The sequence below is a fragment of the Barbus barbus genome (assembly GCF_936440315.1).
Source record: "Barbus barbus genome assembly, chromosome: 7".
NCBI classification, from domain to species: domain Eukaryota; kingdom Metazoa; phylum Chordata; class Actinopteri; order Cypriniformes; family Cyprinidae; genus Barbus; species Barbus barbus.
This window is the reverse complement of record NC_136735.1, coordinates 32,754,797-32,898,975: the sequence shown is the minus strand read 5'-3', so window position 1 is coordinate 32,898,975 and position 144,179 is coordinate 32,754,797. Positions and strand designations below refer to the sequence as shown.

Sequence of the window (144,179 nt, the reverse complement as noted above, 5' to 3'; positions counted from 1 at the left end):
ACAACTGTAGTATGGATGACCTGTTGACCTCAAATTATGCTGCTTTTTGAGAATTCTCACTTGGTTGGCAATAAAACAGTGCAAAAATTCCCCTAGAGGGAAAAAAAATCCTGTTGTAGGATTTATACTACAGCCCGATCTCACGGCAATTCGTACATATTTTATGAGGTGGCTAATTCGTACTAATTCGTACGTCCTCACTCGTACAAATTCATAAATTTTTTGCTAAGTCGTACATATTTTACGAGTTGCCAATTCGTATGAATTTGTACGAATGACCTATACCTAACCCTTGTCCCTGAACCTACCCGTCACTGGGGTTTAGACAAATCGTACTAAATCGTACGAGTGAAGTCGTACAAATTCGTATGAATTAGCCACCTTGTAAAATATGTACGAATTGCCGTGAGGTAGCGTTGAATTTATAATTAAACGTTTTCCACTCAAAAAAAAATAAATAATTGCAAATAAATACCAAGAAAAAGATTAGAACAAATCAGACCCATCCAATGCAATTCAGCATTATAAAATGTCAAATACATGTTTTCATAGGATAAGGAGAGTCATAAGGGTTTTGAATTGCAGAATGTTTGCAGAATGTCTGCTTACACACATTTTCAAAACGTTGCTTCTTTTTTAAAACTTTACACACAAATGCCACAATTATCATATCTTATCTTATCATATGTCACAAAATGCTAAATTCCTCACATCTCTTGGAAAATGAAGCACTGCATTCAAAATATCACTTTTTGTGTTACATAGAGAACTGTGTGGTGTTTTTTTTCAAAAGTGTTTTATGAAATTGAAAACTGAGTCAAAGGCCAAGAATTAATGTATGGTATTGCAGATTTGGTGTGTGGTTCTGGTGTTTGAGTGTCCGGTTTCAGAAATTTTGTGACAAGTAAAGATTTTGTGTGTAAGCGTTGTCATTTCTGGTGAACTGTCCCTTTAAAGGCAGGGGCCAACTTGGATATCTAAAGAGAAAAACAGGTGAAAAGAGTTTTTTTCTACTAAAAGCTGGAGAAATCCCAAGCGAGCGGCCCATAATCACTAACTCATGTACAAAGTGTGTAGCCCCCAAGGGCCCATCTCTGTTGGTGATTCTAGTGAGAGTGCTGACAGATTCCCGTGAGGTGAGACCGGTTGTATCTCTACATCTCTGTGTGTGTGTGTGTGTGTGGGGGGGGGGGGGGGGGGGGGGTGAGCTATATTACAGCACTATCTGTGGTTTCTCTTCGGGATCAACCCTTCCCTGGGAAGCACCTGGTTGCCAGGCAACATATGAGCTGAAACCCCACTCCATCCCCAAAGCCTTCGCCACGTTTGATTGGCTGACTCAGCATTTTGGGGGAGGGGCTTATAGTGTTGATAATGGAAAACAGTTTGATGTAATTTTATTTTGAACATTTTCCCTCTAACATTTTATTTGGATTGTGAATTCATAATCCAAACAAGCATGGTTTGTCAGTGGCTGAATCTGTGAGGCTGGTGAGGGCAGGTTAGCTTCATTTCCCTGCGTTCTGCCTCTATCACCTTGCGTTTCATCAATCACCTCTAAAGAACTGCAACACGCTGCCGGCACGGTTCCCCATCTCCCTCCGTTCGCTCTGTCCATGTGATCTCCATGCCTTTCTGTTCTTCTTTGTCTCTAGGGCTCATCCTGAAGCAGCATCACAAGCCATCATGGGCTTAATGGTTAGAGAGGCTTTAATCTAATAGCTGATGTGTTAGTCCAATCGGGGATAGCTGCAGTTTAATGGAATGATGTCAGATAATTACAGACTTCAGCTAATTCACCATTACGCCTGAAATATTAGTTTTATGGTAAATTAGAGTAAATTAGATGCGTAATTGTTTTTGTCCGCGTGTGTGCTGATGAGTTTGAGTTGTATTGTATGTGTGTGTGTTTAATGGATTATGGTTTTTATGGATTTGATGGTGTTTTAATTGATGCTACAAATGCATTATGGTGGAAAAACTGTAGCTCGTTGAAAACCAGATGAAAAGAGGTAGTTTTTAATGTCTTAAATGTCTTAAATCTTTTTAATTGGAGAAAAATGTATTTAGTAGGGTTAAGTCAACTGAATAAAAACTTTTAATTGTAAGTACATGGTACTGATATATTAATCAAATGCAATTGCATATAATAAGGATGCCTGTACACACACACACACACACATATATATATATATATATATATATATATATATATATATATATATATATATATATATATATATATATATATAATTAGGATAATATAAGATATTAAATTGTTTTGGTGGACTTTGATCCAAGCTTGAATTGCTCTGATGGTTGGAAAAGCCCTTGTTTATTTTAGTGTGTACACAATCCGCCAGATATCTTTCTGCATCTATTCATCGCTCTATTTTCTCCCCCACTCTTTCACTCTCTATATCTCTCCTTTTTTCGCTCTTTCTCTCTGCCTTGTACAGATCGATCACTCTCCAGTTTCCCGACCTGTCACGGATCAATAACTCCACACTCCTCTGCTTTTCTTTGTCTGACCACATTAGACAGACCGCTGCTGACTCTCCAGTGCCCATTTGAGGCTTTGCGCTCTGTCATTTTCGTTAATTGCGATTAACTGTTAATTTATCATAATTTCCCAGATTGGACTTTTGTTTTAGTTGCCTGTTTTTCCTTCCTTTTCAAGCATTTGATCACAGCCTAGATTAGATTTTGTTATTGTGCAATGTCTTTCAAGTTCTGACCATTAATTCTCTTTTATCCGATGTACATTTTGAAATTAATACTTTAATATCCATTTAAAAAAAACAAACAAAAAAACAACTCAAGATATTGATTTATTGTAATGATTGCACCATGAACGTTCACAAAAAGTAGTTTGTTAAAAACAAATCAGACATACACATTATTATTATCGGCACATATTATTATAATTTTTGTTGTTGTTATTTTATCAGATGATATTGGATATTTAATTGTGCTTGCTTGTTCTATTTTTCCATTTGGATTACTGTTATGCTCACTTTTTTGTGTGTGTAGCTCAAAAATATACATCTTTGCAAAGCAGCTTCAAAGAACATACAATTTTTTTAATTCAATCTTTAGTAATTAATTATTTTATCAAATCTTAAAATGAATAGCTATTTCTCATAATAGAGAACAATGGTGTGATGCCTACATTCATATAATTAATTTAATTAAAATAATTGTTAAAATAATTGTATTCATTATTATTTTTATCTGCATTTATTTATACATATATTTTTATTTATTAACAAAATAGTACTATATATATATATATATATATATATTGTCCATTCCTCAGTTATTTGTCATTGGCCGAAACATCATCTTTGCATGTGTTACATAAAGAAAATAAAAAATAAGAAAACAAAAAATTGAAAAGTAAGAAAAAGAAAATGCAGACCTGGATCTTTCTTTTTTGTTTGTTTGTTTGTTTTGGTTTAGTTTGTTTCGTTTTGTTTTTTGTCTTTTTAATTAAGATTTCCCTAGTAAAAAAAAATAATATATTTAAAATATATATTCATATAGTTCAAATCTAACTTGTACTATTTGGAGTGTGCAATGGACATTTCTAAATATGAAGCCTAAAATATGATTTAATTTTGATTGATGATATTGATGAGGACTGTATGATCTTATGATAATAAATAATAAATGCAAGATATGTAAAGTGTACCTGAAGTATACTTGCAGCAGTTCCACTTTAGCACAATCAAATATACTTCAGTATATCTTTAGTTGGACTTCAGCACTATTTCCACACAATTAAAGTGCATTTAGTACAAAAGTAGTTGTTCCAATTTAGCAGACTTGAAGTATACCAGTTTAGTAAACTAAAAGTACAATTGCAGGGTATTTTTATTAAGTACATAAATATGTAAATGTATTTGTAGTATACGTATCATGAAAGAAATGTATTTCAAATACATTTTAGTATATTTATTTTTCACCAGGTTTATTTTATATTTTCTAAAAATATTTTAATTTTGGTTTCAGTTTTAGTTAGCTACAATAACCCTATCTGACATCACCCAGAATTTATTTCAAGATTTTTTTTTATTTGTCACATACACAATTATGCAGAGTATAACCCAGCAGTGAAATGTAGGAACATTATTGGTGCTTTCCTGTAAACTTTTCTGGTTGTTCAATGTTACTGGAACAAGTTTGTAGTTAATGTGGTGAACTATATCTTTGGTTAATCTGCGATGGTTCCTTTCTGAACAGGTTTTAGTATTTTATCCCAATCCATACAAATTCAAGATATTGTACAACTGATGTATAAATTGGGGTCATGTCTGGAGTCTGCTAAAAAGCATTAAGTGACCCATTTGCAATGTGGGGAAAAGCTTTTATGATAAAATGAGACCAAGAGAAAAGCATTATACATGGCACAAATTTACTGCACACACCTGAAAGGACACTGTACCGGCCTACATTGGCCGCATGTTGTGGGCTGCCTTTCATTAGCAGGGACTGGGGCATCTTGTTAAATGAAAAGAAAGATTGGATTCTGCAAAACACAGAGAACCTGTTTCATGATGCACACACAAGTTTAGAACAAGGTTTGTTTTTCGGCAGGACACTGATCCCAAACACAAAGCCAAATTAAAGTTGGAACGCTTTAAGAAGGGAAACATTCTACAAAGTCCCAGTCAAAGCCTGATCTCTGTCCAAATGAGAATCTGTGACACTGAATTTGCAAATTGCATAATCTTCATCCTATTAACCTGAACAACCTGCAGCCAAGCTGTTTGGAAGAACAAGCCAAAATCACACCTTAACAGCATGTGAAGTTCTTACAGGCACTGAAAAAATTACTTTAAAACAATTTTCACACAAAACTCGCTCATTTTCCCCCAGAAATTGCTAGTAAATTTGACAAATTATGTATATATGTGTGTGTGTGTGTGTGTGTGTGTGTGTTTAGTTTATTGTTTATTATATATAAAATAAAAAAAGCATTACATTAAAAAGTTTTAGACCCGGTTTCACAGACAGGGTTTAGACTAAGGATTAGATCATAGTTCAATTAGGACATTTGAGTCATTTTTATAAACATGCTTAGAAAAAAACATTACTGGGTGCATCTTGAGACAAAACAAAGGCACTGTTATATTTTAAGATCAGTCAGTGCAAGTTTATTTCAGCTGAAACAACTCAAATTTACATTTTAGTCTGGGACTAGGCTTAAGCCTTGTCTGTGAAACCGGGGGTTAATGTGTTTAAAGTTTTAATGCTTTGAAAGAGTTAAGTAAATAAACGGGTCCTAAAGGGTCATTAAAGCACAGTATGTACTAATATAACAGTCCAATCACACATCTTAAGCCCACTCCCAATGAGCTGAGTTTTGCAGTGCACACTATGAGCAGAGGGTGTCAGCTATAATGACCCTCGTCTCTGTGCTTCTTAGCCATCTGATCATTTGATCATATTCACTGCTCATTAGAAAGGAGATGTGTCAGACCCCGTCCACAGGAACCCACAATTAAAATGTTCTTTACTGCACAGCAAATTATGTCAACAGATCACACCATGAATTTCAGAATTTTCCCGAACAGTGAAGGGAGAATTAAATCTTTTTGATAAACAGGAGATGTTTATTTGTCAGCTCAAGTAGTGAAGCTGGTATAATCCTTCAGTTTGTTACATTTGCAGTTTTAAAGGGGCCATGTCATCAGTGTTTTTTCTTCACAGAGAGTTGTTGTTTAGTTTCATATGACCACTTTCATCTCTGATCTTTTTGTAAACTTTGTTTGTCATGAATGGCTAACTTTTTTGCGTCCAAAATGTGATGTGGGTTTTCCGTCAATGTGAACTGCTTCTGCTGTGTGTTTTACATATATACAACTTGAGAGATTAACAAACTTATATGAATTATCTGTCCTCTTTCTAAATGCTGTTAAATTGGAAAAAAAAGAGAAAGAATACTGTTCAAAAGGGTTAGTACTTTTTTTTACTTTATGTTGCTTAGAAATGTACTTTTATTTGCAAGGAAGCATTAAACTGATGAAAAGTGACGATAAGGGCTTTTAAATTGTTATGAAAAATGCTATTCTTTTAAACTTTCTATTCATCACATACTCCTAAAATAAAATAAAATAAAAAGCAGCAATGTTTTAACAATGATAATATAAAAAGTTAATATAAAAAAGATCATATAAAAAAGTGATACAGTGATGCTGAAAATTCAGCTTTGACAACACAGACATAATTTACATTTTAAAATATATTTAAAAAGAAACCAGTTACTTTAGATGGTAAAAATATTTCACGTTATTACTGTTTTTACTACTAATAAATGCAGCCTCAGTGGCTTCTTTCAAAAATATTACTGACACCAGACTTTTGAATGGCAGTGTATGGTTATGTAATCTCACGCAGAAATATCACCCACCCCAAAAAATAGAAAATATATGATCATATTAGCTAAAAGAAACTTCTGTCTTTGGATTTTAGGGGCAAAATGTGACCCAGACAGGTTCTTGACAGGTTTCATGAGATTCACCCATGTGTGCTAGATGAACACCTTACATAAGAATACCTATGAATACTAATGAGACGAGCAGGAAAGCTAGAGCACGTTTAGCCTACATAGTACATTGAGCTCTGTTTTATGAAAGATCAAGGAAAATCATGATTTGACCCCTTTGAACAGAGAAAGTATGTGTGTGTGTGGTGAGGTGTTTTAGTATAACTATGTGCATCTATATGCAAAGTGCCAAGTTTCTGCTAAAAGCTTAATAGCCTACACATGGATGGACGGATAGATTGTGTGCTGGAAAAACATCTGCTATCTGGCCAAAGTTACGAAATAAAATTTTACTGATGAAAGCGGCGTTTGAATAAAAAGATGAGGATGATGGACGTACAAGAGTGGAGTGAGGGAGGAAAGGAGAGTTTCCATAGCGATGTCCTTGTGGAGGGTTCCAAGTTGGAATGAATGGCAGCCGTTCAGCCATTCATCAGTCATTCTACTCTTTATGAAGAGAGGCACTCTGTCTTATTAAATACAAACAGTCTTCTTCCTTACCTCCTCCCTGTCCAGCTCACACTCACTCACCTGCAGTCATGCTCTCCATATGCTAACATACAGCATCATTAGTCATACTGGGGGGTTACGGCACATCCTGAGGTTCAGTGTCAGGGTGAAAGGACGATAACTGCTGATGATGCTGAAATTATGAGTCAGAGAATGTCCTGTGAGTGTGTGTCTGACTCTGCCCAGAGGAAAAGTTCAGTGCTCAGAGGTTGCTTAGGACCATTTTAAATGTTAAATTACCTTCTATCCCACTTAAATGTGCAGAAACAAGTCAGTCATTTGGAATGTGGATTTCCATGTTCATTCCTGCCTCAACTATGAGTTTGGGGCGTGGCTAACTGTATATATGAGCATTGGCAGACGGGAGAGAGTGTAAAGTAAAATAAAATTAAGTACTAAAATTACTAAAACTGAAACAAAAATAAATTAAATATAAAAAAAAAAAACACAAAGGCACATAAAAGTACTAAAATGTTAAAAAATAATATAAAAAACCTGGAAAAAAAATAAATGAATAAAAGATGATTCACAATATTATAAAATAGCATAGAAATAATGTAGAAATAACATGTTTGGGAAACCTGTTTGGAAACAACTATTATTTTTCCAGTTATGTTCAAATTTTAACTTTATCAGAGTACTCAATTATGCTTTATCAATTTTGTATCTAAAAATGAAGCAGTTGTTGAAATACAGTGTGACCATAGTCTAGTGTTGCTGAACCAAAATAATGAATATTAATTGGTACCTTGACTAGACAGGTTGCCTAGCTGTAAGTTTGCATAATAAATATTCATGAGTTAAGCCATCAGTGTTTCTTGACATCACAAAAAATTCAAACCTTTTAAAAAACGTTTTCTGGCATCAAAATAAAGAGCATTGATGTATTTGATGAGTATATTTGAGTTCATATATCTAATATTAGATATTAGTCTAATTTTAGACATTGTTCAAATGTCTTCTGAAATTCTAGAGGTCTTGTGAGGGTCTTTTTCTCACAAGAAATTAATTATTTTGCAAGACACCTAAGTGTAAGTTTCCATTTGAACTCTTGTTTATGAGAAACATATGGAAGCCCGTTTCCCAAAAAAAAAAAAAAAAAAAAAGGTAATGCAACTTTTTATCTTACAATTAACCATATGCACGGAGCGCTATTTAGAACTTCCAGATAAAGATAAGCCAGCTCTTAATCTTCCGGCGAAGCTCATTTTATATGTGCTATACAGTTGAGATTCTTTCCCCCCATTCTGTCTCTCATAGTTGAAGTGTACCTATGATGAAAATTACAGGCCTCTCTCATCTTTTTAAGTGGGAGAACTTGCACAATTGGTGGCTGACTAAATACTTTTTTGCCCAACTGTATATGTCATGGTCTGTTTTGGTTTAGTTGCCCTGTTCTCGTTTATGTGTTCCCTTATTAGTTGCCATGGTTTTTGATCAATTACTCCACCTGTTTCTGTTCTTCCTGATTACGTTCACTGTTTAGAAGTCCTATGTTCCCCCCTGATTCCTTTGTCCACTATCGTTTGCATTATATGTTATGCCACCCCATGCTCCTGGATTTCATCTGTTTCTTCTGATAATTATTATTAAAAGACTATCATTTGAAAACTTTCTTCGTCGTTCGCTTTTATAGCATAGCACCCGTAACAGAATAGCGGACCCTCAAAGCTGAGTATATTTAGCGGCGTACTTTTTGTTTTTGTTTCTTTCATCCCTCTCCCTCTATGGAGCAGCAGGACCGTCCACTGGAAGACCACACTAGGGACTTTATCGATCTGGTGTGCCTTACTCGCTTCCCAGACCACTCGCTCTGTATTTTCTACGTCACCAGCCTGAGCGAGCAGTGTAAGGCACGCCTGCCAGCGTGTGGTCCAAAGGAGAATTTCGTCACTTGTGTGGAGTGGGTGCTGGAGAATAATGGACTTTTTTTTCCTCCGTCTGCCCTGCCGAGGACAACTCCAGCCCCACTCCCGATCCAGAGCCCAGCCAGCCCTCACCATCTCGCTGCACGGAGTGTTCGCCAGAGCCCGCCGCAGAGCTCGAGCCGGCCGCGATTACAGCGCCAACACCATTTAAAGTGACAGAGCCTCTCATCGCCCCGGAGCCAGGACTCAAGAACGCGACTGACCAGGTGTGTGAGCCAGCAACACTGTGCATGGGAATCATTGTGGAAATTGAGGGAATGGAGGATAATCCCGCTCACGCTCCTACCACTGAGGGTGAGCTGTTGCTGGAATCTAATCTATTGGACTGTTTGAGTGAGGAGGAATTCTGGCTTCTCCCTTTCCCGCTGGTTCCGCCCAGTACGCCCTCCTCAGCCAACTCCTCAATGAAAGTCTCAAGGAGTCTCCCACTCCCTCCTCCTCCTTTGTATCAGCCAGTCCATCAGCCCTGTCTCGGCTGCCTCAGGAAGGCCCCTCAGCACGCTATGTCCAGTGGGTCGGTTGTGCTTCGGGACTTCCTGTTACCAGCTACCTCGGGGTTGGAGGATCCCCACTCTCCGCCTCCAGCCTTCGAGACCCGGACACCACCTCAGCCCTCCGACCCATCGACTCCTCGGCTCATGGCTCCCTCGTCTCCACCGTGACCCATCATTCCACCAGCTCCACCGGGCTCCCTCGTCCCTATAAAAGTCACCATTTATAATACTATTATAATATTATCTTTAATATAATCAATTGCAGACAGTCTAGTTGTGGCAAGTAACAGGTCATTCTGATGTTGATGTTAAGTTAGACATTTGCCGTGAGTGACATTCATCATTCTGCCTGTCAAATATCTCCAGACTAAAGCGCTTGTCACACTCCTGAATGAATATTTCCTAGGGGACATTCAGTTTTGGCCCTGTGGTGTACCAGACTTTCGATCGACTTTCACTTTCCTCTTTGAATCTTTGTTGCATTTATTTGCACACTCGGCCAGCAGTTGGACTCAGGTTATGTGCAATGTCATCTTTCGAATTCACAGTCCTTGAGCATTGTCCTTTACTCTGTCCTCACTAATGTCACCCACAAATCCCATCTAAGCCCACAGTACACCGTTGAAGCGAAATTAGCCGAAGCCCTCCTGCATTTTAATGTTCAAATGAGGTACTGATGGATTAGCAAACAACTCTCTATCAGAACAGTCTGTAACTGTTTTGTGCATAAAATTGTAGCTTCAGCTCTGCGATTTATACAGCTCTCATGAAAGTGACAAAGATGGATTCATAAAAGACAAACTGAATTTAGAAGGCTTCTTTTTCTTTGCCTATAGTGGTTTCTCATGGACAATCCTTTATATTAATGTATCTGTGAGAAAATCCCACCATATTTGATCAATAGTTTCCTTATACAATAACTTGTGACATTAATGTCACATAAAGAGGAAAGAACAAATACAAATGAGTTCAACTTCTTCTTTAAGACAACACTGAGATGGCGAGCAATTGCACACAGTTCTTGAACACTAGCAGCAGTAACACACCAATCACTTTTACCCCTTTTCATGTAAATTATGATTATAGGAGTAGATGATCAATCGCTTCATAAACAGAATCACTTGCACGATTCTTTGCACAATACTGTTATCACCTCAAAATATTTTTACCTTTTACCAAAATGACTTCAAGCACAATTCCTGGAAGAGGTCATGTAAAAACAAGATAAAACATACTTAAGCAAATACTTGTTTAGCAAACTTTTTTTGCTATCATTTTTTTTTAACACCATGGGTTAGGTTTAGGGTAAGGTTTAGTGTAGATGGTATGTTATTTTTTAATGTGATAAAGCATTAACCTTTTAGCACCACTCACTGATTTGATTTTCAGAACTGACTTGATATATGCATGAAACAGTGTAATAAAATGTTGGCACAGTCATGTTTATCTGTTTTAGAGAAAATTGAACACACCATGAACTGGACATTGTACTTTAAAACTGCCGCAAAATGCCACAGGGACATATTTTTCATTAGCCCCAAATTTAAGACCTCTTATAATAATAATTAAGACTTTTGTTACACAATTTAAGATAAAAGCCCAATGTGACTGTTAAACTTCAAAAGGCTATGATTCATTTCCTTAAATAAATGTGAGTTTTCAAAATACTAAAGTGGGACTTTTTAATGCAGGCTGACAGTTTCAGAGCACTTCACAATCAATGAATACTGCACATTTATGCAAGTGATTCTCTGTGATATACTGTTATGAATAATGATACTATGATGTTTATATTTTACTTTATATTGTACATCTTTTATATGGCTGAATGATGCATATTTTATTTCCATATTTTTGAATGAGCATGATTTATTTTAAGATTGTATGGGTTATGTTTGGACATACTGTTAAGATGTTTTAAGGTCTTATATTTGATATATTATGATATATTTAATATGATTTCGCTACAGTAGGAACAGAGCAAAATTTAACTCATTACTCATTGAAAATTGTTCAGCTGAAGCTTAATAGCATTTGCATCCAGATACAAAAATGGCATGTCAACATCGCTAATACCAAAACAGCACTGGGCTTTCGTTTTTCTCACACACACTACATTTCGGTCTGTTTCTCATACTTTTTGGAGCTTGGCAGACGTGGTCATAGTGGACCCCTGAAAAAAAACAGCATATGGGTTTGGAACAACATGAGGGGGAATAAATGATGACAGAATTTTCATTTTTGACTGAAAAATCCCAAGAATCAACACATTTGAGATGAGATCTGAACAATGTCTCACACTGTCCTCAGATTTGCCAGCAGGATACCAAAATCTACCATCAACATCAGTATGAACTCAAATATTTCTCATTGAATTACTCAAGCGATATAAGTTATATTATCCACATTCATTTATAGCTATATTCTCTTACTGTACTGCATGTAAGAGAAACACATGAGACAAAGCTGATCCTTAAACAAAACACAACTGAGATCTTTATCATGAAGATTCTATCAGATGTTTTCCAGTGATTTGCATTGGAGAAATAGTGTGTGCGTATGCCTGTGCGCATGTGTGCATGTTATTGTCAGCATGTCTCTCTGCTTCAGTCTCCTGCTTTAATAAACCTCCCGGAGTTCATATCTAATTGTGAGTGTGTGTGTGGATGACAGAAAGAGCAGCTTGTCTCTAATACTGTGTGACATTTACTCACACAATTTAATTAACTCCCCAATATCAGCCAGATTTCTCTCCTTTTTCATCTCGCACACACACACATTTGGTGTGCACATACAAAATATGTTAATTTGAACTGAGACTTGTTTGCACCATGGAAGTTTTAAACGCCTTTAAAATGCCTCTTCCTCTGTGTTTTGGGTGCAAAGCACTTCTAGTCACATGATCACAAGCCTCCTGCATATTTGCTGACCTACAGTTACCTGCTCCGAAACGTCTGAAAAAATTGTCAAATTAGCATGTTGATCACGTGACCCTCTCATATCTGAAAGGAAAGTTCTTGAACAGAATGAGCTACAGTTTGTACCAGATTTAATGGTGGTAGTCAAAGCATTGGCTGGCTTGTGAGACTCACAGCCTCTCTAATGGTCTAATGAGAGCGAGAGGGCACACTGTCTTGTCCACTAAGGACAGCAGAAAGTACCAACATTTCATGTGAGCTGCTGCTATGCAAGAATAATTTCTAGTGCTGCAGAAAAACAGCACATAACTGCTGGTACTGAGTGTGTACTGGCTCACTTTGAACACTGGGTTCTTCAGATCGCTTTATTCATTTCCTGGTTCTTTACTGCACCAATACATATGTTTCTCTAAGAACTAAAGTAAAAATTCTCCAATGCCATCAGACCATAAAACCCTTTTGTTTGTTTTTTTCAGAATGTTTATTTTATAAGATATGGATCGATATATAAATTACACCGTCGTCTGGTTCCAGTGTTATTTTAGTATAATATAAGCTAATATATTAGCTTTTATTTTTTAATTTTCGTTTGTTTTAAATTTTATGTGCTTTTGTCATTTTTATTAGGTTTAATTTTCAACCTTTAATTTATTTAACTTCAGTTTTAATAATTTTAGTCCTTCAGCTTAAATATTTTGTTTCAGTTGCCAAGTTGCCAACACTCAGCTCCTTCTGCTACAGTTCTACAGAATTTCTAATGGGACATTGCGATGGAAAAATATGAGATGAGGAAAATCTATATTTCAGTTTCAGTTGCATTCTCTCGTGTTCCCCTGAGCAACTTTGCATTGTCTCACAAAACATTTGCATTCTCTCATAAAAGTATACATTTCCAGAGAAACTGTGCATTCTTATGCAAAAAGATTGCGCTTTAGAAAAAGTATTGTGTTTCCCTGAAAATCTGTGCATTCTCTCACTAAAGTATCACGCTCTCTTGTGAAACATTTGCATTCCCTCGCGGAAGTATTGCTTTCCCTTGAGAAACATTGCTTTTCTTGCAAAAGTGTTGTTGTCCCAAAATATTTGCATTCTTTCGAAAAAATATTGCATTCTCTTACAAAACATTTGCGATCTCTTGAAAAACTTTGCGTTTGCTTAAAAAGCACTGAAAAGTAGTTTTCCTCCCACCTAAAATTATTTCCATCACAAAAGTTTTGCATAGCGATTGAGCCATTTTTTTTCTATTATCATGTCCCTTTAGGGCAGGGCTATTCAATTACAAATTCAGTTGGGCCAGATTTTCAAACCAAGAAGGTTAGCTGGGCCAGTTATTTCAGCAGCGAAGCAACTCGTAATGACACATTTTAACACCAACACAAACAAATTTATTGAATGCATGTAAGGTTTATTCATTGTTTCTCTTTTAACTTTGGTCAGTTTGCACATCAAAAGGTGCATAAAAATACAACAAAAGAGTTAACTGAACAGAATCTGAGGTAGCCCCTACTTTTTCCACTTACAAAAAAAAAAAAAAAAAACTGACCTAGGCACCTCTTGCCTAGGCCTACCTAGGCTACATATCTGACCTATCTGATCACAAAGTGCATAAAACAAAATAGTGCACAGTAGTACGTTAGATAAGCAATAACATTCAAAACATCCTTTTGAAACAAAATAAACATCTTACTCACATTTGACCCAGGAACATCTCAAAGTGCATAAAATAAAAAGTGCACAGTATTCACGACTAGGCTATAACTAACACATGAATACAAGGTGGACTACTGCACATACTGAGGGAACATATTTTAAATCACCACATTTGTGATTAGGCATGCCTTTGTTACACATCCAACATTATATTGATGTAGGCTACAGTTACCCAGCTGATTTAGTGGGAAAAGTGACATTTTTTGTTTTGAACGAGAGCAGTGACTTTAGGCTCGTAAGTTGTCAATGCAATCCGAAGGCATTGGTGGAGAGTACTGTCAGTCAGGGAGCAACGATAGTTGCTCTTTATGGAGTTCATGTGTGAAAAACTTGACTCACATGTGTATGTTGATCCAAACATACTGAGCATGACGATCGCTACTTTCTTAATGTTAGGGAACTGATGTACGTTGACATTAGTCCAAAACATTGTAGGCCCGTTAGTGCAAAGCTCCTGTGCCATGGTTACAGATGACTGCATGTCAACAAGTTCGAGTGTGAATTTCCCCTCGTCAATGGAAGGAACCACTTGCTTTGCTCTGGCTGATAAGTCCCCTTCTATTGCAACAGTGAACGGGTCTCTAACAAAAACGGCCACCTCTGAGGGAAGAACACGTCCATCCAATCGACCAGCAAAGTTCATTTTCAGCCTTGCAATGAAATCTGTCATCACATCCGTGATTTGTGCGGGGGATGAGATGAATTTGCGGAGTGTCGGAAAATGCAGCATTCGGCCTGTGCTCAAATCAGTTGCGAAAAGGTCCAGTTTAACTGGGAATGCGCGCATCTGTTCCACAAGGTCGATGACAGTTTTGTCTCTGCCTTGTAGTGCCAAATTGAGATCATTCAAGTGTTTGAATATGTCGCTCAGAAAGCAGGCATCGGCCATGAAGTTGTCGTCCAGTATGCGACTCAAGTGCGTTTCTGCCTTTTTTTGCTTGCTGCTGCGGAGGAAAGTTATGATCTCCTCTCTGAGACCACAGAAACGCTCCAGTGCTTTGCCTTTGGACAGCCACCTCACGTCATTATGCAAAAGCAGGTCGTGGTGCTCAGCAGACATTTCTGACAGCAGCATGCGGAACAAGCGGTGTTGGAGGCTTGATGTAGAGCGAATAAAATTAATTGTAGCCATCACGTTGTCCATTGTCGTTTTGAGCGCCCCGCTTAGTTTTGCGCACAACACCGCCTGATGCACAATGCAGTGTAAGGAGATCAACTGAGGTGCAACTGCGGACCAACGTGCTGCCAAACCATTCACTTTCCCTGTCATGGATGGAGCCCCATCTGTCACAAGCATGCACACACGCGACATATCCAGACCATTGTCTTTAAAAAAAGCGGAAATTTTCCCAAAGACTATATCGCCCGTTGTGTGTCCTTCTAACGGCAGTAGGCAGAGCAGCTCCTCTCTGAAGCATTTGCTGTCAAAAAAACGGACATATATGCACAACTGAGCAGTATCAGTTTTGTCTGTGGACTCATCTACTGCTATAGACATAGTATCAGCTTTCCTCAGATCTCCTAACAGCGTTTCATACACATCTGCAGCAAGAATTTCAACCCTACGAATGTTGGAAGTATCTGAGAGGGGTACGTTTTTTATAGCAGATGCCACGCTCGTTTTAATTTTATCATCATTTATCACCTCATCCACGACGGCCAGCATACAGTCCTTCACGGTTTCAGAGTCTGTGAATGGCCTTTTCTTTTTTGCCAATATCCAGGAAACACGAAGGGATGCTGCGGTAGCTCTCTCTTGGGCTGTGAATGACCGCACCATGGTAGTACTGCTCCGGTTGTAAGATGCAATCAAACTCTGCACTTTTGCTGCCCTCTCTTGAGATCTCTCTGGAAAATTGGTGTGGAAAATCTGGTGTTTCTCAACGTGGTGCCTCCGCAAATTGTAATCTTTAAGTACTGCAACGCACTCATTACAAATTAAACACATCGGTTTGGCATTTGGATGTGGCGGTAAAATAAACAAGTATTTGTCAGTCCAGGCAGGGTTAAACTGACGGTTTTCATTGGCAATTTTACGTTTCAGTGTTGAGAAAGACATATTGATAGTAATCTAGGCTACTACCGGCACGCTCTGCATTGTTTGCGTGTTGCTAGGTTACGTGGTCTGTACTACTGTATGAATTTACATAGGGATGTGCGTTTTTGGCGGGACCATGGGCTGGGCCATTTGGAGATTGCTTCCGGGCCGCATGTGGCCCGCGGGCCGCCAATTGAATAGCCCTGCTTTAGGGGCTCCATATTATTCAGAAATACAGGTAGCCAGAATCGTTGAATTTCCCTAGTAACGGTTGTACAGTACCATTTTGCTTCATGACCTGATGACAGCAAAATACTCTCTTCCACTTCTCTCTCTCTCTCTCTCTCTCTCTCCCTCTCTCTCTCTCATGCAGTCTGTCTGAATTATTTACTCACTGTTATTGAGAGGATTTTTACTTACACTAGAACAACTCTTTGAGTAAACAGAACACATACATGTTCAGACATTGCATGAATGTGTGTTTCTCTGAATATATGCAGTCATTTTAGTCCTATTTAGGTTCTTTTAATTTACTCTCATTATTTAAGAACCAGTTTAAAAATTGAGCACCCTCATCATTTTCTCACTCATAATAGAGTAAGTGAATTCATATCCTTCTCAGTTTCAACAGTCTCTCTTTACCTTCTATTTTCAGTTGTTATGCTCTCTAATGTGCTTTTGATGTGATTACGAAATGTGTGTGTGATTGTGTGTGTGGGTGTGTACTGTGTCTAATGGGTGTGCGTATGACAGATGTGATCGCTATCCGCTTGCCCAGTCCCATCTATCAGCCCACTCTAGCCTGACCCCTGAGTGCCAGAGCAAGTTTGAGGGGCGTTCCTTTGTCCCGCTGTCCTCTGATGAAGGGTGCATATATGTGTGTGACGTCCCAAACCTTTGGGTCCGCATTAGGAGTGTTACTGCAATGCAGCATGATATATGGGAGCACAAAGTGTATGTGATATCTTGCTTTTCTGGGATTGCAAGTGAGTTTGCATCAACAAAACACTGAAGTCTGGTTAAATCCCCCTCTAAGAATCGTGACTTACTGCAGTGAGGAAAGTAGTGCCATAGTAAGCACTTTTATAAACTATTGTAAGGCACACACACATTTGAAATGGCTTCACTGCGTCAGTTTGAGTTGGGGTTTTATTTGGAGAACATAGAGGATATTTTGACAACCTCAACTCAATTTTAAAAGCAGAGGAGAATATTGTTTTGTGTTTATGGCATATCCTGTTTGTATACAGAGTCACATCTGGCAAAAGTCTATGTTGTCGAGGCACGTTATGCTAATAAAGGCATGTTATCAGTAATATAATAAAAAGTGGATTTGCATTTACTGAAGGAAATGGAGGAAGCGTATGAATATTGAAGATTAAGGTACAGGTTTAGGTAAATTAAATGCAGAATCAGAGCTTTGCTATTGTCAGGACACTCAGCACACGGCGTGTGTTCTGTTAGCCGTGGAAGAGACTCAACACACAATGCGACAGTGCCTTTTTGCTGCATATATAGGCGGCTGTTAATGGTTAAATGTGTTTTTTTTACTGTACTAAACTATAAAATATGATTTGCAAAGCCTTTGCAATTTGACGTTGAGGAATGTTGTTTTATTCCACAATCTTTTTACGTACTCTTTCACAGATTGGAGAGCCTCTGCCCATCTTTAAGACTGTAAGACATCCCTTTTATAGCTAATCATGTTACAGACCTGATGTCAATTAACTTAATTAGTTGCTAGATGTTCTCCCATCTGAATCTTTTCTAAATGTTTTGCTTTTTCAGCCCTTTGTTGCCCCTGTGCCAACTTTTTTGAGACCCGTAGCAGGCATCAAATTTGAAATGAGCTGAAATTTGAAATTTTTTAGTGGATAAATTGTAAAATTTCTCCGTTTAAATATTTGTTATGCTGTCTATGCTCTATTGTGAATAAAATATTGGCTCATGTGATTTGAAAGTCTTTTAGTTTTCATTTTATTCAAATAATAAAAAAAAAAGCTTCCCAACATTTCAGGAATTCAGGTTGTATTACACTTTCGCACAATAAACAAACAAAATATGTATATATACATTCATACAGATTCAAACTCATGAACATAAATTAACACAAATACACATTGCTTTATATACATACATTTTTCTTATAATTTAACATCCAAAAATATTTGAATCTTCAAAAAATTTAAAATTATTATTATTCTTTAATCTTATTATTATTTATTGTAATTATTTATTAAATAAATTATAATTAACTATTTAAATAAATCTATTTACTTATTTACTTAAAGATATAAATTATAATGTTTACAAATTAAAAAAAAAATCATATTGCTGAAATTATCTACAAAACTAATTTTAAATGGATTACTTTGTTAAATGTTTTTTAATACATTAAATATATTAAAAACATTATGAAATGGTTTGAAAGTTTTCTTCTTCACAGTTTTCTTTCCTGTGTTTATGTATTTTCTATTGAAAACGGAAGTTTTCATTTACACGGCCATGAACTTTGATTTGCTACCTGCTAATAATGCTAGTCAGAGGGTGTAGAGACATTCTCATTCTAGAGAGAATTTTATTGGAAAAATATTTGTATATGCTCCTGAGAGCAAGATGAATCATTGGTCTGTTTTCTTGGAAAAGAACTGCTGGGTCTCATTCCACTCCCTATGTTGTGAATCAATATATCTAAACATCGGGACACAATTACCTGGTCACATATGAAAACATCACTGGTATTTACGGTTTATTATGCTTCATCAAAGACCTCCCTTAAAATGTCTTAGGTTACTTGTGTAACCCTAGTTCCTCGAGGGAACGAGACGCTGCGTCAAACGACGCTTTGGGGAACGCCTACAGCGTAACCGGCTCTGAATACCAATCAAATCTGTCTAGAAATGGGAAGGGACGTCACGGGCGAGGTGACATAATGACCACCTGGTATAAAAGCACGTGCGGGGAATCCGGCATCAGCTTCTAGAATGAAGCAAGCGCTGGCAGGGATGCCGGAAGTGTGGCTCCGTGACGCAGCGTCTCGTTCCCTCGAGGAACTAGGGTTACACAAGTAACCTAAGACGTTCCTCTTCAGGAACTTGAGCTGCGTCAAACGACGCTTTGGGGAATGAGATACCAACGGCTCCAGACTTCCGCACCCCTGCCCTGTGTGTCCAAAAAAGGGGCACAGCAAGGGCAAGAGAACGGAAGAACCTGGAGTGGCTCGCATGTCCAGGCCATAGAACCTGACGAAGGTCAGAGGCGTGGACCAACCCGCAGCGTTGCAGATGTCCTGAATAGGGACACCTGCGAGAAAGGCCTTGGAGGCCGCCACACTCCTAGTGGAATGAGCCCTGACTCCCATTGGCGAGGGGAGGTCAGAAGACTCATAAGCCATGTGAATGGCATCCACAATCCACCGACTGAGGACTGAGTTCACGAACGTCCTCCGCAGAAATTCCCTCGCCCTCGTCCAGATCTTTGAGCAGGTCCGCCTGGTATGCCTGCAACACCGCCATGGTGTGCAGGCATGAACCAGCCAGACCCGCTGCCGCGTACCCCTTGCCCACCAGCGCCGATGATGTACGCAGCGGCTTGGTGGGCAAGGTCGGAGCCTTCAGGGACGATGCCGCGTCAGGAGACAGATAGCTCACCAGCGTCTGCGCCACACGCGGCATGGCCCCGTAGCCACGCTCCCTCGTCCCCATCACACTGCCGCAATAACCAGGTGAGAGGGCGAAGAGGCGGGCCGAGAAGGGTTTTCCCCATGACCTCGACACCTCAGTGTGGAGGTCGGGAAAAAACGGCAGGCTCCGGTGTGGAGGTGAGGTCTGGAACCGCAGGAAACGCTCCTCTAGTTTGCCTCTCTGCGGTTCAACTGAATGCTCGGCCGGCCAGTCAATACTGAGCTTGGCTACAGCACGAGTGATCACCTCCACAAGCTCCTCATACTGGGGTGAAAGAGGGGGTGCGACACGTTCGGCGCCTCCCATGTCAACCTCCTCAGAGGAAGACAAGAGAAGCGCCGCGGCCGCTGCCCAAGGGGAAGAAACCGCCAGGCGTGCTTCCGGACTCGGGGAGCGGTCGCGGGATCCGGCAGGTGAGGACGGAGAAAGAGACTCGCTCGTCTCCGATCCCTCTGCCAGATCCCGTTGCGAACCCCACGAACGCCGCCTACGCTCCACCTCAGTGGAAGCGGGGCCAGCGCCGCGGGGAGCGCTAATGAAAGACCCTTCTCCAGAGAAAAGAGCCTTTCGGGAGCGAAGCACATGCAGAGGAAAACCCTCGCAGTGCGGACAGTCAGCCCCCTCGAGGGCTGCCTCCGCATGCCTCACTCCCAAGCAAAGCACACACAGGCTGTGTGTGTCCTCTGCACACAAATAGCGTTTGCACGGAGGAACACACAGCCTGTATTGCGCCTCACTCTCTCTCCCATACTTGGTTTTGCAACCACGTTTGGACATCATTCACAGACAGACAACGGTAAATATGACTCACAAGACACAGAGCGCTTAGCTGATTGACAGAAAGCTGATGCCGGTTTCCCCGCACGTGCTTTTATACCAGCTAGTCATTACGTCACCTCGCCCGTGACGTCCCTTCCCATTTCTGGACAGATTTGATTGGTATTCAGAGCCGGTTACGCTGTAGGCGTTCCCCAAAGCGTCGTTTGACGCAGCTCGAGTTCCTGAAGAGGAACTCATCTTTGATAAACGCAATAACATATTTAAATGTTTTTTCCCTCAGGAAAATTATTTCTTAATGCCTTAAAATGTAACTCTAGTTTAGACCTTTAACTCATCTAGTATTCATGGAAGCATTAATATGCAAATTAGCCTCGCCTCCACACATTCACACCAGCTTGGACTACCTGCTCCACTTTCACTCTGTTAACTGAAGTAGTAAATGCTACACAATGGCAAGTGGCAATATTATATTCATTCAGCCATACATGTTTGAACCAGAAACTGATTCCAAAGAAAAGGAGGACGAGTGAATTATAAGGTCATATCAGATGATTTATCAGAATGCTATAGTGCATTTTATGTTTCACTTTCTACCACATCAGACACATAAAGGTAATTGATAGCAGTAGCCTTTGGTTTGATTACGTTATCAAACAGCTTTTATGCATTACTAATGTGACACAAATCATGTTCCTGTTCACTATTTCAGACAGCTAATGATATGAAAGGCCTCATTACTTTTAAATACTATTATATTTGTATTAACATTTTTAATCAGTTTTTATTGTTATATTTTCCAGATATAAAAATTTTAATTTTAATTTAAAGTTTTAACATACATACATACATACATGTGCAAAGATACTGTGCTCGTAGCGCGCTGTAGCTTGTATCATTTCATATCAAACACAGCGAAAGAAACTATGTGCATGCAATGTCATAGTTATGCCGTCAATTAAGGCATGAAGTTACCAAAAAGGCAATTAAAGCTGCCTTAAAAATGTTATATATGCGTCACATTTAAGAACATGTCTCTGAAATGAATTTAAAAACTGTCCTGAGGCACCCCAGCACTGTCTCCATCATCTAAAACACCAGATTCAACTCGTCCGCTCAGTAGTAGAGACTTTAAGACCTGAAGTGGGTCAGAAAAGGTAAAGAGAGTTGTGAGAAAATAAGATGCATGTCAGATTGTCACGTTCAGCAGCAGCCGTTTTTAAAGCAATAGCAGGCAAATAAGCTAATAACCAGCTGCTGTGATGTCTATTAATCCAAGAACAAAAGAAAAAAAGAGGAAATCAATAACTTTTATAGCTTTAAGGGTTCATATATTTAATTTAGAATTTAGTGTTTGGTAACTATTCATTTTCTGTATATTTCTGCTGAAGGGCTCAGGTAAATGTGTCATTTATTATAATGGGTTCGTGTGATGATTGTTTTAAGTTCACTTAAATTAGAAGTTAAGTCTAATAAATGTTCAAATTGATAGCTCTCAATTATACTGTATTTAAAAAATTCACTTTTTTTCAGTTTAGTTAACAAGGTTAATAAAGATACCCCTGCATGGACAAAAAGCCACAACAGTTCAGTTCAGTTAAAATGATTCAGTTAAAGTGGTTTGCACAGAATTCATTTCAAAAGTTTAATATTTGTGTTTAGTAGTTTAAAATGAACTCGTAACCAGAAAGTTTTTAGGAATATTAATACAGTGCTGCCTGTCTTGTGTAAGCACTATTATTTTAGTTCATTGGCCTTCGTGGTCACAGGAATGCATTGCGTCATAAGAATCATTAGTTTGGGAATCAGAGTGCACTGCATGGTCACGCAATAAAAAGGCTCTCGATTCCCAACCTTTCAAGTCATAATAAACCTAAACGTATCCCAACTGGACAAGGTCAGTCTAGTTCAAAGTAATTCATCAGAGTATATACCAGCTCTGTAAAAGGGAAGGAACTATTGCAGTAATTCATAATTAATGAGGGTGGTCCACACTTGTTCTTTCACGCTCTGTAGCTATGAGGCAACGGCAGGTTGCTTCAGGGAGGACATCACATGCATAAATAAAAAAAATAAACGACTCTTTCTAATGCATGTTGATTTCATCACTGTAGCACAGTACAAACCTACTTCAAAAGGATTGCACATACTTGACCAGGGGTTTATTATGTACAAGCACTTAACGATTTCCTTTCCTTTGAGCTGTGAAAATGTGTCATTGTGACAAAAAGATTTCAGAGGAAGCCTACATTATAATGCTGGAAATCCCAATAATGAATACTTGGCACTAATTCTCCTTAGTTGTTCTAATTATTCAAGTCAAGTAATCTTGCTCGCCATGTCATTCCCTGCAGAATTTCACTTAGATGCATCTTTTTCTCCTAAAACCTTCTTAAGAGCTCAGCGTGACAGGCGCAGTTCAGAGGTTCATGTTGCTTTATCACAATTCATATAAGCGTGTGTGTCCGCGTGTCCTAGGGGAGTGAAACTGCTCTTTCCCACGAAGTTCCAGTGGGAGGTTCCCATGGTAACACGAGAATCGGAAGCTACCATAATTGGTCTCTTTTTTTTCCGTCTCTGTTTTGTCTGGCTCTTGATCACAGTCGCTTTAACTGTCTTTTCCTCTTTCTCTTTCTCTCGTTTGTGTCTGTCCCTTCTCCTGTTTGCTCACCTGCCTCTGAAACACCAACTAATTCCATACACTTATAACGATTTAACAGTTAAAATGATATTTACATCCCCAGGAGAGGCTGTAATTCTGCCAATAAACACACTGAGTCAAGAAATTAACGTGTACTGTATATGATGCATTACACCACAAGTAATGGCCCTATCTATCTATCTATCTATATAAGTAATCTATCTATCTGTCTATCTATCTATATACTGTATATGTACTGTGTGTGTGTGTGTGTGTGTGTGTATATCCTCTTATTTTGGACTTTCAGATGTTTTTCTATATCACCTGGGCATGAAATGACCTTTTAAATATGTTGACTTGAAGTGCATGAAACCCACCGAGCCCTCAGCTTTTCAGCTGTCTTTTTCCTCATTAAAAGCCACCAAACTGTTACTAAGCAACCATAGAAACAGTTGTGTATTATGGTTTGTTGGAGTAATCAGGATAATGAGCGTACGTGGTGTGTGTATACAGTATGTGCGCTTTGTTTATGTTTGGATACAGATGCACCTCAAGAAGATACAAATAAGCACATTGCATGCGCTTGCGGTAACACGATCCATCCACGTGTAGCGATAATACACTGTCTGCACATGCACAGTCCTAGTTTTTCCCAGAATTCACTGTCTTAGACATGTCAATAAATAATTGCATACCAAAATGCATACCTAATTTGTTTCTGGATTCATCTACAGTACCATCCAATGGTTTGGGCTCAGTGTTTTTTTTTTTTTGTTGTTGTTGTTGTTGTTGTTGTTTTTAAGAAGTTACTTATGCTTATGAAGTTTAAACTTATTTGATCAATAATAGTAAAAAATAGTAATTTTGTAATATTATATACAGTCTAAACTCTTTTGTATTTTAATGTATTTTAAATTGTAATATATTCCTGTGATGCAAAGCTGAACTTTCAGCAACATTGCTCCAGTGTCATGTGATCCTTCAGAAATCATTCTAATATTCTGATTTGCTGCTCAAGAAACGTTTATGATTATTATCAATGCTAAAAACAATTGTGTGACACAATTGCATGAAAAATTCTGTGCACTATGAAATAAGTTTTTCAGTTTGTGTTGTAGAATCCCTGGAGGAATGGGTTATGACCATATTGCCAGAAACCAAATCAGTGTGTTTCCAGCACATTATGCCCTGGAGATCTCAAGAAATCTCATATCTGTGTTTTCACCCATTATATACTGACGCCTGCACTATTTTATGAAGAAGTTGAGGAGTACGTGACTTTGAATTCCACTAATTTGATGCGAGGGTGAGTTGCTAATTTTTAAATGTGTTATGACAGAGTACTCCAGGCTTTCATCTGGCATTTTGAGGCTCTGGACTAAAGCATATCTCTATGTTTATATTGTGTCAGTGTTATTTAAGGAAAGACACTACAGGTGAATACACTCTTAAAAATAAAGGTTAAAATAAAGGTTAAAAATAGAAAAACTGTTTCTGGTTCCCCAAAGAACCTTTCAGTGAGCAGTTCCTAAAAGAACCATTTTGAAGAACATTTTAAAAATCTAAAGAACCTTTTCTGCATTTGAAAGGATCCATGACTGTTCAAGGTTCTTCAGAGAACCATTGATGCCAATAAAGAACCTATATTTTTAAGAGTGTATACTGTAGGGTGAAATGTTAGATAATGGATATCACCATGTTTCCCCAGTTGATTAATCACAGTACATTAAGATTTTGTATTACAAGTTTTCTGAAATATGCAAATGAGGCATTATCTAATTAAATGTGCACAAATTTTCATACATTTTGCAAACAAAAAATCAGAACTTTGGATAAAGTCAGGTTCAAACATTTTTTAATGCAGTATCTCTATAAATCAGAAAATATTGTCAACAGTCAGAAAAAAACTCACCGTATTTTTACAAATAAAAAGTTACATAAATCAGTTGACTGTTACACTGCCCTCCAAAAGTTTGGAAACACCCCTGGCAAAGTGTGGTTTTGGACGATATCAGCATAAATCCTTATCAATGACCCCAATCACACTTCCAAGCTGTGCAATTCCTATTTGGAGTGGAAACAGTAGTCGTGGAATGGCCTCCCCAATCACCCGACCTCAACCCAATTGAGCTACTATGGGAGGAACTGGACCGTGATGTCCGTAAGAAGTGTCCAACCAGTGTGAATCATCTTTGGGCAATCCTTCAGGAGGCTTGGAGTAATACATCAAGTCAATGTTTGAATAAACTGACAGCTCGGATGCCCAGATTTTGATGAATCGAAAATTTAAGTTTTTCTATGTATAAACTGTTTATGTAATAAAATATGTTTTCGTAGTTTGTGTTGTCCCTTATCAGTGCAAAATTATCAACAATTAAGAGAAAAACCACGCGTTGTCATCATCCGGCTGCACTGTTATTAGCAAAAAGAGCTGATCATCCGCGAGGCTCGAGCTAAAAGAGGCAAGCTAATGTTCCAAGGCAGCCCGATTGCCATATATGAGGACTATGCACCTGAAGATGTTACAACGATCTAAATATAGACGAGTGATGACGGAACTGTACAATTTGGGACTCGGACCAACCCTGCTCTTTCCTGCTAGGCTGTCCATCAGGACCAAAGACGGGAGTAGGAGATCATTCTCGTTTGTGTCTGAGGCTGAAGAGTACGTGGCATCAGCCGGACTGACTCTCCTTAGTTACGCAGTAGTTGCATCACTCAATCAAAATATCTGATGTACAGCGGCTGATATTCTTTTTTTTTTTTTTTACATGTCAGCTGCGTATTTCAAACATATACGTGTACGACATAGACTGTGTTTTTGCTTCACCTAGAAGTTATAGTTACACATACACATACTTATAAATAAGGATATATATAGTGGTGTATAGGTTGGTATAAGTAGCCTATGGGTGTTCATGTATATATGTTACTATTTTTAGTTCTGCTGGCAGGTTTTTTTTTTTTTTTTGGTTCACAAGTGTATTTGGGACATTGATTTTTAAGTTTAGCAGTGGCACATTTACTGCATTTACATTAATAATATAATGTACATATATTATGAAACTGTCCCTGTCTATTTGTATTGTATTTTGTAATTGATCCAGTGTGGACCACTGCTAATGCAGCCTTGTTAGCTGAAATTTCATGTTTCATATTACGTTCATTGTATGTCTCTTTAAGGAGAAGTTCATCTTGTTTTTTGGTGCACCTAAAAGCCTTATTTAATCAATGATCTGTATTTAAGAGATTACCATTGGCTCATTTGCATTGAATTAATAGGTCACATATGGGGTTCAGTATTTATCTGTTTGGTTCTTACATTTTTCTTTTCTTCTTTGTTTACTGATTCTTTCTTTGCATTAGGGTATTGTTGAGTTATGTTCCTGACATATGTTACTACAATGGCCATAGACTGCGTCTAGTCTCTTGGAATGTCAAAGGAATGAATAACAGTGTCAAGGCAAGGTACTATTGCATTTCCGGCACCTAAAGGCTGATATTACGTTTCTACAAGAAACACATTTGCGAACTGCAGATTTACTCCGTATCAAGAGAGCCTGGATGGGTCACTTGTACCATTCCAAATTTTCTCAGAGAGCTCGTGGTGCTGCTATTATTATACATAGAAAGGTCATGTTTGAAGAGACCCACACAAGTTTATGCCTCCAGCTGGGATAATGACGAGTTCTTTGTTAAGTTCTTTTCAAACCTTCCAAATGTGGATGATCATCATATCATTATTGGGGGGGATTTCAATTTGGTCCAGGATGTTTCGCTTGATAGGTCTTCTTCTAAGCAATCTTTCCTATCCAAGTCGGCCAAAGTCGTATTAGATTATGCTTTTCGATTGGGACTCTCTGATCCCTGGAGAGTCAAGTATCCTCAAGATAAAGTACATCGTACATTCTCAAGGATTGATTTCTTCCTCCTGGACATCAAAGGCTTACTCTGTTCTCCTGATACCAGCACTAATACACATTAATTAACTTCTATTGGAAAGAGAGAAAATTGATTCTTGAGAGAGATATGTTCATTTATTTTTATGTATTTGTTTATCTTTTATTTGTTTATGTAATATATTATTTCGGTTTTTGTTTTACATTTATTTATTTGTTTATTTTCAATTTATTTTTTAGGGGTTATTTTATATTCTAATGTCTTTTGGGTGGGAAGGTTCTGAGTGGGTTTATATTGAGACGATCTGTAATTTCTTATTTTTCACTGAATATATTATGTATGCTCTTGTTAAAATACCAAAAGAAATTAATAATAATAATTCATGCCAATATTGTCCAAAACCCCACTTTTCTAGGGCGTTCCCAAACTTTTGGAGGACAGCGTATATGAACAAAACCTTCTATATAAGCCTTCAGGATATAAACAATTCTGTTTTGTTTTGTTAACATATTTCAATTTACAAAGAAATGTGCAGCATTTTGTCTGAGACATAATAGGACATCTTTTTATTTTTGTCTTAAATCTTACTTTGTAAAAAAAAAAAAAAAAAAAAATTGTGATAAAATCTGATTGTTGTGAATATGAGTGAATCGTTACATCACTAGAATTGACCATTGCCTGAAAAAATAATTAATGTAATTTTAAATAAAGTAATTTTGCTATGTGATTTTATAATTTTTATTTAATTTATAAATATTTCTATCTATTTATCTCGATTAACATTTTACATTTTCTTCTGACATTTCTGATTTTTTAATTTAATAGTTATGTTTAATTTGATATTTTATATAGTCATTATTTCAAATAGTGAAAGGGAAAACAACACTGCAGTATTGGGAAAGATATTTGAAACTGTAGTTTGTTGTGCTACAAGATACACATAAATTAAAGTAAGGATAGTTCGCCCAACAATGAAAATGAGGTCTTCTGCAGAACACAAAATAAATCTTTTAACCTGCATACTGAAAATCTGTTTCAAAACCCTATTGGACCCCACTTACTTTCATGGTATGGCCAGAAAAAGAGAGCCATGTTTCAAAATATCTTCTTTTGTGTTCCATAGAAGAAAGAACATCATTAAGTTTACTCGCCAGCACTGCTTCTGGATTTATAAAGATTTCCATCACCTTATTCATCCCATTTCTGTTCTCTATCACCATCATCATTATTCTCAGCCGAAGTGGCATGAATGTGACCACAACAATCTTGAGGTTGACAGACGAGAGCTGGAGTTGTCTGTATGCATTATTGTGGGCTCTGGATAAATGTTTGATGAGGGGAACGCTGTCCCAGTTCTAGCGAGAGGAAAGTCTGCTGGAATTCCAGAAGGGTGTCGGTAAGACAGAGACCCGAGGAAACAGCAGGGGCCTGATCATGTCTCTCTCTTCTGATAATGCTGCTCTGAGACTCAGATGGATATAATCTTTAGGGTTTAAAGAAGCTTTTTAAATCTTAATCGGGTTGTGGTGTATCCTGGTGTACATGAGGATAATTGCAGGATTTAGCGTGGCGATTGAAATGGTGTGAACAGTGTGTTTCTGTGGCAGGTTTATGATTAATGAGGTAAAGCGGTTGGTCTGATCACGGTGCCTGTGGGGCTGAGTTTGCCTTTACAGCGGCAGTTATTGTGTAGGTCAGTGCACTGTAATGGGAAAATGTAATTGCAGTTTTTAATTAGACCCATATGGAAACAAAACGTTTTTATTGCATTGTATTATGTTGTGTGGTTTTCTATTCCAAACAGGAATTGAGTATATTAAAAAGACGTTTTACTAAAGCAGGCTTTATGATGGGTTTTTATGCAATCCAAATTTTAGTATTTCAATTATTCATCTACAAATGCGGTACATTATTCATGCTCAGTTCCATCTATTTCTCTACTTTTTTAGCTGTGTGTTAAAAAGCTATTCAATTCTGTTCTATTCTTTCAGTTGGTGATGTGGAAATATTGCAGCTTTTCTCCAAACAGGATACAGTACTGTAATATAAGTGTTATGATGAAAATTATGCAAGCATGAAATTAATATAATTATGTAATGTAATTGTGCTCTTCTCTACTTAACTCTATTTTACTCTGCGCTGTTTCTTCTTTTCTCTACTATACACTACTGTTCAAAATGTTTGGGTAAATCAGATTTTTTAAATAAATGATTAATTTAATTGCTTTTATTAATACTTTTATTTTATATAAATGCTGTTCTTTTGAACTCTGTTCATTAAAGAATACTGGAAAAAATGGGTCTTGGTTTCCATAAAAGTGTTATATTTTTATATTTAGATTTTTTTTAACATTGATAATAATAAGAAATGTTTATTGAGTGGCAAATCAACATTTTAGAATGACATTGAAGACTGACACTGCAGTAAAGGTTGCTGAATTTTTTTAATATATTAAAATACATTTTTAATATTTTAAAAATCTTTTTTTTTTGTTTTACTCTATTTTTCAACAAATATGCAGCCTTGGTAAGCACAAGAGGCTTCATTGTAAAATAAAATAAAATAAAATAAAATAAAATAAAATAAAATAAAATAAAATAATAAAATAAAATAAAATAAAATAAAATAAAATAAAATAAAATAAAATAAAATAAAATAAAATAAAATAAAATAAAATGAAAATATATTTCTGACCCCAAACTTTTGAACAGTAGTGTATGTTCATGTTTTGCTTTGAACAGATAAACTGTATTAAGACACTCCATTTTACTCAAGAAAGACCCCAAAACCAGTGAAAGCATTATATTTATGAAATAAACGGGTTTTGTTTAAAGCCGCTTTTCTGTTTCTTCATGGTTGGCATTATACTAAAAATGTAATAGTCTATTATTTTAATTTTTTATTTTTTAAAATTTGAAAGATTTTTCGATTTGTGTAGTCAGTTTTTTGATAGAGTAAAATCTCTTGACTCTAGTTCTTATACTGAAAACAAATGACTGCTGAATATAAAGGAATATTCGAACCCTTGATTTCCTTGTGAGCTGTATTTACCTTAACTGGAGCTCTACGTGGTTTGAGCGAGTCAGCATGATGGTGATTCTGCTCAACTGCGTCACGCTCGGCATGTTCCAGCCCTGCCAAGACCTGGAGTGCCACTCTGACAGGTGCAGCATCCTGCAGGTAACACACACTTACATAACACAGACACACGTGGACTGATTACCTAAAGACTTTAATCTCTGTGATTCCTTGATTCTGCCTGTTGTTTTGATTGACTGGTCACAAGCATATAACAAATGCAAACAGCAGCATGAAAAATTACTCAGTAAAAGTTAAGAATACTCAACATTTGAGGAAACTTATTGCCACAAAACATTTGAGTAAACGAACTCAATTTAATTTTTTTAAGTTAGTAGAGCTTAAAATGTTTATGACATTTGGGGCAGGGCTGAGAGCAATGGGAGCCAAGCCAAGCCTCACTTCCATGATCCCACCCCACTCATCATAATGATAATTATATACAACTTGCTTCTATAAACAGCACATTCATTCAGATCTTTATAGTTAAGTGTTAGTTTGCAACAGAACACTGGCAGGCTAATGTAGTTATCTAAAATACTCACAACACACTTGCATGTAAATAGTCAGCAAAGCATGATGGGAACTAGAAAACGCAATCATTTTAAGTTCACCTTACTACAATGACATTTTGAGTTTGCAGAACTTATTTCAATTAAGTCCAATTAACTTTCATTATTATTTGAGTGAAATGACCTAATTTCATTTAATTCATTGCACTGTTCCGTTTTACAGTGTAGACATTTACGCCACATTTAAAATGTTCCATTGGATTACATAAAACAAAATATCAAACTAAGTGGTATTTGCAGAAATACGCTTTGTGACCAACAAAGTTTTTTGATTCTTCGCATTTTGTTCTTACTAATCTTCACAAATGAACACAACTAAATAGGCTAAATACAATCATCAGAAGTAAAAAGTTAAATGTAGACTATAAATGAACTACACATGGTCACATGACTTCACCAACAACGCTTCAGTCTTTATTTAAAACATTTCAAACATTTTGGAATAGTTTGCAACACAATGAGTCTCTAAAAGCAGACTAGTGAGTAGATGAGATTACCTGTTCAGCGTGATGTTTAAAAATCACAAGGGGGTATTATATATGTATTTTATGATGTAGAATAAAACGTAAAAATATCTTAAGCTTGTGTTACCCACCGACCAGATTTCAGGCATTTTTCCAAAAACCCTTTCAAAAATCCCACTGACTTCAGGACGATAAAACCAAACAAAGTTGTTTCTGACCTACAAAATAAATCATCCCTGCAGTGCTCTTTAGTTAGAGCCTATATTGTTTAAAATATATACAAAAGTTGTAACTACATCTGAGACTAGTCAGTGGATTGACTAATAATGCAAATCAACTGAAGCCCTGTACATTAAGGCCGCGTCAGATTCAGTAGAGTAACTGGCATGTATTAAACAAATAACTAGGATTAATAACTGTAACAATTTATTGTACAAATCAATCAAAATCCTATCAAGAAAAACTTCAGTACAGAGCAGCGTGAAAGCAGCGTTTATGTGCATCCCAAATGCCGTCAACTGTCAGTTCTTACAGAAACCCACAAGCAACACAGACTACGAAAAATATGCATCTGTAATCTCTCCAAAACAACTTGCAAATAACCTGTGGATCTGCATAATGACGGGGACACTGCTCACAACAGGCAATTTGAAGTCCGACAGAGATTGTCTTGAAATTTATTGTTGAAGTCTTTAAATTTTGTACACAAGTGCTGCTTTAAATGAGATCAATTAGGGGACGAAACCTGTGGTTACTCTGTTAGAACAGCTGTGTGAACTTGAGGGAAACCGACTTCAAACACCAGCTAATAATCACCTTGGGTAAAGTTAGTCGAAAGCAAATGATAAAAAATGATTTAGAAAAGTGATGTTAGATCATTTATTTGCATATTCCAAATAAACATTTTTAGGTGTCCAGAAGTCTTCAAATATTTTGGTGGCCACTGGGCCACTGTATGTGACATGAAGCATTTTCACGTATTTACAGTTCTAAATCCCAACATAGTAGAACATAAAACATATATGTCAACACTGCCGTTTTTCCCAGGAGTCTGATTTTTTCACCCATCTCCTGCCCGCCCACCCTCCCATTTTGTTATTTCTCTGGGAAACTCCCATAATTTGTAAACCTCATTACATGAATAATCACATCAATATATTATTCTAAGGTTGTCCAGTTGCCAGATCTTGTATGAAACGCATCCTACTCAAACAATAGACACGTCATACAAATTTCAACCCATTTGTGACCTCAAACTGGCAACCTACAACCCAGTTGTGCTGTTGATATCTGCGCAGGCAGTAGACGTGGGAAGTTGAATCAGGTATCACTGGTAGAAATGGGAGGAGAAGACTCAAATAGTGCTCTGGCGAAAAAAAATAAAATAATAATAATAATATTAATAATAAATAAGTCACACTATTACCATAATATATTTATTATATGTTTAGCCTGCCATTCAGCAAACATTTGATAGTCAATGTTTAATTTAGTTTATTTAATACAAATAAAGACAACTTTGAAATAGCTTAATGTTTATTGTGAAGTCTTTTTAAAATATGTATCATATTTTCTATTGTTTTAAAAAGAGTAGTCCTTAAAGCTACAAATACAAATTGCAATCCATTACTGAACACTGAATACTAACTGTAGTTAGTAACATAATTTAAGTTATTAATTTTAGTTAATGTATTCTGACTGCTTTTTAGATTACTTTAAGATTATTTTTCATCTAATTTACCATTAAGCATACCATATTGGTATAAAAAAGCAAGAGAAAGAAAATATATATAAAAAAGATTATATTAACATCATAAAATGCATTAAATATTACATTATACCATGGGTTTCCCAAACTATGCTTAATACAGTTACTACCCAGACCTGAACAACATCTGTTGTCAAGCCAAAATGCTATTTAAACAATTCTATTTAAATTTTGTCTTTCATTTTTTCTACAGGGAATGTTTTTGCTTTTAGATTAACTGAACAAACCAGGTTTAAAGAGGAAACTTTTTTAAATTAGACCAGTATAAAAATACACTTTAAATGAAATTTCACTTTTTCACTTATTCTTAATGTAATGTATTCATGAGCGATGTGCGGTTCTTCTCTCCACAGGCCTTCGATGATTTCATCTTTGCATTCTTTGCTATGGAGATGGTGGTTAAAATGGTGGCCTTGGGCATATTTGGTCCGAAATGTTACCTTGGCGACACCTGGAACCGCCTTGACCTCTTTATCGTCATGGCTGGGTGAGTGACAAATCACAAAGCTGAGAGCGCCACGTTATGAAAATCTAAAAAGTCAACTATTAGTGTGCAATTCCTAGAATTTGATGAGTCATTAAACTCTTAACTATTACAGTGTCAGTGTGTGTGTGTGTGTGTGTGTGTGTGTGTGCATGTTTATGTGGTTTATGAGGACACAAATTTGTATTATGACATGGGTATGACAGAGGTATTACAATATGAAGGTGGTTTATGAGGACACTGCCTATGTCCCTGTAATTCAAAAGGCTTAAAAAACATACTAAATGGTGTTTTTTTGAAAATCTAAAAATGCACAAAGTCTCCTGTGAGGGATAAGTTTAGGTGTAGGGTTGGTGTAGGGCAATAGCACACACAGTTTGTTTAGTATAAAAACCATTACGCCTATGGAGAGTCCCCATAAACCACAAAAACCAACGTGTGTGTGTGTGTGTGTGTGTGTGTGTGTGTGTGTGTGTGTGTGTGTGTGTGTGTGTGTGTGTGTACGTGTGTGTGTTTGTTTAATGTCAAATCCAGTTTTAATGTCAGGACAAGTTCTAATGTCAAGTCGATGTGTCACAGCTAAACTCATGAATGACAATTACCACCAGGCATGAGTCTCTCTGTCTGTCTGTATCGTGTCTCTCTTGTCATTTGCTCTGTCACTGACACAGTGATTTGTAGTTTTCCTCTCTGTCCAAAAATCAGTTCAAGTGCCTGATCACTCATTAAAACTCATTAAAAGGTAATGTGCTCTTGAGTAAGCGAGGAAGTAGCAAGTTGGTCATTAATTCGGACAAAGGTAACACATTTCTGGTGTACTGGTGTTTCCATTAGGCTCCTTAACTAGCTTAACCAGCTAGTTTTCTTTAGTCTTCAGGTGAAAAGTATGGCTAAAACAGCACTAAACCAACACTAACTAGTATAAATAACATATACATTCATGTTAGCCTAAGATCTACTTTTCACTTTTCAGTGGGGAGAACATATCATTATTCTAAATCAATTTAGTGACATTAAATATTCTCATGTTGCGTCATTTAGGGATCTTGTCGCACAGCTTGTGAGTTCGAGAGCAGTAAGAAAGAAAAGTTTTAACAGTCTCTGTGCAGCATTCATGAAACAATTTAAACTGTCCAGTGTTTTATGCTTTACACTTTTTAACTTTCTATCAAAGAATCCTGAGAAAAGTATCAGAGTCTCCACAAAAATATTGAACAGCATAACTGTTTTAAATATGTGATCATTAAAAAAAAAGTGTTTCTTGAGCAGCAAGTTAGCATATTAGAATGATTTCTGAAGCATCATGTGACACTGAAGACTGGAGTAATGATGCTGAAAATTCAGCTTTACATCAAAGGAATATATTACTTTTGAAAATATATTATGATAGAATTAAATTGCAATAGATTAAATTGTAATAATATATCACAATTTAACACTTCTTTTTTTCAACAAATTAATGCAGTCTTGGTGAGCTTAAAGGAACACTCCACTTTTTTGAAAATAGGCTTATTTCACAACTCCCCTAGAGTTATACAGTTGAGTTTTACCATTTTTGAGAGCGATGCTAATGGTCTAATCCAATTCAATGATCTATGCTAAGCTACGCTAAAAGTGCTACCGCCAGACCCGGAGATCGGCTGAATGGATTCAAAAACGGTAAAACTCAACTGTTTAACTCTAGGGGAGTTGTAAAATGAACCTATTTTTTTTTTAAAGTGGAGTGTTCCTTTAAGAGACCTCTTTCAAAAACCTAAAAAATATTACCAACCCCAAACTTTAGAATGCTAGTGTGAGGATAAATACTGCTGCAGATATATATATGAAGAGTTTATTTACAAAAACAGATAACTCCGTTTTTTTAAAATAATTTTTAGTTATTTTTTAACTTAATCAAAATAACTCAATTGCAGTTTGATTGAGATTAATTGGAATGCACAATGAAAAAACATCATTTTTGAAAATTTATAAAAATGGAGTTATCTGTTTTTGGAAGTGAACTCTTCATATATAGTGCGTTACATGTAAATAACATTGATATCACAATAATTCCAATATCATAATATTACTTATCTGCCTGTTTATTTTTTATTTATGAATTTTTATTAATATAAAAGGCCTACATTATATTGAATGGCATCGAATGTTTGAAAAAATATGTTATGTTATATATTATATTATATTATATTATATTATATTAAATTATATTATATCAGTTGGTTATATGTTACAATTATAATTTCACTGTAAGTCATCTAATGGTTGAAAACATTAGTATGATTTTTAATATATTATATTATATTATATTAGTTGATTGATATATTATATAATGTCATTATCAAAAATATATATTATATATACTTTTTAAATATAAATATATATATATATATGTATATATATATTATTTATATTTAAAAAGTATATATAAGTATATATAATAAAGTATATATAATATATATTTTATATATATATATATATATATATATTGCCTTATTGTGTTGTGAATTTCTCTTGCTTGTGTTTTAGGATGTTGGAGTATTCTTTAGATGGTCATAACGTTAGTTTCTCAGCCATCAGAACTATACGGGTTCTCAGACCATTACGAGCCATCAACAGAGTTCCCAGTGAGTACTGTTTTCCCTCTCTTTGTTTCCATCTGTATATCTTTCCCGTTTCTCTCTTAGTGTCACTGTTTTACAACCCAGCTATTGATTAGAAGCAAATGCTCTGTAGTTGGTCTGAAAAAAGACGTGTCTGCTGTATTTATAGAATCACACACGCACAGACTAGACAAGAATCCCAATGATGTATTAACATGGTTACTGACGCTGATTGTTGCAGTTAAGTGCCCACAATCCAACATCATATAGTTGATGGACCACAAAAAATACACAAACACACACACATGCCTGTTTTGTAGACTGAGACAATAAATTCTTGACATGCACGGATACTCTTACCATTTATAGCTCACTCTTTTTGTCAATACATACCAAATAAGTTTGTGTGTGTGTGTGTGTGTGTGTGTGTGTGTTCAGCAAAGCAGTAATAGATTTTGGACTCAGTGAGGAGTGAGAGCCCGTGGCTGTTAAGTTTCCAATTCGATTATTCTCAAACCACCGAGCGTTAGCCAAAGCCCTGCAAGTTTGTGTGTGTGTGTGTGTGTGTGTGTGTGTTCACTTCTTGGCTCAATTACTGAATACACATCAGACACTGAGAAAATGTGTTCATGAAGTGTGTGAATGTCAGATCAGAGTTGTCAAAGTTAAATGTAACACCATTGTCTCGTCTGTAAACGTGCCTAGTGAACTTTGATGGCTTAGATGCTTCATTGCACGTGTTATTAAATGCGTGTTCGTGACATCATGTATCTCTGTCTCTTAGGTATGCGAATCCTGGTGACATTGCTGTTGGATACTTTACCGATGCTGGGAAATGTCTTGCTGCTTTGTTTCTTTGTGTTTTTCATCTTCGGGATTGTTGGCGTGCAGCTGTGGGCGGGGCTTCTGCGCAACCGCTGCTTTTTTGACAGCAACGTAAGAATGTAAGTGCACAAGCAGTGCTTTTTAATGCAAGCTATTCGATACATGCAAATTGCAGGGGTTTGCAAAATTGCTGCTGCAATCAGAAATGCTCTGAAACCACATGGGTATATGTTCCTCGGTGGAAACTGTTTATGTTGTGTCAACAGATGGAAGAATGACTTTTGGGGGTCCTTGAAGGCCACTATCCAGGTTTTAATGAGTTTATTGAATTTACACTATATTACTGTAGTAAATTATATGAACTCATCCCTCAGTTTGTAAAAAGCAAAGAACAAGTGTGTACAATAATGCACTTACAATGGAAGCTTGTGAGGCAGTTGTGCTGGAGGCTTTAAATCAAAAGTTGTCATTTACTTACCCTCATATTGTTCATTGCATAAATTTATTTCTTCTGTTGAACGCAAAAGGAGATACTTTGAAGAAGGTTGTTAACCAAACAGTTGCTGGTAGCCATTGACTTCCACAGTATTTCTTTTTTTTTTCATACTATGGAAGTCAGGCTACCAGCAAGAGTTTGTTCACCAGCTTTCTTCAAAGTATCGTCTTTTGAGGGTGACTAAATTATGACAAAATTTTCTTTTTCGGATAAACTATCCATTTAAAACATTAATATGAAGTTTGTATTTTAAATAAGTTTTTATTCTCACCATGGCTGCATTTATTTAATAAAAAATAAAATAAAATGCAGTAAAAACAGTAATAATGTAAAATATCTTTACAGTTTAAAATTTTATTTTAATTTATTTAAAATGTAATTTATTCCTATAATAGCAAAGTTAAATTTTCAGCAGGCCTTCAGTGTCACATGATCCTTCAGAAATCATTCTAAAAAAAAGTGTAAATGTAAATGTAAAGTGTAGTGTGATTTTTGTGCTATTGAAAAGGTTTGGCATATTTTAAATGTATATTTCCTGCACTGAAATTTGTGCTTCTTCACACACACACACACACACACACACACACACACAGTACAGCCTTTCCTTTGTTTTCACAAACTGAGAGACACGTGAAATATTTTTGTGTGGTAATAGACCTGGAATGACCTTTTAATGAGGAATTTGTCTAAGAAGGATATATATTTTCTCAGCAGATTACAGCAAAGCCAAGGATAAATGTTGCATTATATTGTTTTGTGTATGCTGACACAAGATATCAATTCTCACATTATATATGCCATAAGGGCTTCATTGATCTTAGAGACTGTACAAAGTAAAGAGTTGAATAATTAGTATCCATAAAGGCTGTTTGCACCAGTTTTGACAACTGTCCACCCTGATGTACTGCATACCAGAAAGCCTGTGTGCTGAAAGAAGCCTTGACCCGTTCAGGTGCATCGCTGCTTCTCTCCAGCTCCCTCCCCAAAGCCCAACACTATCCAAGCAACGTCTGTTACAATAATGCTTCTCTCACTCAAATTATGCTGCCCTTTTAAAAATCCAGCTCTCTTGTGCATACAACATTTATTGCATTGTCTGTCAAAAACCACTTACAATATCCACTTCATTCTATGTACATCTGCTGCATTCAAAACTCAGAAGAATTGGCCTTTACTTCAGAAAAGTCTTGTTTCTCATTGAAACTTTTTTGTCATTCTATAAAGCAGCTGCATTGTTAATAACTTTAAGAATGAATAACTCATGTCAACTTTTACTATACTTTACTGTATTTTAACATAGATATTTTACTTCTTTTTTATGTGGATGCCGTTTTGACCTGTTCTAGCTCTGTTGGCAAATATTCACATTTCATGAAAGCCAGATAAAAGGTAGCATTTGATTTTGCGGTAACTCTATTACTGTAATATATTTCCTTTAAAGTGCCCAAAAAGTTTACAGCATCCTCCTTTAAAGAAGTAAACAGCTACTGTCTCCTCTTTTTAACTTTTTTTTCAGTAGGGTTAAATAAAAAAAATTCCACCCTGTTACCATTAGTTTGTTTAACAAACTAATGAAAATTAAACATTTATTTTTTTAGAGATACAGTCATGGCCAAAAATATCGGCACCCTTGGTAAATATGATCAAAAAAGGCTGTGAAAATTAATATGAATTCTTTTATTTGAATATGACTGGAATGGCCATAGCAGAAGAATCCATGATGCCATTGATAGAATCCATGATGTCATGTGTCTAAACAAGATGTCCAGGACCTCCAGCAGAAATATAGGCCCACAACATCAAAAATACAGCAGTATATTTCATTGTACACATGGGGTACTTTTTATCCCTGTGTTCACCAAACCCATCTTGAGTGTTTGCTGCTAAAAAGCTCATTTTTTAGTTTCATCTGACCATAGAAGCCAGTCCCATTTGAAGTTCCAGTCAACTGAATATGCTGGAGCTTGTTTTTGGATGAGCTAGGAAAATATTTCTTGAAACCCTCGATTGGAAAATCTTAATTATTGCCCTGATGGTGGAAATGGGAATTTTCACTGCTCTAGCTCTTTTCTTAAAGCCACTTCACTAATTTGTGAAGCTCACTTATCTTTTTGCTGCACATCGGAAATATATTCTTTGGTTTTTCTCATTGTGATGGATGATTAAGGGAATTTGGGCTTTGTTTTCCCTCCTATTTATATTTCTGTGAAACAGGAAGGCATGGCTGGATAATTTAATGTTCAGAAAAGATTAAACTATAATAATAATGAACCTTGTTGTCTCTCTGAAGGCATAATTATATCACAGTATATACTGAAATGAATTAATTTGGCTTTACATGTCACAACCGAATAAATTAACTCTCATACACATTGTTTGCTTGATAGATTGCTTAAAATCATATAAATATTTACTTTTAAATTCCCTTGTAAAATTGGAAAAGGCACCCGTTTTATAGAATGGCCCAGTTAATAAATGTTTACCGTGGCTTGCAGCACAACTACAAAAAATGCCAATCACATTACACCTCTCAGTTGTGAAAATAGCTTTCTGTCTAAGTGAATCCCATGAGATGTGCAAATTTGTCTGTTTGCACATCTACTCATTATTTTTGGAGTCTGCAGCTAGTTCTGTTGCCCACAAGATTTGGCACTTTCATAAGGAGTCCACTCCCTTGTTTATTAATTTTAATTAATTTTTAACAAAGAAAAACGACTATCCTGACTAATTACCATTTCAAGACACTGCAATTCGATTGAATTTTCTCTAAGTATAAATGCTTTGATGTATAGTCTTTCTTTCTTTCTTCAGTCATATTAGTGTCCTCCACCCCCTTATCTTTCAGTCCTCTGAAATATATCAGTGTGGACCTTGGTGAAATTAAATACAGAACTTATAAAGTAAATTATTTCTCATTTCTCTCAGGTCTTTACTAAACTGCAGAATATCTGTGTAATACATTCAGTGCATGAGCTCGAAAAAACAGATGACCTCTGGGCAATTTTTGTGTGACAAAAGAGGGAATTGTTTTATCTCAAATGCTAGAAATGACAAATGTTATGGTTTGGATCCAGGCCCTTTGAATGTGCTGGCTTGAAATCTGCAGTGGGAGGCCTAAACTATGTGCAGTTGTAGTTCAGACTTATTTTGTGGAAAAAAATACTAGCTATATGGCAAAAAATGTTTTATTTATAAGTCCATAGCTGTTACCATTAATAATACATGGGCCAATTCTCAGGCCATTTTCTTTGACATACACATTTAGTGGTTAATGTCTTGATGATTTTCATAGATATTTTGATTGCTATGTTTGAAAACATAGCACCAGTTGTGTGTTTTGGATCTTTTATGTTAAAAATACAAATACCCAATTTTATAGTAGATAATTTAAGAGCAAATTTCTGTTAGTGCTTTTTTATTTTAAATTATATGGGATAGTTGAATTGTTTAAGATTAGATTTGAATTGGTTGCATCTCTGTAAAATGAACATGACCACTTTAGACTATGATAGGTAGACCTAAATATTAATGCATTGCAGTGCAGTTTGGTATTTTAAATGTCAAAAAAATTTGCATACTGTTTTGAGTTTAGTGCATTGATAGAAGGTACTGTACACAAAAATACCCATAGGTCTCCTTTTTAAGTCATTTACATATTGCATTTCATATTGCATGATTGGAATTTCTCTCTCTCTCTAAAAAAAAAAAAAAAAAGCATGCTGCTAAGTTTCAGATATGGCAAGTAACATATGGGCCAATTCTCAGACCATTTTCTTCAACATCCTCTCTTAAAACCTAATATAAACATGTTTGCAGATGATGTGATTACCTAATAGCTCAGCGTTAAGCTCTTCTGGCTGTCTCAGTTTAATAAGCAGGATGTGAGACAGATTAAAGCAGAAGCTCTCCTGGCTCAAATGGTTTGTAAATGCTCAGAGAACAAAAAGCTCCACACTATCGCACATTATTATGTAGCTTTGAGGTGGTGACAGAGGGATGCTTCTGTTAGCATTAGTCAGATGAGTCTTAAGCCTATTATGGTGCTACAATGTTAAATGGAAACTTCATATACAAATGTAGTGCTACTGATGTGAGTGCAGATCTGAAAAAAAGTTAAATTCTTCAGTTAATCACATATTGTTATATTTCAAGTCATGTATTCTGTGAGTAGTGGTTGATGTCTCGATGCCTTACACAGATATTTTGATTGCTGTTTGAAAAGAGTACCATTTTGATCTGTTATGTATAGAGGTGTTGCTTATTTTCATTAATTATTATAGAATTTGTATTAGTTTAACATCAAATAAATATATTTTTTCTATAATTGTATTGAAAGAACATGATATAGTTGTTTTGAACGGGATTTAAATTGGTTACATTTCTGCGACAGGAACATGGCGGCTTTAGACTTTAATGCAATGTAGTGCGATTTGCAAATATTAAATGTCAAGTAAATTATCATTCTGTTCTGAGTTTAGTGTATTGATAAAAGATACACAAAAACATCAATTGGTCTTTTTTTTTTTTTTTTTTGATTTTTGCTTTAAATCATTGTGCTGTCTGTTTTAAAAAAAAATAAAGCAAGTAAATAAATTAGATAAGATAAATAAATAAATAACCCAACAAAATATTGATCGCCAGCCTCAGGATGTCAACTAAATATTATATGAGACAATGAATGTTGAAATGACTTTAGTTAATAAATAATTTGAATAATTAATGAGCAAAATTAATCATTAAAATCAGTTTTTACTACAATAAATGTGAATTTCATTCCAGCAGATCAAGTGAAAATGATCATAATGTATGATGGAAATCTCTACCCAGTCCAAATCCAATCAAAATAATGCATCACACACACACAAAAAAAAAGCTGTTTTGAGTGCCTTTGTTATTTTAGTATCATTGATATACTTTACTAGTAAATTTTATTTTTGCAGTTTTTATTTTCATTTTAGTTAACTTAAAAAAACTTTAAGTAATTAAAAATTAAATGAATTATGTTGTTTTTTATTTTTTTATTTTTTTATTTTTTTTAATGTTGTAGTTTTAATTTAGCTTAAACTCTGTTAAAACGAGAATTGAAACATAAACATTTATGTTTTTGTTAACATTTCACAATAATTTGTTAACAATAGTTAATATGAATTAACAATAAAAAATACTTCTTAAGCAGTGTCTGTGTGTGTGTGTGTGTGTGTGTGTGTGTGTGTGTGTGTGTGTGTGTGTGTGTGTGTGTGTGTGTGTGTGTGTGTGTGTGTTCTCCGTAACTTACTCCATGTGGTCTCTCTGCAGGCTGTATAATGTTTCAGAGTCTGTGAGTGAATACTACAGACCAGACGAAACCGATGGCGTCCCCTTCATTTGCTCCACCACTCGGGACAACGGAATGTTGCACTGCTCCAGCATCCCGAAGCGCAGAGTTGGAGGGGCTGATTGTGAGCTCACGGCTGATAATGTCACAGATCTTGTTTTCAAAGGTCCCCCTCATCATGGATGTGTAAACTGGAACTTGTATTACAACAACTGCAATGCAAGCGAACACAATCCGCATAATGGGGCTATCAGCTTTGACAACATTGGTTATGCTTGGATTGCTATCTTTCAGGTGTGTACACGTGTCGGCACGTGAAAGGGTATTGAATGAGTTTATGTAAAAAAAAAAACAGGTCATCAATTATTTTTAGGAAGGCAGGTCAAGAATTATTATTTTTTTCTACTCGGTTGAATGTGTGTCAGAAATCCACTCCAAGTTGTTCATTAAAATTTTCGCTGAGTATATATTCAGTCTAGCAGGCGGGGATATTTTTCATCCTCACATATCCTTTTGGCGCCGAGAGACACCTAGTTCCAGAGTCAGAAAATGAAGTGAATGGTTGCTAGGGGCTACAAGCGAGAGTGAATCCTCTTACATCGATAACCAACTTACCTGTCCTAGGAAATCAAGTTTTATCATGTTCCATTCTAATCTAATCTATAGGGCAACTATATTTATCATATTCTTTAGTAACCTGATTGGGAATGGACACGGACATTTATCAGGTTTCTGAGTAATCCGATTGACCACAGTGTGACGTTTATCATTCCATGGAGTTTCCTGACCTAGTTTTGTGGAAGCGATGAACGGTATCTGAAGATGTCCTTTGTGTTTTGGCACTTGATAGAAGGACTGTATTTTAAGGATTACGTGCATGGTGGATGTCGTAACCTGTGTAATCCTGTTTGTGTTTTCTCATTAGGTCATCACGTTAGAGGGATGGGTGGATATCATGTACTATGTCATGGATGCGCATTCCTTTTACAACTTCATCTATTTCATCTTTCTTATCATTGTAAGTGCACAGTAATGAATTAACTGGTACATCTTACTCTCTTTTAACCTCTGCTGGAGTCTCTGCTTTCATTAGTTGCATGGAAATGGCTTTTGCTATCATCAGCTGTGTAATTTACTCGAGTAATTTTACTTGATAACAATACTTAAAGAGATGAAAATTCAGTCATCATTTCTAAGAAACTTGTAATTGAGCAATATTGAAACTGAATGCTTGGACTTAAGAAACCTACTGAGTTATTATAAGTACTACATTTCTAAAAAGAAAATCATAATTTTTATACAATCTTAGACCTTAAATGTACATATTTAATGGTCATTATTGTATTAAAATCAATTATAATTTTCTGTCTTACTGAATTTCAAATAACATTCTTCTGTTTTGACCAATAATCAAGTACAACCAAGTTTAGTGATCAGTAACAACTACACTGTATAAGCAACTATTAAATCATCTGCAGCTAAATTAAGTGCTACATTTCTGCTAACATTTTTTAGTTTGGTGTGCGCTAGCAACTTTAAAACACAGGACAAAATTGTGTTTATACAGGTTGATTTGCACAGTTTGTGCATGAAATGGATTAAAAATATTTAAGAAAATGTTCGACTCTTGATTTTACAACTTTTTTTTCACATGTACTTAAATCTGAAAACTTTTTTGTAACTTTTAATCAGTATTACTTTACAAAAAAATGACTAAAATATGTAAATCTACTTACTCAGAAAAACTACTTTTGCTAATTAGAAAATAATAATAATAAAATAAAATGTTTCCCTTTAAAATAGCCTATGCTTTAACTATTGTTCAAAAAATTAGGAAGATTTATTGTTGTTTTATGTTCATCAAAGCTGCATTTATTTGATCAGAAATACAGTCAAACAGAAATACTAAAAATAAAATATAATTTAGTAAAAATAAAATATAATTTACTCATATTTTTTACTATTATAAATAGTAAAATGTGATTACATTTTAGTATAACTGTTCTATTTAAATATATATATATTTTTTTAATTTCCTGTGATTTTCAGCATCATTACTCCAATCTTAAGTGTTTTCAATTCCTCAGAAATCATTCTAATATGCTGATTTGCTGCTCAAGAAAAATTTATTATGTTAATAATAAATAGTAAGAATTTTGCTGCTTAATGACAGTGTAATAACATTTAATATCATTTGTGCTGCTTAATATTTTTGTGAAAAAATAATAATAATAACAATTTTAAAAAATACTGACCCCAAACTTTTGACTGGTAGTGTACAGTAAGTACATTTTTTAGACAATCCTTCAGAAGTGATACAAAAAAATATTTTTCATAGTTGTAAATAAAACAATCATTATTGGATTATGTTTTACAGGAATTACAGTAGAATTATTATTTCAATCCTTCTATTTCAAAATGTCACATTTAATGCAATGAGTTACTTGCTGTTCTTTGTAGTTATTTGTGAATTTTAGTCATTTCTGAGAGTAAATTGTTTTGTAGCTTTTCTTTAAGTTTACAAATCACAATATTATTGTTGAACAGACTGTCAAGGTCATGAAATGTAAGAAATACTAGGTACCTCGTAATCCTGCAATGTTTTTGGACTATTGTTTGCAATATCTCTGTTGTATACTCATATTTTGTTTTGTCCACAGGTAGGCTCCTTCTTCATGATCAACCTGTGCCTCGTTGTCATAGCAACACAGTTCTCCGAGACCAAACAACGTGAGAATCAGCTGATGCAGGAGCAGCGGGCACGCTTTCGTAGTAACGAATCCACCTTAGCTAGCCTGGCCGAACCGGGATCCTGCTACGAAGAAATGCTGAAATACCTCGTCCATGTTTGCCGCAAACTTTTCCGACATGCCGCACGCCTCTTTGGAGAATTGTGCCACAAGAGACATAAGGCTGTGGCCAATCCTACCAGCTCCCTCTCAGTGGGCGGGACCAATAGATATTGGAGTGACAATGGGACAAAGATGGATCCGACCCAATACTGTATGCTGCATTATCATCATCCCCATCAGGATCAACAATGCATCAGCAATGGCATAGAAATGAAAGCCCTTCATCTCGATAGAGATGCTCAGAGTTCCAAAAAGACCCCATCGCTCCCTCTTGCACTACAAAATCTAAAGGGTTTGAGGCTCGGTATGAACTATCCCACGATCCTGCCCTCCAAACTATACACAAACTCACATACTCGCTCACGCTCGACAGGTGGAGTCAAAGCACCGGCTTTCCATCATGGACTCTATGGCAGGAAGATCTCCGTTTGTAGTGGATACCATGATACTATTAAGTTGCAGCACGGTAAGAACATGGATGAGCTGTATTTTATCTAGTGCAATTGCATTTATATATTAAAGGATTAGTTCATTTCCAGAATAAAAAAAATGCTGATAATTTACTCACCCCCATGTCATCCAAGATGTCCATGTCTTTCTTTCTTCAGTCAAAAAGAAATTAAGGTTTTTGAGGAATCCATTCTAGGACTTTAAAGGGGAATCAATGAGTTGAAGGTCCAAATTGTAGCTTCAAAGGGCTCTACACGATCCCAACTGAGGAATAAGGGTCTTACAGTATCTAGCGAAACGATTGGTCATTTTCTAAAAAATTTTAACCTCAAATGCTCTTCTTGCACTAGCTCAACCTCGCGCATTACATAGTCACGTTGGAAAGGTCATGCGTGACTTAGGCAGAAGTACTGACCCAGTGTTTCAAATTTTTCGATTTTTTTTTCAATTAATTTTCAATTTTTCAATAATCACTTTCACTGACTTTTACATTAAATGTTCCCTTCTGGTGGAATGACCTGCCCAACTCAATCCGAGCAGCCGAGTCCTTAGCCATCTTCAAGAATAGACTAAAAGCACATCTCTTCCATCTTTATTTGACCCTCTAACTCTAGCACTCTCTATTCTAATTCTATTCTTTAAAAAAACACTTGCCCCTTTTAGACTTGGAATCTATTCATTTACTGATTGTTTTATTTAAAAATAATAATAATAACACTAGCTTCTATATTCTTTTTGTATTCTATCTATTTATTTTCTTTTTATTTATTATAAAATTAACAAAAAGCAAAAACAAGCCTCTGACACTAACTTGCTCTATTCTTTTTATATTCTATCTGTTTTCTTTTTATTTATTATATAATAAAAAAAAAACCTTGCTACGTGTACTGCGTTAGGCTAACTGAGACTCGTCATAACACTTGAATATTGCTCTTTTGTTGATTTTGATTGCTTCCATTGTCCTTAATTGTAAGTCGCTTTGGTTAAAAGCGTCTGCTAAATGACTACATATAATGTACTATAAATGTGTTTACAAAGGGAACGTGCAAAGGAAGTCAATCGCCCTTTACGGAAAAAAAAGGGTAAAACAACAATGTCAGACAATTTTGAGATTAGAGGAGAAAATGACCAAACACCAATGACTTGTACATAAGGGTACTATAATTTTAGACACGTCCAAAACTGTTGCAACAGAGATGGAAATACAATTTTTGAATACATGAATTATGTTTCCATCTTTGTTACCACAGTTTTGTTAGTGCCTTTTTCTGTTCTAAAGAAGGGGGTGTCCCAACACTTTTGTCCTTATAGTGTCTATACAAGTCATTGGTGTTTGGTGAAATTACTAAAGTAGTCAAACATGTTCATTAGAAGGGGGTGACCCAATACTTTTGGCAATATAGTGTGTGTGTATATATATATATATATATATATATCTTTTTTTTTTTTTAGATAATCTCTGATCGTTTTGCTAGATAAGACCCGTATTCCTCAGATGGGATGTGTAGAACCCTGTAGAACCCTTTGAAGCTGCATTGAATCTATAATTTAGACCTTCAACCCTTTGGCCACCATTGAAGTCCACTATATGAGAGAAATCCTGGAATGTTTTCCTCAAAAACCTTCATTTCTTTTCGACTGAAGAAGGAAAGGCATGAACATCTTGGATGTCATGGGGGTGAGTAAATGATTAGGAAATGTTTATTCTGGAAGTGAACTAATCCTATAAGTAAGTATAAGTAAGTAACGAAAACTACTTGTCAACTAACAGTGAGTAGAGTATTAGTAGACTGTCTGCTTGCTATCTGCTAACACTTTATTTTGATTGGCATTCAACTGACGATAAAGACACTTTTACATTAAATGGTTCAAACAACCCAATTCCGATCTTCTCCTCCCACATTGCACAAATCGGAAATGACCCACAAACGTGTAAGCACGAAAAAAGCACTTGGATTCCAATATTCTCAGATAATTTTCAGGCCTTATTCATATGTGGAAATAAATCTGATATGACTCAGATATGTGCATTTGCGTCTGCCATGTAAGCAGACAGATCGGATATTCCCCTGTCAATGTGGTTTTCCTGTGGAATTGGACTACTTTTACACTATTGCCATGGGTTGTTGTTTTTTTATCTGCAGGTTAAAACAATCTCTCCCCCTGCTATTTCGACAGAGGGGAAGCACTCAAAACCCCAGAAAAACACAACTGGGCTGGTTTTTGTTATGTAGAACTGGCAACCATGTCAATACATATACCCTGGGTTGTTTCACCATGTGTGTATTGTGAATGCAGATATTGGATATAGGTCGCACATCAGAAAAATCAAATATAGTCAAGCCAACTTTGCATGTATTGCCAAGTTATTCTACTAACCCTAACCCTAAACTAATAGTCTACTAATACTCAAAATATATTTAGCTGACATGTAGTTGCAAATTAACTGCAGTTTGACATGTAGTTACAAAGTTACTTATACTTAGTAGAATGTCTAAAGTGGGCTATCAAAATAAAGTATGAGCTATATGAATTGTGGCTTAAAGGTACAAATACGTTTTGGGGCCACTGTACATAAAACACATCAAGTACAAATATTGCAGTCTCTGTGCACAAAGTGAATTGTTTTGGCCCTGCTGCAATTCAACTTTGAGTTTGTGGATTAAGAGTAAATTCTGTCTCTGGGGTTTTAACTTAATAACGTAGATAATGGAATTCTTAAATTTTTTTCTTGGCTTTGCGCACTTGACATGCCCTAATAATTCCAAATTGAATTGAGGGAACCGTCTGAACAAACTCACACTCTGTCTATTCATTATTTTTGGGCCTCTTGACTTTTGCCTGAAATTACCTGGTGAGGAAGCCTTGGGTTTTTTCAACATTTTGGTCTAAATGTATTCATAACTTTGATTCGTTTCAGCATCCTGTAGGTAAAGTACATCCTCACCCACACTTCTGTGCAATTGCATTTAAGATAAAATATTTACTTGAAATATCTGTAAGAAAGTTAATATTTCAAATTATTTAACACCACATTTGCAATGTTTGCAGTTATCTCATGCATTGACATTCAGGTAAACAAATAAAATATTTTTGTTTTTAGTGTTAAGTATTTAAATCATTTTGATTTAACATTTTTATGATTTAATTAATCATTTGCTTTTTATCAACTCACAAAGCCCACTTCATGGTACGTTTATTCTTAAATTTATAACAAGTTTGATTTTCAAAAAGTAATCTAAAAGTAGGCTAATCTTTAAAGTATTCAGATTACATTACCTGAAATTAGTAATCTAGATCACGTTACTAACTACAGTTTTCATCACGTAATCTGTATTCAGTAACAGACTGCAATTTGTAACCCAGATATCATACAACTTGTGGTAAGGTTACCCTTCGTCAACAACCTGTAACAATTAAAAAATATGTCACCTTTGATCAATTGAATGCATCTTTGCTTAATGAAAATATTCATTTCTTTTAAAAAAAATATTACTGACCCCAAACTTTTGAGCGGTAGTGCGTTTTTTTACTAAAACTGATTGTTTGTTGGGACACCTGGTAACACTTTACAATAAGGTGTCATTTGTTAACATTAGTTAATGTATTAATTAACATGAACGAACATTGAACACTATATTTATTACACTCTTTATTAATCTTTGTTAATGTTAGTTAATAAAAAATACAGTCGTTCATTGTTTGTTCATTGTTTGTTAGTTCGCAGTGCATTAACTAATGTTAACAAGCACAACTCGTGATTTTAATAATGCATTAGTAAATGCTGAAATTAACATTAACTAAGATTAATAAATTCTGTAAAATTATTGTTCATTCTTAGTTCATGTTAATTAATGTAGTTAAATACACTGTAAAAAAAAGTTGAACCAACTTAAAATTTTAAGGCAACCAGCTTCGGCAGATTTTTGAGTTTTCTCAACTTGTTATTTTAAGTTTATACAACAAAAAGTTGAGAATCTCCTACTAAAATAAGTTGAGAGAACTCAAAAATCTGCTGAAGCTGGTTGCCTTAAAATTTTAAGTTGGCAGTTTTAAGTTTTTACAGTGTAATGTTAACTAATGAACCTTGTTGTAAAGTGCTACCAGACACCTTTTAGAAAGCCAGTAGCATTTAATTTCACAACAGTTTGAAAAAATCCTATAGCTCCCACTATTCCAACACAATAACAGCGGTGACAAAAACAGTAAATGGTTAACACTAAAAACTATAAAATCTAGTTTGATCCCATTAGGATAATTAAAGAATTGGTGTCGAATTATGATTTAAAAAATTACTCACAGAGTCCTCTACATATTCCCTTTTCACTGGGTTTGATGATCAGTTAATATACCATATATTTGAAATGATCAACTAATATGTGAATCATGTACATTGGGAACTTCATGTAAGAGATAATCTAAGCTCAGGCACAGCAAATGGGTCTCAAAAGGCAGATGCAGACAGATTTTGCCATGATTATGCAAGAGAGACAGTATTGATCACTATTATTAAAGCAAATCACAGTGTTGTAAACTGTAATCAGGTCACTAATGCATCGCTGGATTGCCTAATTATCTGGTTATATCACAAAAATATTTTATGTAACAGAGAGGCTGGGGCTAGTTGTCTCAATATTTACTGCAGTGAACATTTACATTTTACGTTTACATTTATGCATTCCTCAGATGCTTTCATACAAAGCAGCTTACAAAAACAATTTGTTACAACCAACAATATTCGTAAAACACAATACCAGGTTTATTACACAACTACTGTAGATTAGGTTGGAGAGTTGGATTTATTTTTGACAATCAGTTTCTGTATAGACACATTAGGAAACATTGTAGCATTTGTGTAAATTGGACAGTTTTTGAGACATCTAGCCCCAGCCTTCCTGTGTGTGATATTAAAAACTGTCGTCCTTCACTGCAGGTGTGTATCCGGGCACGTGCTCGAGTGTGTGTGTGGACAGAAGGGTGGGACTGGTGTCTTCAGAGTCGTCCTCCTGTCCAATTTGCGCCCAGGAAGGCGATGGTGTTAATTGCGACTCCAACAGTGAATCGGACCCAGAGAAACAGGGGCCAGACATCAGCTCAGAACAGAGCAAAAGAAACCAGGATTTGGATGAAAAGGAGTCTGGGAAAGAGAACTGTGTGTGTATGTGTGTTCATTATGCCAGAGCCGTTTTGAGGCGGATTGTGGACAGCAAGTACTTCAACAGAGGGATAATGATAGCAATCCTTATCAATACACTCAGCATGGGAGTGGAGTACCATGAGCAGGTGAAAATAATACACTCATTTACACACACCTCACAAATTAGATTCATTAACATCTGAGTTGTTTCTAATAAACACCAGTGATTTTCTAGTAATCCCACATATGTCTGCTGAGTTTTAAAAGAGGTCTCAACAGTTTCACAAACTACCCAGATTTGCCTATGCTGTATACACCAACATAAAAATGTGTAACTTAATTATAAAAGTATTTAAATAAACCAAAATTAAAAGAGGAAAACTTTTACACTAAATTAAATTAAGCTATTATTATAATAATAATACTTATTATTATTATTTAATATAATACTCTACAAAAGCGTAATCCTTATTTTCAATACAGCATCACCAGAATAAATCCTTTTGAACATATAATAATAATAATAATAATATATTAGTTGTAGGAGTAGGAGTAGCAATTTTTTAAAGAGAAATATTATGTTTAAAGGGATTTGTTCCAGTTGAAAATGAGGACTAAGCTTTAGTTGAGTACTTAAATAAATTATGTAATTAAATGGATGGATGATGTTAGATTAAAAAATAATAACGCTTGCAATTTCCAATGTGTCTGTGTCACTTTGGATCTGAATCCATTGCCTTTGTTTGCATTGCAATTTGTTTGTGACCAAAACGTTCATGTTGGCCTAATTCAAATGGATTATATGTATATATATATTTTTTTTTAAATCCAGAATATTTTCTCCAGGTAAGCTTAACATCTAATATGTAAGAGGAAGAAACATATTGACATATAGGAGAAGCACCCATAATGAATCCCTATAATGAAATTGTGACTTTGAGCAATACCGTTTTCCTCTAGTGTCTGGTTTTTGCTGGCACATACAAAGAATTCCCCGGTGTCAAAAACACTCATTGTAACACAACATGATCCCACAGCACTGTGTTTGCGGTGTGATTCTATGCTTGTTTTTAGCTCATATTGCATTTAATTAACCCCCTTGGTTAGGATTAGTGTGTCTGTGTGAGACTGAGAGGAGTCTGAGATTAACCGGTTTGAGGCAGAGGACATTCACACTGTTGCCAGGGAAATGATTATTTACATTACAGTAGACACGGTTAATAACAGCGCTCGCCTGCTCTTCCTCGCCAAGAAATAAAGCCTCATGGAGAGAAAGAGGCGAAGCATAAATATAATGTCATGACAGCAACAACACTGTAGTTTAGCTTTTGTATACATTCGTGCTAGCAGCGTATGTGTTACAGATGTGAATACCTCAGATCACATGACCTGTTGAGAAGAAGTGTGCTTTTTTTTCGTCTGGTAGACATACAGATTCACATAAATATACATTGGTATATGAAGTATCACATAAAAGTGGACTAATATTGTATATTCGTTCTCTCTTTCAGCCGGATGAGCTGACAGACGTGTTGGAGATCAGTAATATTGTCTTCACTAGTTTGTTTGCGTTAGAGATGCTCTTGAAGCTTTCGGCCTGCGGTTTGTTCGGCTACATCAGCAACCTCTACAATATCTTTGACGGGATCATCGTTATCATCAGGTTCTGTGCTATTCTGTTTGCTTTATGTTTGTTGTAATTACTGTGTATTTTGACCATTCATGTTCCATCTGTTGGGTTTGACAGTGTGTGTGAGATCGTCGGACAAGCGGATGGAGGCTTTTCTGTTTTGCGGACGTTTCGTTTGCTCAGGGTGCTTAAGCTGGTGCGGTTCCTCCCGGCTCTGCGCAGGCAGCTGGTGGTACTGATGAAGACCATGGACAATGTGGCCACCTTCTGCATGCTGCTGATGCTCTTCATCTTCATCTTTAGGTATGTATGTATGAAAGTTGTTCCATACAAGAATAAGAGTACTGACTGAAAGCAAATGAGTCGTACTGGATATACTATAGTATGTTTGTTATTTCCCAGTTGGTTTTTCAGTACTTTTGAAGGAATATGATTGGTCGTTCATTTCATTTTAAAAAGTGAACTCAGAGCACAACATTATTTGTGACCCTGGAGCACAAAACCAGTCTTAAGTCGCTGGGGTATATTTGTAGCAATAGACAAAAATACATTGTATGGGTCAAAATTATTGATTTTTCTTTTATGCCAAAAATCATTAGGATATTAAGTAAAGATCATGTTCCATGAAGATATTTAATGAATTTCCTACTGTAAATGTATCAAAACTTAATTTTTGATCAGTAATATGCATTGCTGAGAACTTCATTTGGACAACTTTAAAGGCGATTTTCTATTGTATTTTGATTTCGTTTTGTATTTAGATTTTTTTGCACCCTTAGATTCCAGATTTTCAAATAGTTGCGTCTCGGCCAAATATTATCCTATCATAACACCATGCATCAATGGAAAGCTTATTTATTCAGCTTTCAGATGATGTAGAAATCTCAATTTAAAATAAAATTACACTTTGGACCCTGGACCACACAGTTTTGTGGTCCATGGTCACATTTCATTATTTCAATCCCATCACAGCGATTTTGTGATTAATGTACGCAGTGCTATTTAATACATTGATATACTGTTTTATTTTTTGTTAATATTTTGAATTGACTTTATTTTAAGGTCTAATTCTCACTATTAACTAGTTGCTAATTAATAGGCATATTACTAGCATATTGGCTGTTTATTAATATCTATAAACGCATATTCTGCATGACCATATTTTAGTTCCCTCAATCCACCCCATAACTAAACTTATCAACCACCTTACTAACTATTAATAAGCAGGAGTCTATTGAGGGAAAACTCTTAATAGTCAATATGTGTTCCCTATTGTCAATCGCTACCGTTAATTTTATATTTTCTTTTTTGTTTATTTTATTTTAAGTAAGGATTGTTTTATAATAGCTTTAATTGTAGTTAATGATAATAAAGTCAAGTAATCATAAAAATATTTATTCACCTTTAGTGTACCTTAATGGTCAATGTCTTCCATAACTAGCCCGTATCGTCCTTTTACATATTTTTGGAAAATAAATACATTTTATAGTGAAAGTATGATATTTTAGTTTCAATAAAAGCTAAATTGTTTTATTTCTTTGTTAATAACACATTAAAATGTAATGGGAATGAATGGGATTTTAATTACTGTATTATAATCATTATTATATCGGCTGTAAGTTGGAGTCAAATGTCACTGTCACCTAGGAATAACCCTGATATTCTTACATTTCAAGCAGTATATGTTTTTAGTTTTGCAACTTTTTCTCATGTCTGTCACTCCCTTTTTTTATCTCGTCTTCTGTGTTGTAGTATATTGGGAATGCATCTGTTTGGGTGTAAGTTTACGCTGCGGTTGGAGAATGGAGACACTGTGTCGGACAGGAAGAACTTTGACTCACTTCTCTGGGCCATCGTCACCGTGTTCCAGGTCAGAAGATTGTCCCTATGAACTCTTTAATAAGCAATAGATGGATGTTATATTCTGTTAACAAGTAGAAATACTTCAGGGTGAACTGCTTTTATGTGCTTAAGTAACAAAGGTCCTCTTTAATGAAAGATAAAACACTGCAAAACTAGTTTCTGAAGCTGCTGTTCCTGAAATCCGCACATTTTGCTGACCACCGGGAGTTTGCAGGTCACTAAATCTTACAGAGGCTTGTATTCATTTGAAATCCAGAAATAGCATTTTTAGTCTTCAGAGGCAAGTTTTGATTAAATACTCACTCCTCGATGTGGAAACAGCAGCATTTTGCAAAAATGCTGAGGCAGGGGATTGTGGGTATTTAGCCTCCCCTAAATGAAGTAACAAATCCTTGGATGTCAGAGCAAAACAGCCATTTCCGAAGCTGTACATTTATATATTTGTGATTATTTAAATAATTTGTTATATTATTGTTTGTAAAGTATTTATGCAAAGCTACATTTTTGTATACGGCTAAGTGCACTAATCTGCTTGTGGTCATCTCTGTCTATTAGGCAGCGGCTCAGGTTTGCTGTATATGAATGAATGTGTTTGTGTGTGTGTCAGTTGTACTTTTAAGACTGGGATTATTTAAACTTCTACAAATTGTGTCAGAGTTGAAATTGCTGAGGTCATGGAAACCTACCCTATATTATTGCAGACATGATGAGGTCATCAGCCCTCTCCCTGCAGTATTGGGTAGTGTGATGAGGTCACTGGGGGTGACACTTGTGCAAATACTGATACAGTGCTGTATTAAGTCCAGGCCCTGAGGGAAGTCATCAGAATCAGGGTTTCTTTGGTGCCGGGAGCCTTTAATTTCCCTAAATCTCTATTTCTGTCGGTGTGGGTGGGAGTGTGTGTGTGTGTGTGTGTGTGTGTGTGCACGTTTGTAAGCAAAATATAAACTCCAGACTGAACCTGCTGTTTTTCCTCTGTTCTAAATCAGTCTGCAAGAAGAGCCAGAGATGAGTTCAGGTTCTGTTGTGGATGTCTGTGTGAAATGTGCTGGAGTGAAGAAAAAACAAACTAGCAGTTGAATTTAATATTTTTTTTTTTTAAAAGGCTACATTTGTTTTACTTGTTTATAATAATAATAATAAATACACACAAAGTGTTATTACTATTATTATATAATTAATAGTACGTATATATTAAATTCTGTATAATAATAGCAATAATTATTCTTATTGTTGTTGGTGGTGGTGGTGATGAAATATAATTAATAATTGTAGATTAAATATTGTAAGTCTAATAGGTTTGATGTAGTAAGAATAATGTTAATATTATATTAGTGGAAATGCATATATTTTGAAAGAAAATACATTTTTATTCTGGACAAACTTGTAATTTGTGTTGTAATTAAAATACAACAACAAAAGTAAAAATTACTAATATTTATGTTGTTTTTTAAATGATCATTTTATTATTTTGGTTTTATTTTATTATTATTATATCAATGTAGATTTAATATTGTAATTCAGGTAGGTTCACTGAAGTCAGAATAATTTGGCATAAAATGTCTTAGTCATGCACATTAATTACTTAAAATGTTTTTTTTTCAGTTTTGGTTTTTAATGTTAATCGTTATAACCATTAATCGTTATAACCAAAATACTATTTTTTTTCAAGGTATGTTGTACACATAGATGTGTTGTTGTAATCAATAAATAACATTTTGATGTGTTTAATAGCATTTAGACAAAGGTTGGTGTTTATTGGTGCAATAAACTACAGTAATGCTACAGTGTTTACCTACTCATAATGTAAGACAGTAGTTTAAAATGTGATATTTGTGCTATCAATCACCAATTTGTGCTAACAGTTATCCTGTGTCTCTACAGATTTTGACCCAGGAGGACTGGAATGTGGTTCTGTATAACGGCATGGCCTCCACCTCCCCCTGGGCGGCTCTGTACTTTGTGGCCTTGATGACCTTTGGGAATTACGTCCTCTTCAATTTACTGGTTGCCATCTTAGTAGAGGGCTTTCAAGCTGAGGTAAGATGTCAGATGTTGGACTAGGGACTACAGTACAGTATATGTTTTTTCTTGAAATGTTTTGCTTGAAAAGTGTGCTTGTAATATCTTTCTTTAAAATAAATACCAGCTCCTTTGATATTTTGTATCTAATGCAGTGAGACTGTACATTTTGGCTTAAAGCAATAGTTCCACCCCAAAAAATGGAAATTCGCTGAAAGTTTACTCTCCCTTAGGCCATCTAAGAATTAAAGGAGTTTGTTTCTTCATCAGAACAGATTTGGAGGAATGTAGCATTACATCGCCTGCTCACCAATGGATCCTCTGCAGTGAATGGGTGCCGTCAGAACGAGAGTCCAAACAGCTGATAAAAACATCACAATAATCCACGTGACTCCAGTCCATCAATTAATGTTTTGTGAAGGGAAAATCTGCTTAAAATAAACAAATCCATCATTAAGGCATTTTTAACTTCAAACCATTGCTTTTATCTAAAATATGAGTCCTCTATTCATAATGTTGCTTTGTCCAGTGAAAAAGTCGTCTTGTCTGAATCAGGAGAGAAATATGCACCGATCAAGCCCATTTATAAGTGAAAACAGTCCAGAAAGTTGTAAACAAATATCTCTTTGGATTTTGATGTGAGAGACAACAGGGGATGGATGGACTTTCACTGGAAGAAATGTTATAATGGACCTTAATCAAGGTTGTTTTTTCTTACCAACATGCAGCTTTTCACTCCACCAAGATGTTAACTGATGGACTGGAGTGGTGTGGATTACTTGTGGATTGTTGTGATGTTTTTATCAGTTGTTTGGTCTCTCATTCTGATGGCACCCATTCACTGCAGAGGATCCACTGGTGAGTAAGCGATGCTAAATTTCTCTAAATCTGTTCTGATGAAGAAACAAACTCACCTCCTTTAAGTCTCTACATTTTGGGGGGGCTACTACTGTTACTAACAGATCGCTGAAACTACTTCTTCTAGTTTGCAACATCTGCACGACTGAATTAGATGTGGCCATATTGCATTTAATTGAATTTGCAAGAGGGAATTTTTCATGTTAAGAGTAAGATGCTATCAGAGAACTAGAATTATTACACTGTAACTCAATTACAGCACAGTATCCATTATGCACACCCTGAAAAAAGGGGTTTCCTTTGAGCACGCATGGAAATGAAGAAAAACACACTCTTGTTTCCTTTCGTTATTGGTGTCACATCAAAGAGATTGATTGTGTGGATTGGTGTATGTTTGGTTTGTGTGTGTAATTTTCATGTAGATGAGACTCATGCCGTGTATAAGCACAGACGCTGAGCTGCAGCTGGTGTGATGATGTGTTTCATAGGAAAACGCTTTCACTCAAACCTTCTGTTGTTCCTTTTTTTCCCTCTCTGTCTTTTATCTCTCTCTTTTGTCCGCAAGGTACAAATATCACACACACACACACACACACACTGGACACTTTACCTACTCACACAATACACACTTTTCCGGTTGTTATTGCTGGATATTGCGGATTCTCGTTCATTCCTGCTTTTTTGGTCCTTTTTCCAATACTTTTTATTTTTTCATGTATTTACAACAGGAGATTTTGGAGTCTAAATGAGTAAATCTCAATGGCTTTTGTTTGTTTGCTTATAGAAGTAAAATGGGTCTGAATGCTATTTCATGTTGATTTAAATGCATGTAAAGATAAAGTTACTTGCAGGTTTGTTTCCCCTATGCAAACAGTATTGATCACAACACAAAGAAAATATTAGAATTATCCCCTTTTTTTACATCAGACATGAATATTCATTGCAAATTTTAAGCATGGAATCTTAAAAACAAACATGCACATGAAATGTTTTCTTCATTAAAAGTGGTTTCACTGTAGACTCATTGTTTTTATTGCTTTTCTTATTTTTTTATTTTAGTTTTTGTTTAATATCGAAACATAAGCAAAACAGAACTCATCTAACTCAATATGCATAAATCAATAAATAAAAATACAAAAACTATATAAATGAATTTATAAATCATATCTAGTCACTTACATGAATCACACTATATCGAAAGAAAAAAAATGTAAAGTATAAATTAATAAATAATTAGTGCTGCCAAACGATTAATCGCATCCAAAATAAAAGTTTTTGTTTGAATAACATACGTGTGTGTTCTGTGTATATTTATTATGTTTATATAAATACACACACATGCATGTATATATTTCAGAAAAAATATGTTATATATATATATATATATATATTTATTTATTTATTATATATATATATATATATATAATATAAATTATATTAATATAAATATAAATATAGACATGTAAATACATGTAAATATTTTCAAAATATATACTGTATGTGTGTGTATTTATATATACATAATAAATATACACAGAACACACACGTATGTTATTCAAACAAAAACTTTTATTATGTATGCGATTAATCACAATTAATCGTTTGACAGCACTATAAATAATACATGATTCTCATTCATTCCTTCTTCTCTCCCTTTTTCGCTTTTTTCAGTCACTCTTTATTTTTGACATATTTACCACAGGAGATTTTTGAGTATTAAAAATTTAATTTTAATGGCCATTGCTTGTGTGGCGTAACCCATCCAGGAACTAGTTCATTTTGGTATTAAAGCCCACTTTTCACATTAAAGTCAATTCCTAATTTAATTCTAGAGAATTATTCTTTTTGAGTGGGTCAGAATGCTGTTTCATGTTGATTATAAATGCATAGGAAGAGGAAGTTCAATGACTCGCAGGAAATAGGACGAGGACAACTAAGTTAACTAAGCATGAGATTAGAAGGTAGACAGTTGCATACCCTTGAGAGACCAAATGCAATTGTGTTTGTTCTGCATTTATTTATGCTGGCCTTGTGAATTCAAAATTTTAGCCTTTAAATGTCATTTCTGTTTCTCTTTTAGGGTGATGCTAGCAGATCAGACACTGATGATGACATGTCGTCTGACTATGGTGATGAGGACAAACTGATAGAACTGCTGAACTCAGGTGTGTGTGTGTGTGTGTGTGTGTGTGTGTGTGTATTTGTTTGTGCACAGCTGTTTACTTTACTGTTACTTTTTTCTAATCTCTTGTTGCTATTAGGATCAGAGATGAAAATGCAGACATTAATGCCCATCTCCAACGGACACCTGGAACCTCGGGCATCCATGCCACCTCACAACACACACATGCAGCTCAATGCCACACCCAGAACTGAGGTGTCACACATCTACAGCCAATCACGGCGCAACAGCAACACCTCCACCGAGCCCCATGACCAGAGATCCCTGGTGAGGAGTAAATGCTATTATGCATAATCCTACACAAATAGTATTCGTCTCAAAACATTTAAATTGATATTTTGAAATATAGTCATATTATAATTATCCCTTTTACGGCTTTTTACTACAAACAAATATCCATCACAAATTTTCAACGTGGATTTTTTTTTTCTTGTTCTTCATTAATGTGGTTTTACCATAGCATCTTATTGTTTTTATTGCCTTTTTTAATTGGAGTGTAATTAATTTAATTAATTAATTAATTAAATTTAATTTTGGTGTATATATTGAACCATAAAACATCTGCACATCTATAACTTCACCTGCTGTGTTATATTTGATACGGAAATAACAAAATACCTAATCAAATAAGCATGAATCAATAAATAAAAATTACAAAAGCTTTTGTGATTTTTATTAATTTATTAATAATATAGATATATAATGTTGTATATTTATATTATTAATAAAGTAATCAATAAAAAGAACAAAAGCTATATAAATAAATCATATATAATCACACATGAATAACCAAAAAAATTAAAAGATGTAAATAATAATTAAAAATGTAAAAAACTGCTTGATCAGTGGACTTATACTTTATATATAAGGCCACTGATCATAGTAGTTTTTATTTTTTTTATTAAAAAAATAATTATATAAATTACTGCTCTACTATGATAATATCAGTTGCCCTAATCATCTCTTGATAAAGATAATATAACATGATATATTTATATTATTTATTTATTTATTCCTGAAGTCTGATAGACATCCATAACAGCAGCCAATAATTAATAGTTTTTAATTACATTTTAAAATCAAATGAAAGTGTTTCATTATTAACCATCAAATTCAGTTGTCCCATATGAGCTAAATTGTCATACCTAAGTGGTTATAAATTGTTCATATTGTCCCTCTTATTATTGTATTTACTGTGTCAACTTATTTGTTTTTAAAAAAAATTCTGCCATACTACACCAGTTGTTGCATCCTGTGATAATCAGCTTCAGTTTGTGTGTGTGTGTTGTAGTCCAGCCTTTGGGGAAGTCGCCGCTCCAGTTGGAACAGCCTTGGCCACGCCCCCAGTCTAATGAGACGCGCTCAGTCAAGAGAGCGTGAGTCGTTGCTTTCAGTAGCAGGACAGGACAGCATGGATTACAGCCAATCAGAAGATGGGAAATCCAGCAGGACTGGCAGTCTGGGCGGAGTTTCGTGTCTGGGGTCGTTTGATTTTCCAGAGCTCCTCCAGATTCCACGCCCATATTTGGAGTGTAACGGCAGATTAGATGGAGGGCATCCATCCTCTCCAAACATAACACGTCCCGATCCACTGTCCACGCAGGGGGCAGATGATGATGAATTTGAGGAGGTGGGGCCTTGTATTTAATCATTTTTTTATTATTGATTATACTGCTACAGTATATCAGTCACGTAGATCAGATATTCTTTGCCAATATTAATTTTATATGTGCTAATATTTTCTTTAGAAAATATACATTTCTATTCTTTATTTTCCTTATGCATGTTTTTTATTTGGTATTATGTTTATGTTTAGAGTTGGTGTCTGATTTTGAAGAGACTGTTGGAGCCATATAAACCCCAGTGGTGTAGAGACCATGAGGATTGGTCACTTTACTTATTTTCCCCCCAAAATAAGTGAGTGCCAACACAGCAGACCAACCAAACACACACACACACACATATATATATATATATATATATATATACACATATATATATATATATACACATACATAATGAAAACTGTGCTTGCACATTTGTATTCTATTCACTCGGCTCTTCCTCTCTCGTTCTCTGCAGGTTCCGTATGTGCTGTCAAAAGGTCATCACTCATAAGATGTTTGATCATATTGTGCTGTTTTTCATCTTCCTTAACTGCATCACAATTGCTCTAGAGAGACCTGACATCCAACCTGACAGCACGGTATACAACATCACAACACTCATTCTAGCACTATTATCAAGCTCTATTATATATGCATGTAAAAGTTCAAAAGTTTGGGATCGGGAAGATTTATTTATATTTTTGAAAGAAGTCTCTTTTTCTCACCAAGGCTGCATTTATTTAACTAAAACAATACAGCAAAACCAGTAATATTGTGCAATAGTATTTCAATTCAAAATACAAGTTTTCTATTTTTCTATATTTTAAAATGCAATTTATTCCTGTGATTTTTTTTTTCAGCATTATTACTACAGTCTTCAGTGTCACATGATCCTTTAGAAATCAATCTAATATGCAGATTTGATGCTCAAGAAACGTTTCTCATTATTATCATTGCTGAAATTAGTTGTGCTGCTTAAGTTTTTTCAAAAGAACTCCTAGCACTCCTAAGTAGCACTTAAAGCAGGGCTACGTGCGATTCTGTTACGTGCATTGTTTGGGAAACGCACGTGAAACAATAACGAACGTTTGTAAAATGACTCGTAGAAAACGCTCTTAAAGGGATAGTTCACCCAAAAATTTAAAAAATGATGTTTATCTGCTTACCCCCAGGGCATCCAAGATGTAGGTTTCTTAGTAGAACACAAACGAAAATTTTTAACTCAAACCTTTGCAGTCTGTCAGTCATACAATGGCAGTCAATGGGACCCACGGCTTTGAGAGTCAAAAAAACATATACAGACAAAACCAAATTAAACCCTGCGGATCGTAACAATACATTGAGTTCTCAAGACACAAAACAATCGGTTTGTGCAAGAAACTGAACAGTATTTATATAATTTATTATCCACCGCAATGTCCAACTATCCTGAGCGCGTTCACAACAGCCGGCACGTGACGCGTCAACGTGCTCTGGCATAGTAAACACATGCACGGAAGCGATCTGTCTTTATAATGGATGTGGTGCATTTCTTGCTATTTTAAATGACATTTTCATTATTTATGTATTTGTTTAACAGGAGCGGATGTTTCTTAAAGTTTCTAACTACATCTTCACTGTGATCTTTGTGGCTGAGATGACTATGAAGGTAGGAAACATACAGTGTTCTTAAAAGCATACATTTTAGTTTGGTTGTTTTATTTTTTATATATATCTTTTTATATACTAATAAAATTTTAATTATGACATGCTGATGATAGTGATTATGATTACTATGTTGTTGGTGTTTCAGGTGGTTTCTCTTGGGCTGTACGCTGGTCCAGGCTCGTACCTGAAGAGCAGCTGGAATGTTCTAGACGGCCTGCTGGTATTTGTGTCTATTGTTGACATCCTGGTCTCTCTCGCCTCCTCTGGCGGGAACAGAATCCTGGGTATCCTGCGAGTACTTCGACTGCTCAGAACACTAAGACCCTTGAGGTAAGACTCTTATTGAAAGTGTGTGTGTGGGTGTGTATGAATGTGTACATTAAGTCCTCTAGTGTCAGCTGTTGTAATATTCTTAAAGGGGTAGTTCACTCATCTTTCTTCCAAGGAAAACAAAATGTTCACACTGCTCTTTTACAATATAATGAAAGTAAAGTGGGGCCAGAGCCGGTGAACTCCATAAATGCTCAATAAATGTAGTGTATACAACTCGATTTCAATTTTCTGAAATGGTGATGCACCACAATTTTGGCAAAAGTATTCAGGTGAAAGAGAATTTTTCGTTTTGGCTGATACAGTTTTGGAGAGCCGAAGTTGTTGACTGAAACAGTGCTGAAACTGCTGGACTGACAATATCGATTTCTCATTCTGAATCAGTCTTCAGTTTGATGAACCAAGATATTGTATTCTACGCTTGTATTCTGTTTTCAGGTGATGCATGAACAAAACATAAGTTCATTAAACATTGTATTTATCAAGCAATCCAAAATGTTACTGAACTTTGTGTTTTTTATATGAAACAAAGTCTCAGCTTTCAAATTTTGTCAATTTTATAATGATATACAGTGCCCTCCATAAGTGTTTGGTGATGAGTTTTTGACTCAAGGTCTGCATATAAAGTCACACCAGAGGTGTTCAGCTGGGATTAGGACTTGGCTTTCTGCAGACCAGTCAAGTTCTTCCACACTGACTGAATCAATCATGTCTTTTTGAACTGTGTCTTATACACAGAGGCACTGTCATGTTAGAATAGAAAAGGGTACAAACTATTGCTATAAAATTAGAAGCACACAATTCCCTAGAATATCATTATATGCTTAAATATTAAGGTTTGTACTCATAGAAATTACTAAAGTAGTCAAACATGTTCATTAGAAAGGGGTGACCCAATACTTTTTGAGATATATAGTGTAGTTTTGTAACAAGGAATAGACGTAAATGATATTTCATATACTGAAAGTTCATTCACTTCATTTGCACTTCAAACCAAGCTGCATCTCACCAGACCTGATTTTGATCATGTGAAAAAATAAAATGTATCCCTAAATTTTAATAATGCTGCTGTCCATGGTGCTGAAACCACATTTCATCTCTTGCTGTTGTCAGGAAACCGTTCCTTTAAACACATCTGAACAAAACCAGCAACTCTCAGACAGAGAGATATTCTGCTGAACAGACTTACCTATTCATTTCAAGGCTAACACTAGAGAACATCTTGTCTCGTCAGCTTGTTGTGCAACACTGAGCCCTTTTATTAACACACGCTTTCTAGTTCAGTGGTTTTGCATTGAGTTCAGATATTGTTGCAACACCAAATATTCATTTCTTTGTGTGTGTTTGTGTCATCAGGGTCATAAGCAGAGCTCCCGGACTGAAGCTGGTTGTTGAAACATTGATCACATCTCTCAGACCTATTGGAAATATTGTGTTGATCTGTTGCGCTTTCTTCATTGTCTTTGGCATTCTAGGAGTTCAGGTACACACATATTGCTAGAGTCTACATTTTTAAAGAAATTCAGTTTTATGAAATAAAAACACAGATCGGAGCTATTGCTTGCTTTGTAGTTTGCAGTTTGTTTGTATTTATGTTGTCTAAATGTGAGGTATTTTTCTTTTATTCAGCTCTTTAAGGGGAAGTTTTATCATTGTGAAGGCTTTGACACTAGAAATATCACCAATAAATCCGAGTGCCTGCAGGCTAAATACAAATGGATACGTAGGAAGTACAACTTCGATAACCTGGGTCAGGTAGGACACTCACAATCACTTACACACACTCATATAGACGTAGACATTAAATGGGAAATTATATCAACCTTCTCATTTGCCCTTTTTCTAAACCACCAAGCAACCCATTATATTTTAGATTCAGGTCACACAAGCACATTTTATCAAGATGACAGGGTTCTGGTGGACAGTGTTTCTCATTCCTGTTCTGTTATTTCATATGTGAAATCTGTGCTATTTTTAGTTTAGTCTTGCAACTTTAATACTATCATGTAATTAACTGGCTTTTTATTTTTCCACAAGTCAGTACATAGTGTCTAGTTATATATAGCTTATATTTACACACACACACACACACACAAAATACTTTTATTCAACATTATTTTACATTGTTACTTTTTTTTAAAAATGCTATTCTTTTGAACTTTCTATTCGTCAAAATATGCTAAAAATAAATAAACATATTGTGCAGTACAACTGTTTTCAACATTGATAGTAATATGAAATGTTTCTTGAGAAGCAAATCAGCATATTAGAATGATTTCTGAAGGAGCATGTGGCATTGAGGACTGGAGTAATGACCGGCATCATAAAATATATTAAAATAGAAAAGAGCTTCAAACTAAAAGCTTCTGATAAATGACTAAATGTAAATGTAAATATTTCCCAATATTACTTTTATTGTGTTTTTGAATAGATAAATAGGCATAAGAGACTTCTTTCAACAACGTAAAAAAATCTTATTGATCATGAACAATACACTTAATGCAGAAAAATTAATTTAAGATTTATGTGTGTGTGTGTGTGTGTGTGTGTGTGTGTGTGTGTGCATGTTTATATGGATTATGAGGACACAAATTTGTATAATGACATGGGTATGACAGAGGTATTACAATATGAAGGTGGTTTATGAGGACACTGCCTATGTCCCCGTAATTCAAAAGGCTTAAAAAACAGACTAAATGGTGTTTTTTTGAAAATCTAAAAGTGCACAAAGTCTCCTGTGAGGGCTAAGTTTAGGTGTAGGGTTGGTGTAGGGCAATAGCACACACAGTTTGTTCAGTATAAAAACCATTACGCCTATGGAGAGTCCCCATAAACCACAAAAACCAACATGTGTGTGTGTGTGTGTGTGTGTGTGTGTGTGTGTGTGTGTGTCTGTGTCTGTGTCTGTGTCTGTGTGTGTGTGCCTACTTAACCATATTTTGAGAACAAATTTCAACAAATACCCAAAAGGGAGGTAAACAATCTCCAAAAACCTCCCTTTGGGGATGTCCTCATTTGTAAAACGGGTTTAAAAATAAACTAAAAGTTTTTTTTAAATTGTAAAAATGCAGAAAGTCTCCTGTGAGGGCTAATATTGTAGACAGTGAGACAGTAATTCTGTAAAATATTATCTTGTTCACATTAATCAATTTATAAATTGTATCTGTTTTGCAGGCATTGATGTCATTATTCGTCCTGTCATCTAAAGATGGCTGGGTCAGCATCATGTACGATGGCTTAGATGCCGTGGCTGTGGACCAACAGGTCAGTAGGTGTGTGTGTGTGTGTGTGCATTCTTCAGATGACTCTACTGAGTGTGGAAACACTTACACCTTACTCTGAATCTGTCCGTTATAACAAAAGAAAGCACAGGTGCCAGGAGTGTTTACTGCTTTTTTTCTTCCCTGAAGCTCAAGTGACACAATCACAAAAGGCTGCAGCGGGCTTTTAGGTAAAGCGAGTCTTTGATTAATTCAGCTCTGAACTGAAGAAAAAAGGGAGAGATAGATAAAAATACAGTGGAGGACACCAGAATGAGCAGGTTGAGGAGGAGAGACAGAACATTCATCATTTAATTCCACTGAGAGGTCTTATATACTCACTCTTACACACACATACACAGAAACATTGAGTGCACAGACAGTAACAGACTCAACACAACTGGTTTATAATGTCATTTACAGCGGCCCATCCTTTGTGTAGTGACAAATACCAATTGTGTTGCATATACAATAAGACAAGTACAGAGTTTCCATTCCATTCTGCACCTTTTTCCTGTCGCATTTCCTGTCTTTGCTTCCTTACTGATGGGCTTCTTTGTCTCTGCCTTCTTTTAATGTAATTTTTAAAATTCTGATTATGTACTTTATGCATATAATAATTTTATTTAATTTTTTTTGGAAGAAATAATACTTTCATTTAACAATAATGCATTAAATAGATCGGTAAAAGTAAAGTTATTTATAATGTTAGATTTTTCTTGTTTTTGGCAAGACAGTTGGCATATTATTCTGAATATCATTAATTTCCAGTGGCACATGGCATGAACAAACTAAATATGAATGTGAGTGGATTTAAAGAAATATGCTTTTGGAGACAGGAGCAGCATCAAAACGTACATAAATTAATGTAAAAACATATTTAACATTGTAAAAGCATTATTACCTGCATTTTTCAGTTTTCACTGCAAGGTGTTGTCACAACCCTGAATTAGTGTGTTATAAGATTAGAATGGTAAAAAAAATATGTGCAAGTTCAATATAGCAAATAAAGTTTGTATGCTTTACTATGCTGATCACATGTACACATGAATATTTCCTTATGAAAATTAGACCTCCTTAATTTAACTGTCACCACCTTAAATCTACACGATTTGTCTGTTTTTCTTTCCTCTCTCTTTGTAGCCCATAAGGAATTATAATCCCTGGATGCTTCTGTACTTCATCTCCTTCCTGCTGATCGTCAGCTTCTTCGTGCTGAACATGTTTGTAGGTGTTGTGGTCGAGAACTTCCACAAGTGTAGACAAGACCAGGAGGAGGAGGAGGCCAGACGGAGAGAGGAGAAGAGACAGAAGCGCATGGAGAAGAAACGCAGGAGTAAGTGTGTTTGTTGAGTCAGACTGTGTCATAATAAAAAGTCATTTTTCTGTTTTCAATGAAAGCGAAATTCAGAACATAATGGATTTTGGGCCATTTTTGTACTTTTCTGGCACTTTAATATTCAGAGGAGCAGAGGTTAGGATAACTGCTGGTCACTGCTGGTTAGGATAAAACTAGCGTGGAACAGATTTGTTTTATTGCTTGTAACTGTATTGCATCACACAAGGTTAGTACAGTACAGTTTAATTGCTGTCATGTGTATTTAGCTTGAGAAATAGACAATTAGTAGAGATTTCCACAGCCACGTTCTTCAAAAGCCCTTTGACTTTGTTTGACTTCAAAACCATATAACCAGAATTGAATTAGATAGTAGGCACATAATTATAAGTTAGACTAAAACCATTTACTCTTGCCTCAAATGTCACTTTAATCCTGTGCTTTGGTTATGATTAACAACAACCTTTCTTTTTGAAGTGCTAGTGTCAGGTAACACAGATATACAAACATGAGTGGGGATAGAATGGGTATATATTTAATAGATCTGGGCACAAATTTCACAATTCGATTCTGATTGACAAGCTTGTGATTCGATTTGATTTCCGATTTGATTCGATTCATTTCGATTCCGTATTGTTTACAGTACATGCCAAATTTTCTCAAGGAAAAAAGTCTCAACTAAAGTCTGTTTACTTTACAGCTTGCAGTGGTTCATACAGCTCTGTACCTTCACAATGTAGCTGTTTTATTTTGAACTTGGACTCATGTAAAAAGAAATACAGTGAGTACTTACTTCAAGGCATTTTTTTTGGACATTCTTAAATGATTAATGTGGCTTAATGTACTAAAATAATTACTATTAATACTAATAACACTATTAATATTAACAACCTTATTCATAATTTTACTATTAATAGCCCAAACTATGAAGGCACCTCGCTAATGCACGTTAAGATTTTTCTCCTCCTTAGAAAACCGTTATAAAGAAAACGCTTATTGTAGGCAAATGGCAGAAGACGGTAATATAAAAAGACCAAATCTGGTATACAGTTTGTTAATAAAATATGTTACGCACAGGAAAGCAGATGAGCCCAGAATATGAACGGAATGCACAAAGTTTTACGTGTTTTCTCCCCCGTAGAAGAATTTTTTTTTTACGTGGCTTAGCACATTGCTTGTCTGTACATAGTATATATTTTTAATTAATTATTTATCAAATCTGGGCTTTTTATATCACCATCTCCTTATATTAAGCCACGTTAAGTGCAGTTTTCTATGGGGGAGAAAACGTTTATCATGCAATTCAGTATATATTTGCACTGTACAGTATATATGTGTGTACTGAATTTGGTCCTCCAATGTTGCTGTTTTAGTACATTAAGCCACATTGAGCATTTTAGAATGTCCCAGATCTGTGCCTTGAACTAAGTGCTGACTGTATCTCTTTATACTTGAGTCCAAGTTTGAAATAAAACTCTATGAATCGCTCCATTCTGAAGATACGGAGCTGCATGAACCACTGCAAGCTGTAAAGTAAACAGGAAGTATTTGTCCGAACCTAACTGGTTTTGCGAGAGAATGCAAAAATTACAATGTTACATGCTACAATGTTCCATTCATTAACTGAAAATTGACTAATCGATTCTTGGGTTAAAAAAAAAAGAATCGATTAAAATCGAGAAATCAATATTTTTTTACCAAGCTCTAATATTTCAGGTAGTTTACATATTTAGGGACCCAAGCCATGTTTAGGGGTCAAAATATTGGGCTCTTTGGGGACAGTAAGGAACTGTCTCAGCAATTCAGAACACTTGCAAATGCGTAGCATCCCAGAATGCCCTATCAACTAAATGGCAAAATGCTAAAAGTCCCTCACATCCCCCTAGCATCAAGGCGGCAAGTTTTACTTAAGTAAGCAATATTCACAGTGACGTAGTATATATCATATACCATCAGTTTACCCTGGTACTGCCACAGTACTGTTGGTAAGAATACCTGAACTGGAAACTGAATCAGTTAGCTGTCTCAAGACATCACTTGCTCTCTCTCTCTCAACTGCTCACAAAGCTTCTCTCAAAGACACCTTGAGCAGTCTTGAGCCATGATGGATGTGGGGGGACGCTTGGCTGGACATTTATAACGTCCCTCAGATGACTCGACTCTTTGCTAACTGTGACTACACACACACACACACACACACACTGCTACGTTAGCAATTTACTGGCCAGACAAAAACTGGGTCAGTGTGCTTGTGTTTGACAGGGACAACAAAGTAGCCTATAGAGTACACTAACAGCACACATCCTGCCCTTGAGTTATTTTCAACGAAACCTCACAAATCTTGTGAATATTAACAAGTATTCAATTCAAAGGAGAATTACAAAACAGGCATTTTTAAACCTAAAATGTTGACTGAGAATGTTCACAGCATCCTGTGATGCAAGATGTGTGTGTGTGTGTGTGCGTGTGTGTGTGTGTGTGTGTGTGTGTGTGTACCTGAATGACATGAATACACCCTACTGAAGGTGTTCTATTGTTCTCTGTGTGTTTTTTGTCTTTCAGAGGCCCTGCAGAGGCCATACTATGCAGACTACTCTCCAACACGCCTCTATATTCACACACTCTGCACCAGCCATTATCTGGACCTCTTCATCACCATCATCATCGCCATTAATGTGCTCACGATGTCAGTGGAGCACTACAGACAACCCAAGGTTTGGTGTATCACACACACACATCATTTCTGCAGGGCATTGACACTATTAATAGGTTAACAAAAACCTGTTTGAAAAAATGCTATCGGTATTTTAGCATTGCATGTTTTAAGCCAAACAAATAGCACACCAGTGTGCTACTATACTGCTGAGACACTATACTATTTTAATTTGAGTTAAATTGTTAGTAAATGTGTTGTGTTTTAGTTATTATTATTAGTTTCTATTATCTGTAAGTTTAATTTTTATTCATTCTTATTTCAATTTTAGTTTTTTTAAGTACTTTATCTTTAAATTTTAAACTAAACTTACTTAAATAACTAACTGAAATAAAACAACTTTAATGTGTGCGTGCGTGTGTGTGTGTGTGTGTGTGCGTGTGCGTGACTTCAGTCTTAAGTCTGCAGTCTTAAGTGTTGACTGAATAAATAAGCTTTCCATTGATGTATGGTTTGTTAGGATCGGATAATAATTGGCTGAGATACAACTATTTGAAAATCTGGAATCTGAGGTTGCAAAAAAATCTAAATAGTGGGAAAATTGCCTTTAAAGTTTTCCAAATTAAGTTCTTAGCCATGCATATTACTAATCAAAAATTAAGTTTTGGAAATTTATATGGTAGGAAATGTACAAAACATTTTCACAGAACATGATCTTTACTTAATGCAGTATCTTAATGATTTTTGGCATAAAAGAAAAATGGATGATTTTGACCCATACAATGTGTCGTTGACTATTGCTACAAATATACCCATGACACTTATGACTGGTTTTGTGGTCCAGGGTCATATATATATATTAGTATTTTTAGTTTTAGTTGGCAATAACAACACTGGTTCACACCTACTTTACTTCCATAATCAGACATATTCCAGAGTGAAACAGTATTCAGTATAAACAAATATAGAGTTAATATAGATTTATGCATCAGAAACTGTTTGGATCATGAAAAGTGGGAGTTACATAACTTGTGATGTCAACCGGAAAGCAAAGTTACTTCTGAATCAGAGCAATTTATTACATTTTGATGAAGGATTTTGACAGACATATATTTTTTACTATATGAATAACCAACACTGATGCATCATTCAATATGGACCAGGATCATATAAATAAATGGTCAGTTTTACATTTCTGTTTTATTCAAGTTTAATATTCTAGGTGTCTGACTGTCTGTATTTGTGTCTATGTTTCTCAGTATCTGGATGAAGGTCTGAAGTACTGTAATTATGTCTTCACGCTGGTTTTTGTGATCGAGGCTGTGCTGAAACTGGTTGCCTTTGGCTTCAGGAGATTTTTCAAAGAGAGGTAAGGCTCCATCATGTGGACACAGTGCAGAAATACAGTATATTTTCTAGAGAAAGCAAGTTCACTAGTTGGTAGTATTCTTTAATTGACATTCCAGCATGGATCTGTTCTCATCACAGTAGCCATGGATTTTAAGGAGGAAAAAACAACTGCTATTAGTTTTGTTTTGCTTTAAAGGTAGTTCACAACTACTGTAAATGCATTACTATTAACCACTGTTCGAAAGTTTATGGATTTCGTAATGTTTTCGAACAAGTCTTTTATGCTCACTAAGGCTGAATTTATTTGATTATTTGAAAATACAACAGAAAATAGTCTATTTATTTTTGTGGAAACAGTGATACATTTTTTCAGTATTCTTTGAAGAGTCATTTCATGACAGCATTTATTGGAAATATATATTTTTGTAACAATATAACTCTACTGTCACATTTGATCACTTTAATGCATCTTTACTGAATAAAACTTTTCAACAGGGACAAAATGTAAAGACTTTTAAATTGTAACAACAAATTTATATTTCAAATAAATGTGTATCTTTATCTGTGATTTATTAAACAAATAAATATAATTTGCACTCTGCATCAAAAATTACAGTTGCTTTTACATTATTAACAACTTTTGTGTGAAGTGCGTCTGTGAGGACAGGACACTATGAGCGTCAGACTGCATCTTGAGCCTCGATGTTTCTCCAAACCTTACTATAAAAACTGATTGTAACACAAATATTTCAAATGTGTCAGTCGTTGATTTAAATCCTGTCAACTTTGTTCCAGAAAGACAGTGTTAAAGAAAGACCTTTCCTCTTGACTAATGGTCAAGATTAGCTCTTTTCAAGAATTAAAAAAAATTGTATTACAGGTCCTTGTCCGTATTTCATTCTGTGTTTTTGTTTTGTTTGTTTTTGTCAGGTGGAATCAGTTAGACTTGGCAATTGTTCTTCTCTCCATCATGGGCATTACACTTGAGGAAATTGACCTGAATGCCTCATTACCCATCAACCCAACAATCATACGCATAATGAGGGTGTTGCGCATCGCCAGAGGTACCAAATACATGAAGACACACACACACACACACACACACACGCCGTGACAAGTGAGAAATAAAACAGTGTCTTATAAGATGTGCCAGAGAAAAGAGAAGTTTCCAACGTTTTTAGCTCTACCTGATAAAATGGGAAATTTAAAAATGTTTTATTTACACTATACCATTCAAAAGTTTGGGTTTGTGGCAAGTAATGTCTAAATGAAGAGGAATGAAGAGGAATGAAATGTGATATAAAATTCCCTTTCAGTGTTGAAGCTGCTGAAGATGGCCACAGGAATGAGATCTCTTCTGGATACAGTAGTTCAAGCTTTACCGCAGGTCAGTAAATTCATATGTCTCATTGCTGTTGTGGAATAACTTTATAGATTATGGTGTATGTTTTTGTAGCTTCATTCTGGTGATGTTCTGGTTCGCTAGGTTGGAAATCTGGGTCTGCTGTTTATGCTGCTGTTCTTCATCTATGCAGCACTGGGAGTCGAACTCTTTGGCAAGCTTGGTTGGTATACCTTTCATTTCCTGTTATCATACACAACAACACTGTTCAGACGTTTGGGGTCAGTGAGGTAGGCTACTGTATTTGAAACCTTACTCAAAGCATGTTTTGCAAGGTTCCCCTTTCTGACAAACATATTTTATTGGACTGTCCAGCTTTGGACTGTCCAGAACTCACTTAAAGTGTAATTTAGCATAATTTTGCATAATTGCATTAATTTTTTTTTATCATATGTTAATGTAAAAAATCTTGTGTGATATAACTTGTTTGTTTGTTTGTTTGCTGATTTTTATTGTATTTGTTATACTTGTATTTTTTCAATTGTTTTTGCCATGAAAATAGCCTAAGAAGCTGACATCGCATTAAATAAATAAATATACTACTACTGTTTTTGAAAAAAAAGTCTCTTAATCTCAACAAGGCTGAATTATTTAATCAAAAATACAGTAAAAACTGTAATATTGTGATATTATTACTGTTTAAACAGTTAGAATATATTCATATAATTTATTCATGTGATTTATTCATAATTTATTCAGCATCACATGATCCTTCAGAAATCATTCTAATACTCTGATTTGCTGCTGAAGAAACATTTATTATTACTATGTTGAGAACAGTTTCTCAATGTTTTTGTGAAGACGAAAAATGTATTCGATTAATAGAAATATTCAAAAGAACATTATTTATTTGAAATAGATTGTTTGTAACATTACAAATATATTTAGCGTCACTTTTAATCAATTCACTGCATCTTAGCTAAATAAAAGTATTAATATATTGCAAAAATATCTTACAGACCCCAAACTTTGAACAGTAGTGCATATTGTTACTTAAAACAAGTCAAAGTGTATTTGGATAAAGTATTAAAATGAATTGTTTTTAAATCAGAATGTTCTGAGGATAACCCGTGTGAGGGGTTGAGCAGACATGCTACATTTCAGAACTTTGGCATGGCATTCCTCACTCTGTTCCGCGTTTCCACCGGAGACAATTGGAATGGAATCATGAAGGTATTTTGTAAACCATAAAAATATTCATGCATGTCTCAAATACCGGATTATGGAATGCTGATATTTAATGGAAGCTCTTAATTAGACTCACCCTCATGTCAAGTTCCAGAGTGAGGCTATTCAAAAGATTATTTGTTTCCCACATATGGTGCATTATCATGGCTTGTCACTTTCTGAGCAGGACAGAACTCACAATTTCTGTGTGTTTGTGTGTGTGTTTAGGATACCCTGCGAGAATGTAAAAATGACAGATGTCTGAGTTACCTGCCGCTTCTGTCGCCACTGTACTTTGTGACATTCGTGCTGGTGGCACAGTTTGTGCTGGTGAATGTTGTGGTGGCTGTGCTCATGAAACATTTAGAGGAGAGTAACAAAGACGCCCGTGAGGAGGCCGAGATGGAGGCAGAGTTGAAGGAAGAGCTTCATGGCATGCGTACACAAAGCACCGCCTCTGTGGGCGGAGCCATTGGGCTTGAGGGTACAGCTGTTAAAATGGAGACTCTCTCACATGAACAGGTCAGTTCTGTACATTCTTTTATAATTCTTCTATACATAAAGCAAAATGTTGTATAGAAGAATTATAATAATATTATACAAAATATTATACCAAGGAACCCCCTCCCCATATATTTAATAGACATTATTAGATTAGAGTAATGCTAAATGTATTTTAGCTATGTTTACGATTAGAAAAAAAAATCTGAAAGTTTAATGTACTTAAACACTCTTTGGTGAAGTTGATTAGAAAAGGCTAAATGGTCTTAAAAAATAGTCTAACATTTGATCTTCATGGTCAAAAATGACCTCCCTAGGAAATGAAATTACAAAAACAACCATTTTTTGAGGGTAAAATCTACAAATCAGCCACAACAAAATAGTCTTTGATAGTTTTTAATATATATGCTAGAAAATACTCTTATAAGCCACTAGGGAATACACAGCCCTATGAAAATATGGGTATACAGGTATCTAGTGGTTACACTATGGTATTAAATATATTAAATATTAAATATTTTCTTTATTTCTCCCACCGGATGGAATTTAAAATGTTAATTTTTGACGGAAATATCCCTTTTGAATAACTTTTTGAAAATAATAAATATTTTAAATTATTTTATGTAGGAAAAATAGTACATAATTTAGAGGACAATGTTGTCTAGGACCATGAAATCCCCTTAAAATACATAATGTTAAAGAATAAATGTCATTGAAACAAAATACATTATATTCCTTTAATTAAAAAAAAAAAGTAGACTTGTCCACTTTCACTGCCAAGGATCACAAGTGTGACCCCTAACTGAGGAATACCAGAGGGTTAAAAGAGGTAGTTAAGTTTTAGAATTAACATTCTGTAAAATTAACATTATGTATTATATTAAATAAAGATTATTATATTGAATATGTAATTTATATAATAATAATAATATATTTTTGCAGGGTTTTGTTTTTTTATTTGGACATGCAGCATCTTCAATGACTGTTAAAGCACATAATATCGCTTGTGTTTTCAGGGCCAAGACCCCAATTATGGCAATTTCCTGACAGTTAGTAGGCCATCTATATCACGGATGCTGTCCTTACCTAATGACAGTTACATGCTCTATCCTGTTAAGCCTGTATATGGGTCCATTCATGAGCGAGTGTCCAAACAGGACTCCACACTACCAGGTGACAAAACCAAACCAGTTCTTACTGGTCATGGCACATGTGCAGAGAGAGAATATGACTAAAGCTGTTTGTGTTTTCTTCAGGCTCCTCTCTCTCACTCGGCACCCAGCCCTGTGAAGATAGTGCCGTAATGCAGGTTCTAGGAACTGCGTCTCAGACAAACCTGGCTGCCGTTCCTGCTCACCACTCTCTAAATCAAAGAGCAAGATCTTGTAATGCCTTCAGAGCCCTGCGGAGACAGGTACTGCAGCACTCTCTTCCTCATGACTGTTTTATATTAGGGATGACAATCGATTAAATTAATTAGACAATTATATAAAATGAACAAAAAATGTCTGTAATGAAATAGAAAAATTGTGACATTGATCGTGTGAACATTTGTACAAATGTCAGATGTTCTTGCTTTCATTGGTTCATTCTCATAAAATGCTGTGAACATGATCAACAGATTTTACACAGACTTGTTAAGTTTATGCTGCTGTCATAAAAAAAAAGATCATACATTAAATATCCGTCTATCTATCTCTGTCTGTCTATCATTTAAATTAAAATAATATCACATATGTAAATTTCCATTTATATAAATGATTATTTAAAGTGTTATAAATATTTAATCTATTAATACATATATATATATATATATATATATGGTCATTTTGATTAAATTTATTACATTTGCATTACATCTATTTATTACATAAAATGTTATTATTGTTTTCTAAATTAATACAAAATATAATAGTCAACTTGTTTAAATTTGGATTAAATCTATAAATTAAATATGAATTCTAAAATAAAAATACTTAAAATATTCAATTATTAAATATTTAATAAAAAATAAATATATAATTTGAATATTTGATACAAATATATCATTTGATGATTGATTTAATATATAATTTAATCTATGATGTATATCTATAATCTCTAATCATTTTGTATTAAATTGTGTATTTGGTTTAATTTATTTTCAATAAATTGATTAAATCTATTACATTATATTAAAAATAGCAATCAGGATTGTCATGTAATTTATCGTTTTTAAATGTGTGTGCTGACAGTACATGTGTTCTTACCTGCAGCAAGCAATAAAGAGTGACTCCGTTGATTCAACAAACACTGACTCCAGAGACACTTTACACATCCCGAGCAAACCCTGCTCCAGTGATAACCTTCATCTCAAAGTACCCAGCATTCCCCTCACTGGTGGATCTGCCCCGTGTTCGCCCCAGGCCTCACCTCCCCCTCCCCTCCGCAACCGGACAGCGAGCGTACAAACAAACAGACACGTGTACAGCCAGCGCAGCATCCCCTGTCGACAGGCCGCGTACGAGACACAATCTAGAAAAGCTCTAGAAATAACACACACACATGCACAAACCAAACTACAGGATTCACATGAGGTGACCCGAATCAGCACGAACATTACCCAAAGAAGAGCCTCTCAGCGTGTGGCACGCAGCCATAACTTGTCCCCTTATGAACCGCCCTTCTGTTCTGAATCCCAGTCTCAAGATTCATTACACGGTGGGGCATCCCGCCAGCCGGGCACCAGTAACGCTCAATGTCTACGTAAGTACAACAGTGTGGAAAATAATGGCTTCCTATCTCAACTCCACGTCCCTCGGCATCACTCGACACACAAGGAAGAGTTACTGCTTCAGCAGCAGCCACCTGGACCTACTCCAACGCCCAAGAAGGAGAAAATGAGCCCGCCGTGCATCTCCATCGACCCTCCCACCGACGCAGAGTTTCCGTCTCCAGCTGCCAGTCAGGAGGAGCGCAGCACAGTCCTGAGACGGCGGACACCGTCCTTCGACTCCACACTACCACGGGAGTCCATAGATCTTCCTGACATGCAGGATGAACCTCTTTTGCCTAGTCATTTGCCCCTCCCACAATTCTCTTTTGACCAGTCGGATGTAAGTTCGCTGAGCAGCCTGTCGGAACTGCTTTCTGATAGTGACCAGTCGACGCACTCCTTCCCTCCCGAGGCGCGTTTGGGGATGGTGGGAGACGCAGCTCAGAGTCCACTCAGGAAGAAGGTATTGGTCAGAATGGCCAGCACTAGGGATCCAGGAAATGAGGATTCGTTTGCCTAGGAGGCCACGCAGGAAGCCACTCACGCATTCCGCTTTTTAATAACAGGAAGAGGCGGTGTTGGCAAAAGTATGCAAATGTGTTTCTGATGGAACTGATGTTTTTTTGCCTGATCATATTGATTAGGGAACTTTTATTAGTGTTCATCACAAACACTGATGTTGAGACGTTTTATGTGAGTTCATATGAACATCCATCACAGAAACATGTTGCATCGTGGCATATGATCACTGCACATGACCGTGCAATTTTAACCCTCGTATTTAGTTTGGGGTCTGAAAGGTTGATAGTTTCACAGCTCAAAAAGTGTCATTTAAAGTTACCCTGAAAAGCCTGGAAAATGAACTCTAAGTTTATTGAACCTTTAGACAAAACAAAAAAAAGTTTGCTTATGTGTTTTTTGTTGAGTTTGTTTAAGGGGGCACAATTGCTTCAGTCCAGTAAATGTATAAAATATAACAATTACTTTTAAGTTTACTTATATCAGTAAGGATTTCACCGCAAAAAGACACATGCGCCATGTCCTGAAGGAGGAAGCATTGATGGCTTGTTTTTGTTTTTAAATTTTGACACACCAATTGGGATCCAGCATTTGTGTGACAGACATGAATGACACCTCAAATCATGCAGAGAGTTTTGTTTTTTAAAAGATTAGATTTCCTTCTCTAGCTGGCAAAAAATAACACTCAAGATGGCCTGAGAAATTATAAAAATCTAGTTTATTTAAAAAAAAAATGTTTTAATCAGATTGACCCCAAACAAAATCAACATGTATTGTATTATATAATAATTAACTGACATGTGCATGCCAAATTTGTGGTAAATCAGAGAGTTAAAGTTCAGTAATCTCTGTTTTGTTTCAGTCTGAGGAACAGAATAAAATAATTTGAAGGGAAATGAGTTATTATTAGTAAGTCAAGCTCAACAGAACTTGAGGGTTAAATGGTAGCACTAGGCTATGTGTCATCGTCAAGCAAACCCTTACATCACATGATTAATTAACTTTAAAGTCATGCCCTAATTTTAACACCCTGTTGTCTTACAGAGTATACGACACATAGAGATATTTTAGCTGAAACATGTGCATGTTTCATAATGCAGATTGTGTAACTAAATGAATGAGATGATTATTCTATTTTGTAAAGAGTCAGAGTTTTACATGTTGTTGGCCTTCAGGAAGAAGCGTGTTAAAGGAATGTTCCGGATTTAAGTTCTACATCTGTGCTGCAGATTAATACAGAAAATCATTTTGATTTGTTCGTCAGTTTGTGTGTACAGTGATGCAGTGGAAGTCTATGGGGAAAAGCATTTCAGCAGAATAAAACAGACACTGTTTTGAAACTATAGTCGCAAGACTTTAGCATTGCGTCGACATGACACTAGTGTAATAACATTTCCTAATAACCCTGTCTATGCAAATCCAATTTTTAGTCTCTACACTGAAACTGTTTTCACTCAGAAGGTAATAAATTTCACATGGCAAGTAACACATTGAAGTGAACATGAAATTTTGAAGTAGATCTAAAATATAATAATATTGAAATAGTATTTTCTTGTAAAATGTGCTCCGATTTTACAGTCTGTGGAGGACTTGGAGTGCCGCTTTAAAGTAAAATCAATAAATCAATAATGTATTAATTCAGAATAAAAATGTATTATTTTTTTCAAATTGAAAAATAAATACACATATCTAAATTTAGTTTAATTTAGAGTTTAAAAGAGTTTAATTTATTTTGTAATGTAGTTAAATGTAATAATAACACATAGGTAGCGACCAGAAATTAATCGTGTACAGAAAAAACTTTTTTTTAAACCTTCTGAAATATTTTCCCCTTTGACTTTCATTGTAAGGGCCTTACTTTAAACACGTCTTTATACAACCCGAATTCCGGAAATGTTGGGACGTTTTTTAAATTTGAATAAAATGAAAACTAAAGGACTTTCAAATCACATGAGCCAATATTTTATTCACAATAGAACATAAAGAACATAAATGTTTTAACGGATAAATTTTACACTTATCTACTAAATGAGCTCATTTCAAACTTGATGCCTGCTACAGGTCTCAAAAAAGTTGGCACGGGGACAACAAAGGGCTGAAAAAGCAAGAAATTTTGAAAAGATTCAGCTGGGAGAACATCTAGCAACTAATTAAGTTAATTGATATCAGGTCTGTAACATGATTAGCTATAAAAGGGATGTCTTAGAGGCAGAGTCTCTCAGAAGAAAAGATGGGCAGAGGTTCTCCGATCTGTGAAAGAGTGCGTAAAAAGATTGTGGAATACTTTAAAAACAACGTTCCTCAACGTCAAATTGCAAAGGCTTTGCAAATCTCATCATCTACAGTGCATAACATCATCAAAAGATTCAGAGAAACTGGAGAAATCTCTTTGCGTAAGTTCAAAAGCCAGCATCTCTGATGGTATGGGGGTGCATAAGTGCATACGGTATGGGCAGCTTGCATGTTTTGGAAGGCACTATGAATGCTGAAAGGTATATAAAGGTTTTAAACCAACATATGCTCCCCTCCAGATGACGTCTATTTCAGGGAAGGCCTTGTGTATTTCAGCAGGACAATGTAAAAGCACATACTGCAACTATTACAACAGCATGGCTTCGTAGTAGAAGAGTCCGGGAGCTGAATTGTCCTGCCTGCAGTCCAGCTCTTTCACCTATAGAGAACATTTGGTGCATCATTAAACAAAAAATACGTCAAAAACGACCACGAACTCTTCAGCAGCTGGAAACCTATATCAGGCAAGAATGGGACCAAATTCCAACATCAAGACTCCAGAAACTCATATAACCTCGATGCCCAGATGTCTTCAAACTGTTTTGAAAAGAAGAGGAGATGCTACACCATGGTAAACATGCTCCCGTCCCAACTATTTTGAGACCTGTAGCAGGCCTCAAATTTGAAATGAGCTCATTTTTTGCATAAAATTGTAAAATTTCTCAGTTTAAACATTTGTTATGTTATCTATGTTCTATTGTGAATAAAATATTGGCTCGTGTGATTTGAAATTCTTTTAGTTTTCATTTTATTCAAACGTCCCAACATTTACGGAATGTGGGTTGTATAAATGTGCAGTGTTCTTTCTTTTGAATTGTAATTTCACTGACATGCTTCATGTAAACTTTCAATCAGGACATTTATTTATTTATTTATTTATTCCATGCACAAGCATAGAGATTTCCAAAGAAATGAGCTAGCATGAATGCTAACACTTATTTTTGTTTGACAACATTGGTGTTTTAGACCATCAAGGGATGAATTCGGTAATAATTAGCCCATGAACATTTACATTTAGGCAAAGTATTGAATAGCATTATCATTATTTCCGTTCTTGTCAGTGTTGCAGTATTTACAACAACATGACGCTTGTTTTTAAAAAAAAAAAAAAAAGTCGTGACGTATTGTCAAGTATGGTGACCCATACTCGAAATTGGTGCTCTGCGTTTAACCCATCCAAGTGCACACACACACACAGCAGTGAGTAGTGAACAAATGCACATGCACACACACACACACACACACACACACACACACACACGCGCGCGCACACGCGCACACGCACACACGCACACACTCACACCCGGAGCAGATGCTGCGGCACCCGGGGAGCAGTTGGGGGTTCGGTGCCTTGCTCAAGGGCACCTCAGTCGTGGTATTGAGGGTGGAGAGAGCGCTGGACATTCACTCCCCCCACCTACAATCCCTGCCGGCCCGAGACTCGAACCCGCAACCTTTCGATTACGAGTCCGACTCTCTAACCATTAGGCCACGACTTCCCCGTTTAGTACCAATGTCATTTCCTCACATAAAGACAGACGTGCATCTAACATTCCCCCACATTACCAGTCAAACATGGGCTTTTCACACTTAACCCTGTGCTAACAACTCTTTTAAATAATAAATGTTTCTTGAGCAGCAAAACAGCATATTAGAATGATTTCTGGAGATTCATGTGACACTGGAGTAATGATGCTGAAAATTCAGCTTTTTTCCATCACAGGAATAAGTTACATTTTAAAAATGAATTCAAATAGAAAATTATTTAATTATTTTATTCATTATTTTATATTTATATTAGATTTTTTTATTATTATTAAATGAATGGAGCCTTGGTGAGCATAACAGAGCATTTAAAAAAAATACCACAAACTTTTAAACAGTCGTGTTCATTTCCACTGATAAATAAGCAGTTATTAGAACAGGTCACATACATTCACCTGGGGTTTAAAAAAATTATTTTCAAGTGTGAAAAGCCCTCTAAAAATAGTGATTGATTGATTGATTGCAGTTTACACATTCTCAAACTCATGCTAATACATATTTTTATGTATTGGCATTGTTATTATGCCTGGCTTATCTTTAAAAAATGTTTTTTATAATTAACTAGAGTGTAATGGAGGTATTTGGGAAAATCAAGGGCTGCTAAATATAAATGAGTATTGCTGTATTGAGGTCAGGATATGTGTCCCGTATGCAGTGTGAGATCCAGAATGCTGTTTGACTGCTTCATGATGCTTTTGGGTGCAACTACAGATGAGAGCACCCATTGAGTATCAAGATACATTTTGTTGAAAAACTATGGGCATTAAACGGTTAGAGATTGTTAACTACTATTTTGCTCCCAATGCTGTGTTTCTGTAATCCAGATCAGTGTGTAAACAGGACAAATGCCAATAGTTTCCAATAATAGGGTACAAAATAGGGCTTAAAATAACTTCAATAATAAAAGGAATATTACAAAAAATAATAATAAAAAAACTATGTGTCAGTGAAAGGAGGCATTTGGGGGGGGGGGGGGGGGGGGTTAGTTTGGGCTTAAATGTTGGTTTGTAGTTATTGTTAAATGTTTATGTCCCATAAAGTAACAAAAAATAAAAAATAAATTCTTTAATGTAACCTTAATAACAGGGTTGAATGGTTGACGTTTGAAACTAGCTATTGGCATGCTGTGAATTTTATGTTAGCTAATAGTTTATTAAACATATTAATAGCTCTTTGTCTGAAGAACATGACAATTTTATATTTATTTATTTTATAAAAAAGCCACAGGACACTAGTTTGTACCCTATTTGTGGAGAATTCCATCCTCCAAACTTCACTTGCAAGGTTTTTGTCATCCATTTATTCATATTGGTTTTTGAAACATAAACAATACTGTACCTTGTAATATCCCCAATGTATTTGAAATGATAAACAAGGACAGCACCAGAAAGCTTCTGTCTGTTGACCTGGTAATAATAGCATGTATATCAACCCAACTGTATTATTGCCCTTATTTCTGTTGTTTTTTCTTATGGCATAATAAAGCACACTACCATAAGGGACACGCTGTATTATAAATCTAGTAATAGCTACATACCTGGAAACATTTTATAGCTTCAGATTTATATTCAAGTTTTATGGAAACAAGATTGAAATGATTTAAGAGGAAAGCTGTCTTTTGATGCTTAAACCTAAAGCATTGTCTCATAGAGTATTGTTTTCACTGATACACAGCAAAGGCTTCAAAAACAATATTGTATCATAACTGGGCAATGTTTGTATTATTATTTTATTTTTTGTAACAAAACCTGTTATTTTAGTAGCATTTTTATTTTAGCTTTTAGGATTTCAGTTTTAACCAAAACTATATTATTTTTATCATTCATATTATGGATAATTAATTAATATTATTAGTATTTATTAAAATTTTTAATTAACTTTTGTTTTTATATTTTCAGTTTTCATTTAAGTAATTTTGATTAAGGCTTTTGCTATTTCTATATTATATAGCATTAATTTATTTGCATTTCAGTTATAGTTTATTATTTATTATTTCATTTACATATCTTATTTCAGCTTTATTTCAGTTAATTAATGTTCATATATATGAATATATATATATATATATATATGACAGAATTTTATTCTTATAACAGCACAGTCATAAATTAGTTTACAGTTTTTCACCTTCTCTCAAACACTTCAATTAAATTGACAATTCACCCAAAAATGAAAATTCTGTCATTATTTACTCACCATCATGTTATTCCAAAACTGCATGCTGTTATTATATTTTTTCTGTGGAATATGGTTTTGTCATTTTGGAATCCCAGCACACAAAATAGCATCATCCAGCAGTCTGCTTCACTGTACTGGTTCATCTTTATTCAGGACCTCATGGTACTGTATATGTCATCTTAAAGACTTTAATAACCACTTTAACTTCTTCCATTAACAAAATATAACAATTACATCTCTGCTTCAGTGGGAATTTGTGTCATTTTACCATATCATGCAATTAGACGGAATTAGAGCAAGCACACGCATTCCCACCCACACTCACTCACTCACACACACACACACACACACATGTGCACAACTATGCTTGTTAAAGTAAACAATCTGTTCCAGTAATCTCAGTTATCTCATCCGGAATGTCTCTGACTGCTACTAGAGTCCATCAGCAAACACACACACACACTCATTTGCTCACTCTCTTCACCATTTCTCATTATTTCTCTCTCTCTCTCTCTCTCTCTCTTAATGGTGGCATACTGTACTTATAAACACATGTTCTAATTCTCTCTCAACAAAAACAGATTTTAACACAAATGACTTGGACAGAACTGATTTAACTGCAGTAGACGTTGATTGATGTATCGTTGGGTACTTCTGTCAGTCAGCTGTGCTAAGACTGTATCATTTGATAATCAGAAACACAAAAATAATAATATAATATAAGCTATCCTTTTGTTATACTTAAAGGTGCACCAAGTAACTTTTTGCAATTGGCAAAAAGTTTTACTCTGAAAGAAACGAATAGTACTTTTGTCAAATGTATTGTAAATTTTAGATATGAAATATGACTCCACTCATATCAGTGGTCTAAAACCCTTCTTATTTAAGTTTTAGTTTTTCAAGTTAAAGTTTTTCATGTACGATTTATATTTTATTTAATTTATTTTATTTCAATCACTTTATTTAAAATAACAAAAATGTTTTTAATAAGCACCAAAAACTTTTGCTTTTAAATGATGCAACAGCCAAAACTTAGTGCACCTTTAATTATTTTTTGTTTCTTTAATTAAACAATAATAATAAAATGCTTATTTGTAGCCGAATGTCAAACATTTGGGTAGGCAATCACAATCAACCCAAAACATCCATCTTTGCTCAGGTTAAAGTGAGACTATATATTATCAGACTGTATTATAGTGCGGACTACAGAAGGTGAGCATCATCCCCTCGCCACCCCGTTACTAAAATGCGATACGATACATTTAGCTAACATTGACGGCAGTCTATACTCTGTCCTTTAGCACTGCTATATTCCTTGCCTTCTGATTGGTTATGGATTAAAATGCAGGTGGGATCTTGTATCCAGGGGGGCGGGTCTCCACGGTTTCGATGAGCGGTGGACTCTGGTAAGCGTTGACGGGAATGGTGGTCTGACCGATGACGTCGTTGGAGGGGTACGGCTGCTTGGGCGGCTGGCCGGCCGTGTGCTCGGTGGCGAACAGTGTAATGTCAGTACCAAGCAGGAACCTCTGAATGGCGCACACCGTTAAGCCCGCCTAGTCAAGATAACCAGGATTATGCATATTAGTCTGATTAGCATGTTAGTGAGAAAGACAATCACACTTAAGAGGTATCAGCAAGAGTTAGTTGGAATGCTTGAGCTAACCAAGTTTCAGTGTAAACACACAAGAAGAATATTTTTTGACTCTACTTGACCTAGAAGTATAATTATAATTGTGACGGAAGAAGTGACTTTAATCAGAGTACACAATATATGTAATCTTATGTGAATGCCTGTGTTTGCGTCTAGTGTCTATTTTCACCCAGGACATGTTTTTATGGAGTTTTAGTGAAGTGAAAATTGTACATTACATATATCATCTACTCTGACTAAAATATATTGCTTCCCATTCAAAAAAACTAAACAAACACTTGAGGTAGGTTAATGCAAAATATTTTTTGCATTCTTTCAGTTTTACAGCAATCATAATTTGTCATAATACATGCTATAGTCATACATCTACTGTATATACAGTGGCCAAACGTCTGTGCACATTTACACTATTGTACAAAATTTGGGGGTCAGTAAGATTTTTTAATGTTAAAATTTTGAAAAAGTCTCTTATGCTCACATTTATTGGCTAAAAATACAGTAAAAGTTGTAAAATTTAATTTTTAAATCATTGCCTTTTATCTGAATATATTTTAAAATGTCATTTATTTTTGTGATGGCAAAGCTGAATTTTCAGCAACCATTACTCCAGTCTTCAGTGTCACGTGACCCTTCAAAAATAATTGTGCTGCTTAATATTTTGTGGAAACTGTAATACATTTTTAAAAACTCTTGCTGACCTCAACATTTTAAACAGTAGTGTATATTTTCAAAAATATAATCAATTATTGAAAGCAAATTCTATCAAAAATTAACACTTAATTGTGACCCTGGACCACAAAAGGGTCAATTTTTCGAAATGGAGATTTATACATCACCTGAAAGCTGAATAAATTAACTTTCCATTGATGTGTGGTTTGTTAGGATCGGACAATATTTGGCTGAGATACAACTATTTGAAAATCTTGAATCTGAGGATGCAAAAAAATCTAAATATTGAGAAAATCGCCTTTAAAGTTGTCCAAATGTCCTTAGCAATGCATATTACTAATCAAAAATGAAGTTTTTATATATTTACAGTAGGAAATTTACAAAACATGATCTCTACTTAATATCCTAAAGATTTTTGGCATAAAAGAAAAATAGATAATTTTGACCCATACGATGTATTTTTGGCTATTGCTACAAATATACCCCAGCGACTGGTTTTGTGCTCCAGGGTTACAGTTTATGCTATTTTACTTAAAATCACTTTTAACATTGACCACATCTAATAATTGGCCAATTGGGTACAGTTATTATTTGAGAAAATCTTAAAATATTGGCTGATTAATTGTGATGGCAGATAAATGTATATCATTAGAATATAGTATATGTATACATAGTGTAGGTCAATATCTATAAAGCTATGCTTCATAATAACAGCAATAACATATATTATATTATTATACCAGCAATAACATATATAAAATCTTTAGAAATTGTAATACTTGTTTTACCAACATTTATGACACATTATTCTTGTGCTTTTAAGCTTCAGAGATTTATAATGCTTATTATAAATCTAGGTTATTATAAAGTGCACTCACTGTACACTCTCGAAGAACAAACATACAAAGCTGTCACTGGGGTAGTACCCTAAGGTACAAATGCTAAAAAGGTACACCTTTGTAGCTTATTTACCCCTAAATGGTCCATATTACTCCATTAAAGGTAAATATTAGTACTTTAAAAGTACATATTATAACCTAAAGTGTAAACCTTTTGAATTGCCCCAGTGATAGATTTGTACCTTTTTTCTGAGGGTATTGACCATACTAATAGCACTTTGTACTACTGTCAGACTAGCATAGATTAGTGTGTACTTAGGAGTAGTACATGAAATCTACATCTACACTACTGAGAGACTGTTAGGCTGTTTGGACAAAAGCCTCTGTTTATCCTCCATAAAGGCAGTGTTTTTAAACTTGTGCACTGCTAGCAGACATAGATACGCCTGAAACACAAACACCAATGCTGGCGGTCAAATATGAAAGTAATTGTGATGGTGTACTGTATGTATGGTGATAAGATGGAGTGTCTTACCCAGGTAAGGATGGAGAAGAAAGAGAAGGCAATAGCTGCTCGTGCTGCGTCTGACGCCTGCTCCAGCGGCAGCTCCTTAGGGGAAGTATGACTCCACTGACTGGCCAAAAAGCAGAATCCTACAAACCAAAGGAACGTCCACAATCCTAAAGAGAGGAGATTGGAAAATGTGTGGGGGAAATTACAAATATAGTCTTCAAAAAAATATTATTATTATTATTATTATTATTTTCAGCTACACTACATTTTATTATCATACAAACATATTGACAATTTCAGCATTTGGGCCTTTAGAACAAATCAGATTATTGTAGTTAACTAAAACTAAAACCTTATATAGCAAACAAACAAATATATATTATATACTAAAAATAAACCTTATATAGCATATTTGTAACATATTTGTTTAAGTCTAACTGAAATCAAGTCAAATATTTTTTAAAAAATCAGTTATTATTTCAGTTATTTGGCAAGGCAACATTTCTCATTTTAATTTAGTTTAACTTGATGTACTAAAATAACTAAAACTGAAATCAAATTTAATAAAAAAAACTATGTAGACATAAAAAGAAATCGAATAAAAATGAAACAACTTACTGAAAATTTGACTAAAATTAAAACAAAAACATAAGAATAAAAACTAATTCAAAATATTAACAAAAACTATTACAGTATCTCAATTATACTACAATAACACTGAAAAAAAGCATCTCCCCAGCCAGTTTATAATGAACCTTTTCATTGCTATGACACCCTGTACTAGATATTTCTCACTCTTTGTAAAGATATAGAGTAAAACTGTAATAAAAATGAAAAAACTAACTAACTAAATAAATAAATATTTCATATTGACATTTGAACGGTCATCAGTGGTCATAAATGCACAAGTAAATGAAAATCACTGACTGGATATAATTGTGACTGCATCAGAATAAACTAATTATCGTCACTCACAAAATCACAATGATTCATGAGTATTTTTACCTGAAAAAACCATCTCCAACAGCACTGCTCTCTTTCTGTCTTTAACACTGCTGATCTGGGGGAAGTAGATGTCCAGGGCCAGGAAGAAGACGCAGGCTAAGAAAGCCACAATTCCTATAGTGATGCCGTAGTTACAGGCATCTGCGTTCTTATTAAAGACACAATGCAGTCGCTCACTGCCCATATTCACATAGCCCTCATTTATTATAGAAGCAAAGACCACCATGGAGAAGATCTAGAGAGAGACAGCCAAAAAAAGACATGAGTCACAACAATAGGTATATAACCTTCATCCCTGGTCGGTGTTAAATTAATAAAACCCCTTAAATGATTTGCTTTCTCAGAAGGCATCTAAGTGAAGCTTTTCTTCTCTTATATTATGCATGCTAAATGGAAGTGACACTACATTTTTTGCTGATGCCGTGTTATGCAATTACCAGGAAAGAATTTCATTTACACCTTAGGGAGAAAATGTGGCTAATTCACACTAATGCAACAGATCACGCACAACCACACGGTCCACACCCACTCAAACTGACAAGAGATCACCAGAAAAGTGCACATGTTGTGTAGTGTAGTGTTTGTTGGCGTAACAGTAAGAGAAAATCAGTAGCATTGCTCAGTTATTGTGGTGCCATGTGTTATTTTTGGCAATGACACATACATCACATCACATAGTCGTCATAGAAACAGCACCAGCTGCTTTGCTTATTGGCTGGCTAGATAAAACATTGTGATAAATGAAGAAGCAACATACAACATGCCTCTAAATATGCCTCAAAGCTCTACATCTGACCCTCTTTTGTTGGCGTGACCTAATGTACTCAGGTCGATTCAGTCACATTAAATAATATACCTTGAATAAATCAGTTAATTGAAACTAGTACAAAACATTTTAAAGTGTATGGAGGCTTTTTAAAATTCAAAACACAATTTTCCTCTGCCCTTAGGCACAGATCTGGTAATTGGCGTGCATTTATGAACATATCAGTCATCCGTGAAATTAAGTTCATTTATAGTTCAAGCTCACTTTGTCATTTCTGAGAAAGACCATTGGCTTTGAAAGTTTTAAAACAGAACAGTATGGTTATTATCCTATAATACAGTTTTGATAACTTAGTTCTAGTAACTAAAATAAAAAATATTGCAATGTTTAATGAGATCTGACATTAAATTTTTTTTTTTTTTTTTTTTTTAAATAGTATATTTCAATAAACTAAACCTCTGGTGTTCCATCTGCATATGGAGAAAAAAAATGGTCTTTTCTCATAATAATGATGACTTTATGACAAAATGTTTAAGTTTGAATTTTTTCCCTCACCAATTTTTTGTCAATGGTACATATTTGTTAGCACATTACTAATCATAAAACTTAACTTTTATTATTAATTTTGTTATTGCAATGCACAAATGAAGCAAGGGTTGTAACACCAGTGACAACAGCACAGACAAATCCGCAAAAAGCACTATTGATCAGACTAAAATCAATATATTATACACCAATGGCATGTATATAAACCAAGTGAGAACATGACATATTATATAGCCTATTATAATTCTAGAAAAATGAAGAATGAAGAATAAAGATTTTATAATGTTTATTAAATATCTAAAATCTGTTAAATATCACTGTAGTTTATTATTATTAAAGTCATGTATCCATATTTTAAGAATGACCCAAACCAGTGGCACTACAGCAGTTTTAAAACTGCGCGTGCGTCACTACCACAGCAACATCTGACGTGCGTCCACCTAAAGAAGACAGCATCTTATAACACCCATTCATTACATTAAACGATTACAGACGCCAATTAAATGCTAAGCAATGAAAATATACAAAAATAAAAACATATAAAGCGCGTGGTGGAAAATCAACCCTGTTAAAATAATCGCTCGACCATTAAAAGGGAAACAGTAATGGCAATGCATCATTCTGTCAGTCATATTTAATGGAAGACCGCTGTTCTTACCCATGCCAGGACTCTTAGGATTGTCTGTGGTTGTTTGATGAACGCAATCAGATCAAAGGCCGAACCGGCTCGGCCCGCTCCAAACGAGCCCGCTCCATCCATCCTCCCAGAGGCGCTGCTGACTGCTGCTGCTGTGCGATACTCTGCGGAAGAGGAGAGGAGAGGAGAGCTGAGCGCGTGCACGAGCGCCTGCCCTGTCGTGCACACCCAGAGTCGAGCGCGCGCCTTTGATTCATCTCAGTAGCTCGAATCTCTTAAATCAGTTGAGTTCACAAAAGAAGATTGATTCAGTGACTCAGTAAGTGTTCCAATGTTGCCAAGAGTTGTTACCGCGGTTGTTTTTCATGTCCGCGGGTTGAGGCGACCCCAAAAGTACTAGCTACTATTAAGGCAAATTTAACATTTAATAGAAAATAAAATTATTTAGAGCAAATATTTTATAAATATAAAAAGCCAATTGCTAAAAATAAATACTGAAGTAAATAGTGTCTTTTCCAGTTAACAGTCTAGATCAGGTCACTTTATCTTTCATTTTTTTCACATGCAGGGTATGGCTTTTATCCAGGTATAGAAAATGATAACAATAATAGCCTAAATAAATTATGAATTTCAATAACGTCCTTATGTCATTTTAATTGTGCATAGTCATCAGTCATTTTTACACATTCATAATTCTCAGCAGCTATAGATCAGCAGTATGGATCACATGAAAATATCAGTTCCAAAACTCTTCTGGCTCACCTTTGTGCTTTTATACAAACTCTAATCTTGCCTTTCTATTTTTGGTGCTGGTCAGAGGTTTACATCTTGCTGTGTAGCATCTGTAATTCTGTGTCAAAGTCTCCTGAGGACAGTAGATTGTCAGAGCATCACCCCAGCTTTCTGGAAGTTGTTGGTGATTTTACAGACACGTCTTTGGTTCATTTTCACAGCTTTTATGATTTGTCTGTCACCAACTACTGTTGTTTTCTCAGCCGATCAGGTCGTTGTTGGTTGCTGGTGTCGCTGGTGGTTTCCAAACTCTTGATTTCTCCATGCCCTTTGTTTTTGCTATAGCTCTAATTAACTTCCTCTTTTCTTTTAGCATCCAAATTGCTTGCTTTTCTCTCAAAGTCAGCTCCCTCATCTTCATCCTGGTTTGTCTGTTTCATCACGAATGCAAGATTCACAATACAGAAGTAATGGACATAACTGATACAACACATTCCCTGCTTTTAATATCTGAAGAATTAATGCAACAGGACACAGCTGATCACTTAGAAAGACCTGTGAGGCAACTGTTTAAATACTTATGCTCACATCAGATAGAGGGATGAAACTCTAAAACTGCTGAACTTCTTAGCTGCTAAAACATCTGTGTTGAAATCACCCAATAATAAAATGTGACATTCTGTAGTTTTGTCTCATATTCATCTTTTAATATTTGTAAATGTCTTGACCTACATTTCACTGCCCTACATTTCACTGCTGGTTATACTCTGTATAATTGTGTATGTGACAAATAAATAAAACTCTTGACTCCACAGCCAACAGAGCAATTTTGTCTATACTGTTCCAATACTTTTGGAGGGCACTGTAAATAAATAAAAAATAATAAAATAAAATAAAATGCTTTGAGAACAACAGTATGCCATTCCGAACATACCCTACCAGATTTATTCACTCATATTTTTGGTGTTATCTTCCAGGTCAGAATGTGCGGCCCCTCAATAAGAGAGAATACATATTAGACATCGCAACAGAGGCGGAGCAGATTGATCCCAACTACAGCTTCTGGTTCAGACGAGTCATCTGGGCCCATCCACTCAAGTTCGACAACGAGCTCTGTGTCACCATGCACTATAGCCAGGCAAGACATGTCTGTCCTATCACATGCCATTACTCACATGTGTCCTAACCGGGATACAATGCACCAAAACATCAAACCAGAAATCCTATCTCCTCCATGATCATACTGCTAGAGGACAGTATAAAACCTTCCTGGAATTGCATCTGGTCAGGACACAATGTTAAGAAAATACATTACATATACATTACCATTTGGTGTCAGTATGATTTTTTAGACAATAATTTCTTACTCTTATTCACCAAGAATGCATTAAATTGACAGTGAAGACATTTATAATGTCACAAAAGATTTTTATTTCAGATAAATCCTGAAAAAAAGTCAGGATTTCCACAAAAATATTAAGCAGCACAACTGTTTGCAACATTTATAATAATAAAAAATATTTATTGGGCAGCCAATAAGCATATTAGAATGATTTCTGAAGAATCATGTGACGCTGAAGACTAGAGTAATTCAGCTTTGCATCATAAATTACATTTTAAAATATATACAAATTGAGAACAGTTCTTTTAAATTGTATTAATATTTCACTGTTTTACTGTATTTTTTATCAAATAAATGATATAATATTATTCCTGTGATGCAAAGCTGAATTTACAGCATCGTTACTCCAGTCTTCAGTGTCACATGATCCTTCAGAAATCATTCTAATATGCTGATTTGATGCTCAAGAAACTCTTCTCATTATTATGTAATGACTCTCATTATTATATAATTATTATCATTATATCTCATTATTATGTAATGCCTTTACTGTTTTTACTTAACTTGTTTTCCCTTTGAATTAAACTCTTTTTGTTTTTTTTCCTAAACCCATCCTTTTTTTTTAATTATAAATATTTGGGGGTACAGAGGAAGAACTGTAAAAGTTAATTGCATATTCTGGTTAAGCTTAAGTGGGTGTGTGTGGGTGGGTGTAAAATTAATTGAAAAGTAATAGAGATTGGTTAGTTACAAGTTGTATTCAAACTTTGAAGTGCTGCTAATACAACTCCTCAGACATTTACACATAGAGAACATATTGACGTTTTGTGTCCCCTTTGATTTATACCTTAAATTATCTTCAATAGCTCTTAAAACGATCTTTAAAAGTCTTAAATTTACCTTCATCAAACCTGCAGAAACCCTGTAATGTTTTCAGTTTTCCAAATTGATTTTCTGATGGCAGGAGGTGCAGGTGAAGTTCCAGCTGAAGCTGATTCAGTCTGCTCACACACAGCGGCCCAGCGCTGGATCCAGTTACCCTTATGTAGACATCCTGATAGGGGACTTAACCAACCACAGAGTCACACAGTTACAGCTGGAACAGGTAACACACATTCAACACCATGAGATCAGTGTAAATGTATGAATGAGTGATTCATGAGCATATATGTTGTTTGTAGGGTCTGGAGCTGTGTCGGGTTATCGCCATGCATATTGAGAATATGCTCTCTGTCCGAGAGAAGAGGCTGACGCTGCCACCCAGTGAAATCACCATGCTGTAACAAAACCATATACAGATACACACAATCTGTATATGAACAAATATGCTTTCTGTATGTGTAATCTCTATAATCAGGTTATTTTCCATTCACTGATTGTCTCATCATGACTAAACCAAACCTCTCAATGCAATGTTTGCACTAATCATGTGTATTTGTTCACATGTTATGTATAGAAGAAAAGCATTATTTTTGTATTAAATGCATAATATTTATACAGATAAATTGCCCTTTGGTACTGTAGAGGTGAAAGTATTGAAATGTTTTTATATTAAATGTTTTATGCACATATACGTTTGAATGAAGAGAGATGTTACTCAGGAGAACAGCATGAATGTAATCTTTTTTCAATCACATTCTCTCACACAGACAGACAATGACATGCTGGTTTTCAAAGTGATGTAATGACATTTTTTCACAGTCAGACTTTGTATATTTAGCTATTCGTTGACATACAAGACCAAGGTCATTATATTTGTATGATTTTTTTCTACAGTTTTCTTAATAAATGTATTGATTGAAACCTACGTTAATAAATTTGCCTACTGTAATTGTCTCTAACTTTCACAGTGTTTTGGAGAAACTGGAATATGAATATCACCTCTGAGATCTAAGATCTAATTAATGAATACGATTGAAATACAGAAAATTGTTAACTGGATAAGCTGCTTGTTTTTCAATTTTGTTGTTTTGATTCTGAAAAGTGAGATTCCTAAGAAACCCCTTCGGATCTGAGGCATGGGACATCATCCATCTCTTGTGGGTTTTTAACTGGCTTGCAAATTTTGCACATCAATTATTGTTACATAACCTTTTTGATGACAAAATCAGAGTAAGTGAACATGACATTTACCATGACTAAAAATGTATTTAAATTAGTGCCGTCAAACGATTAATCGCATTCAAACTAAAAGTTTTTGTTTACATAATATATGTGTGTACTGTGTATATTAATTTTGCATATATAAATACAAACACATTCATGTATATATTTAAGAAAAATATGTTGATTATATATTAAATATACTTGTATATATAATATAAGAATATAAATGTATATACATGTAAATATTCTCAAAATATATATATGCATGATGTGTGTTGTATTTATATATACATAATAAATATACACTGTACACACATATATTATGTAAACAAAAACTTATTTTGGATGCGATTAATTGAGATTCATCGTTTGACAGCACTAATTTAAATAAATAATCAGGGGTAGAGCTTAAGCATTTATACGCGTATGGGAAATGCAATAAAAATGAATGAGAAAAAAAAACTAAATATGTATTCACAATATTTACATTTACATTGTCACTTAGCAGACGCTTGTATCCAATATAGACTGTTATTAGTATTAGCAATAAAGCTAATAATATTAATCATAGATGTGTCAGATACATGATATGTATGTATGATGTGCAGATACATGTCTATGATATTAATCGCAATAATGTCAATTGAACTCATGAAGACCCAAGCATATTGTCCGGTCTACTCTCTGTGTTCCTACAAAATATGTTTTTTCAATAATAATAATAACTTCGTTATGATACTTTGTAAAGATTGCAATACTTTCATAAAATGGCTTTTTATAGCCGCAGGGGGTTTGCTGACAGCTGATCGCGTCGCTCATTGGCTGTCACTTGACCAGACCCTCGTGCCCACGCGCAAGGCTTGACGCGCATGCGCAGTTCGCCAAACAGTTTTGGTTCCACGAGTTTATGTTCTCTCCACGGCTTTGTGGATTCTTTCAGCAGCATATTAACTACTATTTCTTGGATACGTTAAAATAGGCGGATCAGCTCGGCGGTTGCAACGAGCAGAAGGCGTGCGTGCGTTTTAAACAACATGCAGCGGTGAGCCTGTTCCACTGGAAGCTAGTGGTGGCGTAGCTGTGCTAACGTTAGATGCTAATGTTGTGGCACTGAACGCAGGAAAACGCCGCCTGTGATTGACAGCACACTCATTGCTTTCGTTACCGATTCGGTCGGGTTGCTCGTGGAAACTTTGTTTGGTTTAATTTGCTGAGCAGAGGGAAGAGGAAGCAGGCGGCACCGGGCCTTCGGTCACGTCGCGCACGACTTCAGTGACCGACACTAACATAATAACATGGGGACCTGAGGCGAATTCAGGTCAAACTACATTTCTTCTCAGTTTTTCGGACTTTTCTCTTGAAAATGGCCGGTTTTACGGATTTACGGGAGAAGCTGAAGTCGATGACGCCGCACAGGGATAAAGTTTTAGAGCACAGTAACGGCGAGAAGCGCAAATACCGCGAATCGGACGACGACGACGAGCGGCGCGACGTGGAGGCGCTGAAAGTCAAGAGCGGCGTCAAGCAAGCGAATATCTTCACGCAGGAGGAGTGCGTGCGCATCGAGGCCAAGATAGACGAGGTGGTCGCCAAGGGAGACAAGGGGCTCTACAGGGAGCACACGGTGGACCGGGCGCCGCTGCGGAACAAGTACTTTTTCGGCGAAGGCTACACTTACGGCTCGCAGCTGGAGAAGCGCGGGCCTGGACAGGAGCGGCTGTACCCCAGAGGCGAGGTGGACGAGATACCGGAGTGGGTGCACGAGCTGGTCATCGATCGCCTCGTGACGCACGGCGTCATACCGGAGGGCTTCGTTAATAGCGCCGTGATCAATGACTATCAGCCCGGGGGCTGCATCGTGTCCCACGTGGACCCCATCCACATCTTCGAGCGCCCGATCGTGTCGGTGTCGTTCTTCAGCGACAGCGCGCTCTGCTTCGGCTGCAAGTTCCAGTTCAAGCCCATCCGTGTGTCCGAGCCGGTGCTCTACCTGCCCGTCGCGCGCGGCAGCGTCACCGTCCTCAGGTCGGTACTAGTGCTTTGTCACACTTCATTTCCAGAACATGCTGTTTCTATGGGATTCTTTTAAACGCCATGTATATATCCTAACTAAAAAAGTGTCTGTCTAGTAATAGTATGGTATTTTAAAATGTGCCGTGGTACCATACTATTTATATTATGCTGTTGCATGCCCAAATCCCATCAAAGTAGGTTCTGGTACAGTTTTGCAAGTTGAGTTGTATTGTGTTAACACTGATAACCCCGTGTTCATGCCATGGGGTTATTGGAAATATCATGCAAATAATATTGTACATAAATTTCAGTACCATGGTATATTTCAAAATACTCTAGTATTGCAACCACTGTACCATGATACTGCCACAATAATTTAAGGCATTACCATTGAATTGAAATGAATTGCCTTTATTGTCATTGCATTTAAAATACAACAAAATTTAATATGCTCTCCAACACAACATACCAGCATACTAACATAAGTACATACCCAAACAATAAATAGAATTGCACTGATGTTTGTGGTATAAATTGCACTATTAAATAAATAAATGCCCAAATGAGATGGTGCTCGCAAATGAGACCTTATGTGTGTTGATTGAGAGTATGGATGGCCCTAAAAACTGTTCAGAAATCTGGAAGTCCGTGCTTTGAATTACCTGAAACACCTTCCTGATCGCAAAAGGTCAAACAAGGAGTGGCCGGGGTGGAAACAGTCTGTAACAATCTTTTTTGCTCTTGAAAAAAAGACAACCATCTTGGTAAAAAACATGTTTTTACCATAGTACAGGAAGAAATTCCCTTCCCTTATTTTCAGCTGTAGCCCTTTAACCTATTTAGAAAAATATTTAATCCTTTTTATTTTATGATTTATTAGCGTCTCATTATAAGCTATGATCTAAAAACATTATTTTATACTTTGTAAATGTGCTAAAATGTAATAAAAAATAGTTCTGCTTTGATTGTTTGTAGTGGCTATGCAGCCGACGACATCACGCACTGCATCCGCCCACAGGACATCAAGGAGAGGAGAGCTGTCATCATTCTGAGAAAGTGAGTTCTCTGGTTTTGAGTCAGAGTTGTTCTTGAAAGGTCTGGAGTCATGTGTGGGGGTGTACACTGCTCTGATATCTGCTCTTGCTTTATTGTAGAACGAGGCCGGATGCCCCTCGTTTGAGCTCCAGCTCTCTGAGCCCATCCATCCACTCTTCTGAGAGACGACACATACTCAAAGCCAAACGCTCACACCGCAAGGTCGACCCAGATGCTGCACACAGGTACTTGTGAAGTCTTTCATACCTCTGTCACATCTGCATCTATCAAATCAACAAGTCCACACCCTACGTATTTTTTATTTTTTCATTTCACTCTGATGTACGTCACAATACAGCTCTGTCACTGCCTATTGTTTTATCACACTGTTAAGTAAACGTTGGTATGTAACTCACCCCACTCTGTTTGTGGTGTAGACATAAGTAATAACTAAAATACCGTGGCTTGTTGAGGAGAATTGAACGGGGACTTCTTCCAGCAATCTGGCTGAAATTTCTACAGTTTCTTCAGATTTTCTTCATAAATTAGAAAAATCTAGTTTATAATATTTAAGGAGAAACAAAGTAAATTGATTTACCTAAAATAGTTTTACAACTACTGCAAATATGACAAATGTTTAAAATGATGTACACTAGTATGAGTTAAAGACCAGTGTGAAAAGGCTGTTTTCATACATAGACCACCCTAATGCTGGCCGCCATCTTGAGATCACATGACCATTATACTCAGTCTCTGTACTATTATCTTATTAATCCTTACTATTCATCAGATTAATCATTTTATTCAGCAAAGATGCATTAAAATGATCAAAAGTGTCAGTTAATATTTTAAATAAAAGCTGTTGCTTTGAACTCTTTATTCATCAAAGCATTTGGGGGAAAATAAATCACAATTTACCTAAAAAATATTAAGCAGCAACTATTTTCAACATTGATAATAAAAAGACATGTTTCTTGAGCAGCAAATCAGCATATTAGAATGATTTCTGAAGAATCATGTGACGCTGAAGACTAGAGTAATGATGCTGAAAATTCATCTTTGCATCACAGGAATAAATTGCATTCTAAAATATTAAAATAAATTACAATTTATTCTAAATTGTACATTATACGTATTTCTTCTAAATTGTAATAATATTTCATAATATTATTGACTTTACGAGAGACTTATTGTAAAAACAATTGACATCTGCTGACCCCCAATTTTTTGATTAAGAGTGTAGAGTATTTCTAGTACTGTCTTATCAGTCAGCAGAACCTTTATCAGGGATGTGATTTTTCCGTATAAATACGGATTTCCATATTTTCTGACCTCTGAGGGACGACCCATATGATTCTTGTAGATCTGTTTTTTTGGTGGGGCGGGGTAGGTTGATGATTGAAATTGTGCAAATGGCCTTAAGCTATTACCTAAAATAAACTGCGAAATGAAACATCATGGGTGGAATGGTCCTGAGAGCGCCGCACAAGCTCGTGGCGATAGATTCAGTAGATTCAGCTCTGAAATGCATGAATGGCCGTGAGAATTTGAAATTGCTAGTGCTGTCATAAAACAACGGTTGTGATGTAATTATATAATAGGCTGTAGTTTGACACGCTACATGTCTGCTGTTAGTACAGTACTGTTTTTACTTTCATTCGCTTGGTTTGAGCCGCTTTAATTTGCATTTGGGAATGCAACATTCGTCTTTAGAAACGTTTATAAATCTGTTTCAGTTTATAAGAAGTTTCAGTGTCACATAATCCTTCAGAAATCATTTAATATGCTGATTTGCTGTTCAAGAAACATTTCTCATTATCAATGTTAAAAACATTTTTGCTGTTTAATATTTTTGTGGAAACAATGATACCACTCAAACATTTGTATAAGATTTAAAAAAGAGAGAGAAATTCGTAATTTTACTCATTATGCATGAAAGTGATAAAAAAAGTGAGTGAAGACATTTAAAATGTCTTTCTATTTAATAAATGCATTAACAAATTTAATTAATATATTTGATAAATGCAAATAAATGCAGTTCATTACTTTATTTTTCAGGATTTTTTTATAAATATAAAGTGTATCACCATTTCCACACAAAATATGAAGCGGCTCAATTGTTTTCAACATTGATTATCAGAAATGTTTCTTAAGAGTCAAATAAATTTTAATGATTTCTAAAAGATCATGTGACAAGAAAAACTGGAGTAATGATGAAGAAAATTCTGCTTTGCATCACAGGAATAACATTACATTTTATAATTTCTTTTAACTTTTCTTTTATTTGTAGTAATATTTTTTTTTTTTTACTTTATTTTAATCAAATCAAAGTTTATTTCAAAATCATTAATAATAGTAATGTTTCCAAACTTTTGGCAGGTACTTTCATGATGATAATTCTATATATTTTACTATAATATATTATAGTACTTTATTATAATATATTATATTATATTATATTGTTATAATGATTAATAAATAAAATAATAAAAATTAATAAAAAATCCTGCTTTTTATTTTTTACTGGACAATATGTATGTTTACAATATAAGATATCCTTTTAATGTGTCTTAAATTCTAGGGGCGTGGCTTGGGGTGTCGTCAGATTTTGCTTCTTTTTTGTCTCTAGCTGATTACATGCCTGCTTTATGCTGGGGTCACTATGAACTGTCATTAAAAATAGAGCTGCGTTAAGATTCTTTTTGTGTTCCATGGAAAAAAGTTACATCATACATGTTTGGAACAACATGAGGGTGAGTAAATGTTGACAGAATTTCCATTTCTGCTTGAACTGGTCCTTTAAAGGACCATGCACATTTTGAAGTATCTCATCAGAAATGAATGATGGAAATGGCAAATTTCGAATACAAATCCCTTAATCTGCAAAAAAAGTTTTTACGCTCGTCTGAGGTGGTTTTTGACTCGAAAAAGGGTTAATGTGAATAATAGGAGATGGAAATGCGCTTGCTGAGTAAATTACTCCCATGTGCATCAAAAATCATGTGACTTTGCACTATGGGATGGCAAAACCTGACTAACCAGTGGACCGATCTCCTTCCATAGCATCTAAAATGTTATGGTCATTTTGAAATGCCTGAGCAAAGTCTGTCATCAAAGTATTTCTGTATAATTGCCTCCCAGAACTGTTACATGACTGCGTTCCCAAACAGCAGGCCTCCACCTCCAAAAGCAATGACCGCATTTATTTTGTTTCGTCTGCTTGCTCTGAGGCGCAAGTAATTTATTATATATGAAAATTATTATATTCGGTGGCTTCTCCTACTTTTATTAGTGATATAGTGCCAGTTTATCAGGAAGTGATGATTTTGTTCTCTGACTCGTTATATTTCAATTTTGCGCATAAGTTAATTCGCAACTTTGGATGGAAATCCAGCTAAAGGCAGGCTGTCGACTGCTTTCTCAGGGCGGGTCTGTGATTAAAAAGCCAGTGTCAATCAACAATCATGGGAGGGGCCTGCCAAAACTATGTCAAGCTGCCAAGAATCTGAACAGCTTGATCTGAGGAAGAGCTTATTGTTTATGGGGATTTAAAACAAAAAAAGCACTGGATAGATTTTATAGACACACTGCCAACACACATTTATGTTCCAACACTATGTAAAAGTGAATTTTGCATCTGTTGTCCCCTTTAAGACACACAAAGTGGCTGCATTCCACACATACAGTTTGTTAAAAGCTTTTTGCTCTTTTCTCTTACAGGCCTCGTGTTTTAGAGATGGACAAAGAGCTGCAGAGGCGTTCCCTCTCTTCCCGACAGAGACGTCACGACGGAGACAGTTCAGAGAACTCATGGAGGAGAGCTGACGAGAGAGAGCCAGGCTCACGATACAAACCTGACCACGCATCTGCTCGACGAGTCAAAATGAGACGTCACTGAGACGCAGTCAGGACTCAATGCTGATCTCCTCAGACGCCTTGACGTTTGCTCGAGGGGACTGGAAGCCAACAGAGTGACTCAGTATCTCAGTAAAGAGATGCTTCCGGTGTGGGTGGATTCAAGGACATTAGGCAGCGGCTGCTTTACTTAAGAGGCTTTATCTATCTATTCAGACATATCATTAAGATCCACTATATTTTGTTCTGTGTGTTTAAAGGAAATGTATGGAATAAAAAGACATGTAAGCTGAATTCAGTTATAATTCATCAGTTTGCACCCCAGTTAACTTCATGTGCCAGTGTCATGCATACATACGTTCACATAATATCAAATAAAAATGTTTCTTGGATTTTTGAGAACTGCTCCTTTAAACAGAAACATGATTGATTGATTTGGATACATTCTGGCAATCAAAATGTTTTTAAGTCCGAAAAAGCAAGAGGGAAAATAAAAGGCCAATTTTGTTCATGCTGATAGACTTACTAAAGTTAGTAATATGATGGTAAAATGTATTCGATTTGCATACAGTGGCTTATCAGTATAAGATCAAATCTGAGGCTTAGAATCTTTGATATGCTTGACATGCACAATATTATTTTCCAATGTTTCTAAAATGTGATAAAAAGTTACATTAGTCATCTCTTCAGTGTTGTTCTTTCTGTTCTCTGCTTATTTCTTTTCTCCCCCATTTAAGGGTGGTGTTGCCATTATAACTTCTGATTTGACAACTATGGTGTATTTGTTTTGGCTCTTTATTTCTGAAGAAATTAATTCATGCCAACATTACAGCTGACATTTGAGAAGTGTATAAGACTGTCATAATGGCGACAGTTTGTGTTTTATTAATTTATTTGTTTCTGAGGTTGAATGGAAGTGAAAAAAAAATGTCGAAGAAAGATTATAAAGTGTCTTTCCCATTGCAGGTGTTCAACAGAAAAGTGCATTTGACTACATGAGACTATCTACTTTGAATTTAAAAGGCTGACCGATGAGACTATTTTTGTTTAAATCAAATGGAGTAGATTAGATTGCATAAAAGATTAAAGGGAGATGTTCTGTGTGTTCTTGGAAGATTGTATGTTCGTTCTTTATTTTTCTGGTTCTATTGAAATTGAGATTATTCATATCTGTTGTATTTTGTAGCTAACTTTTAAATACCAAAACAATCTTATTCAGTCTTTCCTAAAACTCCTTTATTACATGTTACTTGTTAAGAAAGCTCATTTTGGGTTGTCCATTAATATGGAGTAGGAACATCATTTATTTTAACAGGCATAAAAAAAGGTTTCCATTTTTGTTCCAAGTCTTATAATTTACGCTATGCACTGTTTTATTCAGTTAAGAAATAAAAATTTAAATATTTAGTGTGGCTGGATCTCTGACACTATGCAATCTTGAATTGTTGGATAAACTATGTACCCACTGTTTACCCAATAAATGGCCCACAGGTTATTTCTTCAAGCACTGGTTGTAAGTGGAAAGAGGGGTGATTGTCCACTAGATGGTATAAGAGAATTCTCCACCAGATTTTTTTATTGAAAACTATATTAGGTTCATTACAACGTTGCTTGTGGCTAATTATTGTTTTACATATAAATCTTGGGGGGCACATTACTGTTAACAGTTTATAGAAGGGTGATAAAACAGCACCAAATGTATAACCAATGCACTCATTATGAAGCTATAATTTTAATATATAATCTAGTTTACATGTAAATACAATTTTTAACACTTTTATTAAATAAACTGGGTAATATGGAAAATATATTTAAAATAATTTATTAGCAGAAAATACAATCAAGTACTAATGTACAAATTATTATATTTCGCCATGCAAATGAAACAACAGCTTTATTACATTTTAAAGAAAACTGTACGTTCCATTTCCTACAACGTGACCACGTTTGCATTAAACAAGCAATAAAATAACTAAATGTCACAGTATAAGAAAATATAACACGAAACGATACCATTTATGGTATTTTCAAAATTATTTATGAAAAAACGTACAATATGTAGCCGCCCCGTTAAATTAATAGTTATGCTTTCTCATGTTTGTCTATGCATCGAAAATCAATAGAAATACAATCACCGTGAAGTTGTGACGTATGGAGATACCGTCCTCTCATTGGTCCATCTGTACGTCAATCAGCGGGATAGTGTGACGTATGAGGTGTTTGTTATAGGTGAGAAGGCGAGTGTGTGCTAGACTAAACTACTCGATTTGATACTCTACTCAATGGCTCTGAATTGACACTAGCTTACAAAGGTAAGTTAGCTGTTTAGCTCGTGATTAGGACTATAAACTGTTAGTGTTATTGTTATTTTTCTGCGTCGACAGCTGGTGAAGTTAGCAAACGCTAATAACAAAGCGAAGCACTATTGTTTGATTCGTAACTCTTGAACTACAGAAATTGAATATTTGGTAGTTATATGTGGTTCAGTGTAATATTTAGCATGGAAACCCGTCATATACGTGTTAAACAGCACGTCTGTAAACATGACAGATTTAAACCACTGATAGAGAACAGTTTTGCATACATTAGCTGTCTTATCTGAAAACCCAATTAATGTTATCTAGGTTTTAAAGTCCATCTGTACGCAGGCCTCCTGTCATTTAATGTGTACTAACTTAATGTGTAGTGTGCTTTTTAGCTAATAACCATATAAAGATTGTATTTTTTTCCGTCTTTGAGCTGGCCAAGAACTTGCTGTGCTTTTTGGAAAATACCTTTGGAATGTAGTTCTTGGCAGCAACTGAATCTGTAAATCCTTTTGGAATAACAAATATTAAAACTAAAAGGTATTTATGCGATACTGTATTCTCCCATGTCTTGCTAGTGTAACCTGTATGTCACAGATGGAAACTGTACTCTGTCAAGATCTCAAAATTATCATATGAATAAGTGGAGAGTTATTAGGCCACATGGGTCTAAAATTAGACCTGGTAAAGCCCCCTCCTGGGTCTGAGTTCATGAAAATCCATGGCTATTTCTGAGAGAGAGAGAGTGTCAGGTGAGGCTTCAGTCGCCTGGTCTGTCACGTAGCACATGTGAGAACTGTGTGTCTTAACCTTCATGACAGAGTATTGTGATGATGCATTAATGGTATCAGGTGAATAAATCAATAATAGCACTTTAATCACTCATCCAGCATTGACTGTAAACTATCTCTTCTGACAGGCTGATTAAAGACTGTTCTCTGAGCTCTTATCACTTTAACAGACTGATAAGCTCTTTTTGCACTACACTCATTATACATATATATCTGCACAGTTTTGTTTATTTAACTGGTTTGCACTCTATCTGCCATGTCTTATGCCACTTTATCTCTTTTTTTTTTTTTCCCCTCTACAATGTCCTCATTTGTATGTCTGTATAGTTTGTATGTACATATTTTTAAACTGTATTTTTACATCTACTGTCAGTGTTCAATATTAACTGTATGCACCAAGGGTCTGAGAGTTACGCAGTTTAAATTCTCTGTATATATGTGCTGTACATGTGGCAGAATTGGCAATAAAGCAGACTTTGACTTTAAAATGTATAATATATAAACAACGTATTTTTATGAAATATATACGCGTGTGTGTGTATACTTAATAAATGTACAGAGCACACATACATGTATTATGTAAACAAACTTTTATTTTGGAGGAGATTTATCGCGATTAATTGTTTGACAGCACTACATGATATATGTCTAAAAACTATGATATATGAGGAAGTGCATGTGAAATCAAATGGTCATGTAATTCTCTATTGAAATTTTCAGACGCTCTCACAGAGGAAGTGATGTATTATTCCGGTAAAAGGAGAGGAGAAGATGGAATTGCTGCTGTCATTGACTTCCTGTTGTCCAATGCTCGGCTGGTGCTGGGGGTCGGCGGAGCTGCGGTGCTGGGCATTGCCACGTTAGCTGTAAAACGGGTGATTATTCATTATTTTAGTATTACACTCAGTTACACTCTACACAGTTCTGATTGGTCGATATAATATTGTTTAAAGAGGTCAACAGTGCTTGCCCACATTGTCAGCAGCACTGGCTCTCCCATAGAGATTTTTTAAGTGTTTGGAAAGAACTACAATTACATTGCACTAGCGTTATGAGTAACATTAAAATAAAAGTATATTAAAATAAAAAATTATTAATGTGTGTTTATATATATACACACACACAAATATTTAAGTAGGGAAACTGACTCTACATCAGTGCTTCATCGATGTAGGCAGGTGCTAAAGAGTTTTTTGCCAAAATTTGTTTAAATTCTCTGTTTGAGGGAGATTTGTTGTGTAGATTTTTTTTTTTCACCAGGAATTCAGCTTTTAAACATGATCATATAAAACCTAAGCTGAAGCAATGCAGGCTGATGGCTCCAACAACAGTAAATACCACTAGCTATGTTTCCATCCAAAGATTTGAAATTAACTTGCACAAAACTGGAATATCACATAAAACATTTGTGAATAAAGCACCGTTTCCCTCCAACGAGTCAGAGAGAACAAAATCATTGCTTCATGATAAACTGGCACTATATATAACTAAGAAAAGTAGGAAAAGCCGCATAATATAATAACTTTCATATATGATCATTTACTTGCGCTTCAGAGCGAACAGACAAAACACAATAAATGCTGTCTTTGCTTTCTGAGGTGGATGCCTGCTGTTTGGGAACGCAGTCATGTAAGACAATTATACTGAAATACTTTGATGACAAACTTTGCTTAGGCATTTCCGAATAACCAAAACAACATTTCAGATGCTGTGCAACAAGATCGGTCCACTGGTTAGTCAAATTATCCCGTCCCATCGTGCAGTCACATGACTTTTTTTTTATTTTATGTGCATGGTGGAATTTATTCGGTAAATGTGTTTCCATCATAGTTTATGTGCCTTTTTCTTATCAGATAAAGTTTATTGTGCGCATAAGTTTTTTTTTTATGTGCATTTTTAGAATATATACGCATAAAAATAGGTGGATGGAAACAGCTACTGATTACTTTGAACCTCGTAGCTCACAGTAGGTCTGTGTTTATAAGTTATCGTTAAAAATCGATTCCCCTATTGGTAAAACAAGTGGGATTTTTGCTTCTAGAACCCAACTGTTACACTCTATTAGAGCTTATTTTAATTGCTTGTTAATTTTGTCTCACGTATCTTCTCTTCCTCCTTTTCCTGTGATGTTGTAGCTGATAGAACGTGCTGGTAGGCCTCCTGATGAGAAGCCTGACAAGAAGATGACGGACAGCTGGGAGGAGTTAAGCTTGGTCAGTGCCTCCCCCAAACTGCACAAGGGTATAGAAGGAGTGGTCATGAAACAGATTGCTGCCGCAACCAAGAAAGGTACATTCTTGGGAAATCCCTTCATTTGGAAGACTTGTTGCAACAAGAAATCAAAACTAACCCTATTTAGGATCTTATCCTGCTCAATTCATCAGTGCATTCATCATAGTACAAACAAAAGATTTTTCATTAGAACTCTCAAGCTGGTCAATGTTAACCAAAATTCATATTGCAGTTAATGGGATTGAATAGAATGGAATATATTATTGTCCCATTTTGGGAAAATTGTCTTATTTAGGCATTGTTGTCACTGAACATCCTGTTTTGTCATGTTATGGTAGTAAAATGGGTTGTGAATGCTGTTTTCAGTAGAAACTCTTTATTGTGTGTTTAGCAGAGCTATCCCAACCCATCCCCCTGCCCTCACTTGAGCCCCAGCGCTGTGACACTGAACCACCTCAGCGACGGAAACGCATGGATCTGTGTGTGATGACGTTTGCGGAGCGTCTGCAACAGTACTACAGAACACGAGTGTGTCTGACAGCGGAGGAGGTGTCTGTCTCACAGCAGCGAGCGTTAGAAATAGCCACAGAGATCCAGGCCTTCCTGCACTCCAAACACCCAGACATGCCACTGGGAGACATGACGCTGGCGGGGTCACTGCTTGACGACCTGCAAGTGGTTAAAGCTGACCACACCTGTCTGATCGTGCCCCTACAGGTATCTTTGTGGACCACTTGTTTACTTGCATGTGTAAAAAAAAAAAAAAAAAATGTCCTGACTATACAATAGTTGCTATCCTGTACATCTCAAAGACCCATAGAGATCCATGATATCCAGAGCTAACCTGCAGTTTTATTACAGATAATGTATGTTGTTTGTTCTTCAGAATTCCTGGGTCATGCAGATTTCATCAGATATTATTATATTATATTATAGAACCATATAACAATATATATGCATTGTAACTATAAAAAAACTAAAATTCAAAAATCTTCCATAAGCCTTTCCACCATTTTTAAATGAACATTGTTTTTGGTGACTCTTTGTAAAAAAAAAAAAAAAAACCTTTGTCAGTGGTTGACCATAGATCTGAATATGATCAAATTAAATTGTTTGTTCCCTGGGTTCAGTGTATATAATATAATAATTACCTGGGAGTTGCCAAAAACTGATTATTTATTATAATATAATTAAAATATAATAATATGGGTTATGTGTGTATATATATATATATATGTGTGTGTATTTTTTATATATATATATATATATGTGTAATTATTATTATTATTATTATATATATATATATATATATATATATATATATATATATATATATATATATATATATATATATATATATATATATATATATATATATATAATTTTTTTTTTTTTTTTTTTTTTTATAAAATATTATTATTATTTTATTATTGGTATGTCATATTCAACAGTATTAAAAAAAAAAAAAAAAGTCTAAGTCCCTTTTAATTGACTCTTTCTACAATATTTCTACGATTTTGTTGACCAAAATTGGTTTGGATCAAATTCAGACCACCCTTAATATCACAACTATCAATGGCCATGTGCTTGGACCTGAAATTTTGTATTTAAAGGCTGTATTTAAATTTTTGTTTTATACAGTTGGAGCCCAGTCTGTGGACGCCTATTGCTGGAGAGGACACATTTTTGGGTCACCCTCAGTATTGCATGGTTCGGCGTGAAAACCTTGAGTACTTCCCGAGGGGGCGGAGCTACTGGGACCGACATTTGCTGGGTGGATACTTATCATCGCGTCTCGTTTCTGAGCAACTAGGCAAGACTGTAATGGAATCGATGAACTGGCCATCGCTGACCGGAACCCTGGAGTGCGAGGTGCGACCGGTGCTTGGGTCTCCTGAGCTCAAACTGGAGATTCAAGGATTAACCCAAAGCAGTTATGACAGTGGAGAACGCTTCTATATAACAGTGTTGCCAACCGTGTGCCTTGGCGAGATGACGCTTACGGCGCAACGAGAGATCACCGGGTCATTCGACTACGTCTGGTATCAGAGCCTATACACCAGTGAGACGACTAGACTAGCAGCGCTTGACAAAGCAGACTCGGGGGTCAGAAGAAAGTGCCTAAAAACGCTGAAGGCGGTGTGCCGCAACTGCCCTTCGCTACGCAAGCTCAACGGTAGCCATCTTAGCAATATCATTCTACACATGAGTGAAAAAGAAACAGCTTGGTCGGAGTCAGTGTTTGCTGATAGGTTCCTGCAGGCGATCACAGAGCTAATCGGATATCTGGAAATGGGAATCTTGCCTAGTTACTTCAAACCTAATGTGAATCTGTTTCAGGGCTTTACTGAGGACGACATTGATGAGATGGGCTTCATGCTGTACTGTGCTGTAACTGAACCTGAGATTCTACTGATCTGATTCACTCATCTCCTACACCTCCTATACGCACAGAGCAATACATTTATCAAAACAACTAGCATTAATGCACCTTTAAACAATGAATGGAATATTACATATCTTTTCTATAAGGTTTCTGTTCACAGTCCCCTATATGTGCATTTCCACTTACCTACTCCTTTAAGGGGATTTTGAAGCTTCATTTAACTATGCAGCACGTACCTGGACATACATTTTGCTTGGATGTAGATTTTAAAGAAGTGAGAGAAAGATTTCATGGTTTAGACTTTAGATGTATTTTCTTTTGTTAAGAGCTTGTTCTGAGCTCTGTGTTGACCATGAGTATATGTTCTACTATTATGCTTTTTGGAGCAATGGCAGTAATCACAGCCAATGTATTGAGCAAATACTCAGCATTAAGACAATAAAGCAGTAATGCATAGAATTTGTTGAAAATATTTTTCTATACATTTTTGTCAGTTGTTCTTGCGTACAAAGTAGCAAAACTACTGACTGTGTTTGACATGGGGAAAATGTGTATTGAGGGTTGTCTAAACATTTATAAGTGTTGTTTTGCCCACATTCTATTCTATTTGTCAATACCAGCTTTTATGGCTAAGAAAAGACAGAAATAATGAAACAAAAAGTTATGTAAAGCAGGTTTCACTGTTTGCATCTTATGATAACTTGCCTGCAAGTTTGATTAAAAAATAGCAGAAACAATAAAAAAAAATATTGGTATGATCAAATGTCACACCAATCCTGCACAGCTGATAGGGTTACATGAGTTCTTATATGAATTCTTGTTTGCTATTGGGATGCGTGTCTGAATAAAGATTGTTCACAATTGTTTGTGGTGTTACTTCTGCTTATGTCCATTAGTATGAATTACATGCTTATCATTCAAAGGGTTTCTGTATGCTGTAGCTCCTCTTTCAGTTTTTATGCTGCTATAATTTGAAAATACAATAAACACAAGTCATGGTTTATGAGAGGTCATATAAACCAGCAGTTAACGGGCCACTTCCTTTATAGAAATGTAATGAATTTCTGCAACAAAAAAAAATACCATGAACAGTAAATGTTTATAATTTGACAGAAAAAAAGTGAACTAAAAATGTACTTCTAATAATCCTTTAGGACACTGCATTTTATGGAATGACCTAAAGAAAAGGGGATTTTTAAGGCTTGTACAGAGTTCCTATTCTAAGAATATTATACTTAATTTTTTTTAATTTTTGTAAGAAAGTGACAGTAAAAGGATTGGCTGATTAAAGTTTGTTTACTAAAATAAATATTAGATTTTTATTGATACGTTTAGAAAAATGGCAATAATAATATTGTCATTGCCTGTTGACATTTACGCAAGACCAAAAAAAAAAATGTAATAACGCGCGTGCACATTTTATTTGATATACTCCCCGCTTATTTTGAGGAATTGGTTTGAGGCGGAAACAAGTAGAGATTGCGCTGGTTATGATCACTCCCCCCAACCCAACCAGAGGAGGTGTCACATGGCTAACTATGGCAAAAGCTGCTTCTGTTACAGCTGTCCGGAAAGCGCTTTAATGTTTGTTTACTTCTAAACAACGACATAAATTAATTTATAAAAAAGAGCAAAGGATTATTAGGTTGAATCCGCCAGCGAGCACCGGCCAGTTCATTTATACATGTATTAATCTGATTTAACGTGGTGTTTGTGACATTGCGTTTGTCATGGTCTGTGTAGTGCGTCAGGCATGCCATTTTTAAACCGGTGTGAATTTGATAATTTCATGCTTGTTGTGGTTTTGAAGTAGTTGTTATTCTCTTTTAATGCGGCGATAGATCCGTTTACTGGAAAAACGTGGTAAAACTAGTCCTCCTGCACTGGATCAGGATCAGGACAGCACTGAAGATGCCGGTTTCAGGGGTGTGAAGTATGTGAGTGACAAGTTTCCTTAAGTGTTATGGTGTGTAATTAATATTTCAGTACGTTTTATTATAGTTTCACGATTAAATACATCAAGACTTTTTTTTTTATTATTAATTGCAATTTTAGACTTTAAGTGTGCCAAATACATAACAGAAAAAAGTCTTGCAGTTTTATTTAAATTTTATTTGAAACCAGTGAAATCTTTTTAATTTTTTTCACACTGGTCCATTTGTCCTGTGAAGAGATTTCAGCAAAAAAATAAATAAATAGTGGTTGACCTAAACTCATGCTTTTATTTATTTGTGAAAAATGGACAAACCTAACTTGAATGTAAATATCTATAGCTATAAATAAACTATAAATTCAGATGCTGCTGAATCAATGAAGTTTAACATTTCTTGTAACAGGACTTAGGTGTCATCTGTGGTGTTAATAGCCTTAACTGAAGACATTATGAAAATCATAATTAAATGTGGAAATGTTTTGACACAGTACTTTAACTAAAGTATAATTTCACAATACTTTTTTACACCCCTGTTCGGTTCGTTTGAAACTTTTTACCACCATGATTAGTTCTCCAGACTTGGTGGCTTTCACTAAAGAAACAGATTTTGGTGAAATAGTCAAAGACCCATCCGTACTTCCAGAGGAGCTGTCTGTTCCCTTGTATCCCTACACTGGGGACACCACCCCATGGTCCAAGACGTCTGGAGCTCATTTTATGAAGGACTTTATCCTTTTAGCAGAGTTTTCGGAGCAAGTTGGGCCCCAGCCTTTGCTTACGGTTCCTCCTGAAACCAAGGCTTGTGGGACATTTGATCTGAACCACTTCTCCCTTCGGATCATGTCAGTGGACTATCAGACCTCGCTCACCGGCCTGGCTGGAGGTGGCTCTTTGAAACTGAACTTTGTAGAAGACTCAAAGGTAGTTTTAGGGGATTCTAGAGAAGGAGCGTTTGCATATGTGCACCACCTTACGCTCTATGACCTGGAGGCTCGAGGGTTTGTGCGACCTCTCTGCGTTGCCTATGTGTCGTCTGATGAGAATAAAATCATACAGCAATTCCAGCAGCTTTCCGCAGAGTTCTCCAAAGTCTCTGAATGTCTAAAAACGGGGAACAGGAAGAACTTCGCAAATGAACTGGAGATAAAACTCAGAGATTTGGAGTATACAAGAGTCGTGTTACTTAGAGAAATAGAAAGAGAGTTAAATAATGCATCGGTAATGTGCACCGATGAAAGGGAACGCATGTTGAATGGAATACCCACATTAGATGTGAAACTGAAAGAGAAATCTCACAAAGATGAAATTAAATTACAAGAGAAAGACAGATGTGAGATTTCAAGAAAGGCAGAAGTAGAGTGTGAAAAAGGGAATAGGTCATATATAGCGCATGATAGAGATGAACAATTTGGAGGGAGAAGGAAGAACAAGCAGGATAAAGGATATTGCCTAATGCCTAACAAAGGGGATGAACTGGCCAGTGTAGAAAAATCCATTCAGGAATACAAAAGCCTTCTAAAACAGGTCACTTGCTACCGAACCAGGAAGCTTAGAGACTCTGAATATTCTCCTTATGAACCAGATGACCTCCCTCATTCTTTCGAGTTTGACCTGGATGATTTAAGGCACAGTCAGCTTGCTGGGCCAGTGCTAGAATGTAATGTTTTTCCTTGCACAGACACACCCTCGCATTCTCTGAAGCTGATTAACTCCATTTCATCTTGCCGATTTGAAAAGCGTCTGAAATCTCTCGAGGAGTTGTGTGATGACTACTTCCACCAACAGGCTCTACAGCAACTGAACTCCATTGAGAGGACATTCAGAGGAGACGCCTGCCATCTCTACTCACAACAACTCTGCCGCAATCTTCTCTGCAACCTCGAATCTACCAATTTCTTATTTGAGGATCCATGCGACTTGGAAGAGGACGTGGGGTTACAGATTGGAATAGCTGGTCAACATTCAGTCCAACAACCTTCTTTTCTTCCTGCACCATCAATTCTAAGTGAACCTGTCAGTCTTGAGTCATATGTCTCCTGCGTTGAAATGGTGCCAATCAAACTAGAGCTGGGTGGATCTAGCCAATCTCCAGCTGTGCCCAACTCTGTAAATACCCCAGCCGAGGATAACCGACCCCTAACATCCTCTGCAGTAGAGACTGAAATGGAAAATGGAGGGGTAGTTTCAGCTTCAAATTGCCAAGAAAATGTGGAAATGTGTGTTTCAGCTTTGATGAAAACCAGTATTAGTAGTGGAGATAGTATTGAGGTCTTAGGGACTGAGAAGTCCTTCAGATCCCAGGGTTCAAATATACTAATGGATACAGCACTGCTAAGACCTCCACCTTTGTCCACTATAGCCGTGCTGGAAGGTCTAAGGCAAGGGAGGGTAACTACCATACGGACTTGCAGTGAAGATAGCATTGAGGTGCTTTGCACAACGGAATCAATCCTACCAGAAGACCTGCGTGCTTCATACCCTTGTGCAATTGATGAGGAAAGTCCAGAGCAAGAGACTGATGAGAAAGACACGTCCCAAGTTCCTGGAGGCACCTGTAAGGAGGAGCCGCAAGATTTTTATCCTGCAGTCACCTTGACCCCACCTGACTGTCCTATGACTTTGACCCTTGGTCGGTCAAGCTCCCAATATGTTTGTCATGCCTCAGAATTAATCCCTCTTTCGTTGTTAGATGAGCCCTTCCGTATAGTACCTGATGATTTGTCTGACTGCTTCAGCTATCGGAGCACCACTGCCTCTACAACCTCCGAATGGACTTTTCCTACTTGCCTTTCAAGGAATAAAAGAGAAGGTGGGACCAGACGGAGACGTGGCAGAGTAGGTCGAGCAGCGTTGCAGTTCTTGCGACAGTTTCCCTTCGCAGTGCATGCAGTGTTTAGTCTTCTGAGTGGCCGAACTTTGGTAGTACTAGGAAGCGAGGAGGCTGCAGTGAGGCGCCTGGTTACAGCACTGTCTGTGTACATGCCACATCTGAGTAGATACAGAGACAGCATTCAACCTTGGACTTCAACGCCGCTGCAGCTAACTGACCTGCTCAACTGGAAACTTATTGGCTTTAACAGGTAACATTTACTATGTATCTTAAACTTGTTTGACTTCCTGTTTTCAAATGGAAACCAAATTTCTTGATTAGCTAGTTCATATATTTTGTGGGTAAACTCTGCAGGAAGGTATCTGGTTAAGTCTGACATATGTCACTGTTTCTGGGTCAAAACACTTTTTCAGATCACAAAATTAATCCACAAACAGTGTCAACATTCATTCTGTTTGCTGTAGTACTTAATTTCTTTATTTCCATACCTGAAATCTTTGTTGGTCAGACAGGGATTCATCTTTTTTGAATCATTAAAATATTGGTGTCTATAAACTGTAGTACTTCAAGTGTTTTAGAAAGCATAGCTTAATACTGATGATACACAGTGCAACTTTTTTTTGAACAATGTTGCTTGGGAACTTTTACACTGAGAATGGGTAACACATTTCTGTCTGGATACTAGATCATTCGTGGGCACAGTCTCACCTGGTCGCCAATTGAAGGCAACATTGCCCAAAATCGCCCCGTGTATCATCAGCCTAAAGGGATAGTTCACCCCAAAATGAAAGCTCACCCTCACGTTGTTCCAAACCCTTAAGACATTCGCTCATCTTTGGAGCACAAATTTAAATTAAAATCATTATTTTTGTTTTTTCTTCAGTCTCCACACAAATTATTTCATAAAGCTTCATAACATTACAATTGAACCACTGATGTCACATGGACTATATTAACAATGGCATTACTACCTTTCTGAGCCTTGAATGTGTCTGTTGCATTGCTGTCTACGAAGGGTCAGAAAGCTCTTCAATCGGATTTAATCAAAAATATCTTAATTTGTGTTCCAAAGATGAACAAAAGTCTTACAGGTTTGGAAAGACATGAGGGTGAGTAATTAATGACAGAATTCTCAATTTTGGGTGAACTATCCCTTTAAAGTTGTGCCATAAATATAGTGCTTATAAATGGCTGTTAAAAGGGAGTAGAGTCTTGGATCCAGAATGGAAGGTCAATAATATATGACTTGTCAAGCAGACCTTCAGGTGCAGGGTTGAGTGCCTCTTGTATGTAGCATAAACATTCAATGTTTTCTTCAAGTTTTTGGTACAATTTTAACAACTATCATTAAGATAAAAACCACATGGGCAGTTAGCTAAGATGAAGCCATCTTGACCGTTTGTTTTTTATATTTACTCAGGATGTGCTGTTTTACTTACACAAACATGCCTCACTGCCTGGGCCATTACAGCCGATACCTCAGCATTCTAGATGTGGATCAAAAGACACTGCGCTGCCCAGCCTACAGCGGTACTCTTCTCAACCCGCTGGTGGAACCAAGGAGCCACTTTAAACGTGGAAACACCTACTTCATGTTCGCTCAAAGTGTGCAAAGCAAGCTTGTCACCACAGCATTCCTTTTAACATTTTCACAAGGTTTCCATACACCCAGAAGGCCTCGGGAAAGTACATGGATGCAATGTTTTCATTCTGAAATTCACAGAGACGATCAGAAAATCCTAAACTATTTATCTGAACTCATCAAACTGCACTTTATGGAGGTTCCACCCAATTGCCTCAGATTCAGCTACACCACAAACTCTATTTTCAAACTCTGAAAGTGTCATTCACACAAACTAGCCAATTATTTGTTCTATACAGTAGTTTTGCTTTGCTTTTTTTGCCTTCAAATGAAAATGAGCTTTTACCCAGCAATAACAGTATATTTACATTATACGCATGCTTTGATATCTTGTTGACAAAGGTTGAAGTTGAAGTAAATATTTACAGTAAAATTGTGGTCTTGTCTCGTGTGCAAAGATTCCAGAGGAATGTTACTTTACAACCTTAAATGATCTACAACAAAGCAAAATTGAACAGCTTTATATCAGTGTTGCATTTGAAAGTGTCATTTATTTACAACATGGCTGATGGTCAAAAAAACTGTATATTGTTCTGTTGCGGAATATAATTGTATTTAACATCAACCAGATATTGATCATAGTCCTGTAATTGTACATAATATTGCAAAATACTGGTAAATTCCCCGACAAAGGAAAACAAAAGCCTGGACAAAAAAAAAAAATCTGAACTGCCATGCCACTTATAATCTATGAAAACATTAAATCCACTCTGTATGTACATTAAAACTATTTGTTTTTAAAACAGGATGTTGGTCAGACTTATTTTCCTTGCTGTTGGATTAGATGAAGGATTTTAAGTTTTTCTGGAGTAAGTTTGGCCACCTGCAAGAGAGAGAAGAGCAGTTCACCTTTAAAACACAAGTTATTAAGATTTAACTAAATATACCTTTGCAAGTTTACATTACACCAAGACATGTATTAAATGGAAAAGATTCTTACATTGCACTCAAGATACAGTTTCAAGCTTAGTTGCCAAGGGTTGTGCGATCTGAAATCAAAGAGAGTGTATTCGCAAATCACTGACAGATTCATTTTTCATAATATGTACTTAAATTTTAACAAAATTATTTGATAAATTGCTTCATAGTGGCAATTCTGTTTTATACACAATCGTTCTTTTGATATCCCTCTGGACAATGTAAATCAGGCCTGTTAATATTCATGTATCTATAACACTCTTTGCTAAAATATGTTTGCGATATCTAGATGATTATGTAATAAAGAACATGAATTACATGACTTATGACTATACTATAGTGATGACTGCTGCTTCTTACTCATTCCAAGTGGCAAGCAAGCTATTGGTGGGATAGGTGTTCAGGTCCAGAACCACACTGTTTTCCCAGAAGTACATGCAGAGGAAGTACGCAACCAAGGAATGTTCGGTTTCACTCCATTTTCTGAAACAGATATAGAGCATGTACATTCTTAACATGAAGTTCTTTGTTTTGGTTAATGTGTGCAAACACACACCCTTACCTCTGTAGGAGCTGGTATCGCTCATCAGAGAGTTCCTGCAGAAGACAGCAAAGGAGGTAGTGCAGCACATCTGGCCTCACCAGCAGACTGTAGAAGAACCAACGGAGCGCCCAGCGGTTGAACTGAAGGCAATCGTACAAACAATTACACAAAAGAGCCTGCACATAATCTGGACTACTGAATTTAACATGAGATGGTACAATACTAACACTTCAGCATTTCTTATTTTTGTTTATAGCTGTAAATGGAAAGTTTGAACTTGCTCACGTTGACTAAAAACTAGAGAAAATAATCACCCTGAAAGACATGATGACGCCGAGGATGGGCTTGAGCTGTGAGTGGAAAATGCGCAGTACCAAAGCCTGAGTGGCCAACAGCAGTCTAGCCTGGTCAGGATAACCCTAATGAGAAGAGAGTAAATCAACATTACATGCTACACCATAACCAAAAACTATGAATAACATTTAGCCAAATATTATTTAAACTATGTCAGGCATATTCAGAAGCATGGGTAAAAATGAAATAAACACACATACAGTCATTGCCAGAATTATTGACACCCTCTGTAAACATGAACAAAGAAGCCTGTAAAAATGTTACCGACACAAGAGCTACTAGATACTATAGTTTAATTAGAACTGTGATAGTTCTCACATATATGAGAAGAATTTTAGTCCCGCTTTTCACTGGGATTTTCAAATTTTGGATTTTATTTTTTATATTTGTCATTCAGATGACCAAGAACATCCTAAATTTGGAGGCTGACCAGATGTCAATTAAAAAAATATAAATTTTTCACATTAAAAACATTTTTTTTAAAAAGGGGGCTTGGTCCAAAATAAAATATAGTTAAAAGTTAAAATGGAAAAGCCTGGAAGGCTGTATCAAATATAATTTACAATTTTTATGAAATTAATGACAGTAACAGGATTGACGTCATAGTCACAGGACTGACAACACACACATTCTTCAGCACTGTACAGTTTTACAGCTTTAAATTGAATTATATTGTTTTTCACTTGCTTAGCAAAGTTGTATGACAATAGTCAACAGTCAATTTTTTCAAAGTTTAAGTCAGTTCAGTGTTGATTTAGCACATTGCATTTCTAAGAGATCAAATGTTTTAAGGGTATTGTAATTAGATAATGTGCCCATCTGTTTGTCTGTGTCCCCTCACAGAACTTCAAATAGACTGATCTGTTTCAATTATTAGGCAAGGAGGATGAGCAGATCTTGTTCTTTCTGTGATCATCTGAAACCAGGTCAAGATATTGACTTTTTTGAACATTGCAACACTGGGGTGAAGGTCTGCAGTCACCTTGCTGCTCTTGTATAAAATTTGTAAGATTGAATTCATTAAAACTCACACTCTCAAAGGTTTTGGGGATCTGTATACGGGAAGTCGTCGTCAGCTCCTCAAGAATTACACTGGCAGCACCTCCGGTCACCTGAGCAGAAACAAACAACTGTCAGTCTCCATCATAACATCTCAGTATGTTTTCCAATCCTCTCCCCATCCAGACAGACACCAAATAAACACACTCCTCTCACCGTTTGATAGGTGACGTCAGGCTCGGCATAGAATGCACCAACAGGAACACCATCTGGAGTAGTAAAACTGGAACTGACTACGCTGATCAGATACACCCATGTTTCTGACTAAAAACAGAGACATCCATTATAAAAGCAGCCAGACTTTGAAAAGACACTGACAGCACATACTGCACACTCTAGTTGCAAGTGAGTACTAAGCAAACACACATGAAGAGTTGAGAAAAAAACAAATCACAAAGACTTTATGATAGGTAGCGTCTAACTGATGTTTGATACTGTATCACAATGACCCGAGCTGTTTGCCACACATTCAGTGCACAAGGGAAAAAGCTAAATACACGAATTAACACAACCTGATGCTTTGGTTAATAAACCAAATATAAATAAAATGGTAAGGTAAAAGTATTGAATTCAGATGTGAGACAAAAGACAACTGAGCATTTGCACATGAAATATTAAGTTACATAAAATAACATATACCATTTTACCTACATCAGCAAAAACAATGCTATTACAGTCCAGAACCCTCAGTGCAAACTTCAGTACCTCCATCATCTTGAATGAATTTGAACCTTCAATGAAAGTACAGAAACAAATTAAGCATTACATTTGAATGCCACAGCTCATTAAAAAAAATAAATTCATCTGAAAGTTACGTGATCAGTGACTGTCAAGCTGCAAATCAGCAGCACTTTCAATCCTGAAGTTCTTTCTGCACTCACTACTGATCTGAGAAACAAGTGTGCAAACGTACAACTGAATTTTCCTCATTGAATACGATTAAGGATTAAACACAGGAAAAGTATTTTTATGTCAAATAGCATTTCTATATTAAATGGCCATGTTTTTCCTTATATGGGTTGATATTAACAAAGATGGCAGACCTTTTAAGTTTCTCTGGCTTTCCTACTTTGTAAAAAATAGCCCTACAATATTAATATATGAAAAAATGTCAATAACTATGTAGTACTTTGTCAAATTATAAGACACACACACACCTATTAACAGGACAACACATTCCGGAGAAATGTGTTCTTTTCACTATCTGTGGCCGTAAAAATTAATTAACGACCAGCACCGCGCCCAAGCATCCTGCTCTGCTCTCCTTAACGTCTCACGAGACCCCTAAAACAAAGGGCATATGTGTGGAAAAATCTGGAATGTATTTAAAACAGGACTTCACGGTTGTTTCTTATCACTTAAGCATAATTCAACCAGAAACAGGACGAAGACCTTAGTGTCTGGAAAGGCTCCAGCACCGACCCCCCCCGGATATCTCCTGACCATTAACGCATAAATTCAATGATGTTATCAACCAGGAGAGACGGTTTTACAACTGACGTCCGAGCTAAGGAAATCTCCAGACTTTCTCTCTCCTCCTCACATTCCAAGGGAAACGAGCCTTTTCTTCTCAAAAGACTCAAATCTTGCTTAAGCATTCCAAAAAAGAACAAATTATAATTGTTCCTGCTATTAAAGCAATATACTCAAAAGCAATATATATTCAGGTTGTATTTCATGAAATTAAGCTTGCTGTGTTATTAGAATCTATGATATTGTTGTAATCTTTTGATGTCTAATTTTTCCCGATCACTATTGTTTAGGTTCACATGCTTGGTGAGATTATTTAGAATTAAGGATTGTTTAATCTATGCCTTAACCACGTAATAGATTAAATTGATATATGTACTTTGGGTATGCAAAATACTTGGTGTTTGATTTGGAATGAAAACTAGTTGCGTCAGAAATAATTTGGTGTAGATGGAAATTGACCTCTCATATCATAATGTATGATCAAAACACTTATAGGAATCTGCTAGGATATGCTCTATTTTATTAAATAATGCAGCAACAGATTTATGCACGGAAAACTCATCCATGCAGGGCTCCGCCCTACAGAGACACTTGTGATTAGATCAAACAGCAAAAGGGGCGGACTGAAGTCAGCCCGTTAAAAGACAGAGACCCAACTTTGGTGAGTCTCTCTTTGCTTGGTCGCACGCTGTTTGAAACTTCGGCTCCTGCTCTGATCGCGCTGTTAAGCGCTTCCAGCCATTAACATCCGGCCGAGCATTGAACAACTATCAAGACTTAGTCAAACTTCTAAAGAAACTTTAACATCTGAAGCCGTAAGAACTGAAACAGACTTCCTAAGAGTGTCATCACGTCACAGAGAAAACAACCAATCGCAAGAGGGCATCCCTAGTGACATCACGCAACAGTGATTTCAGCAGCCAAACCGCACCCGGGGTTCCCTTGACCAGGAAAGGAACGGGAACTCAACTTAAAGCAAGTACTATCAAATAAATCTTCTTAATTCTGCTGGAAACTTGTTGAAGTAATTTAAGAGCAAAGACAGACAAGTTTTCTGTTTGAAATTCCCTCAGGGCAAAGGTTTCAGTAACTAGCAAAAGAGTGCTGGTTTAAGCTTTCTTCAAGTTCATTGCCTGTAATGTGTGTGTTTGTGTGTTACATATTATATTTTGTGTTATGTTAGCTTAGTAGTGTTGCAGAGTAGCAAATAAGCTTTGGTTTATTAAGAAATCTTTGTCTGGTGCTGTGATTTTCAAGTCTTAAACTATTTGCCAAAGATCGCGTTACCTATGCTCAAAATGTACCTAATCAATTCTGTATTACTGTGGCCACGGAATAATCTGATTTGTTAAGAGATAACGTACTGATTTTAATGCTTGCTGGACAAATCGTTAATGAGGTATCGTTAACAAGGTATAAGTTGGACGTTTTGATTAATATCGATTAATCATTTAAATATCAATATCGAATCTTAAGAATAGATTCCCTAAAAGCTAAATTAAAATAAGGGCTAATCCTTTACAACAATTTGTTAGCAGAGGGTGTTATGTCACATTGGTCCACAAGTTAGTCCTGTTCCCTCAACAAACCAGTTAAATACGCCAGGCTATTTTAACGTACATAAACTGTATTATGAGTTGTCAGTGTTTCTTACATTTTACTCACAATGAAAGTGCTATGATGTAGTTTGAAAAATAAAAACAAACTGTTCCTGTAAGTGCCTTTGCAACACAATGGTGATTAGCTCATATGATCTGATCCTACTGGCCGGAATCAGAATTCATTTTTGTGTATGTTTCTGACAAGAGGATAAGAGTGCTGTCAATTCTCTACCTTCGATTGGTGTCCACTTAGTGCTCAGTAAAGGATCAGGTATGATCATATGGCCATTTCCGGCATCAAATTCTTGCGCTACATCAGGGGCGTGGCCTGAAGTGAGAATTCTGAGATAAGCCCTGAACTGTTGAGGTGTGAGATGGGAGGCGAGGCACGTGGCACCGGGCATTAGTGATAACATGTGGCAGACTGCACCACTGTAGTCACCATCCTAAAGACACAAACATAACACTCAAAAAGTGGCATTTTCACCATCACTTTCATTAACTTTTCCATTGATTGACTATATGCAAACATTATGCATAATTTAACACACAAAGGAGTTTTCAACCTGGGGACCACAACCACTGCATTTCCTCTTTTTTTGAGAGGAAAATAAATGTATTTTTTTAATAAAGATTATGGGACGGATTTACTAGACAGGGCAAATTAGCGTTAGAGCGCAATTCCATAAAAGCACCGATGGGAGGGGAAAATTCTCTGGGTGATATACTGACAAGGTGCACATTAAAGAACACAGACACAACATCTCATTTCCATAATGACCTGTGCAAATTACCACCTGCTTTAAGACATGCTTTTTGGGGGCGATAAATAATGCTGCAAATACCAGTGAACTGACAAGCGCAAATCTTCGTAAATCATCTTCCATGATTCATTTAAATACTCTTCTCCCATAAATTTATCGATCGAAGGGGAAACTCCAACAAATGCATATTCAAGGGGAGTCGCAAAAATAACTGTCCATGCCTTTTCAGTGCTAATTTCCCACTGTGTGTCTTTAAGAAATCCTGACAGTAGTTTAACGCCGAATGAGGGTTTGCGCTGGCACAAGCTCAGTAAATCTGGCCCTATATTTTAGGAAACAGGTCCTTGCGTACTGGCCACAAATCCCTTGCATCAATAAATTAGAAAACTCCAGGGAGTCACAACTTCAATAGTTTACTCAACAATTAAAGTTGGCTGAGAACATACTCACCTTCAAGACATCTAAAATGTTGATGAGTTTGTTTCTTAATCGCAACAGATTTGGAGAAATTCAGTATTACATCAATGGATTTTCTGCAGTGAATGGGTGCTGTCAGAATGAGAGCCTAAACGGCTAATAAAAACCTAACAACAATCCACAGGTAATCCACACCACTCCAGTCCTATAATAAACACTCCAGTGAAACAGTGCATCTCTTGTTGTCCTCTCACATCCAACTTCACAGATACATATGTTTAGAACGGTTTTGGACTGTTTTCGCTTGTAAATAATGCTTGATCTCTCATATTTCTCTCATGAATCAGACGAGATAGCTTTAGAGCTGGAAGCAACAGTTTAAAGTTAAAAACATTGTTTTACTACAGTTTTATACTTAATATGAGGTTCATTGATAGGCTGGACTAATGTGGATTATTGTGATGTTTTTATCAGCTGTATTTACTGCTAAATATCTTCAAGTTCCAATGGAAATAAAAAAAAACTCATCTACATCTTGGATGCCCTGAGGGTGAGTAAATTAACCAAATTTTTATTTTTGGGTAAACAGTTTTTTAAATGCCTGAAAAGGAGTGTAGAATTGTCAAAATGCAATGTATTAATGTAAAAAGCAATGAAGGAAATTAATTTATTTTAATTTACCTTGCACAGGTAGAGGGGAACCAAGTCTTTCATTTTCTGCAGCCTAAATCCCAGACAGACAGAAATACAATGAAAAATAGAGTATATAACACAATATATATTCATGACATGCATCTGTAACTCACGTGGGATTATTGATGCTTTTGACAACTTTGAGATACCGAGCCAGCTCACGGTACCTATCAAAAATGTAGATTATAATTTTAAGGGTAATTTTCATAATCTAAGGTTAGATTATAATTTATAAGGGCTATAGCAATGACACTTACAAAATAACGCCAATAATTATCACTAGTCCACACAAAATCTCCAAACTATTTTTCTGTGCTGTTTACAAGAGAAAATCTCTGGAATGGATTTAAATAGGGTAGAATGTATAAAACATATTGGTAAGTTATTATTTGGTCACTGTAATATTTTTAAAATTATTCCTAATGAAAAAATACTTTTGTTTTAAATATGCTAATTACTGAAATTTGATTTCAACAACTGCTGTGATTTAGGTGTGTGGATTCTTTGCAGGCCTATATGATTTATTGCACATATCATTTAAGTAAATGAAGAGCACTTAAATATAGTAAACAAAGCATAAAAAGTTCACTAAGGAAGGAGCATTACTTGTTTTGCTGTTGAAGTTTACAGACTCTCGCTTGAATCACGACCAGAGGTTCAAACAAGACTTGATGCCTTCGACCTTTGGCCCGCCTCTCTCCAGTGATATTTTGACCTTTCATCACAGCAGAGAGCAAGGGATCATCCCAAGGTAGCACACTCAGACTGCAGCCACAAAAAAAAAGAAAAAAATCAATTGCAGGACACAATTGAACAATTAGTGTATTAGAAAGCAAATTCTTTAAACTAGGAAACAACATAAGGGGAGCCAAATTTCCTTTTTGGATGAAATTCATCAAGAAGCTTTTCCAAATGCAAGTGATGTTGTGGTGTTACCTTTTTGGCAATGCGCAGTTTGAAGGAAGAGGAAGCTTCTGGTAGAAAGACTCCAGCTGCTTCATAAAAGAGCTAGAAAAATCAAAGCCAACTAAAAGCATCCACACCTTTGTCATAAATCTGGAAGACAAACACAGTTTAAGAAAACTCAAACCCCAAGTAAACACGCAAAATAACTTTTGTTTGTAGCATTACCTCCACAGGAGCATTGACGCTGTTTCAGATACAGTGCTAGCAGCATGTATATTTCTGCAAGGGAGATATAACACACTAAGAGCTGTAATTATAAAATACATTGTAAAGACTGGTCAGAATGCGCAATAGCGTAAAATACATTACCCAGGAGTCGTGTGGTTGACGAAAAGTTTAATAGCCCCTAGCAGCATCACAACACAAGCCTTTGGATTCTCTTTCTTTGCTTCATTCAAAAACATGTTGATATGTTGACTCACAACAGTGTAACTGCAAAAATCAATAAAGAACAATTTTAGCATATCAAGCACTGTTATTTTATGCACTGATTACAGAATTTGTTCATTAAAATTAGTGGTGTTTGGCAAGAATCACTATTATTATTGATTAGAGGCAGGCGATATGGCAAAAATCTCTTTTTTTTTTTTTTTCTTCAGGAAATTCTTTTTTTCTCTTCTTTATTATGTTGGTTTTACTATTTTGCAAGTTGTCTGAGCAGTACAGCTAAACTAATTTCCCTATTTTAAAAACAAACCCTTAGGTAACAAAATATACCCAGACGGCAGAAAAAGCATCTGTTTGCTTTCATTATTTTACAAAAGCGCAACATTTCTGTGTTATTGTGAGTGCACACAAATAAACATACAGTCTTTACAGATTCAAAAGATGCATTACTTTTATCTGTATGAGCAAAAATGACTTAAGAGTAAGTGAGCACACCAGTGCCTCCATCTGTCCTGAAGAGAGCGATACTGTTCAGCTTCCACACTCCGTACAGACACTTCAATAGCGCACTTCTAGGTTAACATTATTGAGCAGCCATGTAAAGTTGTTACTACACACATCTTTCAGATGAAAATTCATAAGGGTTAATCGACTATTAGGGGGAAGCCCTAGTTTATATGTGAACCTTGTGTGTTTTTGACAGTACCAGCGCAATCAGAAGTGAAATAACTTAGTCTAGTAAACAGGTGCTGTTTGACAGGCTTTATAGTCTGCACACGCTCAGAAACTGCATGTCAGAATAGCATGCAAATTAAATGTTTAACTGGCAAGGCTTAAGCACATGCAAATAATGTGCTTTTGTGACTGCAAAATAAGTGCAGTGTCCCATTAGTGTAACACTACCTCTTAGTTAATATTGTATGTGAATGTATGTCGCGTTATACAGTATATTGAGACGGAGGCGCCAGAACTGCAGCTGATAGAATGAGCGCTGTAGCACTAAACTACAATATTTCTTCAAAAGCAGATCGTGGAGACATTTTAATAGTCCATGATCAAATCATTATAGTCGCACATACCTAATACCATACTTAGATAAACTCTTGCTACCATAACAATTTAAAACATGTTTAATTCCTACCCAAATTACAATCCTTAAACCAATTTCCTCAATTCCACCCACATAATTTAAATAAAACAAGCTGTGACAATTTTGTGACATTTTTTTTGTTGAATAATTTTATGATAATATAACTAGCAAAATACAAATGGCAACTTTTGAAAATAATGTAAAAGGAGAACCACTCACTCATACTCCAGCATCTTAAAGTGATGTTTATAGCATCCTTTACATTTGATGGTTTGACTCCGTGTAGTGATGTTAATGTTGTGGTGACAGCTGCACCGACAGCTCGCTGAATAGTTGGGATTCTCAAACCCCAACAAAAAAGTTGCATACTTCATTGCCAAACTACCAGCAAACTTCTGCAGTGAAGTTTCTACCAGATAAACACAAACGATTCAAAGATTTAAGCTGGCAAGGAACTAAGAGACAATAAATCTGCAGTTTAGTCAAGTGAGAAAACATACCTGCACGTCGTAGGTCTGAATCCATATCCAGTGGGTCAAAGGTGAAGTTCAACTCATGCAGAAATCCCATCAGACTCTTGTTGCGGAGGGCTTTCCAGTAGACGCTGTGCTTATGGGCATTACAGTGGCAAATCCCAGGGATGGTCCAGAGCTCGCACTGTTAAAAACGAACACAAATGTGGGCTTGTTTTTAGCCTGGTATGTATTAAATCAGTAAGTATGGCTAAGTATGAAACTGTCTTCAGGAAAGATTAGTTCAAGTAAATCTGTGTGCATGTTAGGCAAACTTAGCTTGGGGGGGGGGGGGGGGGGGGTAAAAAATCAGGGTTATGGGCAACTAAAACCTAATTTTACACGAGTTACATAGATTCTTACATACATTTTTATCATGAAAGATACATTTTGCTTTTGACATGCATTAATCAAGTGTGTAAATCAATATTTTTATTGTATATACACTTTAGCTTTATTGCTACTCCATACATGATGCTTATGACAGAGGAATTAGTGGAGAAGGTTTCAAGAAGGTCGCTGCCCAACAGAGGTCATGCAGTACATGTAAGGGTTAGATTTTTAAGCATGGAGAAGTTAATCACTCAGTCACTCAAACGCAACGCCTCATAACTTATGAGCACAGGCCCTTTCATTTTATCACACACTTTGTAGAAGACTTCGATATTTTGTTCTTTTTATCTCTCGTCTGTCTCTCTTTCTCATGTTTTAAGTTTAATAAGCAAACGCTGTGTAAACAATGCCTCTTTCTGTAGTCAAGGTCAGTAATCCTGGGGAGAGTCTAGGGAGTCAGATACAATGTTTTCAATTAAAAATTATTCACATATTTTAGATAAGGCAATTTTGAGATGTTGAGAAAGATCAATGCAGATAAAGTTTAACCGCAAAGTGTACATATATAATAAATTTAGGAGGCCATATGACAGTGTGTTAATATGGTTTACCTTTAGAGCTCATTTTTGTAGCTCTCTGAAGCATGTTTCAGCTGTGAGATACTACCCTGGATCACGACCCCAAATAAATCTTTTTTGATAATCTTACCATTGTGTGGGCTGACTTTAAATTTTACAAGTGAATTTCCAGTTTCATTTCAGTAGTTCATTTATAATAAGAATCTATCAGAGCACAAGGTTGCACCAGTCACTTTGTGGTACAATAAACAATGATATTTATCACTAGTTTGCAGTCTGTCACCCTTACAAAGAAAGCAAGAAGATAAACTGCATAACAGTGGAATCTGCAACTGGCACTGTGTCAGAAATTAAATACTTCCCTACTATAAATAATATGCAAACAAAAAACAGTACGCCGAAAGACTAATATGGCAAATTTACAATATACATAAAACAGTAAGCAAAAAGTTTCTTTGTTGATTTTTAAAGCAAGTCACAAAACATCCTAATGGTCCCAAAAAAACGATTCACCTCTTCTATGCAAAAACTTAATTAGCTTTTTTCCTTTCGATGTCTCGTAACAACCTGACATTTGCATACAAGTTTCCACTAACGTAAACCCTAGGTTACATTTAGGTTAGAAGCCAGTGAACTCACCATGGATGCCAGTTTGTCACAGATGTAGCAGAAACACTGATCACAGTGCTTTGCATTATCTTGTAGAGGTCCTGATACATCCTGCTCTGCTCGACTAGAACAAGCAAGCACACAAAGGCACATAAACACTCACAGACACAACACAAGTCCTTTACACAAGCACTGTTTTACTGACCAGAATGCCAGGGTGCAGTCATATCTTGCATGTGGAAGCACTGTTGCAGTTTGGGCGTATGTGATGGCCAAGTCTTCATCCAACTCTTCAATATGTTTAGATGCATCTGAGATCAACAAAGAGAAACAGAGATATGACAGTGCTACTGAAGGATTACTATATTCATATACCATAGTATTTATGGTACTCTGATGAACTTTAAAGAGGTACTCCCATGATATAAGAAAAAAAAGTGTCATTACCATAGTAACACACAAAAATAAACACACACACGGCATTTCTACAGCACATGTATAAGACAATATTGATATATGATACATATGGTCCAAAAACATGTCTCTTTTATGGTAATGTGCACTATGGGAACATTTAGTTTTGTTCATGTCATGTTTAAATACAAATATAACGCATATTACCGGCTTCGTTCCTCTCAATTTCAACTATAAGCACAGAGGAATCGTCGTGGGACCTCAAAAAGTCACCTTCATCTTCATCTTCATCATCGCTCAAAATGATTATAGGTATGCTGTGCTCCGTCCTACAAAACATGACAGACAATGAGAAGAAACAACCTCTAAAACTAACTCACCTCTAAACAACCTCTAAAACTAACTTAAGTTGGCTCGAATTACTTTGTAACTCAGTCAGAAAACTTACATGTTTTCGGTGAGCGCGCGCGTTCAAAGTGAGGCGCTTTAGCTGGATCACGTGACGCCAACGAAACCGGAAATGTTCTCTCCAAAACACGCCCACTCCGAGAAAACTCCACCCACCCGTTCACTGCCAAAAATTGTGATAGTATTAAATTAACATACATGACAACGAAATAGGGACAAAATAAAATTATAAAAATGAATCAACTTCCCAGACAGGAGAACAATTCAACAGGAAAACGCATCAAATCATGACAAATACAGAAAAAGGACAATTTATCCCGTTAATTTGTCTATTTCTAAATATTCTGATGTTGATGAGTCTTGCTCGTTTTGTGGTTTTGTTGAGGAAACAGCAGCCCGTTTATTTTTTGATTGTGGTGTTACCAGCAAATTATGGGGTGATTTAAGTTTCTAATCTTACAAATGTGACCCATACTCTCGTCCTCAAAGATGTTATTTTTTATTATGAAAAACCAAAGATATTATCTGCTGAATATGTTTTTAATGTTCTTATATTGAATGCAAAATTCTTCATTCATACGCCAAAAATGGCTTAAATCTCCTTTGTCTTTCCCCCTTTTTCTCTCTGAATTTGATTTTCTTGTTTCATCTCAGATTTACAAATAACAAAAACAGTACCAAAATTATTCGTTCTTTGAAAAACCGACATAAAAGCGTTATAACTTGCACATTTTTTTATTCAAATGTGATCACGTTATTACAAATTCAGTCGTATTAAAAATATTTTATGACATATGCCACCCATCTGGTTTATGGATGTGCGTAGTTTACTCTATCTTTCACCCTGGAGTCAAATATTTGTTAAGCAGTCAAGAAATTAACAGACCCAGGCAGTTATGATCGGAAACACAACATGCATCGTTTTCAGTTTCGACAGCAAAAACAAACCAGTTCAAGTGCAGATAAAATTGCCCAGTATGCGTGATAAGCAACGTTAGTGCAACCAGCAAACTTGTTGAAACATAACAGAAAATATGGTTAAAATGCGCTTACCTTTGTGTTGCGCTATAACTCAGAACAGAACACCCCAAATCAGACTTTAAGGTCAAGACAACAAAGCCGAGATGGCCCAATCGCTCTGGTTTATACAGTTCATATTGACCTCATTCACAGGTGTCTCCTCCTTTCCTCCTTTTTTGGATCATCCTCAAACTCTTGAATAATATAACTATTATTATTATTGATTCATTTATTTTTATTATTAAAATAATATTATAGGTCAAGTTTTCTTAATATAATTGTAGAAAATCTCTCTCTTTAAAAAAAAAAGATCTCTCAAGTGTTTCTATATTGTTCTTTATATTCCATTTTCCATATGTTCCATTTGCAGAGGAACAGAGGAATGGCTATGACTGGTTAGAACTAATCTGAGAAGATGAAGGTCAAAGTCGATCCTTGGACAGCCTTTATCAGTATAAAAAACACTGTACTGAATTGCCTTCTGCCTTTCTCACTACAGAGTGTCTGTGTGTTGGACAGGACATTCTTGCTTGCAAGAATTAACACTGTTTTTTCACTCACTGTCTCATTAGAATTTTTTTTCATGACACAAGTGTTACGGCCTCGGACCTGTTAGCTCCTCCTCCTTTGCGGTTTGCCTGTTCGTTACGTCTCTCCTAACAGGTGAGCGGAGCACAGGTGTGGTGTGTTGCGGGTGATTGCTCCAGGACCGCGTGTGGTTGTTTCCAGTAGCCTGGGTGTTAAAAAGCTCTCCAGACCTGGGGCTCGTTCTTCGTACGTTGCTTAAAACATCCGAGATCAAATGAGACATCCGAGATGATTTCATCGTGCTAATCATGATCCGGCTAATTGGGTTCTTCGAACACACCTGTTGTTGACGATTAGTATCGCTGGATTGAGTTATCTGAGATAACTGCGCGTTCATGCGCTGGTTTAAAAGGGGATATGTATCGATAGTAGAAACACTGATCAGCAACGCTGTTATTGGTTGCCCACAATGGCCAAAGAGCGCGCCCACTTTTTCTCTGCGGCAGAACAAGAACTCTTGATGGAGGGCTATGGGGAGTTCCGACATTTAATAAAAACGACAGGGAACACCTCAAAGGCTGCAAAAGCCAGGAGAGAGGGCTGGCAAAAAGTTGCAGACAAATTAAATGCGTAAGTAGTGATTGTGTTAGAGGTTTTCAATCAGTTATGACAGTGTACATTAAACAATTTCATCTTTAATCTTTCATATTAGAGCCTCCACAGGACCCACTAGAAATTGTGAACAAGTAAAGGTGAAATACAAGAATATTCTACAAAATGGTAATAATTAACTACATATGTTGTTCTTAGTCTTTTTTGTTTTTGTTTTAAACGACTGTGAAATGATGTGCTTGTTTATATCAGCAACTAGGAAAAAGGCAGAGCAAAAAAAAACAGGCGGTGGTCCTGCACCCCCACGTCACACCCCGGCAGAAGAGCTGGCCCTTGAGTTAAATGTGAACCGACCCAATGTTCAGGGCATCCCTGGGAGCAGCTCTTCCTTAGACCCACAGCCAGGAAGCAGTAGCAGCAGCACCTTCATTACTGGTAAAGAGGTTTTTAATTCACTTTGTATAGGCTACTGTAAAATAATTGGTAGCTACCTTGCATTTGGTGTAATGTCAAAAATGTCAGCTACACCCTTCAACTGGTAAATCTTGAGTAGTGTTGAATTGCATTGGCATGAAAGGAAGGCAGTTAAACCTACTTTGAGTAAATGGGGGGGGGGGGGACTAAAAAGTTTCTATGTTTCTTTTCCTGTGTACCTCATTGTAATGAATTTTTATTTCTTTCTCTATTTCTGTGCAGTTTTACATAACACACCCACACTTTTACCTGTTCCCATGCAAGTGGTGGCTGAAGCATGTGCAGTAAGTGGACTTGTCGTTTTTTTTTTTGTTTTTTTTTTCTCAATAGTGAAATCAATATCAATAGTGGAGACACCGTATCACTTTGTCATACCATTTATTTTCATTGCACAGGACAGTGAAGAGACCCTCTCGGATGAGTGTCCTTTGGAGGAAGTACCTGTAAGTGCATGACTACACATAAAAATGCACTATATAATATACCCTATAAACTTATCAACTAATGTCCTTTATATTTTTGACCGCAATATGAGTTGCAGGAGTCTGCACAGAGGCAGACTGTGCAGACTTTTTTTACTTTCAGTTTTTTTTTTTTTGTATGGGTTGAGTCTAATTTATTTTCTCTGCAAATGGCACAGGGTGACATCCGTTCCCTCTATAAACGTAGCCTACAGCAAAAGGTTGAATATTTGCATTTAAAAAAACAAAAACTGAGGGGAGAAATGGAGCTCCAAGAGCTAATGAAGAAGAAAATTGCTCTAGAAATAGAGTTGCTGCAAAAGGAACTTCAGAGTAAGTACTAAAACATTTCACATTTCAGAGCACTACTGTTGACCTTGCATAACAATATCTCTTTGCAGGCAAAAGATGACCCTAATTTGTTTTTTTTTTCTCAAAGAACAACTAATAAAAACCACTGAATCCATATTTGCCTTGTCTTTTTTTTTATTTGTCTAAATTTTTATTAAATTATTCTCAAAAATGGTGTTCCACAATCCTGTCCCGTGCAGCTCTGCCACTAGGTTGATCCAAGTGCACTGGCTGGAGGTCATCATCAGGCTGCACTTCCACCACAGGGGTCCTCTCCTTTCTAATGGTGGCAATGTTGTGTAATACAGCACATGCGACAATGTCGCATGCCCTGTCAGGTGCAACCCTCAGACTTTTCAGACACTGAAATCTTCCCTTTAGTTGCCCAAAGGTCATTTCAATGCGTGCCCTTGTCCTGGCTAGAGCTGCATTGTAACTGGTTTGTGGTCCAGGGTTGGGGTCAGGGAATGGAGTCATAAAATACTGCCTACAGGCATAGCCCCTGTCTCCAACCAGGATCCCATCGTAATCACCTGTACAATGGTAAAATGCAGTTCTGTTAGGCCCACAATAAGTGTGTGTGTAATACAGTGAGCATGACATTAATATCCTTACCACGTTCAAATAATGTGCATAACTGTGACTCTCTGAAAATTGAGTCATGCACAGATCCTGGCCATTTGGCTTCCACATTTGTGATATGACACAGAGTCACACACCATCTAAGACATTGTAGTCAATCAACTGCATACTTATGGAATACATTGTATATATTACCAATATAAAATATTAAGAATTGTGATACTTAACTCACCTGCACATTTATACTGTGAACCCCCTTTCGGTTCACAAAATCCCCTTCATTGGGGCCTGGTGGGGCCTTGATATGAATGTGTGTGCAGTCTATGGCACCAATCACATTAGGGAAGCCTGGGGGACAATCGATTTATATTTACTAGTGTGGTCATATTCATACGATCTTCATTAACAAGTAGAATGTACCTGCAATTGCGAAATAGCTCTGTTTTACAACTTGGGGTCTTAAGTGGCTTGGAAAGACTACAAAAACACATAAAAACTGCTTTAGCGCCAGGTAAACTTTACGAATGGCACGACAGACAGCACTTTTGGCCAAGTTCTCCGCATCCCCAATAGTGTACAGGAAAGTGCCACTCGCAAAGAATCTCAACGCGATGCACACAGTTTGTGTTGTTAAAGCCCGACTCCGACGAGTAGCTGCTAGAACTTTTAATATGAGGTTCTAACAAGTTTATGATGTAAATGACACCCTCACGTGAAAAACGATATCTTTCAAAAAGTACACTATCGCCCTGTGCTAATGGATCCTGTCTGTGTCGCAAAATGCGATTAATTCTAAAAGCTCTGCGAATTATCCTCGCACCTTCCGCAACAGGTTGCTCTCGTAAAAACGGGCAAGACATGGTTGCGACAGACTTCCCTATCTCCTCCGCTTATAAAGCCGCGATCTAATCCTGTTTACATGAAATAAGCCTGCTCCCGAGCAGGTTTAAGCTTGCGCACCTGTTGCTATGACAGCAAGTCCTGGATGAGCGTCGAAGAACCAAACGATCCAAGATCATGCCAAATCGTCAACAATCAAATCCAGCTAACTGAGTTAGCGACGTACGAAGAACGAGCCCCTGGTTGAAGGGGCCGCCGCTTCTCCTTCTCTCCTGCACCGCTTTTGCTGATTTTGTTTCCTTTTTGCACGACACTTCATATACCCTGATGGCATATGTTTTTGTCTTTTAAGTTTAACAATTACACTGACTTTATTTACTTTAAGTTGTTTATTCTTTAATAAATATATTTTTGAAATCAAATAATCCGCGTGGTCTCCCCTCTCTGTTGCATAGCCAGGCACAGACTGTATAACACAAGTCACTGGACATGTACCAGACATGTAGCTATTGCATGAAGATTTACTTTTTTAATTCAACACTTACATGTACTCCTTAATCCTATAAAAGCTATTATGTTCTCTCTTTGTTAAAAAACTCTTAAGTCCAGAAGTTCTAGATGCCAAAATCAGACTTTATTGGTAGAGACGTACAAAGTCGAGATGCATAACATCGGACTATCACACATGCATCTCACACTTATGCACAGTCAAAAATTAATTATGCTTTACCAAAATATGCTTTAAGGAGTATACTTGTATAATAGCTTCAGGCAGTTAGAGAGACTGGTACATGTATAAAACACCAAAATAACTGCCAGGAATAGTGGGGAGATTCCAAAAAAAACAAAAAAAAAAACAGGAAAGCACACTTGCAACAAGATCATTGGTTAAGAATTGTATATAAGTGAGAGATGCAAGTGTAGTCAGATGTTGTGCATCCTGGATTAGTTATCTCGCCCAATAAAGTCTGATTTTGGCATCTGGATCATCTTGACTAGAGCCCATTATTTTGGACAAAGAGTGAAGATTTTCTACAACAGATTTTGGATTAAGGAGTACGTGTAAGTGTAATATCTTCATGCAATATAGGTATCTTGTATTTATGAAAAAAAAAATGTAATGACTCTCTGCAAATACCATTACAAAAAAGTAATTTAAGCCAAAAAAAAAAAAAAAAAAAACGTAGACCTATTCAATACTATATATCCACTCCAACCAAAATGCACATCAAATAGAGAGATTTATCATGTGAAAATTTTCACATCTCAGTTGAGAGAACATCTTTTTTCCTGTTGTAGAAGACAATCTTCTCTCTTTTTGAAAAGAATCTCTCAAGTCAAAACAACAAAGTCGAGACGCCTGCAGAACATCTAACAGTCACACTTGCAACTCTCTTGTTATACATTTCTTCCCAACCTGTATAACCAATGAGTGTAAATCAGGGTGCTTCCCAGTTTCTTAAATAATCATCCGCCATTTATCTGTCACAATTATTGATGGAATATTTGTGTCTAGCATGCAATACTAAACAATTGTAGAAGTGTTGGGATATTTTTGTTCAAGGTATAATAAACAAATGTATAAGTAGTTTGTGTTAAAGCCAGAAACATTTTGAAGGCCTTGGAGCCAATTTGACAGTGACTGTGATTTAAAGATGATTTGCACTCAAGAACAGATGGGTGATGATGAGGATGTGGAAGTAAAGGAAGTCTAAAACCTCTGTGTGGTTATATTAAATATATATAACCACCAGGGTTAAATAAAAGGCTATTTTTATAAACACACCAACTAGCAAAACTCTATAGACCCTATTAGAAAAAAAGGCTAAGAGGAGTGATATTTAATTGTGAAAAGCAGAAAAAATTAGCTATATGATAATTGCTCAACAACTGATAACAAAAATGGATGGAGGTTTGAACTGAGGAGATTCAGATGGGACAACTGTCATCTCGGCTTTATTCAATAATGTCTTATTTTGACTTTCGGAATACTGCATTCTGGAGACAAGGAATACTTCTCTCCATAACATTATTTACCAAACTATTTGGTATCTCTTTAATGGTGGCTGCCATGGAAAAAGTATCTTCTTTCTTTGAAAAAAATCACTAAAGTTCCAGAGTTCCAGATGACTGCAAAGCCGAGATAGCAGCTGAACGTCTGATAAATCCAGTCGCAGCTTCCGCTCTTATACAGTACATAAACAATTATGTCAGTTACAGATGTTCTTTTTGGCTCATCTTCAAACACTTAGTTATTTCACTTGCTCTCTTTGTAAGGATGGCGGACTGCCAAATAGCCTATTTTTAAAAACATGTCAAAACATCACATTAATCATTTTTAATGGTACCACAAAGTGATAAGGGCAAGCTTGTGCTTTGATTGTTTTCACAGAAGCGCTGAAGTGAAACATGCAGGCTCACACAGTGTACTGAGAAAAATCTTTTCTGTCTTGTGAATGAAGAGGCAGAGTTCCAGACTTTATTGAACAAAGCAACAAAGTCAAGATTTCTTCTGTTATGTCTCTGGTGATCAGGTCTCAATTTTTATACATCATTCTTATCAGCTTTTGACCAGTGATCATGCAACTCCAATTTCACCACACCTATGGCCATAATTAAAGAACACTTGCACCTGTTTTTATACTAATTGTGGAATCCCACCAGGTGGTCTATTTAAAAAAAAATAACCTTTAATTCAGTCTTTTCTGAGGGTCAAACATTCCCAGGGGACATACATGTTACACATTCTGATGGCAGTTTAATAAATTAACAAACTGCTTTAATAAACAATCTGTTTGATGAAAAAAATACCTGTATGTAGTTACTGCTCAGACGGAAATGACCTAGATTTGCAGTTTTAAAGTAATTACTTGCACAGTCTTATATCATTCTAATAACTACTTCTACAGCTGTTTATTGTAATTCAGATAAAATACAACAACAGTGACCTGATATCTAATGTTTCCTTTATTCCTTTCAAAGGTAGGAAGCAAACCCAACTGAAATATCTTGCAAATTTGGTGTTGCATAAATAAAGATTTGGGTTACTGTATCAATTGGTAATTTTGGAATTTAATTTTTTAAAGAATGAGACAACACAAAAATAAATACAAACATTTAATATATATATATATATATATATATAAGCATTTGTTACAAGACATATGCAAAATATGCCTCAGAAATTCACAGTTAAGCTCAAGAAAGCGTGTCACACAAATTTACTAGTACAAAATACAGGAATTTGATTTATTCAGAAACTTGATGTTGTGAGGTGAGTCCATCTTGTTCTGTTTCTGGTTTTAGGGATCGATATTTTTCCCAGGGGTGCGGTGTTTCCTGGCCAGGCATGAACTCCAGCCACTGTTTGTAAAAACCACGGAAGCCATCAATCTTGTCTAGGTATATGTTTCGTGATTTTAACTGAAGAAAGAAATATAAAAGGCATAATTAATCCATAGTAGTCCATTACAATCGTGCTCATAGCACAATAACGTGAAAAACACTCACGAAGCACATGCATTTGATTTTACTGAACCTAGATGTGCTTTTAAGTTAAGTGAATAAATAATAATTAAAATGTAATAATTACACTCCTTAAAGTTTATTTCATTAATTCATTATATTTCACTTTTCTTACGTTATTTCTTTTTACCTTACTATGTTATCTATTATTTATACTTACTGCACAGCCGAAGTAGCTGATTAGGTTTATATTTCACTTTGTATTCTGTATATAACTGTGTATGTGACAAATACAAATCTTCAATCTTACATCTTGCTTGATATGAGATTGTCTCATATTTTCAGTTTCTAACCTTGTCATAGGAAGAAGGATACTGAGCTGCAAACTCCAGCTGTCTGATGATGACATCATTGGGCGGCACTTGCAGTTTGTGCATGTGCTGAAGAAGTTCGTGCAGATAAGCATAGTCCAAACGCTTAACCGCCTGGCTGATCAGGGCACTGTAAACATGAGTGTTCGGCACAAGTCCACAAGACTGAAAAAACAAATTTTTTTGTTTTTTCAAAAGAATGAATGAATTGATGCAAAAAAACAAAAGAATGAATTGATGCAAAAAAAAGCACCTTCAAATATTTAGAAGAAAGTTGGAAATAGTTGATAATTGTAATAAGAGGAAACCTTAAGTATAGTAATAATGAAAATTAATAATAAAAGGATTGGTTTTCATACCTCCATTTCAGTAAGCAGCTGCATTGCATCTTTTTGTCTACGGCAAGCCAGAGCAATACTACAGAACGTCTGGGCATTCGCAACCAGCCCTTTGTTAACCATAAGGGCTTTTACAGCCTAAAAAGAAAGAAATCAGTTATAATTTTTACATATTTACATTTATTCATTTGGCAGGCACTTTACTGGAACTGGAACTTTATGAACAGATGATTAAATGCATTTCTAACCTTAGCCCCGCTCAAGTCTCCAGCTTTGGTCACCCTTCTGATCATAATGTTAAAGAATGTCTCATCCAGCGTGACAGCACTCTTTTTGGCCACATTAATCAAACTCTGCACTGATTGGCTGCCGGGTTGCATGACATCAGCCAATAGTGTGATGGTTTTGATGCTGGGCTCCAGTCCATCTTTGGCCATTTTCTCCAAAAAACCTTCAAGGTTTCCAATCAGAGCAAGTCTATCCGAAGCACTGTTCACAGGTCCCAAGGCAACCACAGCTGTGTGGCAAGTGCTAGGATCCAGAAGATTTGGGAGACGTGAACTTTGTGGCTGACAGGTCAGAGAGCCATTTGGTGATACAGTCAGCATTTGAGTCTCATTTTGAGATGCGTCTATTTTGCACTGATCTTTTTCCTTTGGAAGGCAGAAATCAGCCTCTTTGGCTTGTCCATGGCTCTGTGTGTCTACAAACAGCTCACTCTCAAATGCATCCATATCTAAGGGCTGACACGACATCTCCTCTTTCGCTTTTGTCCTATGGCTTTTCCTTCCACTTGTGAGTTTTGGGGTCATTTCCTCTATTCTCTTCAGTAGTAGCACAGAAGCCAAACCAGGATCACCTATCCCACAATCCCGTGCCACCCGCAGGAGTATGTTGTAATTCTGAGTGTCTGGTTTTATTCCAATCCTAAGCATCTGGTGCCACACCTACAGAACAAATGACAATAAAAGAAATACTTCAAGGGATTGTTCCCCCAAACATTAAAATTTGTCACCATTCCCTCACTCTCATGTCATTCCAAACAAATAAGAACCATAACGTTAATCTTCTAAACAAAATTAAGACATTTTCTTGATGAAAGCTAAGAGGTTGCTATCCCTCCATTGAAAGTCCAGGTAATCCAAAAAAGTCAGAAAGGCATTATTACATGAATTCATATGAATCAAGCGATTTAAACCAAGTCTTGCGAACAGATTTACATTTGTTAATCAAGGAAACTCAAACATGCATGCAGATTTGTTCATTTTTGGGTTAACGATCCCTTTAAGAACTTAAAAACTGTGCTAACACGTAAGAAAGAAAGATGGTGCGTGTGAGTAATATGGATATAAATTTTGGCAACTTTAAATATTTTTGGCTGAAAACTAAATAATATAAAAAAATATATTATTTCAAATATTATCAACAAATAAAACAAATATTTTCAATTGCTGAAATTTATATCTATATGTGACCCTGGACCACAAAACCAGTCATAAGTGTCAATTTTTCGAAATTGAGATGTATACACCATCTGAAAGCTGAATAAATAAGCTTTAAATTTATATATGGTATGTTATGATAGGACAATATTTGGCCGAGATACAACTATTTGAAAATCTGAATCTGAATCAGGAATCTGAGGGTGCAAAAAAATCAAAATATTGAGAAAATCACCTTTAAATTTGTCCAAATGAAGTTCTTAGCAATGCATATTTACTAATCAAAAAAAGTTTTGATATATTTACAGTAGGAAATGTACAAAATATATTCATGGATCATGATCTTTACTTAATATCCTAATGATTTTTGGCATAAAATAAAAATCTATAATTATGACCCATACAATGTATTTTTGGCTATTGCTACAAATATACCCCAGCGACTTAAGACTGGTTTTGTGGTCCAGGGTCACATATTACTTAGCACGTCACCAAAAATGATGTAAGTGTAGCAATATGTGAAATTTGTTCAGATGAAGCTTTCAAAGAAATTCACTATGACTGGTTTATTTTAGCATCTTAGAAACACAACATAAAAGAGTATACATTTTATTAACCAAAACATTATTTTAGGTTTCAGTTTTTGGCTAAATGAACTTTTTAAACTGATGTTGGTGCATCACTATTAATATGCGTTTCTAGTCAGTAGGTGTACCTGTAAAGCACGTCTGAATCCATGCTGCTTGTCCTTCACACAGCTCATCAGCAGATAATGAAATGTCTCTTGTGTGATGGGTTGTCCATTTTCAAGCATCTCCTATACATGCATAAAAATACAATAAATCATCACATCACTAGGTATTTTCACATTAGCTATAATATCAAAATTAGTCATACCCGCAGAATTTGAAAGCACGACTTCAGATCTCCAACAAAAGCAACTGTTTTGAGCAAAGCATGCTGGGAAATGGCACTGAGAGGGATGTTCTTCTTCAGAAGCTCTTGCTTGAGCTTCAATGCCTGTTCCAGCCCTGATTGTTTCCATGGTGACTCCGCACATGCGTTGAACAGCGCGGTGTATGTAGCATCGGATGGCTCGATCCCTCGCTTCTTCATCTGAGTGATAATATTCAAGCAGGGTTATTCAAAGATCAAGTGTGTCATTCATGCATCGCACCTAATATAAATAATGACATGTGAAAATGCATTGTCACCTTACATTACTGTAGAGCTGGAAGGCTTTCTTTAGGAAGCCGACACGTCCACATCCGCCGATGAGCACAGTGTAATTGTACTCCTCAGGTCGTAACCTCTCACCTTTGAGCATATCAGCCTCAAAGAGAACCAATGCCTCGGCCAGCTACACGCACACAAAAAATTAATTAATTAATTAAAATGTGTATTAGTTTATATGGAACAGAGATACATATTTTGACATACACTTGCATTTATATGGCACTTGTATACAAAAAAATGCTAATAGCACAATAGAGTACTTATTACTAAAATAATATACTTTTGTGCATACTCAAGTGTGTACTAATATATAATCTTTTAACAATTGCATGTTCATTGAAATGAAGTGAAAATTTATCCTAGTTTAAATTTATATTAAATGCAATTAGATTAACATTTTTTCAACCCACTTAAGTAGGACTTGAGTACATATGTAATTACATAATTATATTACCTTTGAAATATGTTTAAAGTGTACTGCCAAATGTAATGACAGGCACATGTAGTAAACTAAAATATATTTTAAATTAATTTGTATTATTGAACCTTGTAAATTAGGCATTTTAATATATTTGTAATTATACATTTGTAATGACAAAATTGTGGTTTAGTAAAATATTGTAACTTTAAATGTAACATTCACTACACTTAAATCATACCATCAGTATGTTAGTCAGCACATCAAAAGAAGTGTACTTTAAATCTCAACGAAAGATTTATTTAAACAACACTTTAAATTAAAACTTGTAATGTGATGGGAACTTTAGTTTAGTTTGATAAAAGTTTTGTCTCTCTTGAAGTGCATTTAAGTGGCCTTCTAATGAATACTCTATTATCTGTAAATACAATTTTAATATAATTTTAAGACTGAAGTACATTGAATACAATAAGTGCGCTGCTTTTTTTATACAAGGGATATAAGTCTGATCCCATCACGGCATCATTGTAACTTACTGCCACAGTAAAGATATTTCTGACGACGTACTTTGTCCTCTTTGATGAGCCGTTTGCACTGGAGGAAATACCAGTATGTCGTATTTTTCCGACCTGTTCTGGACTTGAACTTTTCCAGCAGCTGCGCATCATCTTCATCCGCATCTCTGTGTTTCAGATCCAGCTGCTGCTCTGGTATGAGGGGCAGGCCGTGCCGTTCTAAGGCTCAGCAGGAGAAGGAGAAGGAGCAGTCTACCCTTCCGTCGCCGTCAGACCGTGTCAAATTTTGAATGGGATTGATAGGGAGGGCAGACGATAGTCCCGCGGCGACGTCACGGCGACGTCACTGTAGAACCAATCTTAGGCGGCGACGTGACGGCGGCGTACGTGAGAAATTTACATAAAAAATGACGTGTGATTGGTACGTCTGAACTATGTACGTCGCATTCCATGACGCCTGATACATACGTCGTCTCTATGTACGTCGCATTCCATGACGCCTGATACATACAGATTTTACAGTAATTAGTTAACTAACAAGTGGCAATAATCCATAAGAATTCTACATTTATTTAATGTATTATGTATGTGTGTGTGTGTGTATTGGCTGTTATGTTAGTGTTGAAGTGAATAAATTAAACATGTTTTGAACATTAAAGGCATTATTTTAAGTTGGATGCTATGGCCCTAAGAGCCTATGCTCAATTTTTCTTTCTTTTTTGTTCCTTTGTGATCTTGCCTGAATTTTCTTTAAGTCTTTTAACATTATCTTCAACATTAAATGTGGTGCAGAACAAGTTATTATGTGAAAACATTCTTGGTTTCATGTATATAGCTTATCTATTTTGGAAAATAAGAGTTTACAAAAAGTGAAACAGTAAAAAGTTGATGGTAGAAAGGATTTTTATGATTATATTATTATTAAATTTGTTACAACAAATGAATACTAACATGGTAACTTCTGACCAAAAAGAGGAGCAGTTATAATAGATGTATGAATTTCTGATGCTCAGGAGGAGAACAGCAAATTCTGAACCAGGGGTTGTCAGCTATGGTCTTCAAGGTCCACTTTCCTGCAGAGTTTAGCTCCAGCCCTAATCAGTTGAGAACTCCTGGTTTAGAATTTGCTGTTCTCCTCCTGAACTATTATAATTGTATTTTTGGCATTATAACCACTGCTCTAAATCAGTGGTTTTCAATCCTGGTCCTGGGGACCCACCGCTCTGCACATTTTGCAAGTCTCCCTTATTTCCAGGATTGAAAGCCACTGCTCTAAATCATCAGCAATTTCAACAGCAACCTGAAGGCTTGGATATTAACCTTGTCCACTAGATGGAGCTATAATATAAGGAATCGTTTTAGTCTAATATTATTAATTTGTATTAACTTTGAATGGACATAAATGCATTGATTTATGTAACTTGTGTATTGACAGTGTAGTTTTATATAGTCCATTTACATGTAAGTTTGTGAAATGTGAATCACTAATATTTGATGGTGGAAAAATAGAGAGTGCTGAAAGGTGTATGTCAGATAAGGGAGAGATACAAAATGTGCAGACTCCAAAACATGAAATGGAACCCCTCCTGCACTACAACAGTGGGTGAAAGAAATAACCAAAAAGATCATAATTTGTATAGACAAGGGGTCTCCGGCCCTGCACCTGGAGAGCTACTACAGACTTCAGCTCCAACACTGCTCCAACACACCTGTCTGTAATTATCATGCAACCCTGAACACCTTGATAACTGCCTCAACACCTAATGCAAGTATTAATAGTTAATTATCTATTTCATGTTCTGTTTGGCTCAGAATTGTCTAGAAATTGTATTAATGACTGTTTTATTAAAAGCAAATTGTTTTGTTTTACTGTAATGCATTCTCTTGAGTTAGTAAGGATATATTCATTGGCAGGTAAATGTGAAAAGGTAGCCAAAGGAAAGTTTTATATATATATAGGCATGAAAGTAAATTGGTAAGACTGAGATGAAGTTAATAAAACAATGTGAAAAGTAGATGGCAGAAAGAAAAAATGGTTTTATAACATCCAAAGAAATGCTGGTAAATAGAGTAACAAGCAGAAATAGAAAGGAAGATTCAAATATTTACTTAGATTTGATTATACATTTAGTACCTTTGGAAAAATGAGAAAACATGAGACAGGAAAATGCGTACACTGTGTTCAAGAAAAAACTGCAGGTTATGATGAAACTTCCATAGGCTAATAGCCTACATTGAATATCAATATCAAAAGGAGAATATCAATTTACAATTTAAAAAGAAAAAA

The 144,179-nt window shown here is 35.9% G+C and overlaps 8 protein-coding genes across 12 annotated transcripts; 4 read left to right on the top strand and 4 right to left on the bottom strand.

Annotated features, from left to right (window-relative positions):
- Nucleotides 1–11,910: 11,910 nt before the first annotated feature.
- LOC306872741 (zinc finger BED domain-containing protein 5-like) lies at nucleotides 11,911–15,890 on the bottom strand (the record flags this gene model as incomplete). Its single annotated transcript, XM_079421501.1, has 2 exons — nucleotides 11,911–11,918; nucleotides 14,450–15,890. The coding sequence occupies 2 exons, from the start codon at nucleotides 15,888–15,890 to the stop codon at nucleotides 11,911–11,913; spliced, it is 1,449 nt and encodes a 482-aa protein (XP_079277627.1).
- Nucleotides 15,891–30,227: 14,337 nt separating this feature from the next.
- LOC306872740 (voltage-dependent T-type calcium channel subunit alpha-1H-like) lies at nucleotides 30,228–79,071 on the top strand. The gene is made up of 33 exons (XM_079421500.1): nucleotides 30,228–30,329; nucleotides 33,385–33,518; nucleotides 36,042–36,139; nucleotides 36,900–37,059; nucleotides 42,732–43,044; nucleotides 43,676–43,768; nucleotides 45,411–46,068; nucleotides 50,986–51,335; nucleotides 52,701–52,852; nucleotides 52,937–53,122; nucleotides 54,572–54,689; nucleotides 56,567–56,722; nucleotides 59,643–59,727; nucleotides 59,824–60,011; nucleotides 61,036–61,374; nucleotides 61,561–61,661; nucleotides 61,827–61,950; nucleotides 62,931–62,999; nucleotides 63,144–63,328; nucleotides 64,685–64,811; nucleotides 64,958–65,083; nucleotides 66,503–66,592; nucleotides 67,732–67,924; nucleotides 70,487–70,638; nucleotides 71,837–71,946; nucleotides 72,858–72,991; nucleotides 73,244–73,314; nucleotides 73,414–73,492; nucleotides 74,381–74,502; nucleotides 74,725–75,018; nucleotides 76,014–76,170; nucleotides 76,254–76,411; nucleotides 77,253–79,071. The coding sequence occupies exons 1-33, from the start codon at nucleotides 30,237–30,239 to the stop codon at nucleotides 78,270–78,272; spliced, it is 6,435 nt and encodes a 2,144-aa protein (XP_079277626.1). The 5' UTR covers nucleotides 30,228–30,236; the 3' UTR covers nucleotides 78,273–79,071.
- A 5,321-nt stretch (nucleotides 79,072–84,392) lies between these two features.
- LOC306872758 (synaptogyrin-3-like) lies at nucleotides 84,393–91,087 on the bottom strand. The gene is made up of 4 exons (XM_079421522.1): nucleotides 90,938–91,087; nucleotides 88,968–89,202; nucleotides 87,984–88,129; nucleotides 84,393–85,842 (listed from the first exon to the last, which is right to left on the bottom strand). The coding sequence occupies exons 1-4, from the start codon at nucleotides 91,037–91,039 to the stop codon at nucleotides 85,624–85,626; spliced, it is 702 nt and encodes a 233-aa protein (XP_079277648.1). The 5' UTR covers nucleotides 91,040–91,087; the 3' UTR covers nucleotides 84,393–85,623.
- Nucleotides 91,088–95,958: 4,871 nt separating this feature from the next.
- LOC306872671 (RNA demethylase ALKBH5-like) lies at nucleotides 95,959–102,682 on the top strand. The gene is made up of 4 exons (XM_079421348.1): nucleotides 95,959–97,121; nucleotides 98,085–98,165; nucleotides 98,264–98,389; nucleotides 101,865–102,682. The coding sequence occupies exons 1-4, from the start codon at nucleotides 96,460–96,462 to the stop codon at nucleotides 102,040–102,042; spliced, it is 1,047 nt and encodes a 348-aa protein (XP_079277474.1). The 5' UTR covers nucleotides 95,959–96,459; the 3' UTR covers nucleotides 102,043–102,682.
- Nucleotides 102,683–104,195: 1,513 nt separating this feature from the next.
- Nucleotides 104,196–110,714, top strand: LOC306872430 (mitochondrial dynamics protein MID51-like). 5 transcript variants are annotated; one of them, XM_079420978.1, is made up of 6 exons: nucleotides 104,196–104,311; nucleotides 105,817–105,971; nucleotides 107,232–107,385; nucleotides 107,720–108,045; nucleotides 108,970–109,504; nucleotides 109,669–110,574. In XM_079420978.1, the coding sequence occupies exons 2-6, from the start codon at nucleotides 105,837–105,839 to the stop codon at nucleotides 109,677–109,679; spliced, it is 1,161 nt and encodes a 386-aa protein (XP_079277104.1). In that variant the 5' UTR covers nucleotides 104,196–104,311; nucleotides 105,817–105,836; the 3' UTR covers nucleotides 109,680–110,574. The 5 variants fall into 5 exon arrangements, with proteins under 5 accessions (XP_079277104.1, XP_079277100.1, XP_079277102.1 ...); XM_079420974.1 differs by having other exon boundaries at nucleotides 108,970–110,714; XM_079420976.1 differs by having other exon boundaries at nucleotides 107,723–108,045; nucleotides 108,970–110,580.
- Nucleotides 110,715–111,231: 517 nt separating this feature from the next.
- LOC306873139 (guanine nucleotide exchange protein smcr8b-like) lies at nucleotides 111,232–117,355 on the top strand. The gene is made up of 2 exons (XM_079422210.1): nucleotides 111,232–114,727; nucleotides 115,898–117,355. Exons 1-2 carry the CDS (start codon nucleotides 112,209–112,211, stop codon nucleotides 116,313–116,315), a joined length of 2,937 nt encoding a protein of 978 aa, XP_079278336.1. The 5' UTR covers nucleotides 111,232–112,208; the 3' UTR covers nucleotides 116,316–117,355.
- Nucleotides 116,405–130,404, bottom strand: LOC306873140 (uncharacterized protein). The gene is made up of 22 exons (XM_079422211.1): nucleotides 130,293–130,404; nucleotides 129,280–129,402; nucleotides 129,039–129,160; nucleotides 128,623–128,728; nucleotides 128,448–128,541; nucleotides 126,886–127,042; nucleotides 126,605–126,794; nucleotides 125,218–125,340; nucleotides 125,074–125,127; nucleotides 124,879–124,998; nucleotides 124,549–124,707; nucleotides 124,056–124,109; nucleotides 123,931–123,973; nucleotides 122,301–122,514; nucleotides 119,646–119,725; nucleotides 119,151–119,258; nucleotides 118,967–119,047; nucleotides 117,896–118,000; nucleotides 117,600–117,721; nucleotides 117,398–117,520; nucleotides 117,060–117,108; nucleotides 116,405–116,942 (listed from the first exon to the last, which is right to left on the bottom strand). Coding segments are annotated over exons 2-22 (2,169 nt in total). The 5' UTR covers nucleotides 129,282–129,402; nucleotides 130,293–130,404; the 3' UTR covers nucleotides 116,405–116,879.
- Nucleotides 130,405–137,319: 6,915 nt separating this feature from the next.
- On the bottom strand, nucleotides 137,320–142,387 carry LOC306872739 (pentatricopeptide repeat-containing protein 1, mitochondrial-like; the record flags this gene model as incomplete). The annotated part of the gene is made up of 9 exons (XM_079421499.1): nucleotides 137,320–137,530; nucleotides 137,926–138,108; nucleotides 138,303–138,419; nucleotides 138,530–139,228; nucleotides 140,439–140,540; nucleotides 140,621–140,839; nucleotides 140,943–141,083; nucleotides 141,945–142,111; nucleotides 142,333–142,387. The coding sequence occupies 9 exons, from the start codon at nucleotides 142,385–142,387 to the stop codon at nucleotides 137,357–137,359; spliced, it is 1,857 nt and encodes a 618-aa protein (XP_079277625.1). The 3' UTR covers nucleotides 137,320–137,356.
- Between the last annotated feature and the right edge of the window lie 1,792 nt (nucleotides 142,388–144,179).

What these genes read in the sequence shown, in the direction of transcription:
- LOC306872740 (XM_079421500.1), top strand. Translation starts at nt 30,237, where the DNA reads ATGATGGTGATTCTGCTCAACTGCGTCACGCTCGGCATGTTCCAGCCC. An exon ending in ATTTCATCTTTCTTATCATT is followed by an intron (nt 43,769 to 45,410) that starts GTAAGTGCACAG and finishes TTTTGTCCACAG; the next exon opens with GTAGGCTCCTTCTTCATGAT. An exon ending in TAGTTCAAGCTTTACCGCAG is followed by an intron (nt 73,315 to 73,413) that starts GTCAGTAAATTC and finishes CTGGTTCGCTAG; the next exon opens with GTTGGAAATCTGGGTCTGCT.
- LOC306872758 (XM_079421522.1), bottom strand. Translation starts at nt 91,039, where the DNA reads ATGGATGGAGCGGGCTCGTTTGGAGCGGGCCGAGCCGGTTCGGCCTTT. An exon ending in GTTGGAGATGGTTTTTTCAG is followed by an intron (nt 88,130 to 88,967) that starts GTAAAAATACTC and finishes TCCTCTCTTTAG; the next exon opens with GATTGTGGACGTTCCTTTGG. An exon ending in TCTTCTCCATCCTTACCTGG is followed by an intron (nt 85,843 to 87,983) that starts GTAAGACACTCC and finishes TATCTTGACTAG; the next exon opens with GCGGGCTTAACGGTGTGCGC.
- LOC306872671 (XM_079421348.1), top strand. Translation starts at nt 96,460, where the DNA reads ATGGCCGGTTTTACGGATTTACGGGAGAAGCTGAAGTCGATGACGCCG. An exon ending in GGCAGCGTCACCGTCCTCAG is followed by an intron (nt 97,122 to 98,084) that starts GTCGGTACTAGT and finishes GATTGTTTGTAG; the next exon opens with TGGCTATGCAGCCGACGACA. An exon ending in GCTGTCATCATTCTGAGAAA is followed by an intron (nt 98,166 to 98,263) that starts GTGAGTTCTCTG and finishes GCTTTATTGTAG; the next exon opens with AACGAGGCCGGATGCCCCTC.
- LOC306872430 (XM_079420974.1), top strand. Translation starts at nt 105,837, where the DNA reads ATGTATTATTCCGGTAAAAGGAGAGGAGAAGATGGAATTGCTGCTGTC. An exon ending in CCACGTTAGCTGTAAAACGG is followed by an intron (nt 105,972 to 107,231) that starts GTGATTATTCAT and finishes GTGATGTTGTAG; the next exon opens with CTGATAGAACGTGCTGGTAG. An exon ending in TGCTGCCGCAACCAAGAAAG is followed by an intron (nt 107,386 to 107,719) that starts GTACATTCTTGG and finishes TTGTGTGTTTAG; the next exon opens with CAGAGCTATCCCAACCCATC.
- LOC306873139 (XM_079422210.1), top strand. Translation starts at nt 112,209, where the DNA reads ATGATTAGTTCTCCAGACTTGGTGGCTTTCACTAAAGAAACAGATTTT. An exon ending in AAACTTATTGGCTTTAACAG is followed by an intron (nt 114,728 to 115,897) that starts GTAACATTTACT and finishes ATATTTACTCAG; the next exon opens with GATGTGCTGTTTTACTTACA.
- LOC306873140 (XM_079422211.1), bottom strand. An exon ending in GCGTCAATGCTCCTGTGGAG is followed by an intron (nt 124,999 to 125,073) that starts GTAATGCTACAA and finishes TTTGTCTTCCAG; the next exon opens with ATTTATGACAAAGGTGTGGA. An exon ending in TTGCTTGCCACTTGGAATGA is followed by an intron (nt 117,109 to 117,397) that starts GTAAGAAGCAGC and finishes CTTTGATTTCAG; the next exon opens with ATCGCACAACCCTTGGCAAC.